At 40.1% G+C, this 144,179-nt stretch overlaps 3 protein-coding genes and 1 pseudogene across 9 annotated transcripts in view; 2 read left to right on the top strand and 2 right to left on the bottom strand.

Annotated features, from left to right (window-relative positions):
• CUNH2orf80 (chromosome unknown C2orf80 homolog) overlaps window positions 1-10,179 on the bottom strand; it is a 15,611-nt gene extending 5,432 nt beyond the window's left edge. The window contains exons 1-5 of the mRNA XM_028112106.2: window positions 10,139-10,179; window positions 8,054-8,135; window positions 5,218-5,300; window positions 3,567-3,654; window positions 2,867-2,938 (exon numbers count right to left, since the gene is read on the bottom strand). Coding sequence (XP_027967907.2) covers window positions 2,867-2,938; window positions 3,567-3,654; window positions 5,218-5,300; window positions 8,054-8,135; window positions 10,139-10,179 — 366 coding nt within the window. The remainder of the gene's footprint in view (window positions 1-2,866; window positions 2,939-3,566; window positions 3,655-5,217; window positions 5,301-8,053; window positions 8,136-10,138) is intronic.
• A 2,132-nt stretch (window positions 10,180-12,311) lies between these two features.
• On the top strand, window positions 12,312-13,295 carry LOC114215992 (ubiquitin thioesterase OTUB1 pseudogene; annotated as a pseudogene).
• A 29,894-nt stretch (window positions 13,296-43,189) lies between these two features.
• IDH1 (isocitrate dehydrogenase (NADP(+)) 1) lies at window positions 43,190-61,709 on the bottom strand. 3 transcript variants are annotated; one of them, XM_028112240.1, is made up of 10 exons: window positions 61,550-61,709; window positions 60,449-60,525; window positions 57,549-57,686; window positions 54,698-54,989; window positions 52,167-52,272; window positions 50,691-50,868; window positions 48,709-48,860; window positions 46,200-46,340; window positions 45,665-45,827; window positions 43,190-44,136 (listed from the first exon to the last, which is right to left on the bottom strand). In XM_028112240.1, exons 3-10 carry the CDS (start codon window positions 57,668-57,670, stop codon window positions 44,046-44,048), a joined length of 1,245 nt encoding a protein of 414 aa, XP_027968041.1. In that variant the 5' UTR covers window positions 57,671-57,686; window positions 60,449-60,525; window positions 61,550-61,709; the 3' UTR covers window positions 43,190-44,045. The 3 variants fall into 3 exon arrangements, with proteins under 3 accessions (XP_027968041.1, XP_027968042.1, XP_027968040.1); XM_028112241.2 differs by having other exon boundaries at window positions 61,615-61,704; XM_028112239.1 differs by lacking the exon at window positions 60,449-60,525.
• A 6,586-nt stretch (window positions 61,710-68,295) lies between these two features.
• Window positions 68,296-142,523, top strand: PIKFYVE (phosphoinositide kinase, FYVE-type zinc finger containing). Of its 5 annotated transcripts, none has more exons than XM_028112197.2 (42): window positions 68,296-68,712; window positions 71,869-72,049; window positions 74,125-74,277; window positions 77,491-77,609; window positions 78,318-78,489; window positions 83,214-83,421; window positions 85,382-85,471; window positions 90,241-90,379; window positions 91,898-92,055; window positions 93,690-93,801; window positions 95,215-95,362; window positions 95,898-96,065; window positions 101,703-101,762; window positions 103,471-103,600; window positions 104,019-104,199; window positions 104,838-104,912; window positions 106,850-106,957; window positions 108,898-109,038; window positions 109,656-109,782; window positions 110,061-111,220; window positions 112,917-113,017; window positions 114,352-114,423; window positions 115,099-115,270; window positions 117,446-117,624; window positions 119,233-119,346; window positions 119,721-119,829; window positions 119,934-120,088; window positions 120,987-121,077; window positions 123,726-123,786; window positions 124,647-124,784; window positions 125,840-125,960; window positions 127,932-128,027; window positions 129,507-129,590; window positions 130,465-130,565; window positions 132,611-132,775; window positions 134,187-134,246; window positions 134,905-135,081; window positions 135,861-135,964; window positions 136,698-136,826; window positions 137,917-138,178; window positions 138,573-138,647; window positions 139,386-142,523. In XM_028112197.2, the coding sequence occupies exons 2-42, from the start codon at window positions 71,878-71,880 to the stop codon at window positions 139,499-139,501; spliced, it is 6,303 nt and encodes a 2,100-aa protein (XP_027967998.1). In that variant the 5' UTR covers window positions 68,296-68,712; window positions 71,869-71,877; the 3' UTR covers window positions 139,502-142,523. The 5 variants fall into 5 exon arrangements, with proteins under 5 accessions (XP_027967998.1, XP_027967997.1, XP_027968000.1 ...); XM_028112196.2 differs by having other exon boundaries at window positions 68,296-68,728; XM_028112199.2 differs by lacking the exon at window positions 95,898-96,065 and having other exon boundaries at window positions 68,296-68,728.
• The last annotated feature ends 1,656 nt before the right edge of the window (window positions 142,524-144,179 follow it).

The raw sequence follows: 144,179 nt of genomic DNA, 5'->3' as shown, positions 1-144,179 counted from the left end.
AGAAGAATCTTTGTCAATAACTTCTTTCGAACAACTTTTTTGAAATTATGTTAAACCTCAAAAGACTTTTAAAATAGCTCCTACAATGTAATCTTTGAAATGCTACATTTCCATTGAGAGGTTCTACTAATTTCTTGTTTAAGATGTGGAGGAGGTCCCTGAATTGAACTGACATATAGCTGCAATAGAAAGGCCTGGGCTGGCGTTCTTGAAGCTGGGAGGATCTTGTGAGGTCCACAAGGGTGGGTAATCCTTAGACTCTGTATTTGTAGCTCAAATGGTATTGTACCCTTTGTGATAGTTCGGTGTCTAAAATAGGCAAAGCTTATATTATGTTAGTATTATATAAGGATGCTTGATGAGCTATTTAATTATTTAGAGCAGTAGTTCTCAACCAGCTGTGATTTTGCTTCTTAAGGGACATTTGGCCAAGCTGAGAGACGTTTTTGGTTGTCACACTGAGGGGAAGCTATTGGCATCTAAAGGGTAGAGGCTGCTGCTAAACATCCCACAATGCATAAGACAGCCCCCCGCTCCACCCCTACACACACAACAAAGAATTATCTGGACTGAAATGTTGAAAAACCTTGATTTACAGGAATATAGAGGAAATCAGACATTCAAATCCCAAGTACCAGAACCTTAACTATAGTTATTGTTTTGAGGTTACCATGTGCCAAGCACTAAGGGCTCTACTGGTACTAATTCCTCTCATTTCCCACAACAATCCCATTTTCTATTCCCTGTTTTTATGATAAAATCAAGGATGATGAATTTAGAAGAGTTGTCCAGGATTCCTCTGCTCAAAGTTGGTTCAAACCCAGGCAGCCTGGCTTCAGAATCCTCATGCTGAACCCTTACCCGAAGCTGCCTTCCAGTTACAACTCAATAAATGAGCTGACAGTCATATCCTGCAACAATATACAAATGCAGGTGTTTGAAGGAAAGCTCCTCCATGACGTATTATCTATTTCCCTTTCGAGCTGTTCATTGTGTAGTCCATGTGCACATCTGGGCTTTTTGATTTTGGTCACCGATATGAGGACAGAGACTGTGCATAACCAAACAGAGAATGTGCTGAATAAAATCTCTTTACTGAATAAGTGAAAGATGGGATGGATAGATAGAAATTGGCCAGCCCACCTCTAAACAGCATGGCTTCCTAGTCTGGCCCTTTAAAATGAACCTGGCTACTTGGTTACATGGCCTGAGCTACTTGGACAACCATGTTTGCAAATCTTCTTGATTGATAACCCAACCAAGACTGGAAGGGTTCATAGGGCCATCTCCTCCAGGATGTGATTGTCTATATTTGCCCTTTGACCCTGTGAGTTGAGGCCAACCAGTCAAGGTCTGATGCCTGCCCTAGCCATCCCCAGGCATCAGAAGATGTGGAAAAACGCAATGGCTGAACCAGAAGGTGTTGGACTGAGATATTTATGTGTATATATTGGGGGGTGTGTTGGGGAAAGGGGAAAAGAGGGCAGTCTGGAAGGGAGAAAGCTATCGAAAAAACCAGCAGGAATGAAGCATTTTGGTTTGCTTGGCTATCTAAGGAACTAAAAGATCTTTCTTTAAAAGCCAAGGACAGCTTGGTCTCTGAGGAGCATTGGGCCTAGGGTGGCTTATATCTCAACCAAGGTAGAATGGCAGCTCCAACATAAGATATAAGACCTGTGAGAAAAATTATCTTGTCTGACTTGTTCACCATTATATCCCTTGTACGTAAATTATATTGAATGAATGAGGTTGAAACTAGGGTGATCAGAGGAAAGGTGCTGATGTCCTCTGTGATCAAGGGACCTTGAGTCTTAGGACAAGAGCCAACTTACATAGGGATTAAGGTGATGGGGCAGTCGGATTCCAAGTTACAACACTTCTTAGTAAATGCTTGACTCTTAAGCTGGACCTGGTGAGCTCTTGATTTTATATGACCCCACTGTTCGCTGTATTGTCTACGGGTAAAAGAACAAGGGGGGCAGGCATTTCTGTGGTCATAGCCCTGCCCCTGCCCTGGCCTTCCTGCCAAGACTGGGTGGGGCATCGGAAGTGACAGTGTGAGCAGAAAGCTGGGTATGAGGGTATGGATTCTCTCTCTTCCCCCCCTGCACACCCCTCCTGCACTAACCCCCTTGTCTCTTCCCTTTTCTAGAGGTATCTAAAGGTAAACCGATTGGTAGTTCACCTCTAAATACCAGCTTGTATTTAATGTCTACTAAATGTGCCTATGTCCATAAATAGCAAAAATTGAACTGGCTATAAAGATCATTCAGAATTTTCAAAAAAATTTTTTTTAGATCGGTATATGGAAACTCAAAGAAGGACAGGGACCTAAGGCTCCGTGGAAGTGGTGTCAGAACTCAGGTCACCGGACTTCTGATAGTTGCTTCTTCTACTGCTGTGATTTAAAGGACTCTCATGTGAAGGAGAAGAGTGGTAGCAACGAACTACAGAATTTATCATGAGTTTGAACCTTGCAGATCTTCTCCTAGTTCCAAATGTTCTAGTACATCATGCAAGAGGAGTGCTTGGACTTGCCAAACCTACATTACAAAATGTGTAGGTGAGAAATTCTGTTCACCAGAAACAGAGGCAGAATCTAGACCATAAGCCTGGTGCCGTGTTTGCTGCCTCTACTCAGCCTTAGGCAAAATACTTGTTATTACTGACACAGCCCTCACGTAAGGAAATCATTTTACAAAGATTTGTTATCCAGGTAAGATATGGCTACATCTGGTTTTGTACATTTTGGTTAAAAAAAAAACTGTTGTTTCATGCAGTTGAAAATGTTAAAAATACATTTTAAATTTATAAAATAAATTTTCTCTAAAAATCCCTTTTATTGATAGTGTCAGATCACCCCTACCTTAGTAGCCCCAGAATTGGTAGAAGAATCAGCTCCATACATTTTAAAGACTTCCTCAATTGGGATACTGTTCTGTTAAAAAAAAAAAAAACAAGACAGTAGCACCAACAAATGCATCATCATATCATGGTTTTTCTTACATTACAAAACAAAGCAATTATAGCTCCCGTATGTCTAGTATCATGCCTGGATAGCATGGGCACTAAATAAATAACTTCTTTTTTTTTTAAAGATTTTATTTATTTATTTGAGAGAGAGAATGAGAGAGAGAGAGAGAGCACATGAGAGGAGGGAGGGTCAGAGGGAGAAGCAGACTCCCTGCTGAGCAGGGAGCCCGATGCGGGACTTGATCCCGGGACTCCAGGATCATGACCTGAGCCGAAGGCAGTCGCTTAACCAACTGAGCCACCCAGGTGCCCATAAATAAATAACTTCTGAATAAATGGATAAATCAGAGTCTACAGTATCTAATTATATATGTCTTTCATTCTGGTTTTTTGCCTTTTAAATAAATGTTTTCACAATACCATATAGAAGTCAAAGATTTTTTACTATATCTTTAAAACTGAAACATTTAGTATTAGTAAATCCTAGGCATTCAGAAAGATCGGTTGAAAAATAAAATAAATATGCATTAACATAAAAATGCACATCACAAATATAAAATCTCCATATATGCAAATAGTGTTCTTTTCCTTACCATTAGGATTCCAGCATAAGATGATAAAATCATTGCTTCTCTTTCTTTCCGGTTTGGATAAACAGGTCCGTCATGAAATGGCATTTTCCTGAGGGGGAATATGAATAAATAACAGTGGAAGGTTTATTTTTGTTCTTTTTGACACCTGGTAAGCTTATAATAATAATAATAATCCATAATTAATCTCCAATGGCCATGTGTTATGCACTTATTTACAAAACCGAGGTGATTAGTCTGCCGTCAGTCAAGTACATACTTTGAATTCCAAATCTTCTAACAGTGGTGATGAATTTGCCTTCTATGCGTGTTTTCACAGCTCTCAAGCACTGGCCACTATGGTGGACAGTTATGGTTTTGCCAACCTGTATCCTTTTCCCCTTCTTGTGGCAGAGCTCTCCCTTCTTGCTGGGGAGAACTGCTTTACCCACCGTAAGCCTATCTGCTTCTAGGGGAGCTACAAACACCCCTGGATCCCAAGGGTGGAAAACACACTGTGGACGAAGCTAGTCAGAGTATTCCATTCCTCTCACCCTCCACCTCTGGACACGTCAGGGGCTGAGGCACAGTTGAGACACAATTCTGTGATTTTTTTCTTAATCTATTCTCCTATGGACTGAATATTGTGATAAAATGGGCTGAAATTAAGAATAATGTCCACCGCTGGGTGGCTCAACCAGTTAAGCATCTGACTCTTGATTTCAGCTCAGGTCGTGGTCTCAGGGTCCTGAGATCAGGTCCTGAGATCGAGGCCCACATCAGGCTCTGTGCTGAGTGTGGAGCCTGCTTGGGATTCTCTCTCTCTCTCTCCCTCTGCCCCTCACCGTGCTCACACATGCCCTCTCTCTCTCAAAAAAAAAAAAAAAAAAAAAAAGAAGAATGTCCACCCAGAGGAATTAGTCTAGAAGTAAATCCTGATGACATGATCTGAGTTTTGAATCAAGCCATGCCTAATGTAGACCTACCCCTGGACTTTTCAAATAAAGTTAATAAATTCCTACTCCCCTCCCATTTGGGAGTGTGTTTAAGTCTGTTCAAGCTGGACTTTCTGCTTATTACAACTAAACCCTAATTGATATAGCTATCCAGGACAAGGTATGTGTTCTAAGGCAATGGAACAGAAAAAATAGCTGGCCTCCGGAAGAAGCTATTAAATCCTGGTCTCCTTAGTTCCTTATTCTTACCAACTGAGTGAGTCTGCCTGGCACACATGAACATGCCTATAATCCTGGAAGGGATTCAAACAGCTGTAGTTCAAATAGCTCCAGCTCAGGGATCTATCTAGTTGAATGCTTCAGAAATTGTGTTTGATAGTCCTTTGAAAACAACCGCAGCCTTTACCCACAGAATTGACCATTTTAAGAAATCATGACACATGCCCAATAAGGCACAGTTATATTCCTAAGACACAACATTATGTGTGAGAAAGATCATCTGACAGAAACCAATCAACAGAGATGCAAAGTATGTAAACATGTCTATGTTGACAACTGTGGGGTTTCTTCGGTTATCTAGCTGGTGAGGGATACTCACCCTGCAGCGTTTTCAAATCAGAGCGCCTCATGGTGGAAGATGCCAGACAGAAGCTTTCTCTATCGCTACTCATAGTCATACATTTAAAAAAGAAGAAGGAAAAAATACTATTTCAACTCACACTTTTTCCCACTCCAGCCAAGTTAAGTCTTCTGAGTGATCCAGCCATTGCAAAGCAACATTGATGGCCAAGTCATAGTGTGCCTGGAAGCAGGAAGCACAGACAGCAAAGGGAGGGGCTTGGACATTGCCTGGAGCACCCCATGGGCCCAATGACAATGGCATTGTTAAGCCTAGTCTACTATTTTGTCATGTCCACAATGTGAGGACCATCCTCTATGTCCAGTAACCTGATGCTCAGACAGATTATTTAGAGATCTTCAGTCATTACGTTTTCCTCTCCCTAGGGCTGTCTTTAAATTTTTGATTCATGGTGACAGGAAAAGAAAGGATGGATTCTTGGAAAGAAACTAGGAATCAGGGGGGCACCTGGCTGGCTCAGTCGGTTCTGCGTCTGCCTTCAGCTCAGGTCATGATCTCGGGGTCCTGGGATCGAGCTCCGTGTCGGGCTCCCTGCTCAGTGGGGAGTCTGCTTCTCCCTCTCACTCTATCCCCTCCCCCCAGTCATGCTCTCTCTCTCTCTCTCTCTCTCAAATAAATAAATAAATAAATAAATAAATAAAATCTTTAAAAAAAAAAAAGAAACTAGGGGTGCCTGGGTGGCTCAGTTGGTTGAGCGACTGCCTTCGGCTCAGATCATGATCCCAGGGTCCCGGGATCGAGTCCCGCATCAGGCTCCCTGCTCGGCGGGGAGTCTGCTTCTCCCTCTGACCCTCCCTCCCCCCATGTACTCTCTCTCTCTCATTCTCGCTCTCTCAAATAAATAAAATCTTAAAAAAAAAAAAGAAACTAAGAATCAGGGAATCTAGATTCAAATCTAGACATTGCCAACAACTCACGGTATAACCTTGGGTAAGCAACTGATGTTCTCAGGGTCTCAGTTTCCTCAAATTTTAAAATAGAAAAGGGTGAAGGTGGGGGAAGAGGGCCACAGAGAATGATTTTCAATTCTGTGAGCAGAACATCGGAAATGCACTCCCAGGAGCACAGGAGAGTCGGGGGGGGGGGGAGATTAGGAGGCTTCTGAGGGGAGGTCCCAGTGGAGCTGGGGCTTGAAGAGGAGGAGGAGGAGAATTCTATAGGTGAAGAAGGACATCCTGGGTGGAGGGGCCAGGGTGAGCAAAGAACTGGAGGTAGATGCCAACCGAGTGGCTTGCTAAGGGTCCTGTATACAGTAAAAAGCTGAGGACCAATTTGAATGTTCATTCCTATGCTACTGACCATCTTTCTGGTAAATTCTAAGCGTATTCACCTTGTCCCTGTCACAATCTTCCTTTTCTCTCCGCTCGACCCCCACCTCCAGAAGAGGAAATGTTGGTTTTGTCTTGGGGGTTTTAGAGGGGTTCTCAGCTTCTAACATTGTCTAAACAATGTGCAGTTGACCCTTGAACGCCCAACGGTTAGAAGCACCAATGCCTGCAGTCTAAAATCCTTTTATAACTTTTGACTCCCCCAAAACTTAACTACTAATAGCCTGCTGTTCACTGGAAGCCTTGCCAGTAACATAAACTGTCTATTAACACATATTTTATATGTTATATATATTATAAATTGCATATTTATAATAAAGTAAGCTAGAGAAAAGAAAATGTTATTAAGAAAATCGTAAGACGGGGCGCCTGGGTGGCTCAGTCGTTAAGCGTCTGCCTCCGGCTCGGGTCATGGTCCCAGGGTCCTGGGATCAAGCCCCGCATCGGGCTCCCTGCTCTGCGGGAAGCCTGCTTCTCCCTCTCCCATTCCCCCCTGCTTGTGTTCCCTCTCGCACTCTCTCTCTCTCTCTCTCTGTCAAATAAATAAATAAAATCTTAAAGAAATAATACACCAACCATCAAAAAAAAGAAAATCATAAGGTAAAATACATTTACAGTAATGTACTGTATTTATAAAAAAAATTCCGTATATAAGTGGACCCACACAGTTGAAATTCGTGTCATTCAAAGGTCAACTGTACTTATTTCTTTCAGCAACTAAACCAGACTAGAAAGTGAACAACAACAAAAAGAACCATGATCAGTGGTTGAAACCCAATCCAAAGGTTGGCGCGTGGACCAGCAGCCTTGGCATCTCCTGTTTGCTCATCACAAATGCAAATTCCCGGCCCCACCCAAACCTCCCAAATCAAAAGGGCCTTGCACTAAGACCTCATTAAAGCTTGAGAAGCATTTATTTAATCGATTTAATTTCTCCATTTAACATGTGCACAGGGAGGCACTTTAGAACCCCAAGGCTGAACTGCTTATAGGGCTCCAGGGAGGTCAGGCAGAGGGAGGGGGAGGGGCGGGGAGAGAGACTTTCTTCCTTCTTAGTGCAAGAGGAGTAAACGGTAAGCATAAAAAAGCTGAGGGTTTACTCATTTCTTTTGAATTAGATCTTTATATGATTTCTTCCTTAATTTCTGTGAAGTGAACTTTCATTACATAACATGAATCTGAGTTTCAACACGAATAATGTGGAAAGATTTTAGGATTATTCATTCTGTGGTTTTCTCCATGAATGCAAATGGTAAAAAACAAAAGAAAACATAGATTAGAGAAATACATAAGTCATTTTGTCAAAAAAAATTTTTAACATCATGTATCTGACATTTAACCTTTCACTCATTTGCTTTTTAATCTTTTCTAGGAGAGAAAGAGCAAATAGCAAAAGCCTCACGACTTATTTTCTCAATCTTTTTGCTTGCAGTGTAATGACTTGAAAAGGCCATGTGGAGGGCCCTAGGATGAGAAGATGAGGAACTGGACATTCTGAACCTTGTTCATGATCTACATTAGATCCTTGCTCCGACCCCTGAACACAAATAACACAAATGTGACTTGCATTGGCATGCCTTTCTTTACCATATCATCTAGAAAGGTGAGTTGCCTTCTTCCTTTTGGGTCAAATTCATTTTCCCGAAGTCTGATGCCAATATAATCTCCCCTTAAAAGCAAGAGAGCAGCATTGAACCATTGGGAATGAGGGGGGAGCTCCGTCTGCAGAAGAGCGTTCTTCCCAGTCCCTCCCTCCTCCACCAAAATTCAAAGTCACAGGTGCCTCTGGTAGCTCGACTGATACTCATTTTGATTTAAATAGCAATCCTGCAGTGTATAGGTTTTAAAACGTCTAACCTCTAAGAACTTCAATCACATTTATCTAAAAATAAATATTCACGTAGTCGGAACAGAATTGATAGGAACGCAGGGTGGGGGGCGTGACACATTCCCACACGCAGAAATGATTTCCCAAAACCAAAAGGATTGAGACCCACTGTTTAAAACAAAGATTCCCTCGGTGGGGCGCCTGAGTGGCTCAGTCGTTGAGCATCTGCCTTCAGCTCCGGTCATGATCCCAGGGTTCCGGGATCGAGCCCCACATCGGGCTCCCTGCTCAGGGGGAAGCCTGCTTCTCCCTCTCCCACTCCCCCTGCTTGTGTTCCCTCTCTGGCTGTCTCTCTCTCTGTCAAATAAATAAACAAAATCTTAAAAATAAATAAATAAATAAATAAATAAATAAATAAATAAATAAATAAAACAAAGAGTCCCTTGCTGCCCATGTTAAACTCAGAATGTCCAAAGTTTGAAAAATTCCAACTATATGATATTCTGTATGGATGTATTCTCTTGCCCGAAGGCCTTTTTTCCCCCATTAGAATGCAAATACCCCGAGGAGGAGTTATGCATAAAAACAAACCAGGAATTCTACTTCAGTGTGTCTTGTAGAATACTTTCCTAGTGGCCCTGGCAGGAGGACAGACAGGGCGCTACCCCTGGGGGGAAGTCAGGAAGAGGAAGAGGGACCCGATGCAGGAAAAAGGATTCTGGGTCCCCAGGGTCCATCTGCACAGATCCATACTTGGACCTCAGGCTGGTTCTGTTTTCAAGGTCTTTACCATGCACTTTGGGCAAGCCACTGCCAGGGCAGAGGGGGCGCGGGGGAGTAAGTTTGTGTCTGGTTCCCAAAAGCTCTTCTGAGTCATTAAGCTAAAATTGATAAAAATTCTCAAGTCTTGCTTTCTAATTCCAAGATACTCTATTTAAAGTAGCCTAAATGTATTCGTTGGTTATAAAATTATACTTATATCAGTTTTGAAATTCTAATTCTACGTGGAGGAATTGACATTTCTGATAACAATTTTTTTATTATATTGGCTTCCAAACACATACATGTAAATATGTGTAAAGTCATATGTTTTTTATTCCAGGATTTCTTAAGGACTTGTTTAAAAGTAATTACCATAGTAGGCAGAGAAAGGACATTTGATGGGGACTGTGAGAAGGTCTTTGATCAAAAGGATATTATTGTTGTGCCTATAATGTATAAGATATAGAATAGCCTTTTCCCCCCTTTTTATGTGCTCTGTGATTTTCACCAACCTCTTAAAAAAGTACCAAGTCACAGAAAAGCTACCATAGGAGAAAATATTTTTCCAGGGGAAAACTTGACATTTTGTTTGTTTTTTATTTTTATTTTTTTAAGTTCAGATGTCAAGAGAAAGGAGACGAATTATTTAGTCGGTAAGACTGACAATACCAGCGGCAAAAGCGGCAATTGAAATGCTGGGCCCTTGGGTACATTTTGCAGAAATCTTTCCTCTATCTTTTACCAGCAGGGCCCTTTTAAAGGCACATCCTGACCAGTACAGGCAGTCTGGGCTGGGGGCTCAGCTGTTAGGCTCTAGAATGGGGATGCCTCTGATAGGCACGATAGGCATGATCCCGGCAGAAACATCCAAGAGAGTCAGCATCCTGCTTTGCACCACATGTGAGGCCTCTCAGGCAGGAGGCAGAGACCAGATCATCTGGCTTTCTCCTATAGTGCAGGAATAGATTCTTCCTCAGATTTTTACCCACCTCCACCTCCTGCCAATATCCAGACCATCTATGACCTGAAACCCACCAAAGGCCGAGTGTAATAAACAAAAATTTATTCTCAATCGTACTTACAGGAGCTTTTTCATTTCCTTCTTTAGGAGCTTTCTTTCCATGATTAAAGGCTTATCCAGCTGAGCAGGTATCTGTAGCTTACACTGTACCTGATATCCTTGGGGAAGACCCAGCCTCTCTGAGCCTATAAGCTACAGCAGCAAATCAGAGAGAATTTGAGTTAGGGATGCTGTCACTCCAAATACCAGTCATGGAATCCTAGGCTTTGGAAGGGATCTGGGAGCGTGCAGAGCTCAGACCTCTTACCCAGCAGGTTCCAGAGGAGAATTAAACTGGCTGGGGGGTGGGAGGGTAGTGCACTGTACCTTGAGTTTGTCTGACATCCCTTATTCTTTCCAAGTTTCCGAACGTTCATCATTTACTTATCCTTGCAATAAACTGGCAAGTAAAACGGTGATGGATCATGTAAGAGTAGATGAAACTATTTGGACAGAAGCATCCAAACATGCTGTGATCTGACTATGTAAGTTCTGTGTGTATTCAGCATAGTGATTCCCAGTGAATCCACCTTGGTGCAATGGCTCATAATGGAATTTTCTATAGAACCCATGTACAATTTCCTATGGCCAGAAGGTCCTGGAAAGGAGATGTCACCATGGCAAATATGAGGCCATGTCTTCAGTTCTTACCCTCACATTGAACCAGAAATTGGAATTTAGGTAATGGGATTAAAAAGGGTTTGAAATCACAAAAAGGAGTTTATAAAAACAAAATTATCACTTTTAAATGGGGTGCCCACCGATGGGTATAAGTAGGATATCAACAATGTCTGTAATGTTTTATTTCTTAAACAAGATCAAAAGCAAATTGTGATGGTTAATTTTACGTGTCAACCTGGCTAGGCCACTGTGCCCAAAGATTTGGTCAAAAATTATGACAGGCGTTTCTGGGAAGGTGTTTTTTTTTGGATGAGATTAACATTTAAATCAGTGAACTTTGCGCAGAGCAGATTACCCTCCATTATGTGGCTGGGCTTCATCCAATCAGTTGAAGGCTTGAAGAAAGATCGACTTCTCCCAAGCAAGAAGGAATTCTGCCAGGAGAACCCTACCCTGAGTCTCCAGCCTGTCAGCCTATCCCTTCTGATTTTGGACTGGCCAAGCCACCGCAATCACGTGAGCCAATTCCTTAAACTGAATCTCTTTCTGTGCATGTATACACATATATACATATACTTTCTGTTTCTCTGGAGAACCCTAATACACAAATAAAAAAAAGGTTAACATTTATTGACTCTGGGAAGATAAATCCACAGATGTTCTTTATATTACCTATTGTACTTTTGAAATTGTGCATGTGTTTTAAATCACTACCATGGATATGGTTGGAATAAATAAAGCTTTAGAAACTTCAAAAAAAATTGCAGCCTATAAACATTAAGCTTTATTTGATTCAGCTCATCAACAATAAGCAGAGAGAAAACAGGATGTCATTAATTTAAATGACTTCTTCACCAGACCAATTTCATTATTTTGGACCATTCTTGCTGCCACTACATCTGCTTCAGTCTTGGATGGGATGTGGAAAGGATGAAGATGAAAGGGGGAGGCAAAGTAAGAGCATTCCATAGGAAATGAATGAACCACATAGATAGTAATATAGCTCTCTATGGGAGAGTCCATCAGGAGATGGACTACAAGCCAGACAGAGGACCTCGTAGCCCAGAAGGAAAAGCACTGGCCTGGGGAGGCCAGATGCTGGGATGTGGTGTCCACTGCACCACCGACTGACTGGTGTGGCTGTGGCCAAGCCTCTTGGCTCTTCTGCACCCCAGTTCTGGGTATTGTCTAAAAAATGATGAGCCTGGCTAACGTCGTCAACAACAACCTAGCACTAGAAACTTCATAAAGGCTAGCATTGTGATTCTTCTACTTCACTAAGTTAGAAAAGCATTTGTTGGTAGAACATTTGTCTTATCTCAATTCCTTGACAAGGGGGTGGGTGGGATCCCTTAGCTTTGATGCCTTTTTTTTTTTAAGATTTTATTTTTTAGAGAGAATGAGAGAAAGCATGAGAGGGGGGAGGGTCAGAGGGAGAAGGAGACTCCCCACCGAGCAGGGAGCCCGATGACTCCAGGATCATGACCTGAGCCGAAGGCAGTCACTTAACCAACGGAGCCACCCAGGCGCCCCGCTTTGATGTCTTTTTAAAAAGCAAAAGACTTGGCGGTGCTGTTTAAAGATGGCGGCGGAGGAACCTCAGCAGTGGAAGCAGGAGCCGCTCGGCAGTGACTCCGAAGGTGTTAACTGTCTTGCTTATGATGAAGCCATCATGGCTCAGCAGGACCAAACTCAGCAAGAGATTGCTGTGCAGAACCCCCCTGGTCTCGGAGCGGCTGGAGCTTTCGGTCCTGTACAAGGAGTATGCTGAGGATGACAACATCTATCAACAGAAGATCAAGGACCTCCACAAAAGGTACTCATACATCCGCAAGACCAGACCCGACGGAAACTGCTTCTACCGAGCTTTCGGATTCTCTCACTTGGAGGCGCTGCTGGACGACAGCAAGGAATTGCAGCGGTTTAAGGCCGTGTCTCAAAGAGCAAAGAGACCTGGTGTCCCAGGGCTTCACCGAGTTCACAATCGAGGATTTCCACAACACGTTCATGGACCTGATCGAACAGGTGGAGAAGCAGACCTCCGTAGCCGACCTGCTGGCCTCCTTCAACGACCAGAGCACCTCCGACTACCTGGTGGTGTACCTGCGGCTGCTCACCTCAGGCTACCTGCAGCGGGAGAGCAAGTTCTTCGAGCACTTCATCGAGGGGGGGCGGACGGTCAAGGAGTTCTGTCAGCAGGAGGTGGAGCCCATGTGCAAGGAGAGCGACCACATTCACATCATCACGCTGGCCCAGGCCCTCAGCGTCTCCATCCAGGTGCAGTACATGGACCGCGGCGAGGGCGGCACCACCAACCCGCACATCTTTCCCGAGGGCTCCGAGCCCAAGGTGTACCTCCTCTATCCGCCTGGACACTACGACATCCTCTACAAATAGGGCTGGCCCCGCCCGCCGCTGCCCTGCCTGCCCTCCCCTCTGCCAGGCGCTAGACATGTACAGAGGTTTTTTGTGGTTGTAAATGGTCATATTTCACTCCCCCCCCTTCCCCTTCACGCAACCTTCCACATTTTATTAAAGGGGATGCTGGTGGTGAAAAAAAAAAAAAGCAAAAGACTTAGCATTTGTTTTAACCTATTCTTGTTTGTAATTCCGAGGCAACCCTTTGATTTTCAGACTTACAAAGGATAAAATATGCTTCTCTTGGCCGCTGTGACAGTTTCCTCTTAGACCCCCCTCCCGGCCCACCATTCAATGTGGTATACTATACAAATGTGGAAATCTTAAAAATATGAGCATGTCCCTCCCCCAAGAGGTCCAAAGACCCAGTAAACCTATCTGCTAGCTGTGTCACCTTGGATAAGTGAATTTGTCTCTCTGTGGTTGTGTGTTTCCTCTTCTGTAAAACAATCATCGAATGATTGGAGAGGTCCCTTCTAGCTGTGGAGTTCAGTGACTTACAGGCATGGAGGAGCTCTGCCTGGTTGAAAGGGGGCCATTTGCAAAGACTATTCAGTTTAAATTTGAATTCAGCTAGTCACTCTTCTTTTCCATCTATAGTATAGAGCTTTAACAAAAAACAAGACTGGTTGGAAATATACACAAAGGAGCTAATGGAAAGAGGTCAGTTGTCTTCGGCATTAGCTCTTTCATAGAAACCAACTCCCCAGAAGTCACAGCCTTGCTCTGTAAGAACATCCTGCCCTGAATATCTGTACACTCCATGCAGATCCCCTGTCTGCTCCCCTACATCTATGATACGGGCCTCTCAGATGGTGTTCTATTAGGTGCCCAGCTCTTAACAAATCCCCCTTTCAGAATCTCTCACCAACCAGAGACCGATTCCGGAGCTTTTGTTCTCTCCCTGCTTCTGGAGGCGTGCTGGAGCACCGAACATCATGGGCTTGGGCTGGTGCTCACAGACATCAGGAAAGCAAATGTTTTTTTTTTTTTTTTTTGGTTGCTAGGAAACAGTGACTGAATGAAAATAATTTGTTTTTACCCAGCCCCCCTCACCCTTGCCGCCTGCAGGGGAAAGAATGTCATATATTTAGAGCAGGACTGTGATCCTGACCTGGAGTTCACGTATCTTTTTACCTGAGTAGGCTTCGGTTTCCCACCTAAATGATTAATCGGAAAGCTGAGAGGATGCAAGAAGTGCCCCCCGCCAACACCGGGGGGTTTATAGCACTTGGCTGCAGACTCGGGAGTCAACCGACTGAGCAGGGATTGCTGGGGAAGCCAAGGAACCTGTCATTCCTTGCACACTTCGGATGCCCAGAAGCACTCAGGATGATTCTACACAAATCGGTGGGAGTCCTGAAGAACCATCACCCTGATGCAAGGTATCACCGTTTACCCCCTGCTAAGTGGTCTCCCTGCTCACACACTTGCCTCCTCATCCTAAGTACTTCCTCCCCTGCTTGAAGCTTGCTCTCGATTTCCCACGGCTCTTAGAAGACCGAAACGCACCGTGGCCTTTGCGTGTGTCAACTCCACGCCCCTGGACAGAGGAGAGTTTGTTCCGGTTCTTGTGCGCCTTGGGCGTCCGTATCGCTTCCACTCCTCTCCCCGGACTAAGTCTCAGGTATTCCAGGAGTGACAGTAAGAACTCTAGATTTGAATTTTCATAGACTAGTTGTTCACTCCACGTTGAATTGCTAGTATACCCAGACGTTTCCAGGCTTTGTGAGCCTAAAGTTTATACCATTTGAATTTTATGCAATTTAAGAAAAAAATGCAGAATTGTGAATACAGAATTGAATGTTTTTTAGAACCATTAATCACACAGCTGACAAATGCCACACATTAAAAAACAGGAAAAAAATCACAGTATTATCTTTATTATTAACTGAACTAGACTAAAATTCTTTTTTACATACTTTTTGATGACTCCTTAACATGACCAAGATTTTGTAATATTATTCTCCATTGAGAGATTAGAAAGATAATTTAGTCTTTCTTCGAGTGGTTGTTTACAATTGTTTTAAATTATGAATAAAATATTAGGATAAATGAAAAGTTGTTTTTCAGCTTACCGGCTGTCTGTTAGTGATGCCTGCTCTCTAATGTTTGCCACAATTTCCTGCTCCCCCGAGCTGCTCCTTGCCCAAGAGACAACCCTGGAGAACTTTAGCCTTGACCTTGGCTAGGCCTATTCAACCTTGCTTCCTTCCCCATCTCCCTCCCACCTCAGCTGAAGCTGCTGCAGCTGGTCCGACTCAGCCAAGACTTAGCAACTCCAGTGCTCTCCTCCCCAGCTTCAGTCCTTGGAGACCCAGAGAGGGTCCAGGTGCTCAATGGACCAACAGGGGCTGCTGGTTGCCAAGACCCAACATTGGTGGAGGTAAAGCTAACCGTGTACCTGCCCTGCCCGAAAGCTGGGGCAGCCACCAGGGCACCGAGGGTGATGCCCAGGCTGCAACTATGCTGCTTCTTCCTGCTTCCCCCATACAGAACTCGTCCAGCCTTTGAAGAACCCAAGAAAGTGAGGGGCCCTTTACCTCAGCTGCTTTAGCTTTGGGAAAAAAACCCACCTCTTCTTATACTGATTGTCAAGACATTAAATTGAAACAAAACAACACAACAGCCAAAAGCACTTCCATACCACAGTGAGAAATTCTCAGTTCTCACAGCATATCCCAGAGGCAGATGTGAAAATAATATCCATGTTTTATGCATAAGTAAACCAAGGGACGAAAAGGGGAGTAATATGCCAGAGAAAAAAATCCACTTTATCAGGTCTGACTCCCCAGGCAATGTGTCTTTGCCAGACGTTTTTGTTTGTTTATTTGTTTAAGTAGACTCCATGCTCAACATGGAGCCCAACATGGGGCCTGAACCCACAACCCTGAGATCCAAGACCCGAGCTGAGATCGAGAGTCGGACGCTCAACCGACTGAGCCGCCCAGGCACCCCTTCACCAGACTTTTTAATGTATTCTTTAAACTTCCTAATATTCTTAAAATTTTCGGGATATCTGCATATAATATACTGGCTTGACACTGTGGAACATTTCCACAGATTGTAGATATGAATTTTTCATCTTCATCAAAACCTATATTTAAATTACTGAAAAATAACATTGCTACACAGTAAGACAATGAAGTGGTAATTATGTGATTTTGGTTAAGTTACTCAATTTCTGCACTTTATTCCCCTTTTCTGTAAAGTGCAATGAAAAACTACCTCATAGGTTTCCAAACATTAGGAATGTTATATATATATATTTGGCCTGGAACATCATAGGTCTTTTACAGAATGGTTGTTATTACCAGTACAGTTTTTGCATCTTATTCAGTTGTATTTATTCATCTTTTGTTCTTTAAAAATATTCTCTTAGTGGGTTTATATTGAATCTCCTTATTTAGATGGTAAGCTTCTAAAGTGTAAACGTTTTGTTTTCTATTTTTGTGTTCCCCAAATGAGACACATAGTAATGCTTTGCACCTATTATGCATTCACTAAATATTATCTGATATGGGGAAATTTTTTATGTCCTGAATGTAATGTGAATTCTGAACACGTTTAGCAGATAAAATCTTTGCTCTCTCATTTGTAGGCATCTTCTTGCCCTTATTGGTTGAACAATGGGGGGGTGGTTTGTCAGCAGGGATGGACCAGATGGCAGTGTTTTTAGCATTTGCATTTGGTAGGGGGAGAAACCTTCATGTACGTATAAATAGTGTACGGTAAGCCAGCATATGTGAGGACCGAGTTTTTACATGAGAAAAAAAAAAGAGATGGGATTTAATAATCTTCCTTGTGAACATAAGAGACTGACTTTACTCACCATAGGATTTAGACATGTCTGAGCATATCTGGGCAAGTCAGGGGATCGTGGGTTAGAGAATTGTACCAAGATTCCGTTTGCATCAGTGGTTCTAAACATCAGCGGTACTTTAGAATCACTGAGGAGCTTTTAAAACTCCCCAGATCAATTAACTCAGAATCTCTGGGGGTAGGACTCAGGCATCCATATTCTTCGAATTTCTCCAAGGGTTCCAATATGCTGATGAGACAGAATTACTGACATGTGAAAGATGGAAGAATAGCCTAGGTAATGCTCCGTTATTGCAGTTATACTAACCTTTAGTTTGAGGGAAAGTTATCTTCACTTCCCAAAAAAGCCATGAGGAAGAGACAGACCGCTTTTCTCCTTTGGTCAGGGTCACACTAGATATGATGCCCAGCACTATGATAGTCAACTTATTACCAGTCTGAAGATAAAGCTACTAAATGGATGAAGGCAGAACCAAAGAACTTCTGGTTATGGGCTTTTATGTCTTAAAGTTCTTACTTTGAGGGATGCCTGGGTGGCTCAGTCGTTGGGCATCTGCCTTCGGCTCAGGTCATGATCCCAGGGTCCTGGGATCGAGTCCTGCGTTGGGCTCCCTGCTGAGCAGGAAGCCTGCATCTCCCTCTGCCTGCCGTTCCCCCTGCTTGACCTCACGCGCCCTCTCTCGCTCTCTGACAAATAAATAAATAAAATCTTTTTAAAAAAAGTTTTTACTTCTAAAATAATTTTTATTTTTAAAGCCAGTTGTAGTTAGAGATTAAGAGTAATTTTAGCAAAAGACATCCTAAGTGATATACTTTCCTAAATCTAGCCCCAAATTCATGCCAGGATCCTCAATAGAAGGGACTACACTAGAAGAGTGAATGAAAATGAAAATGAAAATTGCTTTGTGATCACCGTGGGACATTGGGAGCACAAGCTGGTAGCAGCAATGATACCACAGCTTCTGCCAGGATGGGAGCAGTATCAATAGCCCTGAGAGCAAAACTGGAGACAGCCTTAATTTCAGACATCAGCGCTTGGCCATTAGACATAAGTAGCTTTGACGCAGATGTTTGTAGGGATGGAAACCTTTTCTTCTATCCTCTTAGGTTATGTACCTGAGGCCTGTGATTTAAACTGACAAAAGACAGATTAACAGGAGAAAAGGCATAGCAATTTTTATTGATGTTAATATTTTTTATGGGCATGGAGGCTTCACAGGAAAGTGAAAACCCAAAATGATTAGGTTCAGGAGCTTATATACAATTTCAACACAGGGCAATAAATTATGGAGAAGTATCTGGACAAAGCAAAGTGTGTTTGGGCTTCCAGGGATGATAAATTATGGGAAAGTGAGTAAGAAATATATGGGGGAAAATAATGGTGTATAATGATTACTTAGCCAGGTTTATTTGTGCAGATTCATCTTGGTGTTATCTCTGTTTGGGGTAATAACAATTGTTCTCTTCTACCTGGTACAGGAGAGGATACCTACAAAGGGGAAATTTATGCCCTGCTTTTAGGCAGATGGAGGGCAGCAAGTTCTTCCTGTGTCTGATTTATCTCAATGGCCTTCAAATCAAAGTAATCCTTATGCCAAAGTGGTATATTTTGGCATGTTATATTTTTTTTAAATTTATTTATTTGACAGAGAGATAGAGAGCACAAGTAGGCAGAGCGGCAGGCAGAGGGAAAGGGAGAAGCAGGCTCTCTGCTGAGCAGGGAGCCTGATGCGAGGCTTGATCCCAGGACCCTGGGATCATGACCTGAGCCGAAGGCAGCCGCTTAACCAACTGAGCCACCCAGGCGCCCCTGGCATGCTATACTCTGATTCCCTTCACCTTGACAGTTGATTTTGAGTTGCAGCTGTGATATTCTTTTGTGGATACCAGCTGCCATTTCCCTTGGGGCCATTTTAGACGTAGCAGCAAGGGATATTATGTAGGACATTTGGCTGCATGCAACAGAGACACAATTTTTATCTGTCAACTTTAAACACGTATCTTATTTCTAGATCATCATGGATCTATGTCTTTTTCTCCTATCAATATTTTTGGTATTAAATTTCAACATTTAAAATATACTACTGTTTTTATATACCTGTTTTGACATTTCTTATTACACTGCAAGCCTCTGAAGATGGAACTGCTGTTCTACTCTGTGACCGCCCTCATAAACGATACAAAACCCAGTAGGACAAGGAACCTGCCTTCAAGAAACCAACAGTGAAGAAGTGATAGGTAATGTTGCCACCTTAATTTTTTTCCAACTCAGGTTTTGGAAGCATGGCAGGGATTGGGCTTACCCAGAGCTCTTATTTCTCAGCACACCTAAGGAGATAAATCATCCTGAAATAGTGCCTTTGCAATAATCTTTCTTAAAATGACAAAAAACTTAGAAATTAATCTACTATTCTGATAAGAAGGAATAAAAGATCATGCTTCAAGCTACTATTGCTTTCTTATCTAAGAAATTTTACTTTAAAAATAAAAGGAGAGGGATGCCTGGGTGGCTCAGTCGGTTAAGCGCCTACCTTCAGCTCGGGTCATGATCCTGGGTTCCTGGGATCGAGTTCCGCATCAGGATCCTTGCTCAGCGGAGAGCCTGCTTCTTCCTCTGCCTGCTGCTCCCGCTGCTTGTATTCTCTCTCTCTCTGACTCTGACTAATAAAATCTTTAAAAAAATAAAAATAAATAAAAGGAGAATCCCACTTTCAGGAACTTAGTGTAAGCATTGGGGAAAAAAAAGTCACCGCATTTTGGTAAACTGAACCATTTCCCACCTTCCTTAGATATTTGTAACACTGAAGCAAGAAGATTTGTACAGCTGTCCCCAAATAAAATCAGAAAATATTACAGAAGCTGCTTCTATCAAAGAACACATCTCACCTCCTCCTCCCTTCTGTCACTCGCTCCTTATTTCCCCAGTAGTTGGGCATCACTGATCTCATGAATAGTTGGAAATGGAGCACTGCAAAAGAAGCACCCCCCCCCTTCACTGGCTCCATGGAACAGCTAGTGAAATTCATCTCAGCATCATGGAGTCCGACAGAAGCCCTTTTGATTTTCTTTCTTACCTCAGATCCCCCAGTCACCTGCCAGTTTCGTCTCCCCTTCCTGCTCAGGACCTTGTTTTTAACTGTCAGCTGTACAGGGACCATACAGGAGATTTCAGAAATGGAGTCAGACTTCTGGAGATGAGAGAGAGAGACAGAAAGCAGGGGGCAGAGAGAGAGAGAGAGACTGAGCGCAGGGAGGGGCAGGCAGAGGGAGAGGGAGAAGCAGATTCCCTGCTGAGCAGGGAGCCTGACGTGGGACTCGATCCCAGGACCTCAGGATCATGACCTGAGCCGAAGGCAGACACTTAACCGACTGAGCCACCCAGGCATCCCTGGACTTGGTATTTAAGTGTAACCTGGATTTCCTCAGCCCCATCAGGCTGGTGCAGAGTTTGTAATAGACTTTCAATTGTAATAATGAGCAGTGTTCATAGACTGGTTCTATTCCTGAGTTGAGGAAACCCCAGTTTCCCACAAACCCTTCCCCCAAAGCTCAGAAAGTTCCATGGGGTTCTCCTGGCAATCTTGTGTAGTTTTATTCAACCACATCTGTAGTTGGTCTCTTGCTTCCCTGGTCACTGCCAACATTTTCACCTTCACCTCCCTTAATCCGTGTGGCTTGAGACTCAGGTCACTCTCAGCTTCTTAGGACTGAATCGTAATGTCAACCCGTTTCCATGGGTCAGACCCATCCTGTAGTCACTTTTCTCAGGAATAGAGAAACCACCCCTCACATGCCCGGGTTCATTCCATCTCATGGCATATCATGCATTACTGTCCGATGCTCTTGCTGACTCAGATTGTGAAGATTTTGATTTTGTTGGTAGGTTTGTGTTTTAAATAGCCTTCTCCAAGACTTTGTTATAAATCCCTGTGTTTGAAAGCAATCTGCGAAGCCCCTGGGATTATACAGGTATATACTCACAAATGACCCCTCTCCTTTTGGATGGTTCTGCAGAATCCTTAAACTAAGCTTGAGTATTTTTACTTGGTTCAGCGTATGAATTCCTTCTGGGGGTCTCTTCCATTCCTGAAGCAATTAGATCCCAGGATCCTGGGTGAATGTACTCAGGAAATCCTAGATTTGTGTGAATTTGCCACAGGTACATGATTTAGATATTCTCTCTGAGATCCCGTTTTTATAAAGAAGGTATATATAGGGAAGTAAATAAGATTTGGGGAGGATAGTCAAAGTAGTTAACTTAATTATTTTTAAAAAGCTTTTTATTTAAATTTATTTAAAACTTTTTATTTAAATTTAGTTCACATATAGTATATTATTAGTTCAGGGGTAGAATTTAGTGATTCCTCAGTTGCATATAACACCCAGTGCTCATTCCATCAAGTGCCCCCCTTAATGCCCATCACCCAGGTACCCCATCACCTTCAGCAACCCTCATTTTGCTCCCTGTAGTTAAGAGTCTCTTATGGTTTGCCTCCCTCTCTCTTTTTATCTAATTTTATTTTTCCTTCCCTTCCCCTATGTTCGTCTCTTTTGTTTCTTAAATTCCACACATAGGTGAAATCATATGGTATTTGTCTTTCTCTGACTGACTTTTTTCACTTAGCATAATACTCTAGTTCCATCCACATTGTTGCAAATGGCAAGATTTCTTTCTTTCTGATGGCAGAGTAATATTCTATTGTGTGTGTGTGTGTGTGTGTGTGTGTGTGTGTTTGTGTGTGTGTGTATATATATATAATACCACATCTTCTTCATCTATTCATCTGTCAATGGACTTTTGGTCTCTTCCCATATTTTGGCTATTGTGGACATTGCTTCTGTAAACATTGGGGTGCATGTGCCCCTTTGAATCAGTATTTTTGTATCCTTTGGATAAATACCCAGTAGTGCAATTGCTAGGTCATAGGGTAGCTCTATTTTTAACTTTTTGAGGACCCTCCGTACTGTTTTCCCAGAGTGGCTACACCAGTTAACTTAATTACTGTTACATTCCTTTTTAAAAGCAATTAGTTAAAATGATTCCAGAAATGCTCAAATACACTCTTGCTGGAAGCTCTAATGGTATAGAGAGAGACTGAATCACATGTTACAGCTTCCCTCCAGTTCCCCAGCAAATTTTTTTCTCTGGTCGTAAGCACTCTGAACATTTCAGCATGTGTCACTGAAGACAGTATGCTAAGTCTTTACATATGTAGGTAAATATAAAAACAGTTGTGGCATTTCTTTTTTTTTTTTAAGGAAGAGATTTTCTATTTTATTCATCATTGTCTCTCCATATCTGGAGTAATAAAAGGCACATAGTCGTTGCTAAATAAATCTTTTGAATGAATACATGATTGCCTTATACTTCTTTTATACCACTATCTTCTAGTAGACACATGTGTGATGGGATTATAGCGATATTCTGTGTAGTTTCCCCACCCCCTTAAAAGCCCCTTAGAAAGCTCTCCTTACTGGGACACATAAATCTATTTACTTTTACTGCTGTGCCTGTCCCATTGTATTACATCATAAGACATTCAACTCTTCCTCTAGAAAGAGACATTTAGGTAGTTTCTAATTGTTTGCTATGGTGAGCAATTCTGCAGCGGCATTTTTATATAAATATATATTTAACTTTGTGAATAAGCATGTCTCTAAGATAGATTTCCTGCAGCAGATTTGCCGAATCAAGGGATAGGTACATTTCAATATTGATGGAAGCCGTTAGAACGGCTGTCTCTCTTTCCCCTTCCTGTGACACTGAGCGTAGAGTCTGATAATCAACTGATTCTTTTGGTGCAATTGGGGGATCACCAGGATTTTGTACCAACAGCCAAGGAGCAATTTTGGCAACTATTTCAGAGTACACTGGCCCCTTGGGCTATTGAAAGCAGTCTTTGAACTTCTCGGTTGCAGATTCTGATCCAGAAGGAGATGAAACAGTCTTTGTGCGCTTGTGGTTTCCGAGGGAAGCATTTCCTTTCTTGTCTGTGAGGTTTCTTTCACAACGCCGTGTTTTATTAATAATACTTGCAAGAGGGGCGCCTGGGTGGCTCAGTTGGTTAAGCGACTGCCTTCGGCTCAGGTCATGATCCTGGAGTCCCGGGATCGAGTTCCGCATCAGGCTCCCTGCTCGGGAGGGAGTCTGCTTCTCCCTCTGACCCTCCCCCCTTTCATGTGCTCTCTCTCTCTCCATTTCTCATTCTCACTCTTTCAAATAAATAAATAGATAAAATCTTTAAAAAAAAATACTTGCAAGACACACTTTCTAGCCTCAGCAGTAGCTTGTGTTCTGCCCACAGTGTGGTTACAGTGGTTAGTGGGTCAGTTGTAAATATCTGACCTGGACTGTAGGGGGAAAAGCCTTTCCTTCCTTATTAAAGACTCAGGCAGGGGAAACTGAAACCGTTTTCTAATCCTAAAACTCATTCCCTTCGGCTTTCCCAGAGCTTACATAGGAGGAGAGACCCGACCAACTCCTAGTTTACCTCCCGTGAATAGCACCATTCTTGTGGTGTGTTTGAGGAATGAGCCTGCATTCTGTGACTGCTAAGTCCCTCTAAGTCTGCTGTCCTCTCTTGTCCCTGGAATGACCCCACTCTCAACTCCACAGGACCTGCCATTTTTCTTGAGCTAAGGAATTAAAATGCTATAGTCTTTATGATACTCCATTGCACTTTATGACTATAATTTTTCCATAGTGGGGAAAAGCTGTGGAAAATGAACTTGCACCCTCCGTGTTACACGGAGTAGAGGGGTGATGGAGAGGGAGGGGTTGGCTGTAAAAATATGTGGAGTTTAGAGATACTTTAGACTTGGAAGTAGGAGGGGAAGGCAGCAGAAACAGCAGTTTAGACGAATTAACCAGAGCACTTGTTGAACGCTTGCTAGTTGCAATATATGCTTCTTTCTTTCTTTCTTTTTTTTTTTTAAGATTTTATTTATTTATTTGAGAGAGAGAGAGAGAAGGAGAGACAGTGAGAGTACAACCCGGGAGGAGAGGGAGAAGCGGGCTCCCTGCAGAGCAAGGAGCCTGATGTGGGGCTCGATCCCAGGACCCTGGGAGCAAGACCAAGCTGAAGGCAGACGCTTAACTGAATGAACCACCCAGGTGCCCCAATATATGCTTATTTCTAAACCCCGTGACAACCCTATGAAGGAATGCCATTTCTTCACTTTAAGCTGTGATACTAAGGCTCAAAGAGGCTATATGACGTGCCAGAGCCTCATGACTCATAAGTAATTGTGCAAGATTCAGCCCTCATTTGTCTTATATCAAAATCCTGGTGGTTCTCACAATAATGCGGTTTGTACCACAATAATTGCAATAAACAATAAATAAATCTGGATTTGGATTATAGTTTTTAGAAAGAATGTGGCTGTTTTCACTGATTTGGCCTTAAGTCAACTGGTCTAGTGAAGACTCTATGAAGCCTCTCTCATTTCCTCTTTGGACTGCAAGGCTAAAGGTGGCCAGTCTCTGTTTTAGATAATGCAGGAGAGATGTTCCTTAGGATTAAAGTTGTCCGATTTTAGCTTGATACAAAAACTATTCTGAAGGGAAGATATGCAAGAAACATGGGGTAATTCTGTCCAACGATGATTAGATCTAGAATTTGTTCTGCCCAGGTTGTAAGTCAACCAATCTCTACAACCATGTGACAAACACTGTTTGTGGCTCTCTGCAGGATTCAGTGATAACATCCTCTCCTTGAAAAGAGAATAAAAGCACCTAAAGAGAAATACATGGGAATGGTGCTGTTACAAAGCTTGACAATATCTGTGGGCACCAAGCTGTAATCCACTGGTACCCCATCGAGATTGGGACATTTTTAAATGGTGGCTCTGGATGCATAAAAGTGGTGATGTCACAGGCTCACGTGGTCAAGCCAGGGATATATATGGGGGGGTCAGACCAAGTTGTTATTGAAGCTTTTCCGTTGAGCATTAACCTCAGCATTGAAGAAACCCTTGTGATTGCCTGGCCAGGTTTGCTTTTGGCCATTCTGAGCCTGGTAGCAGCCAAGGTCCAGGAGAGTAGAGGAACCCTGCGTCTACTCGCTATGCCTAGGGGTGACTGGGAGCATTGGCTGCAGCTCTGTCTGGCACAGTGGAGTGGAGGACTGGTTGTCCAACCACCTTGCCAGTACGTGGGGCCAAACTCAGAAAACCTGTGAAACAGGAAATTGGTCTTTGGCACCGTATCCCCCTCATGCCACACCTCTTTCCTGTGACCCAGAGTAGCTGTCACATCTCTATTTCCTGACTTCCAGGCAGTGAGTTGGGTTAGAGCTTGTCATAGAGGGCACTGGTGTTTTGCCATTTATAGGAACTTCTGGAAGCCTTAGCACCCTAGCAATGCACAGGGAGGCTTTCTTATGGTAGAATTTTAGACACTGTGATACCATGATTGGCAACCATCATGTCATCCTTTAGGGGTGGAACTCAGAGTCGCTTCTGCTGATATTGAACACGACAATCCGGGCCCTAGTGCCCGGAATGCCACCGTGTTTCCCACAGAGACGTGTTTTATCCTCATCTCAATATTCCTGCTGGAGTTGGCAATAAACTATCCACCGGTATCGATGGTAGCAGAGTCTGCAATGACATCACCTTAGATGTGCTTCAAGAATTCCAAAGGGACTTAGAAGAAATTCGGCATTCTGGTTTGTAAGCGTGCTGTCAAACAGCTGAGTTTACCTATTCTGGGGGGCCTGTACCTCTCTGCTGCCTGAAAAACTATCAGTAGAGACCACCTTTCCTGAGTTATGATGCATGTGGACTGGTAAATGCACTTTGGCATATGGGGCTATTGTTGAAATGACATGAAAAATGATTTGCCAGTCTTGTGGCAATTGATGAATAATAGCAAGGTATTTAGAGTGCTCTGTTTTTACTATCTTCTTTTAAAAAAGATTGTATTTGTTTACTAATTTTAGAGAGAGAGCAAGTGAGCAAGGGGAGAGGCAGAGGGAAAGGGAGAGGCAGATACTCTCAAGCAGATTGCGTACTGAGCGTGGAGCCCAATGTGGGCTTGATCTCACGACCCTGAGATCGTGACCTGAGCCGAAACCAAGAGTCAGACACGTCATTGACTGAGCCACCCAGGCACTCCACTTTTATGATCTTATTTTCTAGTTGTAGTATTAATGCGCATTTGTTGGAACATTGTAGAAATTATGGAAAAAGTATATCAAAGAAAACTTTCTGGCCTTTAAAACCTTCTTTCTTTGGGAGGATAAGGAAGCCCAAATGCCTTCCATGCCTGTACACTCAACCTACTTAATGTTACAGAAGAGATAAAGGAGAAAATGAAATATGTAAGGGCCAGAAAAATAAAGAGTTTTATTATTTTTTTAACAGAGTAAATTTTGACCAACAAAATGCTTTTCTTTTATCATTTGAATAGGGGAAAATGTGTTTGACACTTGACATCTCTGAAAAGATGAAGTTTAGACCTTAAGATTGGCCATGAGGTAACTTTGACCCCTAATCTACAAAAAGGGTTGTTTTTGTCAAACTAAAAAACTTGGCACTGGTAACAAATAACCTCAGCCCACATCATTTTCTATCCTCTGGGGGCATCTGGGTGGTGTAGTCGGTTAACCACCTGACTCTCGATTTCATCTCAGGTCATGATCTTGGGGTCATGAGATCAAGACCTGCATCAGGCTCCTTGCTGGGTGTGGCGCCTGCGTACAGTTCTCTCTCTCAGGGTACCTAGGTGGCTCAGTCAGTTGAATGTGCGACTCTTGGGTTCTGCTTGGGTCATGATCTCAGGGTCCTGGGACTGGGCCTCGTGTGGGGCCCCATGCTCAGCATGGAGTCTGTTTGTCCCTCTCCCTCTGCTCTGCCTCTCTCTTTCTCTTTCTCTCTCACAAATAAAATCTTAAAAAAAAAAAAAGATTCACTCTCTCCCTCTTCCTCTGCCCCTCCCCATATTTAGTTCCCCTGCTAGAATATGTGCTTCATGAGAAGGGGACCCTATCCATCTTGTTTTTTTGCCGTTTCTCTAGGGCTTGGCACAGAATAGGTTCTTAAAAGATCCTATTGAAATAGCGGATGACAAAATGAATGAATCTCTGTTCTTACACTAGCACCTCATTGTTGACTGACTATTTAATAACTGTTAATGCTATTACTTCTTTATTCTTTTACCAAGTTTTCTTGATGGTTCTTGCATGTTTTTCTTCCCAAGAGACTTTAATTGCTTTTTCAAATTTTCTCCCCAATCTCATTTGGCTTTTAATTGAAAAATGCATTCCACTTTTAAATTTGTGAACACTTAGTACATGTGTAATATTGACTTACCATGTGCAAATATGCTACATCTTTCCATTTATTAAAAATAAATCTTCTTTTAAGTCCTATGCCTAAAAAATGAGTTCCCACTTTTAATGGTAAAATGATAGGCACGAAAATCACTTGTAAGAATTTCAATCTATAAGAAATGAATACATTTAGGCTTGGACATCTGGAGTTGTAGGTACTAGTTCCAATCATACCCCAGATTGTGTGGCTTTGGAATGTGGTCAAAGGATCAGAGTTCAAACTACCTAGTCCATTATCAGGGGCTGGCTGGAGGGATGAAAGGAGTGGAGGAGGGTGTGTCTGCACTGGTTGGATAAGCTCTAGGTAATCATTACCTTCTTCAAGAAGAGATGAAATATTACCTACATGTCTGCAGTGCCTCTTCAACAATTTGAAAATATGAGAAGTTCTGGAAGCTGAAAGTGTTTTTAATAATCTAATCTGGACGGACATGAGGCTATAGTTTTTAATCTGTCCCTCAATGAGAAGATTCATGTTTGGTTGTAAAAATATTGTAGTTAGGTATGGGGAACCTGGACCCTTCCGCAGGTGGCTTATAATATGCAGAATATACACCTTGTGACATTTCTAACACCTGAAATCTGGCTCAAGGTTCAAATAAAGGATTCGGAAACTTTCAATTGCTAGATTACCACATCTCAAATCTTTAGGATAAAGATTTTTTTAAACCACAATTTCTGGGGATGCCTGTTGCTTGGTTATAAAATGAAAGATTTTATTGAATAAATTTTCTTCGACATGGGTTTTGGTAAGTAAATGAACTAAGTAATTTTCCAGACACAGGCTCTAAGTTTTGAGTGCTGAATAGTGCTTAAATCCTCCTTTCTGTATAATAGCAAGTACCACCCCAGTCCATTCAATGCCTCCGCAATTTCTTCTAGACTTGATGTTAATTCTAAAGCCATGGTACTACCTCTGAAAGTGGAATTCTATGAAGAAGATCATTCAGAAAGATGACAGAGATGACAGATACTCTACCGTAAACCTCTCCATTACAGGGTTTAGACTGAATGAACTCACTATTGTAACCACCGGAACATAGCAGTGTACACATTAATCTGAGGAAAAATTTAAAGAATTTAGTGAAAAGAGGTTTTCTCTAGCTTTCCTTTTCAGGTTCCCATTTCTTAAGTTTCTAGTTACACAGTCTCTAACTTAATGTTTGCTTGGTTAAATCCAACTTTTCTGTTACCATTTTTTTTTAGAGATTTTATTTATTTATTTTAGAGAGAGAGCGAGAGAGAGTACACAAGCGGGAGAAGGGGCAGAGGAAGAGAGAGAATCCTCAAACAGACTCTGTGTGGAGCACGGAGACTGATGTGGGGCTAGATCTCAGGACCCTGCGATCATGACCTGAGCTGAAACCAAGTCAGATGCCCAACTGACTGAGCCACCCAGGTGCCCCTCTGTTAGCATTTTTGAACAAGGCTTAGTCTCATTCGTGACTGGGTTCCAACTTAGAGTAAAAGGTTGGTAAGTTCTGCAGATTGTTTTTAAGAGTACTTTTTATTTGTCTTTGGCGTGAGAAGTGGATGCAGCGAGTGAGGAACACAAGCCCTGGAATAAGAGGAACTGGCATTTTCCTCCCAGGCCCACCCTTACCCCTAGAGGGTAGGTAGGCAGAGCTCAGCTTAGCAGGGCCAGGCCCACCGTGATGCATGTACAGACTGTGCCCTGCTCTAGGTCCCACTTGATTCACCAAGAGGGTTATAGTAGGTTGAGTTGTGGTCCCCCCAAAGAAGTCCAAGTCCTAACTCCGGTATCCATGCGTGTGACCTTGTTTGGCAAAAGGATCTTTGCAGATGGCATTAAGTAAAGGATCTCGAGATGGGATAATTCTAGATTAACTGGGTGGGCCCTAAATCCAGTGACAAGTATTCTTTTAAGAAGAGAGAAAGACATGGGGTGCCTGGGTGGCTCAGTCACTTAAGCATCTGCCTTCGGCTCAGGTCATGATCCCAGGGTCCTGGGATCAAGCCCTGTGTTGGGCTCCCTGCTCAGTGGAGAGTCTGCTTTCTCCTCTCCCTGGGCCCCTCCCCTTGACTGTGCTTCCCCTCTCTGTCAAATAAACAAATAAAATATTTAAAAAAAAAAGAAGAGAGAAAGACATAGATAGAGAAGAGGAAACATAGGAAAGTATTTCTTCCCAGAAAGATGGGGACGGAGACTGAAGCAATGAGTCTACAAGCCATGGAAAGCCAAGGATTGCGGGCAGGCACCACAGCAGGCGATCAGAGGGAGGCAGGGAAGGGATTCTCCCTCAGACGCTACGGAGGGAACCAGTCCTGCTGACAACTGGATTTGAGACGTCTGGCTTTCCCAACTATGAGAATAAATTCTCTTATTTTTAAGCCACGAAATTTGAGGTAATTTGTTGCAGCAGCACTAGAAAATTAATACAGGTGCTTTCTCTACGGCATTTCAGCGGGGCAGGGAGGCTGTTTTCTAAAATTGTACGAAAGCCTCTGTAGAGCTAACGGTGGCCCTGAGTCCCATTATGTGACCCCTGCCCACTTCCAGGGTCACTGCCTCCCATTCTCTTCACCCCCATTCCCTTGGCTAAGTCCTGTTTGCCAGAACTTAAACTTCAAAATTCAGCTCAGGGAATTCACTGTTTGGGAAGCATTCCCTGAGGACCATTTCCCCACCTCTAGTCAGGTTTATGCTTCCCCCTGAGGCCTCCAGGTCCTGTATGTCAATATTTATGATATCATGTTGTGTTGTCCGCTTACTTGGCTTGCTTCTCCTGCAGGCTACAAGCTCCTTATGGGCAGTGTGAATGCTCTTGGACCTCTAGCAACTGGCAAAACTCTTGTCTCATGGTAGGCACTCCAGTGTTTATGGAACCAATGGAAAAAAGGTTGAGTGGCAGGGCTACCAGGATTGTGAGTTGAGCTTTGGTGAATGCCACTCTAGTATGTGGCGTTCCCCACCCCCCCCACACACCACTAAGCAAGTCTCCAATTCTCAGCAGACACTGACCAAGTGTCCCACAAATTTAACCTAAGTCTGATACTACCTACCTGGAAACAGTGTTACATCTCATAGGCTAAAGGCTCAGTCTCACAAGACTTCTCCCATTTCAGATGCCAGTCACAAGTTGCTACCCGTGCTTCTGACCAACTGGCTGTAAATCCATGAGTCCCTCCTTGAGTTCAATTAATTTGCTAGTTTACTAGCTATAACTCAGGAACAGACAGCTGCAAGAGATGCATAGGGTAGGTTATGTGGGGAGGGCTGCGGAGCTTCCATGACTTCTCTGAGACCACCACTCTCCCCAAATCTCTACATGTTCATTAATTCAGAAGCTCCGAAATGCTATACGTTAGGGATTTTTATGGAGTCTTCATCAGGTAAGCCTGATCGATCCTTAACTCAATTTGCAGCCGCTCTCCAGAAAATGGGGGATGGAGCTGAAAGTTCCAAGCTGCTGATCATGGCTTGGTCTTTCTGGGCACCAGCGCCATACAAGAGCCCAACCAAAGTTGCCTGGTTAGAACAAAAGGCACTCTTATCTTCCTGGAAATCCCAGGGAATTTAGGAGCTCCATGTCAGGATTCAGGATCAAAGACCAGAATTAGAACAAAAGATGCTCCTGTGTTCTTTTCATTTATGAAATTACAAAGTTTTAAGAGCTCTGTGCCAAGAACTGGGGGCAGAGACCAACACATATGTTTTCTATTATTTCGGAGCAACAGAGGTTAAGTCATGAGATGTGTCTGCCCAGTGGAAAGGGTGTCTTTTTCCAATTCACTATGGAAGGTGCCTATGGGCTAGAGAGGCCCCATGATGGATGGAGGATCAACTTATTTGGGGTAGTAGCAATGCTGTGGTTCCAGAATTCTTTTCCTATTAGTAAAGCATCCTGGATAATCCCTGTAGCAAAGATAGAACCCTTTAGGAAATCCGTAGAACAAAAGTGTGGTTCCAACTTCAGTGGGTATGGAGATTTTCCTGAGTAGTAAGCATTCATGGAGTATTTCTAATAAACAGGTAAGAAGTCAGAAGTTCCATAGACTGAAAAAGGAATGATAAGCTCTGTCTTTTTACATCCAGGCTGCTTAGCTAAACATTTCCCAACACTTTTCCTCAGTGAGCATGTAGGATTCTGATTTTGCCAACCCTCTCCTATTTACCTCCAAATTCTTTAAATTAGATAAAATCAATGTTGTGTATTTAAGAAATATTCTTCGGTTAACTTTGCAATAATTTCATTCCCATTGTTGTGGCAAGAACACACAGGTTGTCACCCTAAAAATAGGGGCTCTAGAGTCAAACTATCTGTGTTTGAACTCTACCTTTGCTACTTAACCATCTGTCAAGGGCTGTATTTTCCCAGGTGGCAACAACAGCTCTCCTGTTCTTCATGGTCTTTCTCAGAAAGGGATATCAATGCTACTCTCATCAAGGTGGTGAGGGGGTGCATTTCTCCCCTTGAAGCTGGACAGGACTGTAATTATTATAGAAGTGAAATTGTGTGACTTCCAAGACTAGGTCTTAAAGGCACACATGGACTATTACTCAGCAATAAAAGGAACCACAGTTGGTTGGATCTAAAGGGCTTGAGGTGTAGTGAAAAAGCCAATCTCAAGAGTCTACAACTGTATAATTTCATTTTTGTAACTTTCTTAAAATGATAAAATTATAGAGATGGAGAACTGTTCAGTGGTGCTAGGGGACAACTACGGGAGAAACTCTAAAGGGATAGCATGAAGGAGTCCTTTTGGGGAACCGTTTTTTATGTTGATTGTGATGATTATATATATCTTAACATGGAATCAAATTGCACAGAACATAGACACGCACACACAAAAACACACAAATGAGTGCATGTAAAAACTGGTAAAACAGAATAAATCCATAACCTAGTTAGTAGTATTGGGCAAACGTCAATTTCCTGGTTATAATGTTGGTCTACAGTTATAGAAGACCACACTATTAGGGGAAGCTGAATGAAGGGTTCATGGAACTCTATAACTGTATTTCAATTTCCTAGTAAGTCTATAATTAATTGGGAAAAAAAAACCATTTTAAAGGCAATACAGCTTTTACCTGTCCTCTAGAGATGCCTGCTTTTCGAGCCCAGCTGAGACGCAATGGGGAAAGTCCAGGCCACGTGGAGAGGTCATGTGTGGGGTTCTTGATGACAGCCCCATCTTGGATCCTAGCCAGCAGATGTACGAATGAGGAAACATGACAGGACACAAGACGACTCCAGCCACAGCCACTATCTGACTGCAACTGCATGGGAGACCCCGAGCGAGAATCCCGAAGTGAGAACTGCCACGCTGAGTGCAGGCGACCTCTGGAAGCATGAGAGGTAAGAATAAAGTCATTAATAGGGTTTTAAGCCACTACGTTTTAAGATAATCCGCTCTGCAACAAAACAGAGTACCATCAGTGTGATCCAGGCACCTCTGTGCCTCAGTTTATCTACGAAATGAAAAAAATGGCGGTACCTGCCTCACAGGGCTACTGCAAACACAAAACAAGTAATCAAGTAAAGGATCTAGGGCAGTGTTTGTTTCTATGAGACTGGTAAATATTAGCTACAGGTATTATTACTGCGGATCCAAATTATAACAAAAGGACAAGCAAGATATGGAATAGCCCATTTAGCTCTGGGTCAGTTCCAGAATGACACTAAATCACTCGTCCTCTCTTATCCCCAGAGATTGGGAGTGAACCACTGGAACTTGGCAACAGAGTGGCTTCTATCTTGAGCACATCCTTAGATGACCTTTATCCTCTGGTTGGCCTGTGGGATAAATGTACATTCTAAATATAAATGATGGTTTTATTAGGTTACCCTCTCCCCCTCAACCCCAGAGGGAGTAGCTTTTTTTCTTCTCTATGGGTACAAACCTTTAGAGCTAAACGTGTTTGTGGGTGCTTATCAAGGAATGTTCTTTTATGGAAAATGTCTGTTGCTTGAACAACACTTGAGTTATTTGGTAATAAACAGCATTAAGAAAAGCCTTACATCTCTTTTGTTTCCAATTTGAGCACAGAGTATGCTAAATCAAATTATCTTTAAGGCCCCCCTTTCAGTGTGTACATTTATTTTTAAAAGAACTACAATTCCCACCCAACCCTTATTTCCTGACCCTGCAGTTCCTGCCAACGTCCCAATGGGTCAGGCCAGCAGACAACCTTGGAAAGGAGAATCTGCAGAAGGGGAGGCAGAATGGATTACGAGGGGCCTGGGGTCCTGAGACCACCCCCAGGGAACCTGAATTCTCTCCAAGGGCTAATGCCTGTTAGAAACCAAGGAGGGACCATTTCACCCCAGGTGCTGACCTCAGCTCCTGGCAGGGCAGGGAGAAGGCCTTGGCAGCATTTGGAAAAGCACTTAGAACTTCAGACTTTGGAAAATGCCAAATCATTAACCCTTAGGCTCCAGTTCTTGCCCCTGACCTGTATGGGTTTTTAGAGGTTGCCTTGGCATCTGGATTCACTGAGGCGAACTCATTCTCGCCAACCTTGTCAGTAACACTTAATCCCTAGACAGAAATGAGAGAGAAAATTGATGTGGGGGACTGAGGGGAGGTGAGGGGGAGTTGTGGCAGGAGATACTGGGGAAAGCAGAGGTCTAGACACACACACACACACACACACACACACACACACTCACACAGATGATGGAACAGTTTCTGCATCAGTGTGAACTCTGTTTATCTGAGTTATCACAAAACAACATTCAAATATAACCTGGGTTTACCACGCCTCCCCGCTGTAGCTCTCACGGTGGTGATAGCATCTTTCCTGAGGTATCTTTGATTACTGACCATTATCATTCAGATTTTCACATCCAAAGTGGCTTTAAATGCAAATGTGCATTGTATCCAGGAGATTCTGGGGAAAATATCATAGAGTTGCCTGAAGACGAGGACAAATATCCCAACAGCCAGGGAATCCAGAACTCCTGACTTACAAATGACCCACAGCTGGCCCTGCCACTCTTCTTACCCCATCACTGGGAGTTCTTAGAGGATTGGCAGTGACACCAAACCCAGCTGAGCTGTTTGAGAGAGTCTCTGGGTCCAGAAGTGGAAGAAAGGAAGGAAGTTGAAAACAGGCTGGAAAGCGGACCTCAGAGAAAGTCTCCCCCATACATATACTATCAATGCAGCAGAGGGAATAAAGTCAGTAAGACACCTTAAATTGTATCTATTAGGAATTACTTGCAATTAATCATCATCGTCGTCCTCTTTTTAAAATGGATGCTATTAGCCAACAAAAACCTTGTGTAAATTTACTCTATCTCGTGGTTTTTTCCTAAACCCTTTTCATAGTTCTCAAATTTTCCCATTTAGAACAATCAGCAGAGAAGCTTGTGAACCTAGACACTCCTGGAGCCCTGCCTTCAGTGTCTGATTCAGTAGGTGGAGCCCAGGAATCTGCATTTGAATATCCTACTGGGGGTTTCCAGTTGAATTCTCCAACTTAGTGTTCTGCCCATCCTGGTGAGTCTCATATGGGTGGCCTTTGGTTCATATTTTAAGAAACATTTTTATCTAGCTAGAGGCACTGAGCAAATGGTAGTTTGCCTTCTATTCTGCTGCTTGCAAGCTGACCCTGGACAAGTTACTTTTCTTCTCTGGGCTTCAGTGTCCTCTTGAGTAAAATGCAGTGACAGATGGTGGTGGGAACGAATTGAAGATGCACGCAAGAGATGACACACACAAATGTGAGTTCCCTCAAACTTTGCCCCAGCTACAAACTGAAGACTTACTCCATTGCTTCTGCAATAAATTGTGCTCTAGTGCCAAACAACTGATTTATGCAAACTTTTGAAACATGGTCTAATTGCAAGCTTGCAACTTGAAGCTGGGACTTCACGTGGAACACCACGTGACCAGAAACAACTTACTTCCTCATGCTACAGACTGTCAGCATAAATGCTCAGAACATTTACTTTGCACAGAACTCTGTCTATATACTGTTTTCCATAACTCTAGTTTCCACATGGTATTTCCATTTATGCATCCCAACCACTCACATATGCCTGTGGTTTATCACTCTCTCCCCATCTCAGAACTCTGCAGGGACTCACGCTTCTCTTTTCTTTGTATTTCTTTCCCGGTCCACCCTACCCCACCCTCAAAAGAGTAACTGATTTATTTTCCATAAGGTTAACACATATGCTTAAGACATAATCATGCCAATTGAGACTAAAAGTTCAAAAGTGCCTGCTCACTTTGTATTTGAATAAACAACAAAACTGGATCCTCCATGAGCAATTGACATAATTATTGAAATAAATTATTTATATCTGTGTTAAAAAAGTTGCCTGTATATTTTATACATATGGGCCCCTAGTGCTGATCTAAAATTATATATAATCTCACCAGCTCCCCTCTCTTTGTGTAGTATGAAAATGGTGAAATATTAAAGCTTACAGGAGCCAGGTCCAAGTCTCACTCACCACAGTGTGTCCAGTGCCTAGGCCAGTGCCTGGCACACAGTGGACCCTCAAATCATGTTTGTTGAATGAATGTGTAGGTTTAGAGTTTCCATAGGAGCTGAAGTTTTCTTAGGGCTTTATTCAGTTGTTCAGGTGATGCCCTTTACTTTGTTCCCATGCCGATAATGATTCTACGGCCTTTGTTCAACGTGATTCCTAATCAGAGATGGCAGAAAATGTCAGTTCAGGAGATGAGAATGTTGTAAGCTTCATACAAATGAGTAAAACATGAATTTAAAAATCCTAGTATGCCTTTTAGAGTATGATTATCAAGAGTTGCCAGTGATTGTTAGTGATTGTCCTTTAGTTTACGTTCACCTTGGTCTCTAACATCTACCTATGTGCCTACCCCTTTCCAGAGGAATTAGCTTTTGCCCTGTCTTTGACACTGACCTCCTCTGTCTTCCAGATTGTTCCTTCTTTGTCCTTCACTGATTCTTCTTCTGGCTTCCTAAATGTGGCCCATCAGCGACCATCTATGGTTCTCATTTCGCTCTTTTCTCCTGCAGCGAATCTACCAGACTTCAACTATTGTCTACATCTCTGGCCCTGACTTCAATTCTTCATCCTCCGATGCTGCTTGAAATTCCCTAGTTGGGTGTTCTTGTAGACAATTAATTGTCTACAACTGAACCATCTTTGGCTTGGAACCAGTAATCTTCTTGACACTTCTCTTTTTTGATGGTGGGCCCTTAAGTGATTCACTCGTCTAGACTCAGAGAAACTCATTTTTTTTTTTAAGATTTTATTTTCTTACTTATTTAAGAGAGAGTGCAAGAAACTGTATGGTAGATATAAATGTGTGTAATAAATTAGAGTTATTAGCTGTTAAAAACAACTAAAAAGACTTTTTAGGGGTTGGTAGAAATCTAAACTTTCTATACATTAGATTTTTTTTAAAAAGATTTTATTTATTTATTTGAGAGAGAGAGACAGAGGGAGCACAAGCAGGGGGAGAGGCAGAGGGAGAGGGAGAAGCAGACTCCCCACTGAGCTGGGAGCCCGACATGGGCCACGATCCCAGGACCTGGAGATCATGACCTGAGCCAAAGGCAGACGCTCAACCATCTGAGCCACCCAGGCACCCCATACACTAGGTTATTTTTTTTTAAATTTTATCATGGTATGTTAATCACCATACATTACATCATTAGTTTTTGACGTAGTGTTCCATGATTCATTGTTTGCATATAACACCCAGTGCTCCATTCAATATGTGCCCTCTTTAATACCCATCAGCGGGCTAACCCATCCCCCCATCCCCCTCCCCTCTAGAACCCTCAGTTTGTTTCTCAGAGTCCATAGTCTCTCATGGTTCATCTCCCCCTCCGATTCCCCCCCTTCATTTTTCCCTTCCTACTATCTTCTTTTTTAACATTTAATGTATTATTTGTTTCAGAGGTACAGGTCTGCGATTCAACAGTCTTATACAATTCACAGCGCTAGATTATTTTTTAAATGTTGGTATACCAGTAAGATGCAGGATGTTTCCTTGGGATATATCCATTGACAGGTTTTTAGGCTGAACAGATTCTGGTCGTAAAAAAGGGAGTTCAACGGTAATCTAACTACCCTCAGCAATCACTCCAAGTGAAGGCCATTCCTACATATAGATTCAACTATTCTCAAGTGTGTCTGGGCTGGGTTTTTTTTTCCCTCAGCACTCTGAATGTATCATTCCACTGCTTTCTGGACTCCATGGTTTCTGATGACAAATTAGCTATTAATTTTATTGAGGATCCTTATACATGATAATTAGCCTCTCTCTTGCTACTTTCAAGATTTTCTCCTTGTCATTGACTTTTTTTAAAATTATGTTCAGTTAGCCACTGTATAGTACAACATTAGTTTTTGACGTGGTGTTCAATGATTCATTAGTTGCATATAACACCCAGTTCTCATCACAACACGGGCCCTCCTTAATGCCCATCACCCAGCTACCCAATACCCCACCCCCACTCCCTTCTGACACCCTCAGTTCATTTCCCGGGGTCCATAGTCTCTCATGGTTTGTCTCCCTCTCCGATTTCTCCCCCTTCAGATTTCCTTCCCTTCCCCTGTAGTCCTCTGTGCAATTGCCTATGTTCCACATATGAGTGAAGCCATATAATTGTCTTTCTCTGCTTGACTTCACTTAGCATAATCCCCTCCAGTTCCATCCATGTCGATGCAAATGGTGGGTATTCATCCTTTCTGATGGCTGAGTAATATTCCATTGTATATATGGACCACATCTTCTTTATCTATTCATCTGAAGGGCATCTCGGCTTGTTCCACAGTTTGGCTATTGTGGACATTGCTGCTATGAACATTGGGGTGCATGTGCCCCTTCTTTTCACTACATCTGTATCTTTGAGGTAAATACCTAGTAGTGCAATTGCTTGGTCATAGGGTAGCTTTATTTTTAACACCTTGAGGAAACTCCATACTGTTTTCCAGAGTGGCTGCACCAGCTTACATTCCCACCAGCAGTGTAAGAGGGTTCCCCTTTCTCCACATCCTCACCAACATTTGTTGTTTCCTGTTTTGTTAATTTTTGCCATTCTAACTGGTGTAAGTGCTATCTCATTGTCATTTTGATTTGTATTTCTTGATGGCTAGTGATGTTGAGCATTTTCTTTTAATAGATTCTTCTTAATGGGCTGTGGTGACATCTACTGCAAGGCCGGATTACCTCACAGTTATTGTAGTGGCTTTATATTTTTTAATTTTTTAAAAAAAGATTTATTGGAGAGAGCGTGCATGCGTACAAGCAGGGGGAGGGGCAAAAGGAGAGGCACACTCCCCAGTGAGTGTAGCCCACCATTGGGGCTCAATCTCAGGACTCTGAGATCACGACCTGAGCTGAAATCAGGAGTTGGAAACTCAACCAACTGAGCCGCCACCCAGGTGCCCTGACTATATATTTTTTAAGCTGTGGCTTTGAACCATATGAAGTTTATATCAGAAAAAAACATGGTATTAGCTACGTAAAAGATAACCCAATGACTTGATCCCCACTATGCTATTTTTAGGCAAAATAGTTAGTGGCCTGCTATACCTTAAAGGTGACTGACACATTATATAATTAAAATAACCATCTGCAAACTATTTCAAGTGGAAAGGCTCATGAATTCTTGTCTCTGAGAAGGTATCCCATGCACATCTTTGTTTCTGATGGAAGTACTAAAAGCATTCCAAATGTATTGAGAATACAAATGGGTTAATGTCTCATGTACAGTGCAAGTAATAAGATTCAAATACCATGTCTGTATACAAAATCACTAGTGAGCCCATAGCTGGAGACTTTGAGAAAGATAAGAGCTCAAACCACTCCCCCAAGTTGGAGAATTGGACTAGGAGTAAATGTGTGAGTAGGAAAATTCCATCCTTTATGTGTCTCAAATAGCTGGGAGGTTTTTAAAAATATTTTATTTATTTATTTGACAGAGAAAGAGGAAGAGAGCACAAGCAGGGGGAGCAGCAGAGGGAGAAGCAGACTTCCTGCTGAGCAGGGAGCCCGATGCGGGGCGGGGGGGGGGGGCTCGATCCCGGGACCCTGGGATCATGACCTGAGCAGAAGGCAGATGCTTAACCATCTGAGCCACCCCTCGGCTGGGAGCTTATGAAGTGGTTACATCAGGCCTGATACTTTTCCAGCAATTGACTGAGCAAATAGAACAGATGTCACCAAACCAGGGGTTAGCCACAACTGTGCTAGAGGGCAAGGATTCCAGCCCTCAGAGTCCCGATAAAGGTGTTGTTTACCCTGCCGTAGCTTCAGGAAATTTGGAGACTATATTCATGGAAAGGAAGACCCAAGGTAACTCCAAATAAAGTCTAAAAAGTCTTCCTGTCATAATAAAGAATCTCACTAAAACACTGTTAACAAAGTCAGTGATTCAAAACCCAAGCTGGTTGGCTCTTAGAATTAGTACAGTGTGAATCCCTGGTGTAGCCTGACCTGAAGAGAAGTACCCCCATCTAGAGGCTGTGGGTCTTATGAGACACTGGTGTCCCAAGAGAGTGTCAGGGATTAGAGGATGTACTCAAATCTATTTCTTGGGTGAACTGTATTCAAAGATAAAGAAACAAACAAGCAAAAGGATCCCTCATATAAAGAATTTGATCCAGATGCCAAAACCAGATTAAAAACTTTGGCTGAGATCCAAGTTGTAGGTCTTTATGGAATAGTACGAGGGTGTGGTAATTAATTTGCAGCAATGAGTAGGCTGGCTCAAATAATAAAAATAGGAACATGATTTAAAAAATAAAGCCATTGAGTAATTTTAGCAAATGGAGTAACTGCAACCAGAAAACATGGAAAATTTAAGTGAAACAGATGAAAGTAGCTTTAGGGTATTAGAATCAAAATTCAGAGTCAGAGTTAAATTTTTAGTTTCTATCATATAATTTAAACATTTCGAAGTTTACTTGGGAAATTCACAGTAAAACCCTGTAGGAAATGCCTGAATATCTCTTGAAGTAGGAAGAAAAGGAAGAAATTTGAACTAGTGATTTGAAAAGAGGAAAATGTGATTCAGTTAGAAAATGCCTTGGACCTTCATCTCTGAACATATAAAGAGTGCACCAGGCAAAACAAGGCAAAGCCAAAGAGGAAGAGAGTAATTCTTAGGCAGAAGTCAAATGAGAGCTTTACACCCAAGTACTCCTAACAAGAAAGTGTCATGGATTCATCAAGGTGAGAGAAGGGAAGTCCAAAAAGCCACCTAAGGACGCTCAAGCATCTCTATTCATAATTCTTGGTGTGCAGGCTGGTTGAAATTACAGGCGTAGAGCATCTTCTTAGAGAAACACTTCACAGCTTATATTTGAAAAGGTTAGAGACAATGTGACTGGAATGTGTCACTCTGTCAAAGGCAAAACAGAAGGCCTGAACAGCAGGGTCAGCTGACATTGGAGAGAAAGTTCTTGATTTGTCTCTGGAGAGTGTGGCCCTGTGTCATTAGTCCATGGGATTCAGAGCAGGTTTCCTAATATATTTGTTAACCTTTTTATTGTGAAATAGAGTTGACAGAGTAGACCACAAAAAACAATTTAATAAATTATTACAAGGCATTCTTATAATTATCACCCATGTCAAGAAACAGAACACGGGTTGGGGTGCCTGGGTGGCTCAGTCGGTTGAGCGTCTGACTCTTGATTTCAGCTCAGATCATGATCTCAGGTCATCAGATCGAGCCCCACGACAGGCTCCATGCTGGGTGTGGAGTCTGCTTAAGATTCTCTCTCTCTCTCTCTCTCCCTCTGCCCCTCTATCACTTCAGTGGTATTTCTGCCCAAAATGCATAACTTGAATCTAATTACAAGGAAACATCAGATAAACCCAAACTGAGGGACATTCTACAAGATACTAGCTTGTACTCTTCAAAAATGTCAAGGTCTAGAGAGACAAAGAAAGGCTTAGAAACTGTTTCAGGCAAAAGGCGGCTTAAGAGCTATGATCAATTGAATGCGATGTATGATCCTGGATTGGACCTCGGAGGGAAACCTCGTAAAGATTAGGGGAGCAGTTGCTGAAATTTGAATAGGGACCGTATCGCATTATATCAATGTTAAATTTCCTGACTGACAATCGTAGTATGGTTATATAAGAGGATGTCCTTGTTCTTAGGAAATACACACTGGATTAAGGGTGAAGGGGCACAATGTCTTCAAATTTCTCTGAAATGGTTCAGGAAAAAAAAGTGTGTGTGTGTTGTGTGTGTGTGTAGGGAGGGAGAAAGACAAGAGAGACAGAACGAAGGGTGCAAAAGTAAAAAATTGGCAAAACGTTATGGGACTTCCTCATACAATTTTCAAAATTTTTCTATAAGTCTGAAATAATATCAAAATTAAAAATTACAAACAATGCTATGCTGTCTGCAAAGGTCACCTCTTTTGAGTCTGAGATACCATCCAGAGTTTTCAACTTTCTTGTTCCAGAGGAATTAGCAGTTTGGATGCTGCACTCTCCCTAATGTTAAGAATAGGGCCTATGAAGTAAAATTTCTAATAGTACAGAGATAACAGAATATACAATTTTTTAGTATTTATATAAACACTAGTCTTTCTTAATATTTTTTATATTCGTTTCATATCTTAGCTCCTTCTCAACAGGAACAGACAAGACCCTTAATGTGGAAGACATTTTTATGATAGAAATATTCAAATGGAGGATGGAAAATCACTTGTTGGGAGTGCCTTAGGAGGACAGTCTGTATCCGGGAAAAATACAAGGGAGCTGTGATTCTAATTGTGAAGATTAGTTATGAAGTATTTTCAGTTAAAAATTCTACTTAAGAAATAGTACTTGCAATTGAGAGAATTTCGAAGTGTGGGACTCCTGTCTTCTCTGTTCCTTGATCCTGCTGCCTTCAGTGTTTTGCGAAGCTGGAGTCATTTTCCAGGTCAACAATTCTGATCCTGATGCTGTTACAAAGTAAACCATTAGCCTAGGCATGTATTGGTCAGCATCTGTTCATTCACTAAATATTTTAGAACATTAACCGGTTCTTGGCCAAATACTGATCTGATAGACGTTGAGGCGGGACTTTGCAGCCACAAACATTCATCTGATCACCTCCCAGGATGTTTGTGAGTGCTGGAGGGACCAGTGGTCATCCAATCCAATGGCATCACTTGTTCCATGCGATGCTTTCTTCATCCATCCAAACCTGCAAATGTGCAGGTCCCATGGAAAGAGCCCCAGCTCAGCGATGAGGATTCCTGGCTTCCAGGCCAAGATGGCCACTGAGGTACTGTGTGCGCCTGATCAAAGTGCCTCTCGAGTTCTCAGTTTCTTTCCCCATAGTATATGGCTACTGCTGGGCTGCTGACCTGGTTTTCTTCAGGTGTGAACTGGAAATGTGGGAAACCTCTTTGACGTGTTGCTTTTCCCACATCCCCTGGGTACCCACCGATCCCCATCCATTCTCTTCTCTTCTCGGGGACCCACCCTGCTTCTTCCATCCCCAGGGCAACTGCCCCAGTTCAGATCTTCATCATTTCCCGCCTGAAGTATCACAATACCCTGATAACTGGCCTTCCTTCCTGGACTGTGCCCACCACCCCCTCCTCCACTACTATCCATTCTTCATACAAGCTGTGCTATTTTTTTTAAAGGAAAATATGATCATGTCCCTCCCTTAAGTCTTCACTGGCTTCCAATTAACTTACATGATCATACGTATACTCCTTAGCATGTGCCTACACTTGATTCCCTAATATTCCGGTTACCTCCTTTGTTCTGTCTTCGGTCTTCTTTCCCTCTCACTGTAGAATCCAATTCTTACCGTTCACTTACCCATTTCCCCCACAGTAAACTCCTTCAGGGCAGAGACTGTTCAAAATCAAATTCCTGTGGCCAGGACCTAGCATGTGCCTGCCAGGCACCCAAAGTATATTCAATAAATAAAAACCCAAGAAGACTAGTCATTAGCACTGAATTTTAATTACAATTAGTAGTTCGGATGAAGAACAGACTAGAATAGTGTTTAAAATCAACTTCTGAAAAAAATCACATTTATATAAGGGAAATAAAATGGGCCAGCAAAAGTCCAAAAAAGGTGCAGCTTGGATTATTGCACTTGGATGAAATATGCTGTTCAGGGTAGCATAATACTCAGGCCACACAAGGGCGGGAGGAGGTGACACACACAGAGGACAGACCCCCAGGTAGTATTTATTCGGGATTCCAAACTCTCCAGTCGCCTCACAAATATTTAGCATTTTCAAAACATTTAAGAAGAGCTCTTTACAAAAGTGACCGTGGTGTCTCCAACAGGTTTTAGTTACACCTCTGCTTTTCATTCCAAATTATGGGCAAGTTTCCTGGACAGCTCTACGTCACGTGATGGGACATCTGTTACACCAAAACCACCCAGCGCCCCAGGCCACAGAGTGGTGAAGAGGGTGAATTTGTACTTCACTCATATTTTCAGGAACAATACTGTGGCTACAGTTTACCCTTTCGAGCACTCTTCATTTTGGTCATTTGTATTAGAACATGAGAAAAAGTGACTACGAGTACAAATGAGCACTGAAGTAACTCCTGGGTTCCAGTAGAAAATAAAATAAAATTTAAAAAAGTCCCCTGCCACGTTCACGAGGGTGGCATAACTGTACGTGTAAGAAAAAGGCTGTAAACTTATAGAAAAGATAAACTCCGGCTTCTAAACAAATTACAAAATTGATTTTACCTTTACCCTTGAGTGTTATACAGGAAAATGTAAACCAGTGGACCTAGTTACCAAAAACACGTATCCTCCTCAGCTGAGGGATGGCCTTAAAGTTTGGCCTGAGCCAGTTTTATATTCAAGTTTTCTCCGAGTTTGTCCATGAACTCAAATGTGTTCAAGTAGTCAGAACGTTGCACGCTAATAAAGGAGAAAAAAGAAGAGAAAGAAATTAGTTTGTCTCTGGTCTGGTAGCAGGTAGAGGGAAAGTCCTAGAAATGCTACATAGGTAGCATTTTATTTATGTCTAGAAGAACACTAATATTAACAAGCTATGAATATATGGCTTTATGACCGTGCTGAAGGTTCAAGGGGCTGACCCCTGCACCTTCACAGGATGTCCCTTGCCCTGAGTCTTGGAGGGTGAAGCTATCACAGAGCTTCCATTCAGACTAATGCCTGACTGAAATCATCCCACTTCTTATTCCTCATTCTTAAAAATAACAAAACCTATTCAGGGGAACAGCCATGCTTTCATCTACATTCCTACAAATTGTCATATGTCCTTAAAAAAGTCTGAACGCTTATTTTTATCATTGTCTTACTTAAAAAAAAAAAGGTAACGGACTGGCTAAAGTAATCCTGCTGATAGGTGCCTATTCAAATAGGCTACAAAGGTAACATACTGATAAGCACATTTCAAACACTGTTCTTGCCAGAAATTTAAGATAAGAACGACATATGGTTGAGTATATCCTCATCACTGAGGTATACTGACCCTAACGGAAATCTTGGAGGATGCACGGTTGGGACTTGGGACTGGTGTTAAACTTTAGTAGGGTTTCTTGAGGTGAGTCAATAGTGACCACCCGTGAGGGAGAAGTCTCTGATTAGCAGCCAATCCAGCTGGGATATGGGCTACCATGTTCTGAGAAAAATCCTGGGCAATAAATGGGCCTCGAATATCTGCTGGTTGGTTATAGATAATTGGGACTATGACCAAGTGGGCATCTAGAACTTGTGTTGTTGGGGCGCCTGGGTGGCTCAGTCCATTAAGCGTCTGTCTTCGGCTCAGGTCATGATCCCGGGGTCCTGGGATTGAGCCCCGCATCGGGCTCTCTGCTCAGTGGGGAGTCTGCTTCTCCCTCTCCCTCTGCCTGCCACTCTGCCTATTTGTGCTCTCTCTCTCTGTCAAATAAATAAATAAAATCTTTTAAAGTTAAAAAATAAAACTTGAGCTGTTTTTCTTACCCATAAATTGAAGAAATTAAAGGGATAGAGTACAATAGCCTTGGAGGTCCCTTTGTTTCAACGGTCTATAATTTTGTTAAAAAGAACCTTGTCACCCAAAGATCATCAACTGAATCAGAGGTCAGCAAACTACAGCCTGGCCCCTGGACTCCATCCAGGCTAGTCTGGTTTTGCAATCAGTTTGATTGGAACACTACCACATCCACTAGCTTCTACATCATCTATGACTGTTCTCCTTCCACAGTGGCAAAATTCAATAGCTGTATAGTTTTGAAAAGGCTGTATGTTCCCACAAAGTCTGAAATGCTTACTGTCGGCATTCTATAGATAAGTGTCTATTGATCCCTGAGGTATGTGATAAATAACAATTCATGTACTTCCAAAAAGCCCTGATGTTTGGAGCCCAGAAAAGAATGTTTTGAGCCCAGAAAAAATATGCGGTGATTTGACTGCAGAGCTCAGGGCATCTTATACTTACTTGGGCAAACCTTTAATACAAGCAGCCAAGTCCTTGGTCATGAAGCCAGCTTCAATGGTCTCAATACAGACTTCTTCCAAAGCCTTGGCAAAGAAACTGAGCTCCTTATTGTTATCAAGCTTAGCCCTGTGGGCTAACCCTCTGGTCCAGGCAAAAATGGAAGCTGAAAGAGCAAAACAAAACAAAACCAAAAAACCAACACTTGGATCATACCAAGAGGGATTCCCAAATGTTTCAGTTCCCAAAAATAGAACAATTTTTTGTTGTTGTTGTTTTGGTGACTGATTCCATTAGACGCTATCCACACGGGTTATATAAGAACTGGAAGTACTTTTACTGAATAGAAATTAAAAAAAAAATCTATTTGTGTAATTTCAAGAAGCACCCTCAAATGGCTCTTATTAGTAGAAAAGATGCACTGTTTGGTGATGATTTTATACACAAGGCATTGGGCAGCCAAAGCAGCACATCTGATTCCCTTTGGAGATCACCACTTTTTGGGTGGAAATCAGGGTAGCAGTAAACACGATCTTACCAATGGGATTGGTGGACGTCTCCTGTCCATTCTGATACATGCGGTAGTGACGTGTCACAGTCCCGTGGGCAGCCTCTGCTTCTACGGTCTTGCCATCTGGACAAATCAGCACGCTGGTCATCATGCCAAGAGAGCCATAACCTGAAGTGGCAAAGCATGAAGTATTGGGTCCAACTGCAGGAAGAGCACTCCATCTCTCGGAGATGAGCAGTCTCAGGAAAATAAGCATAAGCATGTGTAGTCATCAGTAATTCCACCTTTCAGGAAGCAAGGTCCCTGCTACAGAGATCAGGATCAAAGAGTCTGGAGAGGCTACGCTTCTTCTTCACTTGTCTATCTCAGAGGCACCTGCTCTGGGATGGAGAACTCAGGATCTGCCTGCTTGCCTTCTACCCTAGTACTGCGACTTCCTTGCTACTGTGACTCAGTTTTCTTACCTGTAGAATGGAAATAATCAAAGCACCTCCTTCACCGGATTGTTGCGAGAATTAGATGAATACACATATATTTGTGAATATATGTGAAAAGAATATATATTCATCTTCCTTAGAACAGTACCTGCCACAGAGTAAGAGCTCAGTATATTGCCGCTTTTTTTTTTTTTTAAGATTTTATTATTTATTTGAGAGAGAGAGAGAGAGCAAGCACAGAGGGACAGTGAGAGGGAGAAGCAGACTCCCTGCCAAGCAGGGAGCCTGATCCCAGGACCTGGAGATCATGACCTGAGCCGAAGGCAGACGCTTAACCATCTGAGCCACCCAGGCGCCCCATATTACCACTATTCTTATGTGCAGATGCTGTGCTGTTCCAGGAAAATAAAGATCAGAGTTGTGTCCTGCCATCAAGCTGCTCAGATTCACTGGGACTGGAAAGGCAGGTTGAAAACAGGATGGGATGATCCAAGAACACCCCTCTTGCCCTTGCTCCCAGTAAAAGTCCCAACAAGACAGTCCCATTCTGTGGCTTCCTTTTCAGAGAACGACATTAGCACTTTTAAGTCCAGACAATTGATTTTCCTTCTCTTATTCACTCTTTTATACTTGAATTTGAAGAATGTCTTTTTCTGTTTTAGCTACCGTCCAATAGCACCTGTGGGGTTAATAATGCAAATTTATCACAGGCTGCTACATTTGTTTTTTTTGTGTGTTTTTCTTTTTTTTGGTTTGAGAGTAGATACATAAACAATGTTTTTTGTTTTTTTTTTTAACTCATTTCTGAGTATCGTTAGAAACTTCTGCATGGGACTAGTAGCTCCTTTCATATCATTGTGTTGGTCTGAGGCTTTGGTAGACTCCCAAATATTTATTGGTTGGAGAAGTTCAGGACCATATCCATAGTGAGTTTGCTTATGTTTAATATCAGGACACTAGTTGGTACCACGGTCAAAACTGAGGACATAAGTGGTGTGAGTCCACAGTAGCTCATATCCTAGGAAAGACCGGACAGGGGCGCCTGGGTGGCTCAGTTGTTGAGCGTCTGCCTTCGGCTCAGGTCGTGATCCCGGGGTCCTGCGATTGAGTCCCACGTCGGGCTCCCTGCTCTGCGGGAAGCCTGCTTCTCCCTCTCCCACTCCCCCTGCTTGTGTTCCTGCTCTCGCTATGTCTCTCTCTGTCAAATAAATAAATAAAATCTTAAAAAAAAAAAAAAGGAAAGACTGGACATGCAGACAGCACTGTTGCTTTTGCCTGTTGAGTGGCACTGAGGTCACATTTATCTACAGGCTCTGCCCAGACACAGAGCCTTGCTCCCTTATCAGTGCACTGCCAGACCCTGCACTTCCGAAGTCCTATTTCAAAGTCCTTTGACCCTCCATATCTTGACATTTGAATTTGAAAGATCCATCCAGATACTCTTTGCTGCTATGAGGACATTTAGAAAGGGTGGAATGATTTGGGTCCCTTCCCAAGAAATCTGCTCATAAGGAATACTTTCCCTTACCCGCCCTGGAAGCATCATAAAGCACTACTCCTTCCTCTACTGAACACAGCCCAAAGGATTATGAGGATGTGGAGAAACAGAGGGAGGGAGGGTAAAGAGAGTTGTCTAACTCATTTATCTGACAAACCTGGGTTGATCTACCAATTTTCAAACTGGTAGGAGTTGCTTAAGTTTTCATTAGAGAAAAGAAAAAGTAGTACTTCCTGGGGAAAAGCAAACAGGATTAAAGTTAACACAAACGTTTATCAGGGGAAGATTCACGTTTACATAGCTGCCATGGATAATTGAAACTGAAGGGCAGCTTGGTGCTGAAGAAATCGGGGCAGGGAGAGTTTCTGTTGATTTGGCCCTTACCTCTGGCATAAAGCCCCTGGTTCTTGGAATTTCTGTGAACAGCCCTGGGCTTCTCTGCTTGTGTCAGATGGAACAGGATGGCTCGCAGTGCTTATCATTTAAGCATTTAACAAACGAAGGGCTGCAAAACCCCCCTTCCCAAACTAGAGAACTACTGTGGCATGACCTATGTGCCACCACCTGAGCTCCACCTCTGCTCAGTCCCACAGCTCCTTACCTTGGGCCACGGAGTCTGACTGCACATCGCCATCATAGTTTTTACAGGCCCAGATGAAGCCTCCCTCCGATTTCATAGCTTGGGCCACCATGTCATCAATGAGCCTATGCTCATACCAGATTTTTTGGGCTTCAAATTGGGATTTGTACTGCCTAAGAAGCAAGAGAGAAAAGGAAATTAAAAAGAAAATTAGGGCACCTGGGTGGCTCAGATGGTTAAGCGTCTGCCTTCGGCTCAGGTCATGGTCCCAGGGTCCTGGGATCGAGTCCCACATCGGGTTCCCTGCTCCTTGGGAGCCTGCTTCTCCCTCTGCTTCTCTCTCTCTCTGTCTCTCATGAATAAATAAATAAAATCTTAAAAAAAAAAAAAAAGAAAATTAGTGTTACTAGGGACAGCACTTGCTTCCCCAAAGAGGGTGGAGCTGGAAGCAGCATTTTTTAGTAGAAGCAGCACAGACTTGAGAATCTGATAGACCTAAGCTCAAATCCTGCCCATTTTTTAGCTGTGAAACCCCATGTCCCCACCTGTTAGAGTGATTTCACTTCCTTCGCAGAGATGGAGAATAAGGGAGAGAGTAGAGTGTCCCCAGCACTATTTTTAGTTTTCAGTACACTACTGATCAGATTCTTGAGATACAGCTTACTTTAAGAATGTAATAATGGGGGCACATGGGTGGCTTAAGCATCTGACTTCGGCTCAGGTCATGATCTCAGGGTCCCAGGATCGAGCCCGCCTCCAGCCCCACCTTGGGCTCCTGGTTCAGCATGGAGTTTGCTGGTCCCTCTCCCTCCCCCTGCTTGTGCCCTCTCCATTTCTCTCTCAAATAAATAAATAAAATCTTTTTTTTTAAAGATTTTATTTATTTATTCATAGGAGACAGAGAGAGAGAGAGGCAGAGTGAGAAGCAGGCTCCGATGCGGGACTCGATCCCAGGACCCTGGGATCATGACGTGAGCCGAAGGCAGACGCTTAATGACTGAGCCACCCAGGCGCCCATAAATAAAATCTTAAAAAAAATGTAATAATGGAGGAAAAATATGATTCTACCACTCTGTATCTTTCAGGAAACTAGGACAGCTCCTAGGATTGGTATGAATGGGTAGCAGGAAGAGGAATTAAGATGTCTTAGGAAAGATACCTAAAACCGAAGCCCTGGCCTCAACACATGCAACTAAAAGGAAGTTATGCCATCTTAAAAGTTAACACATGCTCCCATGTTGTTGAACTTGAAGCTGTTATAAATATTGAACTAAGTTCAAATGACTCCACTAAGGCAGAGTTCTAAATCACAACAATGGGCTTCAGAAAGAGTGGAAATGTGCCCAACTCAGAAACTCATATGCATAAGCTTGAAAAATTATAATTTTTTTTTTTTTTGAGAGAGAGAGAGAGAGCAAGCACGAGCTGGGGGTGGGTGGGCAGAGAGAATCTTAAGTCGGCTCTCTGCCCATCACGGAGCCCGAAGGAGGGGGAGGGGCTCGAACTCATGACCTTGAGATCATGACCTGAGCCGAAATGAAGGGTTGGATGCTTAACCGACTGAGGTATCCAGGTGGCCCTCTTTTGTTTTTGTTTTTTTTTAGTATTTTATTTGTGAATAATCTCTACACCCAACATGGGGCTCGAACTCAAAACCCTGAGATCGAGTCGTATGCTCCACTGACTGAGCCAGCCAGTGACCCCCCAAAATTAGAACTTTCTGTCAATCACCGGGCACCTACATTCAAACATTAAACAATTCTTGCTCTGAAAAAACTAAATGTGGGACCTTTATTTGAAAGCATTTACCTTCTAAAAGCAACTCAAGAATGGCTTGTTTCACATCTGTTAAATCTTAGTTGTGCCCTTTACTTTATGGGATAGTGATGGTTTTCACTCAATTTGCCCCAGAATCAAAGGGATAAGGATGGAAATTCTATATTAGAAATCCTAGCTTATTTTAGGAAAAAGACAAAGTAAAAAAAAAAAAGAACTGTAGTTACTTGTCATATATTTCCTGAAAGATGTCCTTAAAACGTCCATCATATTTCTTCAGAATCGTGTTTTTGGTGCTCAGATACAAAGGCCAACTCTTAGACAGAGCCATCTGGAAAGAACTGTGTGCAAAATCTTCGATCGACTTATCTTGGTTGTACATCCCCATAGCCACACCACCACCGTCTGTGGAGGGGACCCCGAAGAGAGGAAAAAGGAGAAGGGTAAATGGGCTAGAGTTGTAACACGTCCAAATCCACCCACCACCACCCAAGCACCCAATTCCCAGCTCCCAGGGCTTCAATAAGTCCCGGCCAGGCTTCAAACGTGAATATTCCATGAGTTGCCGAGGCACATGATCGGAAGAAAGTCAATTCTAGAAAAGGACATCCTAACTTGTTTTGAAAGGGCAATAGAAGTGAGAAACACACGGTCTTCAGGATCCTGAAGATACCAAAAATACTAAAAAGTGCTAATATGGACCAGAAATACACTCAAGAAAGGGTGAATCCATTTTAAGCTGTCTTTCACACTTTTTAAAAAATTTCACAGATGTGTTTTCAACTCTGAGTGTGTGCTCCTTCTTCAGCCATTGAGAAAAAATTGGCATTTCAAATATCGAATGAGAATTCTCATCTTTTCCTGGAGGAGACTGAAGGTTCATACCTCACTGGCAGAAATAATTATGCTACATGTCATCACTACTGTTTCACGACTCTTCCTTGGTGAGCTCTGTAGTTACTGAAAGAAAGCACTTCAATCTGTGCCATTGCCCAGGGCCAACCTAGGCTCAAAATGTGCAAGGCCCAAACCCGCAGGACGAGATTCCATTAAAATGATATTATTACTCAGAGGAGGCAAAGAGAACAAGGGCTAGGTCAGCTTTGAGCTTTTGTTTGTATGAGAGCTTTTAACTACTTCAGGAGTGGAGAGAGAGAGGCGTTCTCTGTTCTTTCAACAACCTTTGGGTGGCATTTGACACAGTAGACCTTTCAAGCAGCAGGATGGTGGGGAAGACAAGGCAAAAAAAGAAATGTTCACTTTCACAGAATAAACACTCAGGGCAAGAAGAAAATTTCAGCAAATATATAACGCAACCATTTTCAAATACAAACCCTTACCAGAGCAAAGCGCAGATTACGTGACAGGTGATACGGGATTATTAATATTTAATTTCCATAATTTAGGCACAACAGATTCCTGCCGACCTTCCCTCTGTGTTTCAGGAGAAGTGCAAAACTATCTACCTGTCTTTGCCCACATGCATTTCCAATTAAGTGGCTGGCTCCTTTTGTGTCTTTAGTCCACCCCATGGAAGGCATGGAAGCCAATTACTTCTTTATGTTAGATTTTGGGTCCTGTAGAAATGCTGTAGAGTCCAGGTTGTATTTTTGGCAGCCACAAAACTAACTTTTAAAAAACAGTACCAATAGTGTCTAAATGATCTGTAAAAAATGAAAAGATATAGTTCATGATGGACTTACCTTCAAAGTTATGTACCAGGTATGTCATTTTTTTGGATCCATCACTTGACGTGTAGGTTATCTCAACTTTACCAGGCCCAGGAACAACAAAATCAGTTGCTCTGTACTGTGTAGGGGGGAGAAAGGTATAAAAACCAAACCAAACCGAACTATCCTTTCAAGAATTATAAGGGAAGAAAAATCGTAGAATATAGAGCTGGAAGATACCTAGACAAACAGGGCAGTGAGGCTCAACCGTCATTTATTTTAGAGATGGGAAAAAAGAGGTCCAGAGAGTTCCCAAAGCAAGTTGATCCTACAGTAGAGTGGAAATCAGAATTTACTGGGCGCCTCCCATGGAAAGAGCAGTTTCCTGAGCACCGAGAAGGAGAGGAGAATGACAAAGCATTTTCTCTTAGGAAGCTTATATCCTAACAAAGACATACAAAAGTGAGACGCAACCTAAGAGTTTTCAAATGTCAAAGCGGGGCTTAGATATGAAATGCAGTAGGATGACAGGGAGAGGAAATGACCATGACCTGGAGGTCAAGGAAGTCTTTCCACAGGGGGATGATAACACACTAGCTACAGCATGGATGGTGACGAGAGCTAATGCCTTGTCCTCACTATATGACAGGTACTTTAAGTGACTAACTTGAATCGTCTCCTTATCTCATTTGATTCTTCCATCAATCTTACAACGGAGGAACTGTGATATAGTGGCAATAACACATCTAGGGTTGAAAGACTTGGGATCTGGTCCTTAGACCTTCAGGGCTCAGTCTCTTCATGGTTATGATCGCTACTAACACCAGCCCAGGATTTGTCCAAAAGCAGCAGTGACTGTGGAAGCAGCTGGGACAGGCTAGTTGGTGCCCCTCAGGGAAGCACTGTACAAGGGCAGCCATCTTGTTCATGGGAGTGAGCTACACTGGTGGAAAAATGTGCCTGGCCCACACGAGGCATCTGTGAATTTCTGCTGCACTTAAATTAGAACATTTTTACAATCAGGTACCAACAGTTGCCAGCCATACCTATTTATTTACGTTTGCATAGGGCAATCCTGATGACAGCTGGGAAAAGAACCATCGGGTAACTGTGAAGATTAAATATCTTTTCTCCGCAGCACATTTCTGCCATATAAAGTCCTTCACTATGGTGGAAACTTATTCCCATTTCTCAAAAGGAAGACCCTGAGGCACCAAAGCCTCACAGATGCTTTGTAGAGGTTTATGCACATTGAGTTGAATCAACCCTAGGTTGGGAATTTTCAATCTGGACTTTAATGAAAAGAATGACCATTCTTCCAAGTGACTGATGCCAAAACAATTAAAAGAAAGCTGGGGGGCTGGGGATGGGGGTGGTGGAGGATGAAAAAGACACCATGAACTCATAAGAACTTAAGAGTGGTCTTCTTGGGATATGCGAGTTTGTAGTGCTCCTGTCGACGTTCTCTCTCCTGGGCCTCTGGAAGGTTTGGCCAGGATGAAGGGATAGTTTGAACCACAGGGTAGAACAAAGTGAGCTGATCCTCAAGGACTGACCCAGTGACCCCATCCCCAGGAACAGAGAGTGGTCTGGCCACACTGTTTCTGAGGACTGCTACATCAAAGCCTCTGGATTTCAGCATGAGACATTCTTATTCTTAAGGCTCTTTCAGGACATAAGCTGCTTTTTATGAAAGTCCGAAACCTCCGTTTCAATACGGATTTTGTTTAGTTGGCAGTTTTTCTGTTTAATTTGGCAATGAGCTTACTGGTACAAAAGTACAGAAACTAATACTTCTTTCTTTTCCAAGGAGGAGAGGAATGTTTTAAAGAGAATACTTTCAACTACTGAATCAGTTTTTCCTTTTTTGCACGAAGAGATTATGTTCAATATAATCTTTGGTGGTTCACAACCCTGTCTGTACACTGGCATCACCTGGGAGCTTTAAAATGTCTGAACCTCATGAAATTCAGGTTCAGCTGGTGGAGGGCAGAACTCCTATACAGGAATTAAAACAAAAACCCAAATTTGTTTAAGAAGTAAGACAAAACAAAAAACAAAACAAAAAAACCCATAATGGATCTTATTGTATACCCAGGGTGAAGAACCACTAATTTGGCTGAACCACTGGAAATGGTACAAAAATCGCCATATCATATGTTTAACTTAAAAAAAAAAAAAAAAAGAAAAAGATATATGGGGGCGCCCGGGTGGCTCTAACTCTTGATCTCAGCTCAGGTCTGGATCTCAGGGTCGTGAGTTCAAACCTCACATTGGGCTCCACACTGGGGGTGGAGCCCACATTAAAAAAAAGAAAAGACACAGGAAGAAAAAAATACATCTGAAAAAAAATCATTTGTGTTGAAACAGGTACCTATCTATAAGTTTATCTATATTTATTTCTACCTAAATATACAGATATACACATACACACTTCTCAATTTTGTACCTCGCTTAAAGGGAGTAGACACCAAAAGAATAAAACATATAGATCAGAACTTCTGGGCAGCCAAAGGTCACGAAAAAAAGAGTATGGAGAATTCAACTACGCCAACACAACTTACCTGATCCCCATAAGCATGACGACCTATGATGATGGGTTTTACCCATCCACTCACAAGCCGGGGGATATTTTTGCAGATAATAGCTTCCCTGAAGACGGTGCCACCCAGAATATTTCGGATGGTGCCATTTGGTGATTTCCACATTTGTTTCAACTTGAACTCCTCAACCCTCTTCTCATCGGGCGTGATGGTAGCACACTTGATACCAACGTGGTACTTCTTTATAGCTTCTGCAGCATCCCTGGTGACCTGGTCATTGGTGGCATCACGATTCTCTATGCCTAAATCATAGCTGGGAGGGAAAAGTCATTAAGCGTAACTCTCCAGACAAACTGATGAATGACTGAGGGTGTCACCATTCTATGCATGGTGATGGCACGCAGAGCCTGTCCTGAAGAAAGGAAAGGCTCAAAATACACCTCAATCTGCCAACTTTTAGGATTAGGGTACCTCAGACCCAGAAGACGGCTGCCAACCAAACAAAGCACTAAGAGAGGTGCACTATGAGCCACACCCGCCTGTGGTGTGGGAAGCTGTCTAGAAGGAGACTGAATGGAAGCCATTGTGCTCTGCCCCTTTGCGTGCTCTTCAGCACCAAGAGGCAATCATGGCATATGAGCAACCGTTTTTGCAGACTTCCTTCCATAAAATTAGCATAAAAACGGAAGCCTAAGCACTTAATTTTCCCTTAGTAAACACTGTGCTCTAAAAATAAAGGGGTCAGAGGGTTTAAAGGATTGTTTGTATTATGGCATTCAAGCGGTAGGAGCTATAAATGCCACAGCCCATGCCAAAAATGCTACCGACTTCTTCATTAATGCCAGTTAGTCAGAAGATGAACCTTTCCCTAATTCTTAGGTAAGTTTCTTTGTTCTGGAAATAAGCCTGCTGTTTGTTGGGTAAATAATGGAATCCAATGACGGATTTACATCCCCCAGGGAGTTATAGTAATATACACCAATACCCAGGCTGCAGGTTTTTCAGACCTGGGAAGAATGTTGGTTGTCCACGGAGCATAGAAAATGATTAAAGCTTTATCTCAAGTATGTCACAGTCTGTCAGAAGCAGGAGAAACAAAACAGTAATGTAACAATTCATTTTGTCTTCCAAGACTTCAAAGAAGTTTTTCAGCTTTTTTCAGCTTTCAAAACTTGCTAACCCATTAAGCCTCTAGATTTCTCCTTTCAGTTCCTTTTAGTCTTTGCATTTTCCTTTCCTTCGCTATCTCAACTCATGATGCAAACACACAAAGACAGCAATCTTAATGTATTTCCAAATAAAAATTATTCCAAACGGCTTTGGTCTTAGATAATTCACTTATGTGTAAGGAATCCACTGACTCTCTTATCTTCTGGCATAGGAAATGCTGAATATTACAAATGTCTAATCCTAACTCAAATGAGGACTGGGGTCAGCACTTTTCATGTTCGTAGGAACCATTTCTCATCAGAAGAATCTACCAGCAAATTAGTGGGGTTTTTGCTTCTCTTCTTAACGTCTCTAACAGAAGAGAATGAGTAAGTGGCCTGGACCACTGTCTAGCCTGCAGAAAATAAACACATTTTACAGCCATTACACTGGCAAGAACTTGGCAAATTCACCTACTGCCATGTCAAGTTCCGAACCAGGAGAGTGCTCATGAAATGCTTTCGTAACCCATTTGATGTTTTTTGTTTTTTATGCTTTGTTTCCTATATGCCTGGTTGACCTCTGCAAGTATTTGCTTCATCTCGGGGTTGCAATATAGACATTATCAATAGCTTGGGCTTAGAATAACTAAAAAGAGTGTCTAATGACACCACGTGAATGAAGTGTCTACACCCAGGCAAAACAACAGGCCCTCGGAACACGTGGGTCTGATGAATAATTGTGGGTCAAGACAAATATACTTAAGACTTGCTGTAGTTTGGCTAAACTGTGTGGGTCAACATTTTGCCATGCCAGGCTTCAGCCACATCCCTTTTGGAAAAATTCTGCCTCTTCCTTGTTTGGATGTACGAAGAGCATGAGCAAGTTTATAAAAAATCACAGGGAACAGAAGGAAGAATCCCACAGAGACTTTCATATCTGTCTCCAAACAAACACTTTATAAAAGAGCAATGGCTCAAATCCTTAGAACACAAAAGGTTTAAGGGACTGTCTACAGAAAGGTGGGGCTTGTATAAATAACTTCAAGGGCTCTTTCTGTGTTGTAATTGTGTGAAAAGGGCAAAAGCCAAGGAAAGAATAGGGGGGAAAGGTCCACTGACTAGTTAAGTAGAGTGATAGTAAACAGAGGTAGGTAGAAAGGATAAAACTGTGTTAACTACAATTATTTTACTGTTCAACACAGACTACCTCTATTATTTTCCCTTCCACAAATAAAAACCTTGTGCTGCTCTGAGCCACCTTCAGGGGAAATAGAGGCTTGGAAAGAGTGGAGAATCACTTTGTTCTCATCACAATTCTTTTCTTCAGAACAATGGTAAGTCCAGCCTTTCCAGCCAATAATGTCAAAATTAAAATAGAAAGTTTGGGGCGCCTGAGTGGTCCAGTTGGTTAAGCGTCTGACTTTTGGTTTCGGCTCAAGTCCTGATCTCAGGGTTGGGAGATCAAGCCCCTTGTCATGGGGCTTGGGCTCTGTGGGGAGTCTGCTTGAGAATCACTCTGCCCCTCCCCTCTGTGTTCTCTCTAAAAATAAGTAAATCTTAAAAATAAATAAAATTAATAAAATTAAAATAGAAGTTTCGTATACCTATATTTTGGCATCCCTCCCTGAAAAGCTTTATTCATAAGATACAGCCATAGTTATTTAAACAACCAGTCATACCCTGAAATCACTTAGATTATGCTTTCTGAGTTTGCTGCTTACCTGTGCAGGTCCAGTTCCACATAGGGAAAAATGAGTTTTTCTTTAATCAACTCCCAAATGATTCGTGTCATTTCATCTCCTTGCATCTCTACCACAGAACCGCCATGGATTTTCTGCGACATTTTGACTTCAAGAAACCTTTAAAGAGAACAAAAGGTAAGACACAGGTCTTCTCATTTATTTCATTACAGTGTAAAAACAAAATACCAAGAATTCGGTGACTACTGAACACTACATTCACAACAGCCCTATTGCATAAAAAGCTAATAGCAATATATTTACCATTAGAATCGAGCACATTCTCTGTGTAAAGCATTGTGTTACATGCTTCATGTGTGGTTTTTGAGGCAGCCCGCACAACCCTGGAAGATGGAAATTATCTTCCCATTTCACTTCGACAGAGGGAAAATAGCTTTCCCAAGGCCATCCCACTAGAGTGTGGGGGGACCCGACCCTGTAACATGTTCTTAAAAATGGTATCACTATTCCTGACTGTTGGTTTATCTTCTAAAACGAGATGATTTCTGCAATATCATGTTTATTTGAATCCTTCTATCCAACCATCAACACCGTCAAGATCAGCAAAATGATGGGTGCTAGTATTTCCCCTCTTTTAAGAGGCTGTTTTGGTTTAAGCAAAAAAACCAAACCAAAACAAAACAAAAAAACCTAAAACACCAAAACTGCACTCGGGGTCATTCGACAAGTTCTTACAAACCGTGTCTAAGGAAACTTTTAAGGCTAAAAGCGAAAGATGCAGAGTTTCTGGTGGAATTATGTTTCCCTAGGGACACTAATGGATACTGAGGATGTCACACTAAATACAAAAGTGATTTCTCAATTTAGAAAAACCTGTAGAGAGAAGGGTTACTACTACTGCCCAGGAGCCAAGCACGTCCCTGTCCCGTTCCTCGGTCACCAAACTCCTGGACTGTTCTTGGGCAAAGTTAAGCTGCCAGTGGGTGGGACAGAGAAATGGAATTGTCCCCGGAAGACATGTCTTCCTGGGATGTGAGGACAGCAAATACAAATTAATCTCATTCCCAGACAGGGCAGGGGTGCACCCTCTGGAGGAAGCGAAACTATGAGGCTTCAAGGAAGACCCTATCCTGTGTGTGTTTCCCGAGAAGTGGAGGAGGCCCTGAGCCCGAGGAAGGTGTCTGTTCCCTTCCATGATGCTCTAATGGAAACTTCTACCCTGGGGGAACATAACTGCAAATTGCTTTTATCCCTTTAAGTTATGGCTGAAGCCTGGAAAAGTCAAGAGAACGGACTTAATTATTAGGTAAGAGGCCTATAAACAGTTATCAATTGACGAGTTGAGCTAAAGTAGTTTCATCTTTAAATAACAAAAATGTACTGGGGGGCACCTGGCTGGCTCAGTCTGTGGACTGCGTGACTCTTGATCTCAGGGTCGTGAGTTCGAGCCCCATGTTGGTATAGGGATTACTTAAAAAAATAAAATCTTAAAACAAAACCAAACCAAACCGAAAATGTACTTATTAGCCAACTGTGAACTTCAGTTCCTTGTGACAAGCCAGGACATATTCCTAATCCTCAGGCCATTTTCACTTCCCAAATTTGTAATTCTAGAAGCCTGCTTATTAGTGTTTAGGAGGTTCTCTATACCATTACTGAGGAACCATCTGGAACTCAGCTAGAATAAAAGAAGTGAACAAACTGGTGTGGAGGAGTTAATTACTTCTGATGTGTAATTTCAAGTATGATTTACAGTAGAGCTTTAAGTTGATTCAGTCCTGAGCCCAATGTCACATCTGTCCTTGCATTTAAAACAAAACAAAACAAAACAAAACAAAACACAAAAAGAGGCAGCAAATTTATCTTGGTCTTGATACAACATTTCCATGGCTGCATTCCTACATAATATTATACAAGAGTTATGACTTGGCTTTTTTTCCTTGATGGCAAATACAACTGATGGGTCATATAGCATCCTTGAATATGTCTTACCTTGTCACAAGGAACTGAGGTTCACAGTCCACTAATGAGTACATTTTTGTTTTTTTTTTTTTAAAGATTATTTTTTTACGTAATCTCTATACCCAACATGGGGTTCGAACTCATGACCCCGAGATCAGGAGTCCTACATTCTACTGACTGAGCCAGCCAGGTGCCCCCCGGTACATTTTTGTTCTTTAAAGATCAAATTACTTCAGTTCAACTTATCAAGTGATACTGTTTATACTGAGTAATAGCATTTTTAAAATTATTTCCTTCTCAGTGGAAGCAAACATTTTCTGCAGTAATTTTTCTATATCTCAGAACTGAAACATTTCAGGATTTCCTCACAGTATCCATTAAAATTTTAGCACCTTTTAACTAAAAAAGTAAAGTTTTTTTGTAGACTCCTGCTTACGACAACATAGGACATTATTTATTTATTTTAGATTTAAATTCCCTGGGGTAGGCTTTAGGCCCCACTGGATTCACTTCTCTAAGCCTTGCTGCTCAGATTCTCCCTCTCCACCCAAACCCTGACTTCAGAAGGAACGACTTTTCCAACAAGCCAGGTCATTTAGTCCGAAAGCAGGTGAGTTCCAATATCCTGACACACTTGTGTCATTACAGAAAATAAACCTGGATGAATACAGAAAGAGTTGCTCTTTTCTTTTCATCATTTCATTTTCATCAACCCCAAATTTTTAGCCACATTTTTTATTAAGCTGAGTTCATGAATTACAGTAATTTCTGGACCAAAAAACAGTCTGTTGCAGAGAAGAGCTGCACTGAAAGAAACAAGGAAGCAGTTGCAATTTATTGTTGGAAATACCCCTGACTCATTCCTTGCAGTGCCTTCCCCTACCTTAAGACCCCCAAGACCAATTAAACGCAGAATTGCCGCATCAAAGTACAGAAGGGGAAAAATTGCTAATTCTCACCTTTACAACTTCTAATCACCCCAACTCCTTTCAATCTTGCAGACTCAGTTGAGTGCAGTTTATTTCCTAAGACAAAACTAAAAGGGGAATAGAAAGACTTAACGTTCAAAACACGCCTGTCAGGAGGATTTAGCTGTTTTTAATAAGGGCCAGACAGCCGGGTTTATCCGGTTTAAAGTACAGCGCTGAGTATACCGAGAGGGCCAAAAGGCAGTTTTGGGGGCGCAGGCAGGCACCTGCCAAATAAAGGTGAAGGGAGCACAAATATCTCTGCCCCGCACACACTGGAGGGTGCGTCAGTGGGCGTGTCTTCGGTTCGTCGTCCGTAAGCTCGTCTTGGGGTTTGCACGACCTTAGGTGACGCTGTGACCAGTGGGCTCTTGGCCAGCATACGTCCTTGTGGCCGTTGTGCAAGAGGGCTGCAACCCAAGCTGGCTCCGCTCCTCTCTCCAGGTCTCCACGCCCACCCCTTCGCTCTGCGGCCCAAGAACCTTTACCCCGGGGGCCTGGAGGCTGCTGCGGGAACGCTTCCTTAGAACTGGAAAACTGGAGACCCGAGCGGGAGCGGAGGTGTCCCCTCCACCCCATCCCGCCCCTTCCACGCCCCCAAGAGGGACACTTCCACCCCGCCGCACCGCCAGTTTCAGCCACCTGAGTTCGCTGCACACGCCCAAGTCCATGACTACCACCTTTCTTTGCATCCAGCTCGCCACTGCCGCACGTTTTCTTACCCCTAAACCCAAGACTTAGTCTTCCACGCCTCCTTGCATCCTCCCACCGCTCGGTTTCCCTTTCTGCATGCAGACCGGGGTTTCTATGTGTCACTGCAAGCAACTTTCCGCCGCCCGATTCCACCCTTCCGTGCCCAAGAGTGGGCCTTTTCCACATCCAGACATCTAGCACCCTCTTTCTCCCCACGTCTCTTCCCCACGCCCAACCTGGATTTTCCCCCTTCCTTTCGATTAGGGCTCGCCGCTAAATTCCTCTCTCCATACCCAAGATCTGAGCTTTCTCCCTTTTTCCCGTTCCAGCTATCGGCTGGCTCAGAGCTTCCTGGCAAAAGCCAGGGGCTGGGGGCCGCCCCTCGAAGCCTGCGGTTACCTGCAGGGGAAGGGACGCGGACGATGAGCTAGTGGCACCACAGCCACTGACACGTTGAAACTCACAAGCGTCTACACTGGCAATCCCTGCTGGGCCCCAGCTGTTGCAGCTTCAGACACCGCCTCCGCACCGACACAGCGGAGGGCCGGCAGGGCCGGGTTTTGGCACCGCCTCGCTTTTGTCCCCTCCCAGGCCCGCCCCCTCAGCCCACCTCCCGGAGCTCCGCCCCCTGCACGCCGCCAGTCGCCGCGCGCCGACCGCACGGGGGTGGGCGGAGCCAAGGGGCGGGGACCAGTCCCGGAACTTCTGGGCTGAATTCGCTTCCCCCTTCGCCGCACTCGCGGTGGGGAAGGGGCCGCAGCGCCCCCTGGACTCGGCTCCGGCTCCTTGCGGCGGAAGGACCTGAAAGCCACCTGCAGGCTCGCGACCCGGGCGCGCCAGGGCTGGTATTTTAAGACCCACACCGCCTAGGGCCTCGCAGAGTGAATTTCCAGGTCTTCAGTAAAGGCGAACAAGGACAGAGCGCCCCCCACTTCCGGCTCTACCTGGGTGTGCGGAGGACTGGAACGAGCGTTTGGCTGAAGGAAGAGTGCGGGCGGGGGCTAGGGAGCTTGAGGTGGCTTTGGGGGCTTGGGAGCTTGAGGTGGCTTTGGGGGCTTCTTGGTGCAGCGAGAATGCAAAGTATTAAACAGTTAAACAAGCAGGTATACCACGGTAAATAATTTCCGCCACCACCAACGACTACGTCTTCAGAACTTCCGTACCTGTAATTCTAATTACTACTAAGTACATGCTATAAATAAACCCAGTTGTCATTTGCATTAGAAGATAAGGGTAGGAGAAGATTGTGTGGATCCCAGTGAAGCCGGAACAAAGATGTGAAGCCTTAAGAAAACAGTGGAATAAAAAAAAAATTCTGCCCCCTGCAGGGAATTATTTTTTGTGTATTACTCTTGAAAACATGGGGGAGGAGTATTTTATTTCATTTTGGGGGGGAGAGGTATTTTAGACAGTGATTTGTAGTGAGTGTAATGATTGTATATAGCTGTCCTGATTCAGTGTTCCAAAATTTATTTTAAAAATTTGTAGCATCGGATTATTACAATTACTCTTGGAAGATAAACCGGTAATAACAGGCACCACACAAGACGCATTTTGGACACTAGAGGGCACTGGTCTTTTTTCCCCAAGAAAAAAGTAAGAAGAAAGAATACGTAGCATCGCACTTTTCGATTTTTTTTTTTTTTGAGATTGTATTTTTAAGTAATCTCTTCACCCAAGATGAGGCTTTAACTCAACCCGAGATCAAGACTCCTATGGTCTACCACTGAGCCGCCAGGTAGCCTGCACTTGTTGATTTTTTAGGTGGATTAATGAAAAGTAAGAGTCACCTCCATTTAGTCTTCTAGAAATGATTATGGGGGAGTATAAGCTTGTATTTTCATTTAGAATTTGAGACCCAAACTCACCTGAGATTGTAAATTTACTCCACTTTATATCAGGTTCACATTATTTATCACCCCTTGCCTACTACCAAAAGTATATTCATTCTTTAGAAAGGATTTAGGGCAGCTTTCAAGACATACAATATAGCATGATAAAATACATTGAACCTTTGTGAGGAGAAGAGAGAATAAATATAGGAAATTATACAGAATGAAGGTGAATTTAATCACAAAATGTATTCCATCAAATCCTAAATACTGCTAGAGATGGGCTGCAAATTAGGCTCCGAGCTGACGTGGAAGGCAAGTTAACACGTGGGAGTCTCAGCATCTTAAAACAGTGTTTCTTAAGCCATTAATGTAGGAACTCCTTTTTCACTGAAAACATTTTTTTGGTAGATCCCTAGAATTGACTTATAATATTATAAAATGCATAGATGTACATGCATAAAACTAGATATATGCTCCTTATGCGATTAGCTCTTACACAACTAAAAAATAACAAATTTATAGACAAAATGATGATATGATATGATATAGTATGATAAAAATAATACATTACCCATTGACAACATTAATTAAATGTAACGATGTTTGGCTGAAGTTAAGTTACTGCTTGAAATGTGAATATGAAGCTCACTGCTTAGATTCTTGTTCTTTTTGAACTTAGCTTGCCTATTCTGAGTGTCATGTGAAGATTCATTTAGCACACCATTTTTCTCTTTTTGGTTAATATTGCATGCCTTGACATCATTTGGTTTTCATTTGGACAATAAAAAATCTGAGTATTTTAATATTACCTGGTTCTATTTACTGTTGTAAACAAATAGAAATATGGGCTATGAAATTTCTGTCTGTATTTGGTTATGACACCCTCATCTAGATAATAGGGGATTCTCATAAATACTTTAAGGTATTTGTGTTTTCATTTTGATGATCTAAGAAAAATGAAGTAGAATGAACAGTTATTCTACCTTGTGGAAATTCACTTCATTGAAATTTATTGGCCATGAAGGTTATGGGAGAAAGAACAGTGCAGGTGATTTCTGGGGTTAGGGTTTGGGTGACAGGGTGCCCTTCAACAAAGAAGGGATATAGATAGAGTCACAGGTTTGATGGCCAAGAAAATGAGTTAAGTGTAAGGTTTGTTAAATTTGAGATGCCTGTGGGACAGCAAGATATAGATGTTGAGGCAGTTAGCTACATGAGTTCGGGAGGGGTGTCTGGGCTAAAGAGAGAAATCTGAGAATCTTTAGCGTTGTTATGGGCCAAATTGTGTGTCCTCCTTTTCCCAAAATTCATCTGTTGCAGCTCTAACCCCGCTATACCTCTCAGAATGTGACTGTGTTTGGAGATAGGACCTTTAAAGAGGTAATGAAGATTAAATGAAGTCATATTGGTGGACTGTAATCCAATCTGACTAGTGTTTTTTTTTTTTTTAAGATTTTATCTGACAGAGAGAGAGCACAAGCAGGAGGAGCAGCAGAGGGAGAGGGAAAAGCAGGCTCCCCACTGAGCAGGGAGCCCAGTGCAATGCAGGGCTTGATCCCAGGACCCTGGGATCATGACCCGAGCCGAAGGCAGATGCTTAACCAACTGAGCCACCAGGCGCCCCTGACTAGTATCTTTGTAAGAAGAGGAAATTTGGACACACAGGATGCGCATGCACAGAGGGATGAACGTGCATGCCATTTATTTGCAAGCCAAGAGGGTGGCCATTTATTTGCAAGCCAAGGACAGAGACCTCAGGAGAGAGTGACCCTGCATGCACCTTGATCTTGGACTTTCAGCCTCCAGAACGGTGACAAGTAAATTTCTGTGGTTTAGGCCACCCAGTCTGTGGCATTTTGTTACGGCAGCCCTAGCAAACTAATATAAGCACGTACTGATCATAGCTGAAGCCAAGGAATTTATGAGGTCATAAGCTAGAAGTATACAGTAAGAAGAAAAGTCTACCTCAGTGAGAACTCTGTGGAATACTTCACATTTTTAAACAGCTGGGTGGAAGAAAAGTAGTTCCCAAAAGAGAATGGCAAGGATTGTCTGGGAGGTAGTAGAAAAATCAGCACAGACTGATGGGAACCAAAGAGAAAGTTTCCAAAAAGGAGGGGGTACTACAGAGAAGGCAAGGAAGACAAAGCCTGAAAATAATTTTGGCAAGTCGGTGGACCTCGCAAATGCCCCTAAAGAAGAATAATTCTATCAGAATGATTCTTAATGAAGCCATACTCTAAGGAATTGACATTTGAATGGGAAGTGGGGAAAGGGAACATAACTCTTTTAAGAAGATTGACCATGAAATGAAGAATCATGCTCTATAAAGTCTTAGCATAATTTTTAATGACTGCATAATTGTCCATCATTTGATTGTATTGCTTTCATGTTGTGTTCATTAGAAATTTGTTTCTTTTTATTTATTTATTACTGTTTTAAATAACTGAAAAATATATTTCACTACATTCTACTTTGCACTAGAATCAGTTCCTTAGGCATGATTGCTAGAATTGCAATTGTTGAATCAAGGAGTATAAACATTTTTTTTTTAAAGATTTTATTTATTTGAGAGAGAGAATGAGAGAGAGAGAGTGAGCACATGAGAGAGGGGAGGGTCAGAGGGAGAAGCAGACTCCCCGCTGAGCAGGGAGCCCGACGGGACTCCATCCCCGGACTCCAGGATCATGACCTGAGCCGAAGGTAGTCGCCCAACCAACTGAGCCACCCAGGTGCCCGAGTATAAACAATTTTAAGGTGGTGTTAGATCCATCAAATAATTTTCTAGGAGGGATATACCTATTTATGTTTTCACATGCGTGTATGAGAGTGCCAATTTCATTACTTCCTAGACAGAACTGAATTTCATGATTTTAAAAACATTTGTGTTCTCTACTAAAGGGATCCTTACAGAACTAATTCTAGACCTGAAGCAAGGATAGTTCAAGATGAGTCTGGTATATTTTATTGGGTAAGAAGGTAAGGAAGTGCTCAAAAAGGGGGAAAGGCATGTCAAATGTACATGGGAGCTGCTTGAAGGGGCTCTCACTGGGCAAATCAGGGAAACCTCGACTATCAAAAAGAGTGGTGCAGTAATGAGTTATAATATACTGTAAAAAAATCATGAGTCTGTACTGATACTGTTAAAAAATAAACTGAGGCATATTACAATTTTTAAGAGTTTATTTGAGCAGGGGCGCCTGGGTTGCTCAGTTGGTTAAGCGACTGCCTTCCGCTCAGGTCTTGATCCTGGAGTCCCGGGATGGAGTCCCGCATCGGGCTCCCTGCTCAGTGGGGAGTCTGCTTCTCCCTCTGACTCTCCCCCCTCTCATGTGCTCTCTCTTTCAAATAAATAAATGAAATCTTAAAAAAAAAGAGTTTATTTGAGCAGAAATTGGGCATTGCCAAATGTGAAATGATTGGAAACACTACAATGACAGGAGCTAGGGGAAAGACTTTTACGGAGAAAAGGCAGAAGCAAAGCAAGGAAATTATTTGATTGACTACAGCTTAGGCAGTTGCCGTGTTTGGAAAAGCCTTAGGTGGTTGTTTGTGATTGGTTATCCTTAGGTTTCAAATTCATAACCTTGAGGCATTACAGGCTTAGGTTTTGGTTCGCTTATACAGGCTACTAAGATATTAGAACCATCTCAGTCTAATGGCTTCCTTGTTTAATTAGTTGAATACTAGAAATCAATATAAAAAAAGAAAAGGAAAAGCTATTTTTTAAAGATTTATTTATTTATTTATTTGACAGAGAGAGAGAGAGAGAGAGAGAGCAAGAGCAGGAACACAAGCAGGGGGAGTAGAAGAGAGAGAAGCAGGCTTCCCGCCTAGCAGGGAGCCCGATGTGGGGCTCGGTCCCAGGATGCTAGGATCACGACCTGAGCGGAAGGCAGACAGACGCTTAACGACTGAGCCACCGAGGCGCCCAGGAAAAGCTGTTTTGAGTACAAATGCAAGTGATACCTGATAGAAGAATATAAGCATAGTACCATCATAACAATAAAAGACTCAGTAAGAATCATAAATATGTGTTTCAACGAAGGGTTTGTTAGCGGTCACACCCAATAACCCCAGCTTTCTCACTCAGGTAGATTCTCTGCTGAGAATGATAGTCAAAGTAATGGGGCAGGAGGAATGGTGTGGTGTGGAACAGCAGTTGAGAAATGGAAGAGGAAACTGACTACTCTTAGGATGATTGCTGAGGGCCCCGCTGAGGGTGATAAGGATTTCCTTATACTGGTACCAGTCTTCGGGCTTCGATGCCGCTCTCCATCGGCCGAGAAGGCTAACTCGAGGAAAACTGGGTAGGGATTTGCCAAAACTCTTGAGGAAAGGGCCTGAAGAATTTAATTAAAATAGCACCGCACTCTGGGTTTCCTTTCTGACCGCCCCTGCCAAGCCCCACAATTGGTCAGCAGGTTTTGGCACAAGTCTTCTTCAGCTAAGGGCACAATGCTCACAGCAGGACAAAAAGATGGACTGATGCTATAGCCAGGCTGAGCAACTTGGTAATTTTCTTTGCACTCAGTCTTGGTGCAACACAAAACTTGAATGAAAAGACTAGCTAAAGAGCTCACATCACTTACTCTGGGGTAAGGCACTGTGCCAGATGATTTATGTGCAATGTTTTACTTTATCTTCAAAAAACTGTCTGTGAAGTGGTTGTTATCAGCCTCATTTTGCAGTTAAGAGGGCAGGGGCCTGAGGAATTTAGTAATTTGTTGAAGGTCACATGGCCAGTCGTTGACCGAGTCACTTAAGTGTGACAACAGTTTGCGCTCTTGTGAATATCAGTCCCTGGGAACGCTGAACGCGGTAACATCTTCTGAAAGCCCACATCATCGAACACATACGGTAACTGCAGTGGCCCAGCCAGCACCCGTCGGGTGACCCGGCACGCGTGATGCTCACGCGCGCAGTCGCCCTGGCTTCCTCTGCGAAGGCTGAGGCGGCCTTAATCAGTCAAATTGTCCAGGACGACTCTATTCGAGCTCGACTCCTTTCGCCTGGGCGTCTGATCCGAACGTGGCGCGGACGCAAAGGAGGGGGTGGAGCCGGCGCCCGGGAGCATTGCGGATTGGAGAGAAGGAGGAACAGGGGGCGGAGCCTTCGGGGGAAGCGAGAAGCCGCATCAACTATGTAAGTGGCTTTGCTTCCTGCAGCAACCGCCGTTGGCCCGAGTATCCCCGTCGCACTGGCTTCCTGCGCCTGAACGGGGTGAAGCGGCGACTGGGGTGGAGGGTGGCCGGCGGGGCCGGGGCGGGAGGCGCAGGTAAGGGAGGGGGCCTGGCGCGCGGCCGGCTGGCGCTGAGAGTGGGGAAGAAGGCCGGTTTGGGGAGCTCCGGGGCCAGAGCGGAGGGGAAGGCTGAAGTGAAGGCGAGAGCTGGCGCTTCCCAACCGCGTCTGGAGGCCGGACTGCGACCGAGGCTGGGCAACGGAGGGCCGAGAAGCTGTGCCCGCAGTGAGCCGGCTCCCTGATTCCCCGGTTCCCCTTGTCTGGCGAGCGGGAAAGGGAGCCGGGTGCGGCTGTTCCTGAAGAGGTTTCCCTGGACACATTTGAAGTTCCTTTGCCCCTGTCTTGTCCCGTGTCCCTGAGCTTGTTTTGGAGGTGCACAGTCCAATTCCTCCTCCCTCCGATGGATCAGCTCCTCGTCTGTGTGTCAGAGGTGCATCCGTAGACTGAAAAAGAAAGTTCCTGAGCTACAGAAAACGACACCAATAGTGGGTTTTCAAACATGTGTGTACCTCCTTAAATGATTGCTTCTGCTATTTGAGTGCATTCCGTTTCTACCTATGTTTGAGGAGAAGACTTGATTTCCCAATTAGTATTTTCCTTTTGCTTAGAATGTTCCCCAAAAAAGGGTGAGGATGAAATGTGACGGATATTTTTAGGGAATTAAGAGTCTCCTGTCCAATATAGAGGTTATTATTTTTAACATAGTCAAGACATGAGAAGTGCTAGAATTCTGTATAAAGCAAGTTATTTAGGCTTATAGGAAGTGTGTAGGTATCTGTTAAGTGATCATGTATTGATTCAGTGCATTCTGTTTTAAAACGAGTACCATGCCGACAGTAGAGGGTAGTGGTTTGGGGTATTGCACGCTCTTATTTCTAACTTATTTGAATCTGGTTTTCTGCCACTCCAAAACTTCCATCTATCAGGATTCAAAAATAACCTTAGTTTTCTTTTTTTTGTTTTTGTTTTTGTTTGGTTGGATTTGGGTTTTTGATAGACTGGGCAGCTTAAGCCTTCTGTGGAGCAAGACTACATTCCCTTTTTCTTTCCCTGTATGCTCCCTTTTTCTTTCTGGGAGGAGTAATATGGGTCATGTTGTGGTCTTGCTTTAGTGTTTCTTTTGGCATGTTGATGAAAAATTGAACAAAAAAATCTTTGTTGATGGAAACTGACATTTCTGGTATTCAGCTGACCTGCATTATTTTTGGTACATTTTAAGTATTTTTAAAAACTGTATTTAGAAATGATTCAGCTGATACTTGGGTTTTTTTTCATCTGCTATATTTTGAAATTGGCTGGTAGATTGGGCTTATTTTCTACGTTTAATACCTGATTGGCTTTCATATTGGCTTAATCACCTGGATAGCTAGTAGCCTTCAAATGAGAAGAGGCAAAGTACTGGCATTTGGAAAGTGGGTTAATATTTCTAATTGCCTATCAGTTAGCAAAGAGTCCTGGTTTATATCGCAGAGTTTTTAAGCTACCAGAGAATAAGAATTGTGAGACAGTTTTTTTCAAGATCCTGGTGTCATTATGGAATTTTTAAGATGAACTATGTGACTATGTTTATGTTTCAGAGATTACAGTTGCTGGGTGTTGTCATGGTAATTTTTATCCTCATATCTCCAAAGCTTATTAATTAGTTTTGTATCTGGGTGACCCTCAGAAGTAATGCTGAGATTCTTTATGCAGATTGCTAACTCTGCTTCTGATGTTACTTGTGTCAAAGTAGAATGTAGACTGTTTTCCCAGGCCTGAGGGTTGTTGCTGTAATCACACAATCCTTTCTCCTTAGTGCTCTGTTTCTTCCTTCCCTTTTGTCCTCTCCCCCCCCCCCCCGCCCCTTTTGAGCTGACATTTCTTCAGTCAGCAGCTTGCTTCAAAATCCTTTATGCTGGAATATGGATTATTGACTATTCTCCTCAATAGTGGGTGATATTAGAGAGATCCTCTCTCTCTCTCTCTCTCCTTCCCTTCTCCTCCCACCCCCTCCCTCTCTCCGCTCTCACCCTTTCCTTCCTTCCTTCCTTCCTTCCTTCCTTCCTTCCTTCCTTCCTTCCTTCCTCCACCTTCCTCTCTCTTTCCTCCACCTCTCTCCCTGCTCTTCCTCAATACTCCTTCCTCTTTTTCTTCCTCCTTTCCTCCCCTTCCTCCATACCAATAAACATTTATTGCCAAATCATGTTCAAGTCCATGGTTTCATTTCTGCTTTAATTAATTAATTATTAATTATTAATCAGGCAATGTCTTGAGTAGTTAGAATTCAGATAGGCTAAAATTGGAAGTCTGTGAAGAGCTACAAAAATAATTTTGATCGAAAGAGGAATTCTAGGATGAAATTTTGGGGTCTGAATACAGTTCTACCGCTGACCAGCTGTGTGACCCTCAGGAAAGGTGTTAGGTTCAGTGTACATTGGTTGCCTCAAAGGTGAAATGTAGTAGTAAGTCCAGCTCTGTGCTCCCTCCAGGATTTTTGCAAAAATAAAACGAGATGGTAGATATGATTTTGAAAGTGAAAAGCATTTGAAAGAGTGTGACGTCCTCTTAGTAAAACATAAATTAGTTGACAAACTATAGTACTTTAATGACTAGGGTTATGCATAGTTTATGGTTCTCACTTATTTGAAGTATTATGACAGGAAATAGACACCAGTGTTTTTCCGTATCCTCCATCTGGTGATGTTACCTTTACTACTTCGGTTGAATTATGGTTTTTAGTTATTAGGAAAAGGTCCTTTAAGATCTTCACTCTAATGTCTATATGAGTTTACTCTTAAAAGGAGAAAAACCAGGTTCATGTGCCTAGAAGAAGAGATGATAGGAACAGCTTGTTGATTTGTGTATTTCTCGAGGTGATTAGGTACAGCTTGAGGTAATTTTTGAGGTTATATAGAAGTGTCATTAAGGGATCACTGTTCCATCTTCTTTTCTGGGAAATGTTTATGTTTTACATTTTTTATTTTTTAAAAAGATTATTTATTTTAGAGAGTGAGAGAGAGTGTGCCTGCATATGAGCTGGTGGAGGGGCAGAGGGAGAGAGAATCTCAAGCAGACTCACCCTGAGCTCAGAGCCCATATGGTGGGCTCCGGCTCCATCTCATGACCCTGAGATCATGACCTGAGCCAAAATCAAGAGTCAGACGCTTAGCTTAACTGACTGAGCCACCCAGGCACTCCTGCTTTGCATTTTTTTAAAAGAAAAAATTGAATTAAGTTCAAAAAATTTTGAGGAATTAATATGCTTGTGTAAAATCAGTTTTCCCCAGTAACATTAAAAAGCTATTGTCTGTCAAAAAAAAAAAATCTTAAAAGGAAAAAGATAAATTATGTCAAAATGCTTTTTTCCTGCTCACATTTACACCTTACCTCCAAATTGCTAATGATTTTGATATTTTTTATAGATTGAATAGCAATGTTGAAAATTAAATTGGCTATGTACTCATAGTTTGAAGTGATTGAGACCCTTATGATTTAGACTGCAGTGTTTCTAAGCCTTAATTTGCAGTATATGCTAAACTAGATTTATTTACTCTGGTTTTCGGGGGTCTGAGTTTTCAGAGTCAGATTTCCAGATATGTAGGGATGCTGTTTGGAATCAACTTTTGGGCTTCCTTAGGAACTCATATCTTTTGTTTTTTTAGACTCATGAAATGGCCACAGATGATAAGACTTCCCCAACATTGGACTCTGCTAATGATTTGCCTCGATCTCCTACTAGTCCTTCTCATCTCACACACTTTAAACCTTTGACTCCTGATCAGGACGAACCTCCTTTTAAATCAGCGTATAGTTCTTTCGTCAATCTCTTTCGATTTAACAAAGGTAAGCCTTATTCTTAAGGATCAGAGACCCTGCAGTTTTGATTCTCCGAAATTTTCTTGTTCAGCTTTCATGCTGTGTCTTTGCAAGGATGTGAAATATCAGCAAGGAGATAGCTTTAATCATAGGTCACTGGGGTTTATTATGAAGAGAAAGCTAGAATTCTCCCTGTAATCTTATTAATTATTGGTAACTAAAGATCTGAATTGAAAACTAAATGTTAAAAAGAGGTCCCCCCCCAAAAAAAAGTCCCTTTTTGAGTTAGCATTTTTTTTTCCCTTTCTTAATATGTTTCAACTTTCTTAAGTTCACAGAATGGACTTTGTTCTTTTAGGGGTTAATAGCCAAAAGGTTGTAATTAGACCTATAAAACTAGAAGAATCAGCATGTGGGAGGAAAGGTTCTTATTTTTCCAAAATTGAAACTGTCAGCATGCCTTTTGACTTAAACCCATTAGATTAAGGTGTAAATGTAATGATATCAAGGGAAAGGATGCTTTTTACTTATTTATTTCAGGAAATTTAGTATCAGTACAGTACTTTTATTTAATGAGCAGTCTGTATTCCAAACAAATGAATTGTTCCCAAAAGAAAACTTCCCTTTCAGGATCCAGTCCAGGGTCAGATTTTGCATTTAATTTTCATCTATCTTTAGTCTCCCATTCTTCGTCTTTTGTGAGATTGACATTTTTGTAGAGAACATGCCAGTTATTTTACAGAATCTCCTTTATTTGGGATCCTCCTTATTTTTTATTTTTTTCATTGAAGTATAGCTGACACAGTGTTACTTTAGTTTCTGGTGTACAGCATAGTGATTGGACAAGTCTATACATTATGCTCTGCTCCCCACAAGTGTAGCTCCCATCTGTCACCATGGAATGCTATTACATGCCATTGACTGTGTTCCCTGTGTTGTGCCTTTCCTCCCCATGACTTGTTCATTCCATAACTGGAAGTGAAAAGGTACTTTTTAAATGAGCTCTTTTCAAGCAATATATTTTTTAGCTGGAAAAAATTTTTTAAAAATATGGCCTGTATCTTTGCTTTTTATTTGGCTGTATTATTTGACATGCGTTAGAAAGTAATCACTCTTGTTGTAAGGAATTTGAGGGCTAATTGTTAAATGAATTCAGGAGAAATTTTAATAGTATTAACTGACTTTTAGTAGTAGTCATATTTAAAGCTGTATAAAATCTCCTTTCAGTCCATTTTTAAGATAATGACTTTTTAAAAAATCTCTTTACTTTTAGATTTATAGAAATTTATAGAAAAATTGGGAAGATAGTACAGAGTTCTCATATACTCCCACACCTAGCTTTCTCTGTTGTCTTACGTTAGTGTAGTATACTTAACTATCCTATATTCATGAACCATCACTGATGCATTGTCATAAACTAAAGTATGTGTTTTATTCATACTTGTTCAGTTTCTACCTAAAGTCCTTTTTCTGTTCTAGGATCTCATCCAGGATACTACATTATATTTAGTTATCATAAGACAATAATCTTTTTATTCAGCAAATGTTTATTGAGCACCTACTATTCACTATTGCACTGTTTTTTTTAAAGATTTTATTTATTTATTTGATAGAGACAGCAAGAGAGGGAACGCAAGCAGGGGGAGTGGGAGAGGGAGAAGCAGGCTCCTGCTAAGCAGGGAGCCCGATGCGGGGCTCGATCCCAGGACCCTGGGATCATGACCTGAGCCGAAGGCAGACACTTAACGACTGAGTCACCGAGGTGCCCCCACTATTGCACTGTTTTAATAGTGCATGGGATCTACCCCATAAACAAAACCAATCAAAAAAAATCTCTGCAGGCATGTAAAGCTTGCATTCTGTTTCCTTTAATATGCTCAAGATATTTCTAATGAAATGTAAAACTGAGGATCACATATGCCAAGGATATATGGGCCTATAATTTTGCCACTTTCTTTGAATTTCTTTTTTTTTACCTAATTTTTAATTATGCAAGTAATACATAAATACATTATTTTCTGAACAATTTCTTCTGTTCCTTCTCTTTGCTGAACTCCTGAGTCTTATTTTTTCAAATAATGCCAAGCTTTCCTTTGCTACAGAGCGCGCAGAAGGGGGCCAGGGGGAGCAGCAGTCTCTAGGTGGAAGTTGGGCCAGCCCTCAGCTCCCTTCAAGAACACAGTCTGTGAGGTCACCTACACCATATAAAAAACAGCTTAACGAGGAACTCCAGCGACGATCTTCAGCAGTATTAGGTGAGACAGTGCTTCTCATTTCATTTTTCTCTTGTGTGTTAGATTTTTCCAGTCATTATGTTTCCCAGGTTGTTTATTGACTTAACTTTTCTGCTGTTTGGAATAGTCAGGTGCTCCTCAGAATTAATGACACTGTTACCTCGGTAGTGAAAGAATTTGTTGATACCTAAAAAAAAAATTCTTAAGCATTTTATTAAATTTTAACTTAGGCCAAGCACAGATCTCTTGACTGTTTTTTGATTAATTACTTGCTTGGGTTTCAGAAGAGAACAGTTTGCAACATCCCCAGGAGAACACAGGTTAGTTTCAGCTTTGTGAATGAATTCCGCATCTGTTCTTGGGATGGCTAGTGTAATGTGGTGTGCATGCCTCTGGCTGCAGAACTCTCTCCACTTGGTTAGCAGGCTGCCACTTGCTCTTGGCCTTCTGTCCTTGTTGGGGTGCAGACTGTCATTGTGGCTGGATAAGCTGAGCTCTTGCCTGTTTGTTCTCTGTCCTGGTCGACTATAGTCATCTCCTTCATTGTCATGCTCTTCTGATGAGAATAGGTAGGCTGGGGATCAGTGCCTGAATGGAGAGACAAGACAAAGTGAGTTGTTTTATGTTTCATTTCTGTTAGAGTATTAAACTGAGCACAGTGGTTTGCCCAGCTCAAGGTGATAGAAGAAGGGCAATGAGAGGTGGCATAATAGAGAAGGAGGGGGCAGCAATGGAAGTCAAGTGTCCCTGAACACCACATCCTGTCTTGTCTGGCCAGTCTTCCCTCATGAGATCCTCGAGTGAAAAGTAGGCAGGCACAGGTAATGATGGTTGGTGGGAAGGTATCTTACAGCTAGCCGAGACTTGGTGCGGAACCGCCTGAGGACTGGAGCAAGGCTGCATCACCTCTGCAGGTTTCCTAGGGCAACGAGCCTCAGCCTGGGTTACATCAGCCATTTGGAAGGAAGAATCAGAAGGTGGGAAGGGGGAGAGGGAGAGAGGAGATCTTCTTCAACCCCAGATGGTTGGCAGGAAGAGACCATTCCCACCTTAACCTTTAAGCTCAGTGAACTCCTTCCCTTTTGAACCTGACCTGTGGAAACACTATTGTTTTTGTTGAGGGATCTGACTACATCCTATGCTGAATTAAGCATAGAATTTCTTTGTCAAATTGAGGAGTTGGACTAGAGTCTCTTAGGGATTACAAACAGCCTATCACACCTTGCCTTGGTGTCTTGATAATCTTGAATTTAAATATCACTAGGTGGGGGCACCTGGGTGGCTGAGTCGTTTAAGCGGCTGCCTTCGGCTCAGGTCATCATCCCCAGGGTCCTGGGATCAAGCCCGCCTGGTGTTGCTGGTGTAGGGCTCCCTGCTTAGCTGGGAGTCTGCTTCTCCCTCTCACTCTGCCCCTCCCCCTGCTCTTGAGCGCATGCGCTTTCTCTCTCAAATAAATAAATAAAATCTTTTAAAAAAAATCACTAGGTGGAGCTTGTAATGTTTAGTTTGCTGCAATCCCCACCACTCCTTACTGTCTTTATCAAGCCTGTTTGATTCTTTGATTCTTTCTGCCTTAGCTGCTAGAGGCATTTAAGCTTCAGAAGCCTGAGACTGACTAATCAAGTTCCTTTTTCTACTGAAAGGCTGTAATTCCACAATTTACTAGCCCTGTGACTTTAGGAAAATCACTTGATTATGTAATATGCATTTTACAAGAGAAGCATCTTAGATTATTTAGGGCAGAGTGCTAGACCATATCTCTCAGGTCTTTCACCTTCATCTGTGATTCTTTTGGTTCCAGGAACAGCCTTGCTCATCCTTTTCTAGTGAATGATGCTATTAGTACTCTCTTATATTTCTGAGCAGCTAAATGCAGGGGGCTTCACTATTATTTGTTGTCCCTGCACAGGAGCACAGCCATTGCGATCTAACAGTTTCATCTGCCTCTTTTTTTTTCAACTTGTGAATTATGGACACTTGCTTTATATTGTGATATTCAAGAAAAATTTTGTCATTTTGATACTTGCACATTGTATTCTAGTAACAACACCTCTGAGGTGTCTGCTGAAATTAGCATATGAATATTTATACAAAGATAAAATTTTTAAAGTTTTCTAGCATGGGTGCACTTTGGATAATCATTTGTGTTATTCCGCTCTCTTGGGAAGTTTTTTGTTCAATTTAGATTTAGAGAGCAACCTCTCATTTCTCGGTAATCCTTTCTGCGCTACCCAACCAAAACAAAGAATGCCTAAAACAAATCTAGCAGATAAGTGAGCTTGAGAAAGACTTAAGGTGGGGTATTTTCCATCTTGATTGGCCATAGGTTATTAGGTTAATGAGTTCAAGCTAATAGAGATGTTCATCCTTTTTGTCAAGCCACTTCCACTTCATCCTTAGGTTTTTTTAACTGCCAGAGCCAGGAATAGGTGGAAACTTCATTTGGGATCTTGCTCTAAAATAAGGAAATAATATGACAGCTTTGGTGGGCGTACCCATTTTGGCCACAAAGCTGAATTTGCGTCTGTTTTACTATTGATAGGACTGACTTTAGTATTCCTATTTAAAGTGTAAGTGATCCCTTTCAGTTTGGAGCTGCAGGGTCAAGGAGGTGGCAGGAAAGGGTAGGATTGGAGTTCTAGCCACTCTTTGGCATTTTTAATCTGTTTAGATCTTGGTGAAGGGAATTTTGTGGGTAAATTACCACCCTGGATGTTCTAAACTCTGTCAGTCTTTGGGAACGTGTTTTATTAAACTCCTTTCTGATCATCTGCTTCATGAGGCACTAAGGACTTGGTCTGTAATGAACTGAACTGTTGCTTACTGTTTGACTGTAGAAACGAAGCTAGGTTAACTCACAGGGATTGCTTTTTCTTCTGCTAAATTTCTAGCGGATATTTATTACGGCTTGGAACCAAAGAGCCCAATAAATCATTAGTGAATTTTGGGGACATTTAAGCAGTGTGTCCATCTGAGGCCTCAAATCGTCAGTGGTCTTAAGACAGTGCTTTTCTTAGGTAGTCCTTACTTGCTTGTGAAGCAATGGTTTACATGGTAGTAAGAAATACTTCCAACAGCCTCTTCTTACCTTTGTAAAAACTAGTTTAACTCTCAATCCATATCACTGGCTGGGAGAACATAAGGGCACTGTGCATCACATTTATACCTTATTTTGCATAGATATTAGAGACTAATAACAAGGTTTTTTTGTTTTTTTTGATAAATCTGACTCAGACACAAGAAGGAAAGCAGAACCTACCTTTGGAGGTCATGACCCGCGTACAGCTGTTCAGCTTCGAAGCCTCAGCACAGTATTAAAACGCCTCAAGGAAATCATGGAGGGGAAAAGCCAGGTACTCTCTCGAGGCTTTAGAAGATTTTTACTAAATACTTATATGGGGCTCATGGCATACTCACTAAAAATGGCATCATGTTACTCGACTCGAAGGAATGTTCAGCTAGTACTTCCTCCAGCTATGAACACATTTTATGTACAAATTCTTAATTTTAATTTTTCAGTTTTCGTCCCCTTTATGGTTAGTGCTTTTTGTTTTAAGTTAGCGCTTTTCTGTTTAGGAAGTATTTATTTAGCTCAGGGTCAGTAAATAGTCTTTCATGGTTTCTTCAAGAAACTTTATAATTCATGTAAAGTTTTGGGGTCAAGCTTTATTTTTTTCTCATGGAGGTCTAATTGGACTAAGTACCATTTTTTTTTTAGAAAGACCATGCTTCACTGATTGCATTCCATATACTTTTGTGAGGGTGTGCAGCCTCTCTTTTCTGTTCTATAGCTCCATTTTTTTCTATCCTTGAGTGAATTTTCTGTCTAAAATTACTATAGTTTTAGAATAAGTCTTGGTAGCCAGTAATGTATGTCCTTCAACTGAAGCCTTGTTTAAGGCTGTTTAAGGCTTAAGTCATTTTGGTCTTTTCCATTCCCATATGAATTCTTGAAATAGTTTGTCAATTTCTGCAAAAGAAACCTTGTAGGATATTGATTAGCATTGCATTTGTCATTGCATCTTTTCATATTTTCAGTTTCACATACTGTTATTGTTTAGGATAGCGACCTGAAGCAATACTGGATGCCCGATAGCCAATGTAAAGAATGCTACGACTGTAGTGAGAAATTTACGACCTTCAGGCGCAGACACCATTGCCGACTGTGTGGGCAGATTTTTTGCAGTCGTTGCTGTAATCAAGAAATCCCTGGAAAATTTATGGGCTATACAGGTAAATGCACTTTATCGACAGTTTTTAAAGGTCATAACTATAAAATAGTTATAATACAGGACCGATGTTAAGCCAGTTTTTATTTTGGGTTTCATGTGTGAGACATGGGGGACACAAAAGTGAGGGAGATACAGCTTTGCTTTAAAGGACTTTACAGTCGAATAATAAAGTAGATGGAGAGGTTCAGAAATAACTAGAGTAAAAGATAGTGTGTCATAGATGCTAGCAAAAAACCACAGGAGCATTAATATTTATTAGACAAGGTGGTTAGGATGGATTACTGATACATATTACTAGGAGAGTTTTTATTTTACAAAATGCAGATCGTCCTTGAGTTATATGACACCGTGCTTTAGCAAATTGCATCTCATATTCTTTCATAATCTGGAAATTTTAATTTATTTGTTGAAGCAGAAAATACTAAACAATGGTGTGTGGATTTGTACAGTGATTTGCGAGTGGAAGGTGGGCAGAGGCAACCAAAAGGAGAATACTCTTTGCATCTCTTAAATTATTTTTGTTACTATGCAAATCTTCCTCTTAGCCTCACTCATCCTCCCCACCCCCCACTAAACTGCTACAGAGTTCAGAGCTCAGTTATCTTTCATCAGGATTATGGCTACAGCCTTTAAAAGAATTTTTAACCTTTAGTTTTTCTCTTCCTCTAGTTCCTTTTCCACACTCTGGTCATTATTCTTTGTTAAATGCTGATTTGATCATGCTGGGTTATTACCTGCCTAAAACCGTTTCAGAGCTCCCATTACCCTTAGGATAAAATCCTCTCTTGTTAATATGGTTATGTTGGTTTCCCAGGGCTGCCATAACAAAATACTACAAACTGAGCAGCTTAGAACAACAGAAATTTACTTTCTCACAGTTCTGGAGGCCAGAACAACCATAATAGCTCTCATTTCACGGGTCAGGGAACTAATGTAGGGATTCTGCCATTTGCTGAGTATGTTTATTCCAATTATATATTTTAGAACTGAGGAATAACCACAGAGCAGCCACTGAACCCACTATGAGATGGATTTGGGTTAAAACGCTGTTGATCACCTGACCTCCATAAGCCCCTACTCTGACTGGTAGACTACAATAAAATTTTGGGTCTCCTGGAATTAGAGCCAAGTCCAGTAATCCCCCAAAGGTTTGACTGTTACATGTTCCTCAATGCACAGTCACCCTGGTAAAAGGCTATAGGTCCCTTTGGGGAAGGGTGGTAGAAAGATTAACAGTGTAAGTTTTTGGCAGTGTAGTGAGGGTTCTCCTCAAGGGGACCCAGCCTCCCTGCTTCATTCAGGAATTCTGGGTCTGTAAATGGCTCAATTCTGAGAGTTAATTGGGGGACCATGACTGTTTTTGATCTAAGTTAAACTATTGTCCACTTGTTCTGGAGTTTGTCTTATACAAATTGAGTAAGAATTTAGTAGACTGCCCATTGACTTCACTTCTTTTTTTTTTTAAGATTTTTTTTTTTAAACTTTTTATTTATTTATTCATGAGAGACAGAGGGAGAGAGAGAGGCAGAGGGAGAAGCAGGCTCCCAAGGAGCAGGGAGCCCGATGCGGGACTCGATCCCAGGACCCTAGGATCATGACCTGAGCCGAAGGCAGACGCCCAACCATCTGAGCCACCCAGGCGCCCTCGACTTCACTTCTTTGAGCATCATGATCAATGCCATGGTCGCTACTATTCTGATTGCTTCTTTGACTGTACTTTGACTCTACTGTCTATTATAGTATCCGTGCCCACCTTGTCATTGGCGATTAAGTGCCACCATTCTGCCCCTGCCACCATAGGATCTAATGGTCTCCATTGCATTTAGGTTTCCCAATTCAGTGGCAGCAGTTCCCACTGTAATTTCTGACCTACAGAGAAGAGCAACCACAAAGCTCTACAAGGATCCTGGGGTTTCCCTCACAAATTTATTTCTCATGGTCAGGAAAGGTATATGCTCCAGATCCTCCTGGGGTGAGTGAGCAGGTCTTACTTGATAAATCCTTTCTTAACATCTACTCTCCTAATTCTTTGGATCCCTTCCTTCATAGTATACCAGGGCAGTTCTGGCCTTTCAACCTCTTTAAGTGTAGGCCACTATTGGTCCATGTTTCAGCCAACCAGTCAACCGATGAGACCGTTAGAGCCCTTTTTACCTCTCAAGCTACAATATTCAATCCAGAATCTGTGCTAGTGGTCTCATATCAGTAAATTCAGCTGGGTCCTACTTTATGTTCTTTCCACTATATCTCCTATATCTTTGATATCCATTTGCATACGTATTCCCTGGGTTTCTGTCTATATACGTTGGAAAAATCATGTTAGTGCACCATCACATTACCTTTCAGGGCTTGCTGGGACTTGAGTCTTGTTATAGCTCTAGAAGCAAAGAGGGTAGTGGGAGTGGGTCCTGAGGAGAATAAGCAGTGTCTTGCAAGGTACCAAACTCAGGCCATTTTGGATTTCTCAGGCAAATCAGGGTTAATCTCCTCTGACAGGGTACAAAGGCTAAGAAAGGTAATGAAGATTTAGCAGAATTTTGGGGCTTAGTGTCCCCAGCTTCATCAGGATCTTCCCATATATCTCCATTCTACTTTTCAGGATTCCATTCCTTCCTAATTAGTGCCCTCATTTTCACAGCAGTCATACTGCAAGATTAGTGATTCAGTGTGTGTTGTAATTCAGCCACTTGCAGGATGAAACTCTTAGTTTGATTTTCAGCTCTGTGGCTACAGGAGATAATGATTTCTCTCAGGGAAGACAGAAACTTCCAGGTAATTTGTACAGCTGGGAATTTGAATTCCTGAGGTCATTCTTCCTCCCTCCCCTGACTTTGTCTAGTACAACTAGGAGCAACCAGTCTCGTCATACCTGCTAATTTGACAAAAATATTCTAAGATATGAGGCCCACCCACTTTATGGAGGGTAATCCAATTAAAATCAACAGATTGTACATATTAATCATACGGTAATCAAAAACCCTTCACACCAACAAGGACACTACTACTTGACCAACCAACCAGTCTCTCCAAGTTTACACGTAAAATTAACCATTGCAAATGGGATAATAAGTGCTGGACACAGGTGTATATCGTAGCCTTGAATAAATGTAAAGTACTTAGAATAATGTATGGCGCATGGAAAGGGATGAATGAATATTAAGCAGTTATTGTGGTAGTAGCAGTAATATCTCTGCATCTGTCATGCAACTTTTTAATTATATGTGTGTCTTTCACCTCAGTGGACCAAATTCTTTGGTGGCAGAGCTGTGTCTCCTCAGTCTTTGTATACCATCACATAATATAGGCATGTGTTCATCAGGCACTTGCTGATGAAGGTTCTTCATGAAATGAAACCTTTTCAGTTCAGGCTTGGCTGTGTTCTGATCATTTTCATTCTAATAGCTGACTGGTGAAGGGAGATTTCCTTATAGTAAGAAACAAACCAAGCCTTTGTTATGGCAACCAAAAGACCTTTCTGCAGGATGTGATTTCACTCCTTACTGTTGTTCTACTTCGGTCACCTGGTGGTGGTTTGTCCTGACACTCTCATTTATCCCAGACTGGATTCACTTTTTTTGGTCCTGATTGAAGTGGATATGTTTTTCTTTAGTTTTAGTATGTTTCATCTGTTGAATCGTGGCATCAGAAAGGAGTAATGAAACAAGTGATATTTAATTTTGCTTAAAATCTTTGCACAATTTAACAAAACTGAGGACCACATAGTTGTAGTCTTAAAATGAAAAAAACCCCTAAAACCATTTAGTATAATTATACTTGGTTGTAATTATGGTAAAAACATTACAGTTGCCTTTAAGAACTCTTTGTTCCATGTCACGTCAGTTTTCTAATGTTAATTGTAAAAAAAAATTAAGGTGGAATTGTTAAATAACATGTATTTGTAAAATAATGTAAATGTAAAATACACGTTTAATTATCTGACCCCCCCCTTTTTTTTAGTACACTAAACTTACAGAATCACATGAATAATTGTTACAGAAAAACAGGATAGAAATGAAAACTTCTATTTGGGCAGGGCTGTGTCCTAAAAAAAATGGCAGTGTATGAAAGTATTAAATAACCTTGTGTGTCCTCCGAAGAATATTTCATTGCCAACTCAACTTTAACTATAGGATTTTCTGTAATAGTTCCCCCACATATTTCTTACGGTTTGTAAACCCATTTTCTATTTGTTTGTTTTTGAGATGGTGCCCCCTTGTGGAGGCCACTCCTAGGGCTTCACAATGGAGACCACTCGCAAGGCTTCATAATGGAGGCTTACATAACATTTTCCTCCTCCTTGCCCAGGGGAAATATGTTGTTTCCCTTTTATATTGCTTTATTTACTGTATTCGAAACAATTTTTTTCTTGAACCTACTGACCTTTATTTCATTTTTAGAACCTTGAAAAATGTATTTTTTTGGAAAAATACTCTTAAAGAGTTTTTTCTATTACCATTGGGTGCTGTTTTCTTAACTCATTAATAAACACTTGAGGTTATTTGAATGCCTGGATGAACTTATCATAGTGATGGTTTTTAAAATATATAAATGAGCTAATAATAAAATTAGTTTGCATTGTGAAAACATCTTTTTTGGTAGTCTTTACTTGAAGACATTTTCCTGTTACCTGAAAAACTACTAACCCAGGGATTTAATGTGTTTTGTTAAGTAACCGATTATCGTTATTTTTTTAAGTTAATTTTCTTGTTTTGTTTTCCCTCCTAGGGGACCTCCGAGCTTGTACATACTGTAGGAAAATAGCCTTAAGTTATGCTCATTCCACAGACAGTCATTCCATTGGGGAAGACTTGAATGCTCTTTCAGATTCTGCTTCCTCTGTGTCTGTACTTGATCCAAGTGAACCTCGAACACCTGTCGGAAGTAGAAAAGCCAGCCGCAACATATTTCTAGAGGATGATTTTGCCTGGCAAAGGTATTATCACTAGAGTACAATTTTATTTATATTTGAGGAATACAGATAGTCTTGTGACCCATGAGTGCCTTCAGTTAATTTTTATCTTCTTTGAATTATTTCCAACATATTCCCCTCCTTTTTCTTTGGCTTGCTACCAGAAGGATCATGGAATATTTATGGATAGTGTTTATATTGACTAATTAGAATGTAAGCTCTACAAGAGGAGAGACTTTATGTTGTTTTTGTTCACTGTTCTACCCACTGGCACCAAGAACAGTGTATGGCATATATATGATCTTGATAATATTTGTTGAAAAGGAAACAGAAGTTATTGAGATGAATAATTTCTTTTTTTTTTAAAGATTTATTTGAGAGAGAGAATGAGATAGAGAGAGAGAGCATGAGAGGGGGGAGGGTCAGAGGGAGAAGCCGACTCCCTGCTGAGCAGGGAGCCTGATGCAGGACTCAATCCCAGGACTCCAGGATCATGACCTGAGCCGAAGGCAGTCGCTTAACCAACTGAGCCACCCAGGCGCCTGAGATGAATAATTTCTGATGTAGCCTTCTTAGAGAAGGAAAATGTCCATAAACTTTGTATTCATAATATTTGTAAATGAAATTAGATTTATTTCCTCCCTAAGGAACATTTCATGTTTTCCATAGATCTAAATATGCTACTTCCAGCTGCCTGCTGGTGAAGGATATTACTGACTCTTGGAAGTTACATGGAATTGTTTGAATTAGAATCCTAGATTCATCAGTTTCTGATTTTTTTTTTTTTAGCTAAGTTATATTCTTATGTACAATACTACATCTGGCCTCTGGCCATATCAAAGAGCTTAGAGTTTTAACCTTTTTCTGATAAGTTATTTTATCAGTCACCCCTTAAAGGTGTGAGGAATTAATAGGTAACCAATGAATTTAAATAGAAGTTAAGAATGAATTATAGCTACATTCTACATGCATGACTCTCAGGGACAGAATGTGGAGCAGAAAAGAAAGTCACATATGTATACGATGATTATTTATGAAGTTCAAAAATACACAAAACAAACGCACTGTCTAGGTATACAGATGTGGTAAACTTAAAGAAAAGGAAGAAAATGATAAGTATAAAATTGACAATAGTAGTTTCATGGAGGGCTCAGAGGGGAATGGGATTGGGTAGGGGAATACAGGCATTTCAGAGTCAGTGCTAATGGTGTATTGGTATTTGTGGCATCAGGATTCTTTATTCATTACATGTATTTTATAAATTTTAAAAATTGATTCTCCATTTAATAGAACAATAAAAAAGTATAGGGATTCTCAGTTCTTTCTTAACTTTAGCTAGCAATGCCTTTTAGTTGTACCTGGCTCTATTGTGTGAGTCCAGAATTGGCAAGTGTTGAAAGCTTCCTAAGACATGTAGGTTAGATGTCAAGGATAGAATAATTTTATTTCTGTGCTAATTGTTTCATGTTCATTATCTTTTAGTTATTGTATCTCTGGGACAGGCACCACTTTCTCCTTTTGACAGATGTAGAAGCTGAGGTTTAGAGAGATTAACTGATGGACCCGAGGTCATACAGCTAGTAAGAGGGAGAGCCTGCACTTGGACCTAGGTCTGACTCTGCGGTGCTATTCCAGTGGGCTGTGGGGACTGAGAATAATATACTTGAACTCAGGATTTCCCTCCAAATCACTTCAATTTTGAGTATATGATGGATGAAGGAGTTCTGTAAGTACCCATCCAACCAGTGTTATTATTTTAAGGGCATACCGTATACTTAATAAACTACCAGTCTTTTGGCAGTTGATGTAGTTAATATAAAAACCATAGTTTCTACCTTAATTAAAAGAAGAAAACAAAACTGACATATAATCTCATTATTGCAGGGGAAAACAATCAGCTTTTAAATGTTAAAGCATTTCATTGAAATTGGATTTGCTTGTTACCGACCCAAATCACCTCAGTATTTTTCTGCTTTCTTTGTAGTTTGATTCATCCAGACTCCTCAAATACTCCCCTTTCAACAAGACTTGTATCTGTTCAAGAGGATGCTGGAAAATCTCCTGCTCGAAATAGGTAAACTGCCAAATGAAAACTCCATATTCTGTATTTGATTTTTCTTTCTTTCATGGTAATGAGAAGTGCAAACAGATAAAAATGGGATGGGATTGATTATTATACTTCCTTAGCTCTAAAGCTGAATTAAACTATTGTTTTCCCTTTTGCTAGTCAGCTCTGGCTTGCATTCTCTTCAGTGTCTCTTTTCCAGTATTTGCCACTGGCTTCAGATCTCCATTGGCTTTCTTCTAGCTTAGCAGGTGGCCTTATTTTCTATTATAGAATGAAGAGAGCAGCTAAGAAATAGGCACTTCAGCTCTTACCACCACTTACCAACTTGATTTACACTTAGCTCATCTTTTTCTTTTTTTCTACCTCTTATCCAAGCTAATTCTCCGTTTGTATTCTGGATCCCATCCCTTCTCATTTTTTTGTTAATCATCCTATTGATGTTTGTACCTTCTGCCTCTCATTGCTGACTCCTTACCATTAGCATTTCAACAAACTCGGATAACCTATTAAAAACAAACAAAAATTTTTTCTTTATGGTTCATCTCTCTTTACCTATATTCTCAATTATTTCTTTCCTTAGCCAAATTCCTTGAAATAGTTGCCTGTAATCATTCTGCACCTGCACACTTCCTCCTTTTTCAGCTTACTAGATCTTACTGATGTCCACACCTCTTCACTGAAAATGCTTTCCTTTTTACAAGTTTAAGTGGTGAATAAGTAGTTCTTAACCTGAAGAACTAGACATCTGAATGACCTTGGTTTAACATACTTTCAATTTATTCTTTCTACAAGTACCTAGAAACCAGGAATGTGTAATACAGCAATGAACCAAACAGACAAAAATTTAATACACAAAAAAGCAATAAGACATAGGGGTAGAGATAGGCATTTTAAATAGTGTAGTCAGGAAAGACCTCACTGGGAAGGTGACATTTGAGCAAAGACCTGAGGATGTGAGGGAATGAGCCATGTGGACATTTTGTAGAAGAGTGTACCAAGAAAACAGGAAATAGCAAATTCCTAGAAGGAACATAGCTGTTAGAGGTCCTGTGTACCTGGAGTAGAAGGTTCTTACAGTTAATTGTAGGACTTTGTCATTTATTCTGGGTGAAATGGGAGGTACTAGAGAGTTCGAGTTTTTAAAAAACTTTTAAAATTTTGAAAAAATTTCAAATTTGCAAAAAGTTGCAAGAATAATAAATTTTAACATATTCTTTATTAAGGTTCACTATTTTACATTTTCCCATTTGCTTTGTTACTATTTATATAATAGATTTTTTTTCTGAATCATTTGAGAATAAGTTGCAGACATCAGGATCTTTTACTTTTTTTTAATTAAAAAACTTCATTTTTTTAAAAAGATTTTATTTATTTATTTGAGAGAGAGAGAGTGAGAGAGAGCATAGAGGAGAGAGGGTTAGAGGGAGAAGCAGACTCCCCGCCGAGCAGGGAGCCCGACACAGGACTCGATCCTGGGACTGCAGGATCATGACCTGAGCCGAAGGCAGTTGCTTAACCACTGAGCCACCCAGGTGCCCCAGCAAACTTCATTTTTAGAGCAGTTTTAGGCTCACAGCAAAATTGAGTGGAAAGTACAGAAAATTCCTATATACCTCCTATGCCCTACCTTCATAACCTCCCCCACAGTCAGTATCCTGCACCAGAGTGGTATATTTGTTACAGTTGATGAACAACAGTAATATATTATCACCCTGCATTGATATATTTTAACCTAAAGTTCATAATTTATATTAGGATTCATTCTTGGTGATGCACATTCTGTGGTTGGGACAGATGTATAATATGATATCCAGTGTTGCAATATACTATAGTTTCACTGCCTTAAAAATTCTCTGTGCTCTGGGGTGCCTGCCTGGCTCAGTCGGTTAAGCATCTGACTCTTGATTTTGGCTCAGGTCGTGATCTCAGGGTGTGGGGTCTCTGTGCTCAGTGTGGAGTCAGCTTGCCCCGCTCCCTGTCCGTTTTCCCTGCTTGTGCTCTCTCTCTCTCTCTCTCTCAAATAAATAAAATCTTTAAAAAGAAAATTCTCTGTGCTCTCCTTATTCATTTCTTCCTCCCCCCAACCCATGGCAACCATTGATCTTTTTACTGTCTCTATAGTTTTCCCTTTCTTATAGTTGGACTCATTCAGAATGTAGCCTTTTCAGATTCTTTCACTTAGTAATATTCATTCAGGGTTCCTCCATGTCTTTTCATGGCTTGATAACTCATTTCTTTTCAGCATTAAATTATGTTCCATTATCTGGAACTTACCTACTGAAGGATATCTTGGTTATTTCCAAGTTTTGACAGTACGAATAAGGCTGCTATAGACATTTGTGTGCAGGTTTTCATGTGGTCATATATTCAGTTCATTTGGATAAATACCAAGGAGTATGATTGTTGGTTCATAGGTAAAGAATATGATTAGTTTGATAAGAAATTGCCAAACTGTCTTCCAAAGTGGCTGTACCATTTTGGATTCCCTAAATGGAAGAAGAAGAATTGGAGATAGGAGTTGTGCTATAGTGAAGGGGGGGGATGCCGCAAGGGGATGTGGAGTTAAAAGACAGTTTTTTAAAAGGTGGGATGAATTACAGTATTTCTGTTGGCAGTGTACAAATGGAGAAGTAGCTGTGCTAATTTACATTGTAGTTCCATGTGTTTTGAATTAATGCTATTGTTGATGTAAGTCTTTGGGAAAGGTATAATTTAGTCAGTATAACTTAAAACTTCAACCAGCATTCTTAATGCTAGGCTACTTATTAGAGTATTTGACGACAAATTTGACTCATTTTCTTTTATTCTTGTTACGGCCATATCGATATGTGCAGTGCAGGGATAGTTAGAATGTTAGAGAAGCAAAACACAGGGATAAAAATACATTCGTTGGAAAGAGATTTTAATTAGTGGAATAAGACATATAGTGGTGACTTTTCACTAAAAGACTATGCCAAGAAATAAATGATTGAAAAATCTTATTTATTTGATACCAGTGGTTTCTCATAAGCTATTAAGAATGACTTTTTGCTAAACCTGTTACAAACCTGTGAATAATTTCTTAAATTACTTTTTTAAAGATTATTTATTTTTGGGGGGAGGGAGAGAGAGCACACATGTGCACGCATATGCACGAGTTGGGGAAAGGGCAGAGGGAGAGAATCCTCAGGTAGACTCCCCACTGAGCGTGGAGCCTGTCTCAGGCCTGATCTCATGACCCATGAGATCATGACCTGAGCCAAAACCAAGAGTTGGACGCTCAACTGACTGAGCCACCCAGACGCCCCAAAATTAAAAGTATCTTTATCTTTATACTGGAGAGAGCATAGTTTTTCAATTGATACCTGGTTTTGAAAGGCAGCCTTGTTGTTAGTTGAGTTACCTTAGACAAATTACTTAATCTCTGATTGGTGATTTCTGTATCTGTAGAATGGATTTAGTAGTACTACTCCGTAGTATGCTGTGAGAATGAGTTTAGTGTCTAACTCATTGTAGATGCTTCTGCCTTTTTATCGTTTATACAGAAGCTAAAATTTGGTTTCATTTTTTTCTAAGTAGAAGCTAACTAAAATTTCTAGCTACAGTTTTTTAATAAATAAAAGCTTTCTTGATGCTATTGACATTCCACTTACAAGTCATTTATCTAGTAACTTTGCCAAGAGGCAAAATTAAGGATATTATATAAGTAATAATATAACAAGAGAGGAAACAAATTTTCACTCATTTTTTTATTGATCAAATTCAAAGTATAATTGAGGACAACAATGCAGTTCTAATAAGAAGAAAGGAATTATTTTGGGGGAATAACATTTGCTTAGTTGGGATTCAGAGTTAATGTTTTCTTTTACCAGAACATTACAGATGTTCATCTAAAGACATTCTTAATTCATTGGTTATGCAAAAACCATTTGGTCTGTGGGCCATAGTTTCCTGTTCCTGAACTGCCAGATCCTTTCTTTCTTTCTTTTTTTTTAAAAGATTTTATTTGTTTATTTGAGAGAGAGAGCTCACAAGCAGGGGGAGTGGCAGAGGGAGAGGAAGAAGCAGGCTCCCTGCTGAGCAGAGAGCCTGACTCGGGGCTCTATTCCAGGACCCTGGTATCATGACCTGAGCAGAAGGCAGAGGCTTAACCAACTTAGCCACCCAGGGGCCCCTGCAAGATTATTTCTGTATTTAGTCTGTGATTCTTCATATTTGTCAGTTAAAATAAAAAAAAAATTAGTTTTCAGCATTGTAATAAGAAGAGTTTATATCCTTTTCCTTTGAAATATTAATGGTAAATATACTATATTTACCATTGCTTTCCTATAATCTTTCCATAGTGACTTTGCTTTACACTTATTCTGAAACAGTTTTAGACTAACACAGAAGTTGGACAATTTATTATAGAGAATTTCTGGATACTCTTCTCTCAGCTTCTCCCAATGATATTATACATAACCATCATAACTACATTTAAAAGTACCCTTAATGTTGGCAAGTAAGCATTTATTTATTTATTTTAAAGATTTTATTTATCTGAGAGAGAGCAAAAGAGAGAGAGCATCGGGGGGGGAGGGTCAGAGGGAGAAGCACACTCCCTGCTGAGCAGGGAGCCTGATGCAGGACTCAATCCTGGGACTCCAGGATCATGACCTGAGCTGAAGGCAGTCGCTTAACCAACTAGCCACCCAGGTGCCCCAGTAAGCATTTATTTAAAAATGAATTTTCACTGTAATTTTATTTACTGATGAAGAATTTACAACTGTGTTTTCACTTTTTGTTTTTATTTCCAGATCAGCTAGCATTACTAACCTGTCACTGGATCGATCTGGTTCTCCCATGGTATCTTCATATGAGACATCTGTCAGTCCCCAGGCTAACCGAACCTATGTTAGGGCAGAGACTACTGAGGATGAACGCAAAATTCTTCTGGTACTGGTCCAGTATCTTTGCTATTTTTGAGCATAAATATTATGTATCTCACTGATTTTTCTTTTTAAGAAACCTACAAATAGCCAGTTAGCATATAAATTAATATAGGAGATAATTAGCTTAAGTTTTTATTAGGATCACCTAAGAAAGTGGTGAAGCATTCGGCGCTCTTATATTGAATTAATATTTTCTTGATCCCTTTCATCTGGTAAGATAAGAATTCAGGCGCTTTACATAGTAAGAGAGCTGAACTTTTAGTTAGGTTCCAGACTGTTTTTAAACTTTGAAACATGTTTCTCATACACATGGAATGCTTTGCATACCTTTATACTATATGTTTATATGAGATACTGATCAGTTGTTTATTGAATTTATCTATGTGTAAAATACTGTGTTTATTTATTTTGAGAGTGACTCAAATGGAAATTGGCTTCTATCCTCAAGCTTAAAATTCAAAAGGTAGAAATGAGGCTGATGGGCAGGTCCTTAATAGTAAAAAAGTAATACTTTTGAATAAGAAATAGGTCATTAGTGGTGAGGGCTTTAAACTGAAAGACTTGGCCTGGACCTTGAAGAACGGAATGGATTTGGGTAGGCATTGAGGAAAACAAATCTTATTTAAAGATGTGACAAGGTATAGAGATGAAAATAAACATGACATTTTCCATGCACCAAAGTAGGACTTATTAGTTAGGAGAGGTTGGGAGGGAGAGTAAGCTCAGTCTGTGCGCAAAGAGATTAAGCTGGAGTGTGTGGGCAATGAACATGGAAGTTACTTGGGGTTACCTGGTGGAACATGGTGAGTTCAGCCTTTACAAGTTTAGATTTGAACCCATAGGTGCTGAGCAATGTTGGAAGTTTTTTTGAGCAGGGAGTCATTCACGGAAGGCCTTCCTTTAGGAAGATTCACCTGGCATTTGGGTACAGGTGAGAAAGGTGGTGGGAAGCTGCTGAAGTGAAGGCTACGAGAAATAGATTGGTGTGATTATTCTCCCCTCTCCCTTGCCCTGGCTCCAAAGAGGAGATTTTGCAATTTTGTACTTAGATAACTAGGAGACTGATCATGTGTGCCATTGACTGAAAAAAATTATTTGGGATAGTTGGGTTTTTTTTTCCTTAAAGATTTTATTTATTAGGGAGAGAGAGAGCACAAGCTGGGCGGTGCGGAGGAATGGCAGAGGGAGAGGGAGAAGCAGGCTCTCCACTGAGCAGGGAGTCCAACATGGGGCTTGATCTCGGGACCCTGAGATCATGACCTGAGCTGAAAGCAGCTGCATAATCAACTGAGCCACCAAGGCACCCTGGGATAGTTGGTTTTTAAGAGAAAAAGTTACATTTGCAATTAGATGAGCTGAGTTCAAGTGTTCCCCATGCACGTGTCAAATGATGTGAGTTGGCGCTGATAAATCTGAATTGAATTTCCTTTTATGCATCTAAAAAAACAACAGGAAAGAATCTGCAAAGGTATATAATAGTATCCTTCTCAGAAGTAATTATTTGCTCATAATGTGATTTCAGGACAGTGTTCAGTTAAAGGACCTGTGGAAGAAAATCTGCCATCACAGTAGTGGAATGGAGTTTCAGGATCACCGTTACTGGCTAAGAACACATCCTAACTGCATTGTGGGAAAAGAATTAGTTAACTGGTTAATCCGAAATGGACACATTGCTACAAGGTAATGTGATCTTAAGAAAGACTTTTTGATATTATTTATTACTTTATTTTTAATAAGGCCATAACGTTGTAGATAAAAGGGCAGCAAATTTTGTGAATAGGGTGCTGTTTGGTTCCTGCATTTGGTGCTTAGGGTGCTAATGACTCACCCCTCCTCCCTTCTGTGTTTTTTTTTTTTTTTTTTAAAGATTTTACTTACTTATTTGACAGAGACACAGCGAGAGAGGGAACACAAGCAGGGGGAGTGAGAGAGGGAGAAGTAGGCTTCCTGCTGAGCAGGCAGTCCGATGCGGGGCTCGATCCCAGGACCCTGGGATCATGACCTGAGCCGAAGACAGACACTTAACGACTGAGCCACCCAGGCGCCCCTCCCTTCTGTGTTTTAACCAGTAATGAATAGACGCAAGGAGCAAATGGGGTCGCAGTTTACCTTATTTATTAAAAGCAGGAGTGTGCAGTAATTCCCCAACACAAAGCTCTCTGATTAAGCAGGATTTGGGAATGTTGCTAGGTATTAAGATCACAGTGGATTCTCCTGCTACTGTTCCCTAATCTGGACATTGCAACCTGTCCTATGGAATTGAGTTCATAAGTCACACCTGAAGTGTCTTGCTCGCCTCAGAAATCATTTGTGAGAAACAGACAGACAGGTCCTATTGCCTTTCAAGGCAGCATGTCTCTAAGCTATTTTAGTTGATTAGATTAGCTATTCCTTTCCTAGGAACAAACATGTAGCAAGAGAGTAAAAGCTTTAGCAGTGAAACCCTGGGGTCCAGTTTTGGCTATATTTCTTTTTAGTTTTGTGCTTTTACTCAAGTTACTTAATCTTGAACCTTGGACCTCTCAGTTCCAATGTGAGGAGAATATATGGTGCTGTGAAGAAGCCGTAACAATGAAATGAAATAATATGGGCTAAAGTGCTTTATAAATTGTGAAATACCATGAAAGTGCAGTGTGTTAAGTATCTATTTCATGTGTATATGTATATATAAAGTGTACATATATTATTATTTTTTAAAGTTTTGTTTATGTGAGAAATCGTGAGCACGAGCAGGGGGAGAGGCAGAGGGAGAGAGAAAGGGAGAGGTAGACTCTCTGCTGAGCAGGGAGCCCAATGAGGGGCTTGATCCCAGGACCCTGGGATCATGACCTGAGCTGAAGGCAGACGCTTAACCAATTGAGCCACCAGGGCACACCTTAACTGTCTATATATTATTGTATGTATATTAAGTATCTATTTCATATGTACATGTATATATATATCTGTAATATTTGGTATTGTCTTTTTATCAAGACTGTAAGCTCCTTGAGGGCAGGAACCATGTTAGTCTCACCATTTTGTTTTACTCTAGTGAGGACAGGGGTATGCATGCACTGAGCACTTGATACATGTTTGTTGTAAGTAAAATTAGGTTTTAGTAGGACTGCCTTACCCGCAGGTTCTCCTTTACTCTGGTATTTGGGAAAATCTTTTAATTTAGCTTCAAGTCTCACTTGTTTTACCCCCCACCTATCGCCGGACCATTTGTAATTCCAGCTGATTAGAACAGAAGAAAATTCAGTTTGCATTTCATCTTGTACCTGTGAAATTACTCTGACTTTTAAAAGTTTTTATTTTTCTTGGTCTTAATTCAGGGCCCAAGCTATAGCCATTGGACAAGCAATGGTCGATGGACGTTGGCTGGATTGTGTCAGTCATCACGACCAGCTTTTCAGGGACGAATATGCACTGTACAGACCACTGCAGGTAGTTTTGCATGTCACCGCTGACGAGAGTATGGCTGGCATGTTGTGAAGTCTTTCTTCATCAGTGGGAATAAAAAGTTGTTGAATTAGCCAGAGATACCTTTTCCTGACATGTTTTCCCTGTTGTCTGAAAGTTAAAAATATTTTTACTTGGTAGGGAGGGGTGATGAAAAACCTATTGGAATTGGACACTTTCCAGTTGGCTTGGCTTTTTTTTCTTTCTTTCTTTTTTTTTTTTTTTTAAGATTTCATTTATTTATTTGACAGAGAGAGGCACAGTGAGAGAGGGAACGCAAGCAGGGGGAGTGGGAGAGGAAGAAGCAGGGTTTCCGCAGAGCGGGGAGCCCGATGCAGGGCTCGATCCCAGGACCCTGGGACCATGACCTGAGCCGAAGGCAGACGTTTAACGACTGAGCCACCCAGGTGCCCCATGGTTTGGCTTTTCTTGAGCTGGGCCTCATGGTATTATATATAGTTGCTTGTCATTTACTTTTAATGGTTTTCAGTTTCACTATGTCTGTGTTTTCAGGACTAAGAGAGTATATAAATATATAATAAAAATTGAAAAAATTTAGTATCCCCAATGCAGTAGATTTTGACACATTAGCAGTATTAAATTGTATAGCAGTGGTAAAACAATTATTTATATATATCTTTATTTTAATTAGGGAATAGAAATTATTTAAAATAGAACTTTTTTTAAAGATTTTGATTATTTATTTGACAGAGACACAGCGAGAGAGGGAACACAAGCAGGGGGAGTGGGAGAGGGAGAAGCAGGCTTCGTGCTGAGCAGGGAGCCCAATGTGGGGCTCGATCCCAGGACCCTGGGACCATGACCTGAACTGAAGGCAGACGCTTAACGACTGAGCCACCCAGGCGCCCCTAAGATAGAACTTTTTAAAAAGATAAGCTTTCACTTTTGGTCTATGTTAATTTTATTTTTATATCTATATATATATATAAAATTAGGAATACCTTTGTGAACTAAAATTGGAAACTCAAAGGTTAGAAAAGACAAATGACCAAAAAGACTGGTGTGGTGTTATTTGTTAAAATTTAACAGTTGTTTTCCAGAATGTGTCCTAGCGTTGGCACAGGGTTAGAATAAATTCTAAGCCAGGTTTACTCTCAGGACTAAAAGGGATGAAATGAAACACTGTAAAATATGTATATTATGTTTTCTCATATTAAGCTGTCTGAACCTACTGATTAATGACAATTAGAATTATCAGAGTGGAATTATCAGCATTAATGCTGGTTTACAACTTAGTGTCTATTAATTTGTTTATTTTTATGTAAATTTATTCAGTGTTAGCTTTGTAGAAGTATTGGGCTAGAGTTTATTTGTAGTGTTGCCATTGAACATTGCCACTGAAAGTGAATTACTTGGATCTTGTCTTGATCTTTCCAGAGTACAGAATTTTCCGAGACCCCTTCTCCAGACAGTGACTCAGTGAACTCTGTGGAAGGACACTCTGAGCCGTCCTGGTTTAAAGACATAAAGTTTGATGACAGTGACACGGAACAGATAGCTGAAGAAGGTGACGATAATTTGACTAGTGAGTTTAAACTTTCTAACATTTTAATTTTTATGACTCATTACTGTGTGTGTATGATAAAATGAGTGTCTTGTTTGTTTAGTTGAAACAATCCTACTTTAAGTTTTATGGCACCAACTAAACATCTGATAGCAATCCTTGTTCTAGATACAGTATTTTCTTAAGAAACCAACTTGTTAGGCTACTGGCGTTTTCAGATTTTGCCATAGTCTCTAGTTTGCAGCAGCTTAAAAATAACTCTGAGCTAATAATATCGCAGCAGACAACTTTCTCACCTCTTCACTATGATATCAGACTTTCTCTCTGCAGAACCTCCGATATATTTCTCCATCTTAAAAATTCATCTTATATTTAATGTGTTCCAATTTTATTAAGTCTCCACAGAAGTACATGAAAATACTGTATCCATTTTGGTATTGCACATTGGGCTTGTCTATTAAAAGAACATTTTTCTCCTTTCCTCCAATACCCTGATGAAACCCATTTTTACTCCCCTCCTCTCCCTATATTTCTTTCCCCTCCCCGACACTAAAAGATTCTGCCAGTCCTAGCAAGCGCACATCAGTCAGCAGCTTCCAGTCCACAGTGGACAGTGACTCAGCCGCTTCCATCAGCCTGAACGTGGAGCTGGACAACGTGAACTTCCATATCAAGAAGCCCTCCAAGTACCCACATGTGCCCCCTCACCCTGCTGACCAAAAAGGTAGGAGGGAGTCACCATCTGGAATCCGGGCACAGGCTGGAGAGCTGGGCTACACGATCTCACGCCGGCCTGTCCTCCTGGCTTCCTCTGTCCTCGTGGCGGAGGGGATTCGGTGTGGGTCTTGTTCCCCCCTTTCTCATTTCCCCACACTGCCTCCCCACACTTTTTTTGATTGGTTCCTTTTATTTCTCGTTTTCTCCCTCAGTACCACCACTCCCAATTTAAAGCTGATAGTCTTTAAAAGGACCTACTACTGCTCTTCCCTTAGCATAATGTGCAACTTCCAAGGTGGCATTTCTTTGCATTTATAACATGGATGTTCTGCTCTATTCATTTCTCTTTCTTTATTTAACATTTTAAAGCCTACTTGCTTATGCTATTAACCAGTAACGTAGTATTTCACTAAACCTTTTCAGGTGCTTGAACTATAGTAGGGGGAAAACACACAATCCAAAACATCTTTCTACTATGATTTTAAATGTTTGCTATGGAAAGAACAGACCGAAGATACACATTTCTTTCCTGATACTGTTGTATTTTTTCCATGGTTTCTAACCGTGATGAAACTTCTCACAGATATTTGCCTGCAGGGAAGGGTCGTGTTGATCAGAGTCATGTGTATTCCCAGGCCACGCAGTAGTTATATTTTCTGTTGTTAATAAATAAAATATCATTCTTGTGTCCAGCTCAAAAAAAAAAATGCTTGTAATGTATGTGCCATATTTATAAAAAAGGTTTCTTCTCTGAGTAATACACAGTGATTTTGATAATTTTAGTTGTCTTATTTGAGGGTTTATTCTACTGACTCAGAAATAATAATGGCCATATTGAGAAGACATTGGTATAAAAGGAAAAATAAGATAAATTATTGCTAAAGTCCAATATAGCATTATATAAAAAATGAAATGGATGTCGAGGTTTACTCTGTTGGCTATAACTAAAAGCCAAATTGAATTTTAGCCCTAAAGAGGCATTATGTAAAATGAAAAAGATAAAAAATACATAAGTAAATAAGTAATTGTGAGATTTCATTATGTTGTAGTAACTAAAAAATCATTATAAAGATGAACAACCATTTATTCTATGATTTCACCTGGAGTTTGGATTTTTAACATTTAGCTCTCTAAAGTTGAATTGTTTCCTTAGATTGGAAATCCTTGTCTAATTCCTTGCTACTTCCTATTTTGAATCTAAAAATACCATCAGAAAAGAGAAGCTTTGAACCTAAACATCTGTTCTAAAATAATTGGAAACAAACTCCCATTTCTATAACAAATTTCTAATGGTTGTCAATATTAACCATTACCCTCAAGATGTGGTAAAAAGGCTTTTAAGAGTTACAGTAATGGGGGGAAAAAGAGAGGCAAACTGTAAAACAGACTTAATGATAGAGAACAATCTGAGGGGTGCCGGAGGGGAGGTGGGCAGAGGATGTGCTAAGTGGGGGATGGGTATTAGGGCATTTGTGATGAGCACTGGGTGTTATATGTAAATGATGGATAATCACTAAATTCTCCTGAAATTAATATACTATATGTTAATTAATTGGAATTTAAATAAAAAATTGAAACAACAACAACAAAGAGTTGTAGTAATAAAAAGGTACATCTTATTAAAAAATAGAAATTTAGAGAGAATGCCGTGAAAGAGGAGACTTGACTAGCATTGAACATGAGTAAGATACATATCTTTATGGGAATCCTCAAAACAAATTTTAAGCATGGTGGAGAACATTTGGGTGAGTATGAAAGGACATTGGAGTAGACATGACACTTGGGCGAGATGAACTATAGTCTGGTCTCCTGGAGCATAGTGGGTGATGCTTTTGTAACAGAAATCATAGATGTGGGTCAGAGGTGGCATCTGTTGTGATGCAGGATATCTGTCCTTCGGACATATGTGTTGGCAGTGCAGTTTCATTTTGCTGAAAGTAGAGCATGAAATACATTTTTGACATGAGGATTTCATGTCTTGGAAGGCTAGAAAATTAACGAAAACCATGAAGAAGGTGACCTGTTGTCATAGTATTCAGAATAGCAAAAGATGAACTGTGGAGCACAGTTGGGCAATTTGCTTTAGGATGCCTGACTTCCTAATGTTGAGAGAGGAATGGAACAGGAAGCTTCAATACTGACATTTGTACAGTACAACCTCAAATTGTATCCCTAAGGAAATTTAAAGGGGAAGCATCCGCAGTTGAAAAAATCACCATGACTCGTCTGCAACCTCTCTGTCCTCAACCCTTTAAAAAGATTGTCTACAGAAGTTGTGAGAGATACTCTCATATGAGGATAAATCTGAAAGGGGGGCCAGCACTTAAAAAAAAAAAGACAGGATAGCAGAAGTCCAGCTTGCACTGATGGATGGAGTGAATGCCAAGGACATCTCAGAAAAGATTTTTTAAAGTGTGGAACAATGAAAGAAAATTAGGGCAGTATTCTGGGGAAGGTGATATAATATTAATTGAAGCTTCTCCCCTTCAAGGTAATTTTATCAGGAAAGAATATATATGGTTAAAAGGTAATTTTATCAGGAAAGAATATATATGGTTAAAAGGAAAGTAAAGTACAAGATTATGAAGAGAGGTGAGAGAATGCCTGATTACTTTAAATAAGTCTTTTGCCAGGTTCAGGCGAGATATAGACCAGATTATTGAAAGAATTTAGAGCTGTGATCATGGGGCCAGAGTTTGTTATCTTTGGAGTATTATGGTTCAGATGATTGTAGTGACAGAGGCATTAAAATTTTGTAAAAAATAGGTTCTTGATTTGGCATTGGAAGTTGGCAAAATTGTAGAAAAAAATTAAGAGGATGTACTGTGGTATTTAGAAAAGGGCTTGGTGGTGACTGGGCACTGGTGTTGGTTAACTAAAATCAATCTTTTCATAACAATCCCATTCCTTCTTTTATGGTGGTATGAGATTGTTAGCTCAGGAGACTGTGGTAGATACTGTTGGCTTTTATGTTAATGAGACATTTAATGGTCTCAGTAACCTTGCAGACAAAGAGGACAGTTTCACACTTGAAATATGTTAAAGAGGAGTTATGAGCAGTATTTATATTTACCTTTTAAAAGCACAGGTTCTCGGGTCTCTGTGAGTCTCTCTGTAAAAAAAAACACACACACATAAAAAAATTATTGGTGTGTTTGGCAAATGTGAGAACTTAGTGATGTCACTATGTCCACTATGTCACTAAATCCAACATGTGGATTTGTACTTTGTGTAATGGTTGTGCCAAATACTGAAAGAGGAACCTGATAGCAACAGGAAAGGGATGCTCACAGGTTATGCTGTAGGGCATAGGTCATATGCAACCTAGAGAGTCTAAAATTTAAGGCCTTTTTAATTCCCTTGATAAATGTTTCTGGCTTTCACAGTTCTCTCCTGTTAGTTTTTAGCATTCTAACAAGAATTGTTCATTTTCTGTTTTTCTTGTGAAGTTGAAGTACAATAATGTATTTTTTCTGCATTGTAGTTAAGACTAACACTGATTACCAGAAAGTAAAGATTGTCAGAGTGAACTGGTAGTGAGGCGGAAGAGTAATACACTCCTCTGCCTCCTGTTTTCCTTCCTTTTAGAATGTAAGTGGGAATTGGTGGTTTTTATCTTTCCATTGAAGTTAAAGGTATTATTTATAAAATATTTTCTTAGGAATCATCTTTTCTCTTCCAAGGCTGAGGAAATTTGGATTTCTAAAAATGATTTACATATCTGTACTTAAAAAAAATCTGGTATTTTTTACCTTATGTAAGCAAACCCCTCATTTTCATAAACTTGTAAAACTGGAACATTGCAGTCTTCTTGCTTGATTAGTTTTTCACTATTGGTAAAACTTGGAGAGTTGTACAATTAAAATGCATTTTGTTATGTTTTGCAAGCAGGATCTGAACCATTCTTGACAAATTAGTGAGTAGAACCTAGAGAGGGGAAAATCATAGCTTCCATAAGCTTCTAGATCTAACTTCCCATTTACAGGAAAACCTGTAGGAGCAAGTTAAACAGCACCATACGGAAACAATCTAATCGAATCCAGAAAGTAGGACATTCCACAGGACATTTGGCCTGGGTTCTTTCAAAATTCAATATCATGACAAAGTAAAAAGGTAGGGGGTTTGCTTTGGACTACAGTAGAATGAAGGAACTGTAGCGTATGAACCTTATTGGATCCAGGTTTGAGGCAAAAAATTTATTAAAGCATTTTGGGGACAGATAAATTTGAAGAATATGCACTAATTTCATCATATTAAGACATTGTCAATTTCCTTTTTTTTTTTTTGAAGACATTGTCAATTTTCTTAAGTATGCAAATGGTATTGTGGCTATAGAGAAGAGTGCCCTTATTTTTATGAAATGTATGCTGAAGGCTTAGTGGTCAAGTGTCATGATGTGTGTAACTTCAAATGGTTGGGGAAAAATGCATACATATATGTAGAGAGAAATCAGATACGGAACGTTAACGATTGTTAAATCTAGGTGAAGGGGATACAGGATTTTCTGTATGTTTTGAAAATCATCATCATATATATATGTATATACACATATATACTTAATCTTTAGTGTGAAAAGTAAAGCTCGTAAAGCCAATATGTTAGTTGAACAAACAGATGGGCATTATTCATTTCTGTGTGGGAGGTGTAGAAATAAAGTATAACACCTGTTTTTATTTGTCCACATACTTGATTTATTGTATTTGGCATGGTACACTTTGAATTTCCAATGTAAAACTTTTTCTCTACTTTCTTGTTGAAAGGATGCACATTTTAGCTTATAAACATAGCATCTTCTGAAGCTCATTTGTTATAAGTGAAATCTACCTGGAAAGAATTTTGTGGAGAACCTTTATTTTAAAAGGCTTAAAATACATTGTATCGTTTGCATAGTAGAAAGAACCTCACTTGAGCTATGCTTGGTCAGGGATGCAAAGAAAAGTTCATGGGGAAGTAAAGAATAAGTTTCACTTGTGAGAAAAGTAACATTCTAAAAGTTTTAAAAGAACACAGTGTGTATTCAGTTATGGCAACTATTTGGCAGTGTTTAGTTAGAATTTTGAAAAACTGAAACCCTAATTTGAAAGCTCATAAAAATCCTGATGAGTTAAATCTTTATTCCCTGCCAATGTCCCTTCTGTATTAATTTGCTTTATAGCATATAGTCTGAAATTTGAAAAAAAAAAAAAAAGAAACACCTTATATATTTTTTCAGGGAGCTTCTCTGTCTATAAACTATTCTGTATATAGACAGAGTGATTATTTGTGAAATCCTACAGTTATACATGAGAAGAATAGCGTAACTTTTTAGCCTTGTCGTACCTAAATTACTAAAGATCTCAATTTTTATAAACTCGTTCAGCTTTGATAAGGGAAAAACAATCTGTTAAAGATCATCTGATGTTACTGCTTCAAGGTTCTGTTGAGTTTTATTATTCAAGTCTTAATTATTAAGTTTGGTTTGAAGTGTGTGGAATAAGTATAAAGATGCATTTTAGCCTAAAGCTTTCTTCAATTGGCTGGGCAGTGTTGGGTTTAGTATGAGTAATACTTTGTGTGTAGGTGTGGTCTCTGTATAATTACGCTGGCATGTTTCAGTCATAAGTCTCTCCTTTTCTTCCTCCTCTGCTCTCTTCCTGGTATGCAGAGTATTTGATTTCTGACAATGGAGGACAACAACTCTCAATAAGTGATGCCTTCATCAAAGGTAATTTTATCAAAAGCTGTACATGGGATGGTCTTATTTGTAAGAGTGTACTTAGGGCCTAGCACATTGATTGGCACAGAGTAGGTACTAAAAATAAATTTGATTAGTTTAGTACTATAGGATCACAGTTTTTATATGTATAGTAACTCTGAGAATGTCGGTAATGAAGAATATAAACTTGGACTTGGTTTGAGAGAAGATACCTGGTCTGAAAAGCAGTTGTTTAAAAGCTTTTAAATTGAATTTGAATTTTATTCTTTGAAAGTCATAGTTTATGCTTCCCAAATCATGAATATAATATTAAGTATCGATACACATATCATCAAGGATTCTCAAACTTGTCAAAAAGCTCCCAGAGAGATCTCATCCATTTGAGGATGCTGCCTGCCCTGTGGAATTGGAAAGAGAAATGGGGAAATAGAGATAAAGAACTAACTTTGCTGATTAATTTCTTGGGGACAGAAGGCAGTATAGAAGAAGACAGCCTTCTCTTACAACTTCCCTACTTAGCTTACTGTGGAGTAAAGATACTTAATTAGTTCATAACACTCCACAGCTCAGACCTCAGATAAGTTCTCATAACTTAGCAGTGTTTCTCAATTCATCTCTGAACATCTGGTTCAACTAGGAGTTTATATAGGCTAGCTGTTTACATAATTAAAGTGTACAGTTTTTTGTACCTCATATCATGAACACATGCTTTACTTTGTAGTGCTAGACTGTTCGGTTGAAAGTTTTGTTTGTTTGGTTTGCTTTAAGAGGGGGAAGGATTAGAGAATTTTTGTAAGCATTTGCCACCTCTTTCCATTTATTCAGTCACATTTTTCAGTAATTATATAGTGAGCATCCTTTTTGCAAAGCTTTTTTTTTAAGATTTTATTTATTTATTTGAGAGAGAGTGAGAACTAGAGAGAGAGGGAGAGAGCACACACAGAGGGAGAAGGACAGAGAAGCAGACTCCCTGCTGAATAGGGAGCCCTATGTGGGACTCATCCCAGGACCCTGGGATCATGACCTGAGCCGAAGGCAGACACTTAACCGACTGAGCCACACAGGCGCCCCTCCTTTCTGCAAAGCTTTTAATACAGTGTGTTTTTTGTCTAGATGCATTTTCATTCTTTTTAAAAACTTAAAGATTTTACAAAAATTTACATAAGTTGTTATCATGTTTTAATATTTTTTTATAGTTCATTTTTGGGTCTGATTTATAAAAGTTTTGCTTAAAAAAAGGCCTTTGTTCTAATTTTGAGAAAGAAACACTACAAAGAATTGTCTGAATAGACTGTCTGCATTGTCCTGTACTGGTTGAGATGTATCAGGGCTGAACTTTCCTCTTTAAAGTTCAGTACCCACACTGTCACATGTCATTCTACCAGCATTCAGAGTTCTGTTGAATGCAGTTTTTAGTTCGTGGTTTTACAGGGAAAGGCAGCCCCCTTCTTTTCGAATGTAATAAAAGGACTGTTTTTCAGAAGCTGTATTTTATAATTATTGGCTTGAGAGTCCTAGTCATTTTGGTTGTTGTGAATATTGATCGAACTCACACTTAATTTTTTTGTGTATTTACACATGTCCTTGCCTTTTTTACACCAGCAATTTGAATTGTCTGAGTTTAAAAACTTAAAAAGATAAATTTGCACTTTATAAATCTGTTAAGTACATGGCATAAAACATAACAGTGAAGTACAATTTCTTATTTTACACTTAGAATCCTTATTTAATCGTCGAGTTGAGGAGAAATCCAAAGAGCTGCCTTTCACACCTTTGGGCTGGCATCATAACAACCTGGAGCTGCTGAGGGAGGAGAATGGAGAGAAACAAGCCATGGAGAGGTTGCTGTAAGGCAGTGAGCTTTTTGATGTTAATTTTCCATTTTTATAATTTTCAATGATTTGATGATCATATGCATAGTTCTTCTTCCTAATAAAATTAAAAATACTAAGATTACTTAGGAAATAAAGCCTGTTCTGATGAAATTTCTTATAAAATGAGAGTCCTAAATTGTGATTGTCTGTCCCAGTTGTAATTTCTATGTAAAATTTAGTTGAATTAAAGGGGTTATCTTAATTGAAGATACAGATTTCATTCATGTGCAAAATCATTAAGGTACAGATGAAATACGATTGGCTCAAGAAGATCTTGTCTTTGAGCCATAATTCATATGCTATTTCTTTGTAGACTGCTTATTGCATCTTCAAAATTATTATCTCTGGCAGTATTAACTATGCAAACTTCTTTCTTGTAACATTTTTGTAGTTCAGCTAATCATAACCACATGATGGCACTACTCCAACAGTTGCTCCATAATGAGTCATTGTCACCATCTTGGAGGGACATCATCGTATCACTGGTCTGCCAGGTTGTTCAGACAGTCCGACCGGATGTCAAGAATCGGGACGATGACATGGATATCCGTCAGTTTGTCCATATTAAAAAAGTGAGCTCTGCTAATGCTTTTCTAATGCTCGGAACTGATAGGGTGGGCCTGGTAGTAATTTGTCTCTTAACGGTAATCTAAAAGGGGTTCTAAGTAAGGAGTGGGAGGTTTTTCTGTCTGTTGTTTGTTAGCAGTACACTTACACGTCAAAGAAGCCACCCATAGGAAATGAGAGGTGATTGGAAGGGGGTGACTTGGGCATCGAGTGGGAAACCAAACAAATGTGGTTTCTTCCTTTTGCTTCCTTTTTCTTGATACATCATCTATGAGGATACCTCTTCCCACAGATTACTGTCACTGTTCTAAGTAAAAGCAGTGGGTAATTGCCTTTTTTAGATAGTGGACGCCTATATGTATTTTTTGCCTATGACGTTTGATTTAGTAATGGTTTTAATTGCCAATTTGGTCAGTCATATGGGTATTTTAGAGTACCAGGTAAGAACGTAGAGAGTGGGAGGTGGGAAAATAGTCATGCTAGATCTCATTAATTATTGGTTGAAAGAAAGAATTATATCCTGGGACTTTCTGTTCTGATTTGATTACATAATAGTTAAAATTAAAAATGGAAATAAATAATAGCATCTATCTGACTGGATTCTAATAATATATCATTGAGTTTTGTTTTCTTGTTTCATTAGATTCCAGGTGGAAAGAAGTTCGATTCTGTGGTTGTCAATGGATTTGTTTGTACCAAAAATATTGCACATAAAAAGGTAATATGATCTCCTCAACAGTGAAGTTCAAATTGTGACTGTGTACCAAGCCAACAAGTTGGGGTACCCTAATCGTAGGAGAGAAGGAGAATGGATATCAAGGAGCAGTTAGCGGTGTCTGCTATAGAGGTGAAATTTTGGAGGTTCGGGTAAGGTCTTCAGAGCTGATGATGATTAGGTTTTGGATGATAGGAATTCATGAGGCAAGAGAAGAAGGGAGAGGGTGGGTCAGGTTCCAGACCAACAGAATGATAAGGTACTGGTATCATTTCTTCTTGACCTGCCACATCTTTGGGAGACAAGGTTTCTCTAATAGACTGGAGTCCTTCCAGAGGCCTAGCATTTTAAAACTTTTAAAACTTTGTTCTCTCTTCTAGGGCTGAGCTGCAGAACTATCACTGGTGTTCTGTTATCCTTCTCACCTTCTATTTTTGCCTTCAGGCCTCTTTCCAGCACTAGTACAAAGGAATGGGGTGAAATAACCTGGTGTATTAAGGAATCTCTGAGATCCTAAGGTGCAAGATGAGAAAGGAGATGAGGCTGGAGGAAGCAGGCAAGGGGCTTTGTATCCCACTAAGGGTCTTGAACTCTATCCTGAAGGCCACTGATTCTCAAAGTGCTTGGTACATCAGGGTTCCCTGTGGACCTTGTTAAATACGTAGATTCCTAAGCCCAACCCCTAGAAATTCTCATTCATTATAAGGGAGTGGGAGTGTGGGGCTGCTTTTAAAGTAGGTACTGCACGTGTTTTCAGTGTCATTGGTTGGTCCTCATGTTTTGAAAAACCATCAGTCTAGCAGTGCTCTCAAACTTGCTGTGCTTCCAGATCACTCTGGGAACTCAACTACAAATAGAGATACCCTGACCCCTGCCTCTGGAGATACCAGTTTGGTTACAGTGGGAGCTCAGGTAGATTTCTAGTCTGAGCAACCTGGTGGGTGAACTACAGTCCTATTTTCACTCTTTTCTAAGCAGAGATTAATTCATTTTTCTCTAAGGCATGAAGCCTCCCAAAAATTGTGGGTGACCATAGATAAAACTATGTTTGGATTTGATCCAATGTCATTATATCTACATAGTATCTTATTAAAACTGGCACATTACCCATCAAGGTAGTAATTTAAGCCAAATTAAATGATCTCTATAGAATTAAGAGGAAAGTATGTTGAGCTTATCTCCAGAGTTGAAAATTGTATGTGGGAGTGGTAGAAACATATGCATGAATGACTGTCTTGCTCCACTGACCATATTTATCTTTTAATTTGTAGTTGCTGAAAAAAAAATATCCCTAAATGTAGTTCCCCAACTGACGTGTTCATTATTTTAAGGCCCTTTGCAACTTGGGAGTGTATAAGCACAGTCATTCTGAAACCCCCACTGCAGGGGGCCTGGGCTGCTGGGCCTGTGGCTTTAGTTGCATCGTTAGGGTATATTGTTTGAGTCCGCACTTCTGGATACACTTTAAGGTTTTCCCTTTTGCCTTCTTGTTACCCAGTTTGGCTTGCCAATGTATCACTGCTTGGAATCTATTCAGGAGGTGTTTTAATTCTTTTCTCCCTCCTTTCTCTTTGGATTTTAGAAAGTTTAAATTATGCTTTTGAAGTTACTGATCTCTACGAGTTCGTGAGGTATCCTGTCTTTAAGCCCCTCTCTTTAAAGACAGGATAAAAACTTTTATGAGTGTAGAGGATTAGGTTAAAATAGAATTAGTGAAACAAAGCCAGTTTTTGAGGAAGTCTGCATTGCTCTGAGCAGTTTGTTTTGAAGAAATATGTAAGAGAATACCACAAAAGAACTAAATGAGAGTATTTCGATACAAATATAAGGAGATAGTCTATTTAGGAGGAATTATAAACAGTATGACTTTGAAGATACGATTAGAGAAGATCTGTAAGGTGCAAACTTTAAAAGCTTTTAACACATTTCATGTTTTGTAGATGAATTCTTGTATTAAAAATCCCAAAATTCTTCTGTTGAAGTGTTCCATTGAGTATCTCTACAGAGAAGAAACTAAATTTACTTGCATTGATCCTATTGTGCTTCAGGTAAGGACTTCTTGCTGAAACAATGATCTGGAGGATCTTTGTGTACTGTAGTGCTTGCAAACTCAGAGAGATTGCAGGTTTGGTTCCAGACCACTGCAATAAAGCCAGTGTTGCAATAAAGCATATCAAATGACTTGTTTGGTTTCCTGGTGCATATAAAAGTTATGTTTACACTCTACTGTAGTCTAATAAGTATGCAGATAGCATTGTATGTAAAATAAATATATACTTTAATTTAGAAACACTTTATTGCTAAAAAGTGCTAGCCGTCATCTAAGCTTTCAGGGGGTTGTTCATAATCACTGATTACAGATTACCCTAACAAATATAATAATAATGGAAAAGTGTAAAAAACCATGAGAATTACCAAAATGTGACACAGATACGAAGTGAGCAAATGCCGTTGGAAAAATGGTGCCAGTAGACCTGTTTGACACAGGGGCGCCACAAACCTTCAATTTGTAAGAGATGCAGTATCTGCGAAGCACAGGAGAGCAAAGCACGATAAACAAAGTTTGCCTGGATCAGAAGGAGGAGGAAAAGCAAAGGGCAAGGAGATAAGGAGCCTTTGGCTTCAGAGTCTTCACAAAGCTGACACTGCTCTGCTCCGTGCTCATGGCCTACTCCCCGATCTTCTTTCCTTGCTGGGCCCGGCCCAGACCTCCTTTGGAACAGGTGCTTCATGTACAATTATGGCAGTTGATTATAGTTGGGACTGAGAGGAAGTGTATTTGCCATTCTTGTGCCAAAGCCCAGAAATTTAAAAAAAATCAACTTCTTCTAGGTATACTTTTGAAGCTGCACAAATAATATCATTTAAAATGCTGTTTAAAGGGCGCCTGGGTGTTTCAGATGGTTGGGCGTCTGCCTTCGGCTCAGGTCATGATCCCAGGGTCCTGGGATCGAGTCCCGCATTGGGCTTCCCACTCATCGGGGAGCCTGCTTCTCCCTCTGCCTCTCTCTCTCTCTCTCTCTGTCTCTTACGAATAAATAAATAAAATCTTAAAAAAAATAAATGCTGTTAAATTACTAGGTAGTAAGTAGAGTAGGAAGTTAACACATTTCAAGGGAAAAAAAATCCGTTTTGTTAATAATGGGAGATTTTGAAAATGTCCAATTTCTGTCAGTAAAACAGAGAAAGGTAGAAATATACTCCATCATGGCAGGGTCATTGCATAAATAGGCTCATCCATCTTGTGGCCCTCACCATAAATACAGCTTGCTCAGAACACACTTTGGGCTTATGGACCAGAAGTGACAGACATGCTCATACATTCAGGTGTCTCCTGTGTGGAGCCCAGGAATTTTATGAGACAGTGATTTGTATTGTTTTAGTTCTGGTTGTTACTTAACAATACTCATTTGCTTTGAAAATAAGCCTTCGTCAAGCAATTGTATTAAGTGTTAAGTTTTAGATCTTTAACTCTAGCTGTTCTGGGTAGAATATGATCTGGGAGATTGAAATGAGGAAGAATTGAAATAGCATCTTTAGAGAGTTATTTACTCAAATACCCAAAGAAGAGCTACTCTGTTAATTTCAGAACGTAATGGGGGAATCTATAATTAAAAAATTAGAAATTGCTTTCATTGGGGAGTTCTGAGGTTAGATTTTTTTTATTCTTTTTTTTTTTTTTAACTTCTGAGAGCTAATTGGATTCTTGGCTTTCATAGTCGAAGTTATTAAGAACTGAAAATCCTTCGAAGTAAGATTAGTGAGTCAGAAAATAGAGTTTCTCCAAAACTCTTTTTAGCGTAACCAGCAGTTCAGGATTATGAATAATACTCTTGGTTGTGTTTGAAGTAACTTGCTTATGGACTTATTTGTGGATGAAAAGAATTTAGGCTTAGATTTATATTAATATTCAAACTGTCCTGATATTTTAATATCTCTAGATCTTGAATTGTACCAGGTATAATAGTTTTGACGTTTTTTCCCTCAGGAAAGGGAATTCTTGAAGAATTATGTTCAGCGAATAGTTGACGTTCGACCCACGTTGGTTCTAGTTGAAAAAACAGTATCTCGGATTGCCCAAGACATGTTACTAGAACATGGCATTACTTTGGTCATTAATGTAAAATCAGTGAGTGTTCTTATTTTTCTATTTTTATATCATTTTTTAAAATTTCAGTTTTTAAATTTATATGTATTCATGATTGATATTCAGGGATCTTTGATTATCTATTTGCTGTTCCATATATTGAAAGTAGGACAGTAGGCACGACAGCCATTTCATTATTTAGACTGGAGAACCTCAGGCTGGAAGAAAGTGTAATTAATTATATAGTGCTCATTATAGTTGTTTATAAGACCAAAGGTGTAACAGACATTAGTTAATAAGTAGTCCTTGTTGAGCTTTCTTTTTGTTCAGGGAATTGTACAAGTAGAAAATGTTCTCTCTTGAAAAGTTACCGTCTTCAGAATAGTGGCCAATTCTAGGAAATTTTCCCCTACTTCCCCCCCCCCCAGTATCCTGTGCCAATGCATGATGCTTAAATACCTTTTGGTAATGTTATTAATATGAGTCTGGTGTTTTCGTGGGCACATATTGTAGTCTAGTCTAAAATAAAAAAAACTGTTACACAATTAAAATTAAGGAAATTGTGAGGTTTATTTCTAAATTTTTATTTTCCAGAAAAAATTTACTGAGAATTTTGTTCTCCTCTTAATTTTGTAATATAATGTTTTTCTGTGTTCTAGCAAGTTTTAGAACGCATCAGTCGGATGACCCAAGGTGATTTAGTAATGTCGATGGACCAGCTGCTTACAAAACCCCACCTGGGCACCTGTCACAAATTTTATATGCAGATGTTTCAGTTACCTAGTGGTGAGTGATCTTTAGCATAGATTCACCTGAGATTGAGGACAAGAGGAAATGAGAAAACTCATTAGTACTACAATGTTTACTTTGTCCTACTAATATTTAATATCTGTTAATAATATCTGGTTGTAATACTAGTATCTGTGAGCAGTGGTTAGATGAGGATTGGCAACTGTGGTCTTAACGGTTTTTCTCCTGTAGAGGTTAAGATAATTAATTAATTCTGTTTGGTCTTACGGATTGCCACCTAAGTCTTCTTAAACTTTCTTTATGTTTATTTGTAGAGCAAACCAAAACATTGATGTTTTTTGAAGGCTGTCCACAGCACCTGGGCTGCACAATCAAGCTTAGAGGAGGCTCTGCTTATGAGCTGGCTCGAGTTAAGGAAATCCTAATCTTTATGATCTGTGTAGCTTATCATTCTCAACTAGAAATCTCCTTCCTCATGGATGAATTTGCTATGCCTCCTACGTTAACCCAGAATCCTTCCTTCCATTCTCTGATTGAGGGACGGGAGGATGAAGGGACTGCCCAGGAGCCATTCAGCGGAAGTGCCCTCCCCCGGGAGCCTGACTTCCCTCCAGAGCTTCTGCCCTCCGATGATGGCAGTTTGCTAGAATCAAGGACTGTGTTTGAGAAGGGTGACCAGGAAAATAAAAGCGCTACACAGGATGTTGCCTCTTTGAAGCATCAAGAGTATGCCACGACAGCTTGCGCGGCGGCTGTCCCCTGTGCTCTCTTCCCATCGGTCCCAGAGTCATTGTTGCCGCTGCACGTGGACGACCCACAGGCTGCCATGGGCATTGAGCAGCCAGAGCCCATGCAGCACATGGATGAGCTACAGGATCCCAAAAGCCAGATGAGAGCCTTTAGAGACCCTTTACAAGACGACACTGGATTGTATGTTACTGAGGAGGTTACCTCTTCAGAAGATAAACGGAAGACTTATTCTTTGGCCTTTAAGCAGGAATTGAAAGATGTGATCCTCTGTATCTCCCCAGTAATCACATTCCGGGAGCCCTTCCTTCTGACTGAAAAGGGGATGAGATGCCCTACCCGAGATTATTTCGCAGAGCAGGTTTATTGGTCTCCTCTCCTCAATAAAGAGTTCAAAGAAATGGAGAGCAGACGGAAGAAGCAGCTGCTTAGGGATCTCTCCGGCCTTCAGGGCATGAATGGAAGCATTCAGGCCAAGTCTATTCAAGTCTTGCCCTCGCACGAGCTAGTGAGCACTAGAATTGCTGAGCATCTTGGGGATAGCCAGAGCTTGGGTAGAATGCTGGCTGATTATCGGGCCAGAGGAGGAAGAATTCAGCAGAAAAATGCAGACCCTTTTGCTTATTCAAAGGAAGCACCTGGTATGGCAAGCGGCAGATCAGGAAGCAAAATTGAGGGTGATGAAGAGAAAGGGTTGATTCTGAATGACACGCTGTGGTCAACAAAGGTGAGGCCACTTTGGGTACACGTTTAGAACGTGTTGAAAAACTGGGCTGTGCATGTTTAAAAAAAAAAAAACCACACAACTATGACAGATTGCAGATTTAGTAAATATTTCTTCCTGTACTTTTTTTTTTTTTTTTTGCCTTGAGTCTGTTGGCTTATGTATTGCTTTAAGTATGAAGTAGGAGTATCAGGTAATGAAACTGGGTTTTGAACTTTTCACGCTGAGCTCACAGTCAAGTATAGGAAGAGCTTTGCGGTAGGGGGAAGGGTGGAGCTAAGTAAAATTGTGGCAGGCTGACTTGGGTGTGGTGTGATGCGTCCTTGGTCCTTTGTGAGAGGGAGTGAGAGGGAAGGTTCCTGAAGAAAATGGATGTGTTTTTAGAAAATATCAGACATATTTATTTAGCATAAAACACTTCATGTTATTTAACGGTGATCATGCCCTTACTCTTTTTAAGCAGAAATTGAGGGGAAATTAAGGAAGATTTGCTCATGGACACATTAGTAATAGTGTTAGTAATAAAACTAATGAAAAAATCCATCTAAATGAGGATATGAAATTGTTTAATAGAACAAATAAAAAGTTGCCTAGTATCACCAGGAGTTGGGGAAGTGCTAAATAGTAGCTCTTTATTTGTGTGACACCATTTTCTGTGTGGTACACTAGTGTTTGTGAGATTGGCAAAAAAGGAAAGTGATAAGAGCCATGGTTAATGTGGTGTGGAAAAACACCTATAATAAATATTATGTAAATTTGTGTTTATATACACTTATGTAAATTTATAGAAAGTGATAGGGAGATCCTGAAAGTTTCCATGTACACGTATATTACCTATGGTCCAGGATTCCAATCTTTTATAACCTATTCTGGCAAAATAAGCATTTTATATAGGAATGCTTACATTTTGTAGGAATATATGCACAAGGATATTTGCTGAAGCCTTGTTTCTAGTTGTTTGCAGTAAAAAGGATGAGTTTGATCTCATTGAATAATCCAGATAGAGCCCATGATATATTACCAGGTGTTAAAAAGCAAGTAGTGTTGTATGAGGCATCCTCTCATCTTTATAAAAATAAAATCACCTGTGTATTCTTATGTGGGTGTTTTTGTGTATAAATGTGTGTGAACTTGCAAAAAGAATGCATGGTTTTTAACCACAGGGTCAAAGTTCTCGCTTTGGGAGGTGGGATAACATCAAAGGAGGAGAGGCTTTATGTATTTCTTGAACTTCTTCATGTACCTCTGTACTGTTTTTCAAGAGAGCAAATGTTGCCTTCGTAATGATCAAGAACAGGTATAAAGTACAAGTAAATAAATACCTGAGAATTTAGATTTCTCAGATCAGTGTTATATCCAGCCGTCAGTTCAGACTGTTTCGTATGGCTCGAGGTCGTTAACTATTTACTTCCAAAATAATTTAATGCAGTTTTATAAGTAATAAAGAGTATCTAGGAAGACAAGCTATTTAGACATCTGTTTGTATTTTTAAGTTAACTTAACCTTTTGGATTGTTTTGTCTCAAAAATGAATGGCTCCTGTTCCTTATGTTAGTTTCTGGCAGTTTTCAGTCTTCTCTGGAACCTTACGGTGATGATGGGAGGCCTCACAAATCAAGGGGGATGTGCTGGCTATTGCAAGCACGCATTGGGGTTAGAGTGTGGTTCGGCTTTTGGGTGCTCATCCTCTTCTCCTTTAGGTGGACTGTCTGAACCCTGTGAACCACCAGAGACTGTGCGTGCTCTTCAGCAGCTCTTCGGCCCAGTCCAGCAATGCCCCCAGTGCCTGCGTCAGCCCTTGGTAGGATGCTTCCTCTTGCACTGCTGCACTGTACTTCACAACAGAATCCCAGCAACTTAAAAAAAATATATAGCCATTAGGGTCTGTGTTTAGGTAAATGGCATGCTGCTGGTCTACACGAATTGGTAGAACTTCTAAACTTGTGAACTAAATATGGAATTCGTATTTGTTCATGGGTAAGAAGTAAATGATGTGAAGGTAAGAGTGAGTAAGAGTGAAAAGGATGTGAGGGATGGAAGAGAAATTTGTACTTATAAAAGTGAGAAAGTTGATACATAAAAGCTGGTTTGCTTTTTTTTGAAGGTTTTTTTTATTTTTAAGTAATCTTAGCACCCAACATGGGGCTCGAACTTACGACCCTGGAGATCAGGAGTTGCATGCTCCACCGACTGCGCCAGACAGGTGCCCCCATAAAAGCTAGTTTTAAGCATTTAGATGATAATGTACAATTTAGGCAGCTTTTCCATAAGGCATCATTTTCGTAAAAGCAGTGAATCTTTGGCCTTATTAACGGGTTTTATCCTAAAACTTAATTCTAAGTAGAATGATAGAAAAACATTTTATAATGTTATAAATTATTTGTTTAGAATGATATAATAGACACAAAAGACTGCTTATTATATAGTTTATTTTTTGTTTTAAGAGTACTATGTACTTTTAAAAGCTTGTTTTTGGAGCACTGTTTCCATAACAAAATGTGTTCTGTATTTTAACTTTGGACTCCAGAAACACTTTATTTCTACCAGTGAGATCAGGGATCTTCTGGAGTCCATGTAGCTCTAGCAGACTGACTTGGGGCTGGGGAACCCATAGAAGTTTTCTGTGGGAGTTTATGGACTCCTTAGGTCAAGGCTTGAATAATTTAACAGTGCTATAGTCGAATTCTCTTATTTGTGGGCATTCATAAGTCAGGCATAACATCAGGAATTGGCTCTCCTGGAAGGATATGAGCTGCTGTTCTCCATGCTCAGTAAAGGTGTGGACCAGGGAACAGGAGACAAGAGTTGTATTTTATGGTAATAGGACATAAAGGCTTTGTAAAGGAAACTTTTACCTCTTCCTAGCTCACATCCATTTTACTCATTGTTTATGCATCCTGATGTAGTTTGATAAGATACTAATGGACTGGGAGTGGGTAAGGAGCTATAGTGTGGCTAGTCCAAACCTGTTTAATCCGATGAGGTTAACTGTTCTATAAGAACAACAGAACATTACATACTTTAGTACTACATTATAGGCATGTCTAGCAGGTAGTCAGTTTGTAGTCTCATGAAGTGTCTTGGCTGTGTGGTAATTCTTATGGCATATTCCTAAGAAATGTTGTCTTCTTTTAGGATTGTAACAATGGAATTTTATGGAAAGAATGATCTTACCTTAGGAATATTTTTAGAGAGATACTGTTTCAGGTAAGAACAAATTTTCTCCTTATGTCCCATGTATGCTTTTCTGATGCCCAGAATTTCAACCTAAAACATAAGCATGAGTTGAAGTTATTATGTGGCCTTCTCTATAATACCACATGTCAGAGTATACCATACAAAGAAGTAATTGATTTCATATTCAACCCCGGGTTGTCTTATCTAGTTTATTCCTCAGATCTTTGAGTATCTAAATACGCTGCGATCCCTAAGACTTTTTTTTTAGGATGTCTGTCTTTACAGTGATTGAAATGAGAGGCTGGAGAAGCATAGAGATCAGCTAGACCTTAGTTTAAGTCTTAGTGCTATTACTTGCCATTTACATGACAAAGTGCAAGTAATTTTTACCAGCCCCCTATACAGGAATAACAAGCTCCAGAAGTATCATGGACTTCCATAGGTAAAATGAATTGATGTTTTCAAAATGCTAAGCAAATAGAAGGTGCTTAAGAAGTGGAAACTAACACTGAGCTGTAGTGGAAGACAGGATGCTCAGCCATAGGCTCCGAGTAGTGCGAGTGATACCCTGCACCGATCGTCCACCGGTCATCATTGCTCTAGAGAGGATACTGCACTTTCTGGACAGTGGTTCTGATTAGCGAGTATTCATTCTACACTGCTTCCAGTTTCATGGTTAATGTGAGGACTTTCTTTTTGTCAAAGGCCTTCTTACCAGTGCCCTAGCATGTTCTGTGATACCCCCATGGTGCATCATATTCGGCGCTTTGTCCATGGCCAAGGCTGTGTGCAGATAATCCTGAAGGAGTTGGATTCTCCAGTGCCTGGATATCAACATACAATTCTTACCTATTCCTGGTGCAGAATCTGCAAACAGGTAAATGTGCCCTGTTACTATAATATTTCATACATCATTTATTTCTTTATTTGTATAGTTCTTTTTGAAGGGGGTGGTCTATGTTATTTTGGATTTATTCATCATTGGGCTCTTATTTATTTTACCTTCCAGGGCTGGGTATTGCATTTGGTGTTTGTTTCTTGAAGGTTCCATTTTAGAGTTCATCAGTCATTAGGTAAAATATAGATACCTTGTTCAGTAAAATTATGGAGATTATATCTTGAAAATTATGTTTTATTTATTCAGCAAACACTTATTCAGCACCATCTGTATGCCAGGGGCTGTGTGAAGGCCTGGGCATGGCTCCTGTCCTTTAGTGGGGGAGACAGACTTGTAGTGTTGCACAATAATGATAGTATGCTATGATGTTTCTGTCTGTTTGAGCCTATATCAACATTCCTATCTTAAGAGATCCTGCTGAGACCATGTTTAAATTGATTTCTTGAGAAAAAGACCTTGTGTTTTATTTCTTGTGTGTGCTTTTCTTTTTTCACTCTGGAGAAAGTACTTGGTTGACAATATTATGCTTTTAATATTTACTTCTTATCCAGATTGTTTGCAATGAACATATGCCAAGTTTAATAACTTATTTTGGAGTGTGCTTTTAGAAGGCAAGTATGAGAATGACAGATAAAGTAATAGTGTGACCTGTATCAATGTCAGTGGTCGAGGAAGGCAAAATCAAAGTCTGTTCGTTCTGCAGTAGCAGAACATTACATTTCTTGTAATTATCTGTCTTTTTATACTTGTTCTTATAGGCCTTTTGTTCCTTCTAGACAGCGGGTAATATTTTGTTGTGGAATATGTGAACTTCTGTAGATTGAGCAGTGAATTAAATAAATAAATTAGATTTGTATATCTTACATGCCTTGGTGTATGTACTTTATTTTAAAACAAAAACTTTTGCCTTTGGGGTTATGTTAGGAAGGAAAATGCAAACGGTTTTTGTTACACAAAAATGAAAGACTTCCTTGTGTCAAAAAAGTTATAACATGACCAAGTACTAATATACTTAGTATTAAATTTCTATAAGGCATGATAATAGAAAAAGGGCAAAAGGCATGACAAAAAGCAATTTAATAGAAATGACCAGTAGACATGTGCAAATAAATTTTGCTCAGTAGTCAGAGAAGTGTAAATAAAACCAGTGAAGTGCAGTTTTATTTTGTTTTGTTTTTAAGAAATTACATTTCAAAGATTTATAATTCCTGAGATTGGTAAGAAAGTAGGGAAATTGGTATTCTCAGATATTGTTGGAGATTGTGTAAACCAGTACACCAGTTTTTTTGTTTTTTAGAGATTTTATTTATTTACTTGAGAGAGAGAATGCAAGCGGCGGGGTGAGGGGGTTGGGGCAGAGGAAAAGGGAGAAGCACATTCCCTGCTAAGTAGGGAGCCTGACATGGGGGGCTCGATCCCAGGATCGAGCTGAGCCTAAGGCAGACACTTAACCGAGCCACCCAGGCACTTCCCAGTACCCCAGTTTTGGAAGAGAATGTGGCAAAAAGTATCAAAGACTGCATAAATGTTCATGCCATTTGGCCTACCAATTCCTACTTTCCTTAATTTATTCCAAGGAAATAATTATGGATATTTGTGTGTGTGTGTGTGTGTGTGTGTGTGTGTGTGTGTGTGTGTGTACACACAAGAAAGTTCATCGGAGTATCATCAGAATAGAGAATAAAGAAACACTTATATCTTAAATGCACATCAGTAGGGATTGGCTAGATATGTCCATATAATGGGATACTCAATGGCTATTAAAAATCAAGTTGTATAAGAGTATTTTATGTGGGAAAATACTTATGATACATTGCTAAGTAAAAATAACACAAGACTATGAAACTAATTATAGGAAAGACTTTATGTACAAATATGCTGGCTGGATACCTTCTCTGTGTTCATTTACATGTATATGTACATATATATATAAAAATATGCATACACATACAAAGAAAGAAGATATACTAGTATATACTGAAAAAATGATACTGCTCCCCCAGCCATCCCTAACTCTACCCACTTTTAAACATTTCTTTCTTTTTCTACTTTTCTTCATTCAGAATATATTAGATTTGTACTAGAAAATAAATTATTTTTTAGAAAGGATTCTCAGTATGTGATTACATAACAAATGATTTATATGAATTTCAGGTAACACCAGTTGTTGCTCTTTCCAATGAGTCCTGGTCCATGTCATTTGCAAAGTACCTTGAACTTAGGTTTTATGGGCACCAGTATACTCGCAGAGCCAATGCTGAGCCGTGTGGTCACTCCATCCACCATGATTATCACCAGTATTTCTCCTATAATCAGATGGTGGCGTCTTTCAGGTAAGAAGTCAGAGTGATCTTACACACGGTCACATACTCCCTGGAAGGCTTTGTGACATTTCTTCTGTAACTAGATGGAATTAATTTGTGGTGTGTTGTTCCCCAGCCTTACCATTGCAGATGCAGAGGGTCATACTCTGTGCTAAGAGCTTTCAGTGTTGTCATTTTATTTAATCCTTAATTTAAGAAGTAGGTATTATTATTACCCTCACTTTCGAGCTTATAGGTCACTGAGAGCTAGCAAGTGATAAAGTCATGATATGAACTAGTAGATCTGCTTCAGGTGTTACCTGTAACCACTGTTTTCTGCATGTAGGCATTTATTAGAATTTTTGTTAAGATATTAACTAGCATAAGGTTAATTGGATATTCCAGGTAGAGCTAAAATCACGAGTTCACAGAATGGGTACACTGTGGTATTACATGATTTGAGAAAGCTTTCAGGCTCTGCCATCAAAATAGACCCAGAATCTGAGCACCTCTGACCGTCTCCGCCACTCCCGCTCTGGACTGAGCCTCTGTTGCCTTTCCCTAGAGGATCACAGTGGCCTTAACCTCACCCTTGGGCTTGCCCCCTCAGTCTGATCTCAGCACGGCAGTCACAGTGGTTCCGTTAAACGAAAATCAGCTCAGGCCACGCCTCGGCTGCAGACTCTTCCATGGTATCTGTTTCCGTGAGCCGTTTATGGGCCTGTGAGCTCCTACATGCTCAGTACCTCTCTGTTCTCACCTCCTGCTCCTGTCCCCTCTCTTACTCCTGTCCCCTTACTGCAGCCTCGGTTATATCAGGCAGGATTCTGCCTGGGAGCCTTGCACTTGCTCTTCTGTCCCTGAACTGCCCGCCCCTCCCCAGCTATCTGCCTGCTTTTCCTGACTCCCTACAGGTCTTTGTTTACATTTCCCTGCCCTGCCGCCTCACCCCTAGCACTCCCTACTGCCCTTGCTTACTTTAGTTTTCTCTGGAGCTCTTACCATCTGATACAATGTATATTTTAGCTATTTGTTTTGTTTATTGTCTGAGTCTCCTTATTCCTGAATCACCAGGGCAGTAGTTTTAGCCTTGTTTAGTGCTGTTTCCTCAGCACCTAAAACGAAATCTGACACAACATAGGCCCTCAGGAAATATTGATAATTAGAGCTTATTTCCTTTTGGAGGCAAGAGCTTTAAACAGGAATCTGCCGCCCCGCATGGGTGATTAGCATTTATTAGACAACATAAACTCCTGGGTACAAAGGCTCATAAGGGACTCATGAGGAGTAAAGTCTCGTGAGGAATCCTCAGGAGCTGGGAAGGTACTTCTAAGTGAACTGTAGGAGGGTTCCTCGCCTTCGTAAAGGTTTATATCCCAGTCGTTGTGCTTTATATGCAGCCTCGGGATACATGATGATGTCACAGTACAGTGAAGAAACAAACAGGACAAAACCCTTCCAGAACTGGGGAGGATATTTATAATGGTTGAAAGTCGTCTTCAGTGTTTTTATAATTGTTTTACAATGCTGTTTTGTAGAAACTTTGTCTTGTACCTCATAGGATTTATGTTTACCGCTACTCAAGATATTAAAATATTTTTTACTTTTCTACTATTACTTGTATTTTTTTCCTCTCAGTTATGCTCCCATTCGGCTTCTTGAAGTATGTGTTCCATTCCCCAAAATATTCATTAAACGTCAGGCCCCATTAAAAGTGTCCCTTCTTCAGGATCTAAAGGACTTCTTTCAAAAGTAAGTCTTAGTTTCTTTGATCATCTGTTTTTGTGTATATAGACATGTGTCTGTAATGTACACATATTTTAAAATATGAGGTTTGTTCATTTAGCTTTCTTTGAAAACATAACTATTTTTCTAAATATATGTAACATATGCCCGATGTAAAAAAAAATGTAGACTGTATAAAAGTATAAAAAAGAAATTAAATCCTCTTAGACATAACAGTTGTTAAAATTTTGATGTACATCCTTTTAGGTCTTTTTTGTGTTGCAAACTTGTGTATGATTCTTAATTCAATAAAATAGAGTTTTGTGTGTGTCATTTTTCTCTGTGAGGTTAGAAAATTTAATTCCAACTTTTCTAAGGTGTTTAATGTTTGTTTTTATTAGAGTTTCACAGGTATATCTTGCTGTTGATGAAAGACTTGCGTCTTTGAAAACGGATACATTTAGCAAAACAAGAGAGGAAAAAATGGAAGATATCTTTGCACAAAAAGAGGTCATTCATTTCTTTAACAGAAGCTCAAAAGTTAACTATTAACTTATCAGAAGTTTCTTTTGGGGTGTGTCTCAGACGGCTGGAATTGTTTTTTTTCCCTGTAGATGGAAGAAGGCGAGTTCAAGAACTGGATCGAGAAGATGCAAGCAAGGCTCATGTCTTCCTCAGTAGACACCCCTCAGCAACTGCAGTCCATCTTTGAGTCCCTCATTGCCAAGAAGCAAAGTCTGTGCGAAGTGCTACAAGCTTGGAATAACAGGTGTGCCTTGCAGCCTGGTGTTTCTTGAATGTTTTTGCAAAATTTGCTCTGCCATCATTTTAATTTAGAGGACTTTATTAATTATGATATTACCTTTAATTCTCAAATTGTAGAAGTTATTATTTTCCTGCCACCACCTTTCCTTGATCATTTAAAACATATATGCTCATCTTTGGGTAGTTTGTAAAGATAAAAAAACCAGATGAGGGCAGCTTTCAATGCTGTTTCAAACTTAAGAGTGTGTGTGCTTATGGAATATAATATACCTGAATTAGTATTCCATGGAGTGAATTATTGGTTTTTAGGCCAGGACTTTCGAATATATTATTATGTGTGTCTTAGACCTTTATGTAAATTTTTATTGGGGGAAATATTTCCCTTTGATGCTTATTTAAAAGTTCAGTTAGATTATTATAGCATTTACTTATGGAGCATCAGCATTATGCTAGGCAGTGAGTAAGGCACTAGATAGATGTTCAGTCTTTTATTTGGTCTTATGACTCCTACAGTGTATATACTGTTTCCATTTCACAGAAGCTCTAAGAGTAAGGCATTTCCCTGAGCTGTATAGTTATTAATTGTCAGAGCTGGGTTTTGAGCTCAGGTCTGTTGGTCTCTAAAGCTCCTATTTTTTTTTTGTTTGTTTGTTTGTTTTTGTTACATTATGCTGTCTCTTACAGTAACTTATTTTATAACTACAGTCATATCACACACAGCTCTTGATTAGTTAGTTAGAAATAAGACAGAAACTTATGTATAATTTTAATATCTATTGCAATCGAAATAGGAAAATCTAATTATTGTGGCTTCACAATTGTAAAGAGAAAATTTTTAAGTATTATTCAGGATATTAGAAATAAGCTATATTTCTCTCCCCTCCCCAACCCTTTTATTATAGATTGCAGGACCTTTTCCAGCAGGAAAAGGGTAGAAAGCGACCTTCAGTTCCTCCAAGTCCTGGAAGGCTGAGACAGGGGGAAGAAAGCAAGGTAAAGAAATGTGGTCTCATCTTTGGTCTTTCACTGATATAAGTATTACAGTTAATTTCATTTAAGACACTTACAAATAGTAACTTAATACGTGGATTTAATAATATTAGATAGAGTCTTTCATTTTGCCGTTGTGAGGTTTCAAAGAGACATCACCTGGATTAATTTTTATCTTGCTTGAAATAAAATTGTTTGTTCATTTCAAACATTTATCAAAAGCCACCGTCTGTAGGCATCACTGGAGATAGCGTCATGGAAAGGAGAAGTTGGGGATGCTCTGAGTATATAATAGAGTCCTAATTTATTTTACTATGTAGTTTTGTGTGTTCTTTATTTCTGTGCTTAAGTGGGACGTTTTTCTTAAGGGACCTATCTATACTGGGTTAGTTCTGCACATTGATTTAATTGACATTTCCTAATGATATTTTTGTCTTATTGCATAACAAATTACCACAAACTTTGTGACCTAACACACCTGTTCATCCTTTTACATGGTCCAGGAGTCTGACACAGTAAGGCTGGAATCTCTGCTCAGTCTCACATAGCTTAAGTCAAGATTTCGGCCAGGGCCATTATCTTACTGAGGCTCAGGGTCATTTTCCAAGCTCATCCAGGTTGTTGGCAGAATTTAATTCCTACTGGTTTAGGACTGAGGTCCCATTTTTGTTGCCGGCAGTTGACCAGAGCTCATTCTCAACTCCTAGAGGCTGCCTGCATTTCTTGTTATGAGCCCCCTTTCATCTTCAAAGCTTACAATAATGCGTGCTTCAGATTTCCTAATTCCTCCCCTCTGACCTCTAGACACAGGTTTGAAGGACTTGTGTGGTTAGGTCACTACCTGGATAATCTCTCCCCATCTTAAAGTTAACCAATTTGGGACCTTAAATACATCTGCAGAATCCCTTCACAGCAGTATTTAGATTAGTGTTTAATTGAATAACTGGGGAAGGGATGTGTGTATACCAGGGGGCAGGATCCTTGGGGGCCATCTTAGAAATCTTCCTATTATAAATGAACCATATTTTCAGGTAATTATTAATGCCAGTATAAGGGCTTAATATTTTTTTTTTAAGATTTATTTTATTTATTTTAGGGAGAGAGAGCGAGAGAGGGTGTGCAGGGGGCAGAGGGAGAGGGAGAGACAGTCCCAAGCAGACTCCTCACTGAGCGCGGACCCCATTGCAGGGCTCAATCTCATGACCCAGAGATCACAACCTGAGCCGAAACCAAGAGTTGGATGCTCAACCAACTGTGCAACCCAGGCACCCCATAAAGGCTTAATATACTGATATGATGGGGGACTTGGAAAGAATATTTTTTTTTTGTACAAGTGTATAGTATTGTAAAATGTGTTTTCATAGAATGATAAATTCAAGTGCCTTAGATCTTGACGCTTCTTTTTTTCTCAGAAACAACTGTGTAGGAATCACTTTTCCCTAAAGTTTAGGTGAAAGTAAGAGTAAGGGTTACCAAAGATGATTTGTACATTAGTATTTGCCACGTAATCTAGGTCCATTAATGGCTAACATAGACTGTTAGTGGCTTTTGTGTTTGCCCACTAAGAAACTGCAAAGCTAGTGGTATAAGACCTTTAATTGTAATATATAGACACAGTTGAAAATACAAAATCATTTGGTAGAAGATCATCTTTTTGAAGGGTTGAAAGTTGATTTGAAAATCTGTAGCACTGCTTGTCTTTTCATTTGGTAACTACTTTTTGCGTACTTTTAGTTCTGAGTACTAGAACTATTCTAGGTTCAGGGCATATAGTTCTGAACAAAGGCCCTAGTGGAACATTTGTCTAATGCGGTGGAGACTGACAATAAACCAGTAACAATAAACTTTTAAAAAACAAATGGGAAAAAGGCTGTGAAGAAAAAAATAAGGGAAATGGAGAGTATTGCCAAGGGAGTGGATGGTGGTGGGTTATTTTATATAGGGTGGCCAGGGAGGTCTCTCTGGTATGGTGAGCAAATCTAAGAATGTTCTAAGTAGCCATCTAGAAATGACTTTGTAATCAAATTGTATACAGGGTTTATAGTGATTCGAAATATATCTTACCTGTGGATAATGGGACTTGAATAAGTCCAGTGGATAATAAGAGATTAATGGGTAATCATAAGTAGTTTTTAGATGCTTTAATGCTAGTGAGTGAGCTACTGTTTAGAGGATGATTCTCCAAGTGTAGTTCAAGGACCCCCTGGGGGTTTAAGTCTCTTTCAAGGGCTCTGCATGATTTCCCTTTTTCAGTTATATATGTATGTGAGGCTAGATTTTCTTTATACTCTTCAATCATAATAATATAGCTCAACAGATTAAATGCAGAAGCCAGGGATGAATCTAGCTGTCTGCTAGACATTAAACTATTTGCAAAAGTGTAAAACAATGCCACTCTTACCATTTTTTTTTTTTTTTGGTAAATTGGTAATTTTTAATTTGAACATGTTATTTATGTTAACGTATAAGGGTTTATTATTTTTAAAATGAATTAATGCATATTCTAAAACTTTCTCAGTTTTAATTTCTAATAAGGTAAAAATCAAAAGTTATAACCCACATAAAAGCTGAGTGTCTTAATAATTCTTAAGAAAATTTTAAAAGTGTGATTTTAATGTTTCCTTAAGAATAAAGTATTTACTTCTCTGCAGATAAGTTCGATGGATGCAGCACCAAGAAATATTTCTCCAGGGCTCCAAAATGGAGAAAAAGGTTGGTCCTTGAGTCTGGTGATCACCTGCTATTGGATTTAAAGAAATTTCTTAGTCTATAAGTTATTTCAGTGGCTAATTTTGAGAATTTTTTCTGATACAGTTCTAGACTTTTTTTCCTTCTTGTAGAGTGTTGTAGCACTGTCAATTTAAGATTTCATAAAGTATATTGCAAGAAAATAAATTAGGATATAGAAATACACGATATATAGAGATGGTTGCTGTTAGGGGAAAAGCAAAAAAAAAAAAAGGAAATTGAATTTTTGTTTTGCCTGTTCCAAAGTCAGCAGGTTTGACTGCAAAAACATTAGAAAGTTTATGTTTTTATGTTACTGAAATCTTTCCTAGACCTAAGCTGTCTTTCACAGTATTTCACTGAATGACTTGGTGCCACCCTAGAAAATTTGTAGGGAAATTTCCTTAGACTGTCTTTGTGGAATACGAGCTCAGCTCGTAATTCTTGGCATTTTCTGTTATAATTACGTGAACCTTCCCCCTGGGAATGAGCATGTGATTTTTCCCCCAGTGGTGTCCTGATTTTATTCCCTATTAAACTGAATGGACTAGTGCTTTTAGGTAGCTATTATGGCCCAATGGATAAGGATATTAGATAGGAATCAGACTTGGGTTACCGGTCACAGTGCTGTCGCTAGGACCTGACTGTGGTTAAGTCATAGAACCTGTTTGGATATTTGTATCTGTTTCTAAAATACGTGCTAAAATGGCCTAACTAATTTTCAGGAAATTAAAATTCTTTGGTTTAGGAAGTAGAAATATAAGTTGGCATTTTAAAAACATTCCTATTAGGTAGACATGGGCTCAGCGTTTTTAAATGATTCACTCAAGTTTGTTTTTCTTTAGAGGATCGCTTCCTAACAACCCTGTCCAGTCAGAGCTCCACCAGTTCCACCCATCTCCAGTTGCCTACTCCACCAGAGGTCATGCCTGAACAGCTGGGGGGAGGGCCCCCTGAACTCGACGCGACCAGCAGCTCTGAAGGTGCACTTGAAGTCACTTTTTACTGTGCTTGATCCAGAAAAGGAGAGCACTGTGAATGCTTTGATACAATGCTTTCTTATCTCTCAGAGTTTGTAAATTTCATACTTGCTAGAAGTGCTATCGGGGAGGGGATGTGTGTGGATGGCTCAGTCCCTTAAGCGGCCGACTCTTGGTTTTGGCTCAGGTCATGAGGATCTCGGTCCTGGGATTGAGCCCCGAGTCGGGCTCTGCGCTCAGCTGGGAAGTCTGCTTGTGGATTCTTTCTCTCCTCTCCCTCTGCTGCTCCTTCCTCTTGGGCTCATGCACTCTCTCTTTTTCTCTCTCTTTATATCTAAAATTAAAAAAAAAAAAGTGCTATTTTAGATATAGCTTTTTACCATATCACTTCTTCAGTTGCACTGCTTGACATATAAATATCTCAGTAACAGAATGTTAGTCTGCTTCATCTGTGTTCTGGGGATATTACTTTCTTGGGTCCTGTAAAGTACATGGTTGTTGCCTTGTCAGAAAATAAGAGAAATTGCAGCCATTTCTCCAACAACAACTATTTATTTCACTAATAGCAAATTTATGCCTTCTCTCTTTCCTTGCTTTCTGTTTAAGCAGTAACTACTTAAGTAGTGTAAACTTTAAAAACTTTTAAATTGCAATTAAACTCTGATGTAACGACCACAGCGCACATAACTGAGTTGAAGTGTTGATAGGAAGAGCAGCGGCTAAGTTCGCGCATGCTCAGGCAGTAACTACATCATGGCTGCTGCCCGGCCCCTGCAATGGGAAGCCATCGATTATAGCATGATGCCAGTTTCAGAAAGGGTCAGATGTAGCACAAACAGTGTGCTCCTTGGAGTCACTGCTGTGTATGCTTCGCTCTTGCTGCTTCTTTCATCCCCAAAGAGTCCTTATTCCTAGATCAGAAATTTTGTACCATAATTGGTAATTATGGTGTGCATATGTCTGTATTCCACACAAGAAATAACGTTGATACTTTCTACTTTTTTTTTTTTTTACTCTTCCTGGATATTAACATATAAGTAGCATATTTTTAATCCTAGATGTGTTTGATGGGCATTTGCTGGGATCCACAGACAGCCAAGTGAAAGAAAAATCAACCATGAAAGCCATCTTTGCAAATTTGCTTCCGGGAAATAGCTATAACCCTATTCCATTTCCTTTGTAAGTATTAATAAAAGTCAGCGGCTGTTGTTGGGTGGTTTTATTTTCACTTAATTTTAAAAACCTCTTTGTATAGATTTATTCTCTATGTATTTAAATATATTTATTTATATATGTACTTCTCAGTCCTAAATTATACTTCATCATAGTAAAAGAGGTGTCTTTTGGTATAATATAATTTGTAGAATTATTATGTAGTAATCATCATCACATAGATGAGTGGATGAAAAAAGCATTAACTAATATTGCTTAATGCTTAAGATTAATGGTTCTGAAAATAATTGTTTATATACATATTTTTTAAAGATATACTGCTACATCTATTGATCCCATAATCATAGAAACATACTACTGTTGTGTATGAAGATGACATTACTGATCTAATAACTTACTGGGACGCGGTACTTTTCTATCAGTGGTGATGTATTACAGTGACCCATACAAGTTTTCATGTGATCCTGTATGGGGCTCTCTGAGTAGGAAAGAAAAGAGGCTGGCTTTGAGAGTGTGTTTTTTCCCCACTGGTTGATCTGTGTAGCCATCAAATGCTGCTCTTGTATGGTGGTACAAGTGTATCCAGAAGGTAGACCTTTGGGGGCGCCTGGGTGGCTCAGTCGTTAGGCGTCTGCCTTCGGCTCGGGTCATGATTCCAGGTCCTGGGATCGAGGCCTGCATCGGGCTCCCTGCTCAGCGGGAGGCCTGCTTCTCCCTCTCCCACTCCCCCTGCTTGTGTTCCCTCTCTCGCTGTGTCTCTCTCTGTCAAATAAATAAAATCTTTAAAAAAAAAGTAAGAAAAGTACTCTTTGTTACAAAAACAAAAGGTAGACATTTGTTAATAAGGACCTTTGTTCTTAACTGACTTTTGTATTTATTTATTCAGTCAATATTTAAATTTATTGAGTGCCAGCTCTAATGCCCAAGGATGTGGAACAAGATTAATAAGGAAAAATCACTGCTCTTGGGAGCTCAGTCTCAGGGAGGAGACGAGTAGAGATTCATAGATTCATAGTACCGTCTGTGAGGGTCCCTGTTTCCTCTACTTCAGACTCCAATATCACAGTATCTTGAGTGGGTTATTGTCCCTCCTGGTGTATGGCCTTTGCCCACGCCTTCACTTTCTTCTTTAGTCATTAACTCCTGTGAATTCTTTCTCAGATAAACTTCAGACCCTCCCGCTAGCTCCCTGCCCTAGCCAGATTAGGTCTCTTTGTTACAGGCTGTCATGTTTCCCTCCTGGTACTTATCACAGAAGGTGATTGTATTTATTTGTAGCATTATGGGTTTCTTTATCCCACTGTACTGTAAACTCTACCATGCCTAATTTTTTCCACCTCTGTATTGTTAACATCTTGTGCAAGTTGTTAGGTGCTTAGTATTCGTTTTTCTTAATATTGTGTCTCTGGCATGGTGGGCGCTCAGTACGTAGCTATTACACAGATGAATGAATGCTTCTCTAGGGGCCTAAGGGTAGAAGTCGGGATCAAGATTGGGGTTAAAATGGTCACACCATTGAGTTTCCATATGATAATAGGAGAGCAGCTGTGTTATATTATTTCTTGTTGGACTAATGGTATGTTTTCCACAATTTCTAGAAGACACATCTTTCAGGCTTGTAGTAGAACAAAATCTTTCATACTTCTGCTGTTCATTGTAAATACTTTCTGAGATGAACATGGCTCAAAGTTGGCAGCATGGAAAGCGTTGTTTGGAATAATTCCAGAACCCTCTGATTTGAAAACTACTTCTGACGATTTTCGATTGCCTTTAAAAACTTTCTGTCGATACATTTTCCTTTGGCTGTTTGGTTCATGTTCTGCATACATTTTGGTTTACTTAATTATCTTCTTATGATTGTGCCATATTTAGTTAACTTAAAATTGCCTTGAAATTTACTTATAATGTGTTAGTGGTTTATATATATCATTTTCTGCTAATTTTGTTCTTACTGATTTATTTAAAAATTTTGAACAGTGATCCAGATAAACACTACTTAATGTATGAACATGAACGGGTGCCCATTGCGGTTTGTGAGAAGGAACCCAGCTCTATCATTGCTTTTGCTCTCAGGTATTATTCATGGAACTTTTTCACCTATGATTAGATCTTTATATCTTATGTGTATTTATTAATCACCTTATTGTTGAGATCTTTTATAGAGAGTAGAGTAGAATGATTATATGTAAGCAAAAATATATATTCTTTGGGCGAGGTAGCTTGTTCTCTTTGTTCTGAAAGTGTATTCTTTGCCCAAATAATAACAGGACGATTCTTAAGCAAGCTTCTACTAACTAAACTGACGTAGGCAAGTGATTTACTTACCTTTATATCTGTCCTCTAAACATTCTATTTTACTGTGTATCCATTGTATCCCTTCCTTATTACCTTTACTTGTTGATATAATAAAGCATCTTATACCATCTGAGTATCTTTTTATACTCTTTCTTTCCTTCCTGCTTCTCACACATAGCAGGTAAGGTTTTCTTACTAGAGTAATGCTGTTCCTACGCCTTAACCCACATACATGCCCGCAGTTACCATGTGTCTTAAAAAGCATCCTTCTTTAAAAATATTTGTATCTTATATCTAAAAAGACAGTGCTTTTTAATCACAACGATACCTTGGTAGTGGTAGAACTTAAAATATAATCTAAGATGTTTAATTAAAAAACTTTTTTTCTGTTGGAAGGCATTGAAATGTAAATTTTTCTTTTTATATATTGGTTGCAAGGAGCCTGCTTAGTCAACAAATATTTGAATATCTACAATATGTGGTATAGTAGGTATTGGATTTATAGGAATAAACAAGATAGATTTATATCCCTTAGCATTTATGAAGTTTAGAGTTTACTCTTTGGATTATGAGGAATTTCTTTCCTTTAGGAGATTCCGTGGGATATATTTTTTTTGTTTTTGCCTTTTGGCCTTTAGGAAGTTAGTATTTGTTTTTTTATTGCTTAGTCATACTACATTAATAGATAAGAAAGGTAGGAAAGCCAACCAAATAAAAAATTTCTTATGTACTGTTAGGAATTGAGCATTCCAGTAGAAATCACTTTCTTCTAATGTCTTGGAAAAATAATACATGCTTCTCTTATTCCCTGACATCTCATTTATCTAAATCAGGGCTCTCAGACTGCTGGTCCAAGAGTTGGATTTTTTCCTTAAAGTTCAGCACCTTTAAATAGAAAAGCATTCTTAAGTTCCTTTTCTCGCTGTTATATTATACTAAAGTCTGAAGTTTTATACTTTAAATTACCTGTTCTATCCCTGAAGATATTTAGTCTAAATGTTAATACCTAGACTTTCACAGTCATTGTTTAGGATAGTGATACTGGTTGGTGTGTTGGGTTGTATTTTGCATCATTATCTGTGAAGATGACCTTCTTCATGAAGCTTCTACTTGATAACTTTTGTTAGTTGACTCAAATATGTTTAATTATGGACACATAAAATGTATTTCCGTAATGCAGAGCTTATTCTAAAGTATATGATTTATTTTGAAGAGAAGCTTAATGTTTAACATTTTTCAACCTATTTCTACCCTAAGTTGTAAAGAATACCGAAATGCCTTAGAGGAATTGTCCAAAGTGACTCAGCGGAGCAGTGCCGAAGAAGGGCTTCCGACAAATAGGTGATCCATGATTGAGTAGAATTTACTTCATTTGGCTATGTCATAATTTTTTAAATGCTCATTCTTCAATTTTATTATTGCAAATTATCAGTGTGACAGTTGCTAGGATACTGACAGTGGCACTCAAAACTTTAGCCAACAATTGACAGAACAAAATTCAAGTATAGCAAAAGGCCTTAAACGGTGCCTTTGGATATAGTTTTCTGATAATTGCCATAGAAGTTCAGTGTATATTGCAGACTTAAACTTTCAACATTTTAAATTGTCCTTGTTTCATTTAAAAAATAGTAACTTTGGAAATCAGTAACCCACTGCTTTACTTTGTAATTTAAAGTATTTGTGAATTTTCCATAATAATTAAAGATCCCAAATAGTTTAAAAACTAAACAAAACTCCCAACCAGTTAGTTCTTTTAGTATGTTCAGTATTTTAGACATTTAGACAGAAATTGTCATAGGCTCATTATTTTGATTCTTAGTGAAGTAGGTTTTCCACCTTCACTACTGTGACAGCATTTGATCTGGATTTATTTATTATCATGGTAACCAGCCTGAGAAATATGAAATTGGTATTTTCTGTTATCGTTTGAATTACAGGTACTAAGATAACTCTAATGAATTTGGGGAAATACTACAAAAGCCTCTGCTTTCACGTATTTTCCAGACACTTTTATATTTATAACATTTTGCTTTCTTTTTCTTAAGTCCAGTAGGCATTTCAAGACTTTTTCTTCTGTGTTATAACCTGTGTTTACATAAATTATGAATCAGATTTCAGATACGGTGGGTGGGATTAGGTGGGGAATAGATTAATGCAGGAATAATTTTCTGTCCGAATTGTATGAAATTAACTTTTCCTTTTGTTTTTTGTTTAGTACTTTAGACAGCAGACCAAAGAGTAGCAGCCCTATTAGATTACCTGAGGTCAGTGGAGGACAGACAAACCGTACAGCAGAAGCAGACCTGCAGCAGCCAAGTAAGATTATACATGGAGGCGTACTTATTAGTTTTATTTGTAATTATGGTTTGAAGAAGAAAACAGTAAATAAGAAATGCCAGCTGGCAAGAATTTATTACTTCTGGTCTTTACAAAAAAATTTTTGTATGTCCCCTTTTTAAATATTTTGCTTTTCCTTGATCTTTACCTTATTATTGGATTTGAAAACTTCTAGAAACTTGTAGGTCTATGCAAAAAGAAACAGAATCTGCCTTTTTAGAATTTTCAGTTCAAAGTATATAAGCTAAGGAGACTTTTTTTTTTTTTAAGATTTTATTTATTAGAGAGAGCACGAGCAGAGGGAGGGGGAGAGGAAGAGGGAGAAGCAGAAGCAGGCTTCCCACTGAGCAGGGAGCCCACCCAGGACTCTGGGATCATGACCTGAGCCGAAGGCAGATGCTTAATCGACTGAGCCACCCAGACGCTTTAAGAGAGACTTCTTAAAAAAGTTTTTACAGTATTGTTGGCATTGTGAAAAGAATTTTTCATGTGTCATGTCCTTTAATCCCCACAATAACCACAAAGGAGTTATTTGACATATCTCCATTTTTTAAAAAGAAAGTTAAGACTTAAGTAGCTTGCTCAAGATTACAGAGGTAGTGGAAGCTAGGATTTGAACATAGGTCTCTTTGACTTTGTCAGGAATGTATTCACTAGAAATAACAGAAAACTCAAGTGACTATTGGGGCTTAAACAAATGACAGGGTATTTTTCTAAAATAGCAATGTCCAGAGGCAGGTGGTTGCTGGCATTGGTCCAGCTAGTCAGCATTGTCATGACAAGAGAGGGGTAGTTTCTCACGATTCTGTTAAGTTTTCCTCATGATCAAAATGTTCCATTTCAGGTCTCCATTTGAAGCAGAAAGAAGGGAGGTAGCTGCAAGCTGCAGCTATTTCCTTTAATTAGGCATGCAGAGGCTTCTCCTTTAGTCTCCTTGGCTGGAACTGGGTCTCAGGGTCACCCCTCCCTGCAAGGGAGACTGAGATTGTAGTGACCAGCTCTGCCCTAGTTGCTTATACAAGTCGTGATTTATATTTTAGGGCTCTCCACATTGCTGCCCCAAACAAAACTGCAGTTCTTTCAGCAAGGAACAAGGTGGGCTTGGGTATTTAAGGACGTCATAATGGTGTCTACCACCCTAACTAAGCACTTTATGAGTGACATTTTATGTGGATTTTGTAGATGGTAAATGTATGAAATTAGAATCATGTATGCTAATGAGTTCATAGATCACACATAGATGATATATATATATATACTAATCTCAAAACTAAGCATGAAAGTATAGAGTAAGCTTTAGTAATATTTTTGGCCGTCTTACACAAATTTCTGAAAAATGCTGAAAACAGCTTAGATTTTGCTGTGTTAAAATGTAGGAACATAAATGATATAGAGATGTTACTTTTAACTCTGAATTCTTGTAGATTATAGTATTGCTTTGTGTTAGTTTAATTATCTATTGTAATATTATAAGAATTTAGCCCTAAATTTTGTTGCTTAAGATATCATGACTGCTGGGATGCCTGGGTGGCTCCGTTGGTTAAGCGTCTCTTGGTTTCAGCTCAGGTCATGATCTCATAGGTTGTGGGATCGAGCCCCGCTTTGGGCTCCGTGCTCAGTGGGGAATCTGCTTGAGATTCTCTACCTCTGTCCCTCTCTGCTTTGGCACATGCATGCGCTTTTCTCTCTCTGTCAAATAAATAAATAAATCTTTTTTAAAAAAAGATTATGACTGCCATGTAAAGTAATTTTTGAAAGATTTTCTATAGAATTTCTCACATTTTGATATACAGCTACCTGAACATTGCTTTTCTTTTATATTTCTGATAATGAAAGTGCTTGACTAATAACCCCTCCCCAGGCCCCATAAAACATGTGGAATGATAGTCTGTGCAAATGAAAGTATCAGTGTGACTCATATTTATTACCCTCATATAATGGTTACTGCTAACAAAAGAATTGAGTTGAAAATCTTTATTTTTTCACCTGCAGTGACCTGTACTTATGTTACCTTTTATTTTTAGCCAAAAAGGCTTCTGGAATGCTGTCCTTCTTCCGAGGGACAGCAGGGAAAAGCCCTGATCTCTCTTCCCAGAAGAGAGAGACCTTACGTGGAGCAGATAGTGCTTACTACCAGGTTGGGCAGACGGGCAAGGAGGGAACGGAGAGTCAAGGCATTGAGCCTCAAGGTGTGTTAAAGGAGACCAAATGTGCTTATTTTACTTGCTTGTGTCCTTTATTGTCTTGAGTAGATAATTCTTACTGCCCAAACCAGGGCGTTGGCTCTCTTCTCATGCCTCAGTATGGCAGCGTGGAAAAAGCGTGGTGCTTGTAGAGTCCGACTGGCTTTAGCTGTCATTGCTATCACTTACCGTGTGGTAGAATCAGAAAGCCTTAGTTTCCATACCTGTAAAGTGGCAAAAGCAATGTCTTCCATGGTTTCCTGGGGACTAAGTGACATTAAACATGTAAAACATCAATCTCACCTTGTAACTCACAGTTACATACTCAGATGTTTTCATTCCACTACCCCCTCAGACATTTCCTTTCTTTCCCAGTCTCTGTAGGGTTGAGGGCATTGATGTCTACCTTCATTTTGATATTTAAAAGTATGTCTACCTGATTATGTTTGAATATGGGGTTAGACCAGGCATCAGCAAACTGTGCTGACCTATTTTGTAAATAAAGTTGTATTGGACCATAAGCACGCCCATTCATTTACTAATTGGCTGCTTTCGTGTCATATTGATAAGTTGGATAGTTATGACTGAATAAAATACTTACCATCTGGCCCTTTACAGAAATAGTTTGGCAACCCCTGGGTTAGATCATGAATTAGTAGTCTAAAAGGAAGTGTAATAAATTTTCATTAGTAATTAAAATATCATCTTAAGTATTCTATAGACTTCTGTTGGGCTGTAATCCTTGGAAGACATTGGTGCTTTGAAAAAAATAATTTAGAAATGTGAAACATGGAAGATCACTTTTTCTAGCTATTGAAATATATTCCAAATTTGTAATAATTAGAGTGCATCTAGCCATAGGTTTGCCACACAAATCAAATATAAAGAATAGCTCTGAAGTAGATACTAGTATATTTTATGTATTTTATAAGACAAAGCATCTCAAGCTGTTGGAGAACCATTATTCCACACACAGGGAAAATGGTCATAAACTGATAAAGAAGTAATGGAAACTTGATGTAAGAGCTGAGTTAGCATATTGTTTTGTTTTTTCATCTGTATTCTTTTCTTTTTATTTAAAATCAATTAATTAACATATAGCATATTATTAGTTTCAGAGGTAGAGTTTAATGAGAGTTAGTATATTGTTATCAGAGGAATCAAATATAAGAAAAGTTATTCTTCAACCTGAATTCTGTTTTTCATCTGAAAACTGCTCTTTCAAAAGGTACTTATATTTTTGTAATAGTTTATAAAGTTTAATTATGCACATAATGCTTCTCGAGAGTGACTTGACCAGGATAACAAGAATTGACTTGTTAGGTTTTATTGTTATGTCAGGGGAGGAAAGAACAGACAAAATGAACTGATAACCCATTGAAAACTTTGACTTTATTAATGATGTTAAACTTTTTAGATGAGGTGGACGGAGGAGATACACAAAAGAAACAACTCATAAATCCACATGTGGAGCTTCGTAAGTATGCGATAAAATAATGTTGGTTCAGGGAGAGCAACTGTAATTGAGAAAACTGTTAATTAAGGCTTCTAGCTTATTCTAGATAAATGTCCTGTTTCTTGGAATGAATATTAAGTCTGTGTGCTGACATAAGTTTTATTTAATCTAGATTTAGCTTATAAAATAAACATTTAATGTATAAAGAAATTTAATTTAAATTATATTTTAATTTATAAGGTATAATTTGACTTAATATCTAATGTTTAAATAATTATTGTGTAATCTAGAGCCACAGAGCCTTGACCAGATGTCTAGAATTGTGTGTGTGTGGGCGGGAGGGGGGGTGCTAAAAATTTATCATCCAGAATAATAAGTACAGTAAAATTTAAGATGTAAAATTATAATGATGAAAGTACAGTAACCAGTATAAAATTAGAAATGGGTCTTATTTTCTGTTTGATTTTTTCTGTAAGGTTATAAGATGCTTTTCGGTCTTCCCTGAGAATCATTTTAACAGAACTTTGACAAACAAGGGTGTAAACTTAACCTGAGAAATGCTATCCTGGAGAAAATGAAATGGTCAAATTTGTTGGGCATGGGAAGTGGGCAGTAAGGAAGAGAGATTTCTGATTCATAGAAGGCCCCCCCCCTTTTTTAAAAACACTTCTGTTTATAGAATTTTCTGACGCAAATGCCAAGTTTTACTGTCGCCTGTACTATGCGGGAGAGTTTCATAAGATGCGCGAAGTGATTCTGGGCAGCAGTGAAGAAGATTTCATTCGCTCTCTTTCCCACTCCTCGCCCTGGCAGGCCCGTGGGGGCAAATCAGGAGCTGCCTTCTATGCAACTGAGGGTAAGCCTTTTTAGTCACTCACTGACTGAGTAGTAGCCATCTTTTCCCCTCAGATAGTCTGTGAATCCCTTGAACTGAGGCGGTATGATATGGTCAATTGGCAAACGAAGTTTTCTGTTTTTCTGTTTGAGAGTATGTAATAACAATATTTAAAAGAATATACATGTATATGGTGTGCAGTTAGAGACAGACATTGATCTGATCCTTACTGAACTCTCTCTGGTCCTGACTTCTACAAATGTAAATAGTAACAGAGAACTTCTGGAAGACTCACAAGGCTTCCTCAGAGCTGATGAGACAGATAAAAATATAAATACTTAAACTGAAAATAGGAAGGCTAGGTTCTTCACCTACAAAGGTTTATTACAGAAGATGATGACCATTTGTACGTCATATTCCGTTCTCCATACCCTGAAAACAAAATTATCTGAGAAAATGCAGCAGGAAGGATGTTGCTTGATAAGAGCTTTCATAACTGTGACTTACTGCATTGTTAACAAAGGAGTCTATAAAATTTTACTTAGTAATTATCTAGCTATGAATTTCGGTCTGGTACTGTCAAAGGTAGAGGCTTCTTGACTATATAATCCTCAGGAACCCTTTGAGCCCTCAATTACTTGAGAACTGTGTTCTGATGAAAATTTTCTCTGTGACATCAGAAAATCTCCCTTAAAGCCATGAAGCAAACACATCACTTGGGATCTTTGGAATGATGTATTATAGATTACCTCAGGAAATCCTGTGACTGAATAAACACATACGACACTTCTGCCTTTTAGATGATAGATTCATTTTGAAGCAGATGCCTCGTCTGGAAGTCCAGTCTTTCCTCGACTTTGCACCGCACTACTTCAATTATATTACAAATGCTGTTCAACAAAAGGTAGAAATCCCAAACCTTGGTCCGTAATTAGAATTTTCTGGGCTTTTTCACCTCCTCAGAGTCCCAGTGGCAGTTTTTTTCCATGCTAAGATAGGTACGGGATGTGACTGGATCTCTGGTATGTTATTGAGGTGTGGTAGAATGCACTCATTTCATACTCTCCTTCCTGTCTTTGCCAGTGAGGAGCCAAGAGATCGCCAGCAGATTGCATTTAATTAGTGTGTGCGTGTGTGTATGTGTGTGTGTAGAAACATTACGATGGGATGAAAAGAGCTGCACGTTATAATTTCTAAGTTTCTTGAGACAAAACTGGGAAATATTTGTTGAGACCTGAGTGTCTGGGTCCTTAAGTAGAAAGGAAGCCAGTGGCTCAGTCAGGTTTGCCCACTTGACATTTAGCAATGCTCCTCACAGTAAGTGTATAAAGGAGTCATAAAGATTTCTTTTTTCCCATTTAAGGTTTATTGCATATTTGGGGGGAAATTACATGTCATAATAAAATTTGTGATTTTGAGAAATTATAAAGCCTTATCCTTTGGGAGAATCTGAAGGATCTAAGGTTTTTATTAGCATTGCTGTTTTGCTTTTTACTTACTCCTGAGATTCAAGGGTTTAAGTTTCTTTCAAAGTTCTTTGGTCATATTAATAGAAAATTGTGTTTGGATAGTACATGGATAATCCAGTTATGGGTATTAAATTACAAATGAATTTACTTTCATCTTTTCTTGATTAGAGGCCCACTGCATTGGCCAAAATTCTTGGAGTTTATAGAATTGGTTATAAGAATTCTCAGAACAACACTGAGAAGAAGTTAGATCTCCTTGTCATGGAAAATCTTTTCTATGGGAGAAAGATGGCACAGGTAAGGATATTGAACCATTTAGCTACTGGAACCTTTTGCACTTCTGGTTCCTGAATATAAAGAATCAGAGAATAACATCTTATTTGATAGTATTAAACCTCGGTTGCTAGGCCAAAGTCAACTTTGGAATTGTTGAACCCTATAGGAAAGACTAAAGAAGAATATTGTAGACTGGTCTTAAAATTTAACCTGTCCAATATCCTAGAAACAGAATTTTAGGATTAGAAGACAGATCTGTTCCCACCATCTCAGTTTTAAAGATGAAGAAACTAAGACATAGAAAAATTAAGTTTATGACAGTCACACAGGTATTCCAAGAGCTCAGGTTGTTTTAGATTCTAGAACACTACCTTTCAGAGTGTTGGTCCTTGAACTATTTCCAGTCTATGGGGAGATAAGGAGCTTACACTAGAATGTATTTCTTCATTGAGAGTGTCTTGCTATGCTGAATGAAAGAGCGTGCTTAGTGATGTGATTGTTTTATGTTCTGGCACTAGCTCCTTATGTCATTGTGAGCCAGGAACAGTTGCCTAGCATTCATCTGTAGAATACACTTCCCTTTGCACTGGTCGAGGACCTAAGTCCCCTGACCTTTGAGTGTGTGGCTTTTAGCACCCCCAGCATTTCTAGAGAGATGCAGTTGCCTCTACATTGCCATAGTATTGAATGGAGTTTTGGTACCAAAACTCTTAAGTTTCCTAAGACTGTTTGTATCTAGTTTTTAAACTGCTTTATGATCCAGTGATATATTTTTGGAGTTATTTGTTAATGTTTCTTAAAGTTGATTAAGTGGGTTAATGTATTCCTGAAGTGTTTGAGTAACTGAGTACCTAGGTGTTAATTTTCAATGATGAATCCTATCACCATCTACTTTATGTATTGCACAATTATAATGCATGCATTACATATAATTTTATATATAAGTGATATGTTTAATATATTTATGTAAGTTATGATTAAGTTTTAAAATTAAATTTAAAAGTATATGTAATGATATGGGCTACAAGGAATTTTTTTGCATTTCCAATTTAATTACATTAATTAATTATGCAACTCATGCATAAATGACAGAAACTTTTCTTTCTGCTAGGTTTTTGATTTGAAGGGTTCACTTCGGAATAGAAATGTAAAAACCGATACTGGGAAGGAGAGTTGTGATGTGGTCCTGCTGGATGAAAATCTCTTAAAGATGGTTCGAGACAACCCTTTGTATATCCGTTCTCATTCCAAAGCCGTGCTGAGAGCCTCGATCCGTAGTGACTCCCACTTTCTTTCTAGCCACCTCATTATAGATTATTCTTTGCTGGTTGGGCGAGATGATACTAGCAATGAGCTGGTAGTTGGAATTATAGGTAAGTCAGTAAGCATATGCTACTTATAGTTCATGATTGAAGCCAGAGTAAATTTGAAGATTATACTGAACCTGGTTTAGTCATAGCTTATTAAATATTTTCACCAACTTTGATTTGAAAATTCAACAACAGCTTTTAAATTCTAGTTACCTTCTATTTCAGTGTCATTTCATTTCATTATCTTTACCAAAAATACCTGTATTCAAGAAGTTACTCATAAAGGAAGCCCTGTGAAGTTGTTAGGAGGATTAAAAGAATTAATATGGAAAAAACCCTTGGGACAGTGTCTGGCAATGTTGTTAACATTCAGTAAACACTGGAGAAGTAATAGTAATTACTGTTAATCTTATATTTACTAACATAGCTGTACTGCTAATCTTCCCTCCTGGAACAGATTATATTCGAACATTTACATGGGACAAAAAGCTTGAGATGGTTGTGAAATCAACAGGAATTTTAGGAGGACAAGGTGAGCAGAATTTGTGTTTATTCTTTAAACTGTTCTCATGTCTTCCTTATCAATTAACATTTAAAAAATGGGTACTTTTTTAAATTCTAAAAAAATAAGTGGTCATCTCTGATTTTATCATTTCCAAAATGATCAGATAATAAAGGGAATTGCAGAGGTGGGGAAATAATTGGTTTTAAAGTTGTGTTAAAATACCAGAATGAAAAGTTACCCAAAAAAGGCCAGATAATTCTGAATAAGAGGTTGTTTTTAATTAACACTTGAAATCTTCTAAGTTCTCCAAGCACTTCTAGCTCCATTTGTGCTTTCATACATCTCTCATCTCTAGGCAAGAGCTAGGCTCGCATTTTTAGAGTAGGGGGCGGGGAAGGGGACAGGGGCAGAGGGAAATGGGGAGATAATCTTAAGCAGGCTCCACACTCAGTGCAGAACCTGACTCGGGGCTCGATGTCAGTACCCTAATAACATGACCTGAGCCGAAATCAAGAGTCAGACACTTCACCGACTGCGCCACCCAGGTGACCCAAGAGCTAGTCTTTTAAAATGGAAACCCCTCTCAGGAAGGCCCTGTCCCATGTCTTGTGGCACAGTGGACACCTCTACCTCTTTTCTGAGATGTGTGTGTGTGTGTGTGTGTGTGTGTCTTTATGGCAGTTGTCATGAAAGAACATAGCTATTCAAGTCAGCTGCTGATCAACTCTGTAACAGCTTTTTCCCTTTGCTCTTTCATAATCTTAGGTAAAATGCCAACTGTGGTCTCTCCAGAGTTGTACAGGACTAGATTTTGTGAAGCAATGGACAAGTATTTCCTGATGGTACCAGACCACTGGACAGGTTTAGGTCTGAACTGCTGAAAGGGAGCACATGATTTTGAAATGGACCATGAATGAAAGGGGTCTGGACCAAAGGACCAAAAATAAGCTACATGTTTTATTTCTTCATCATGTTCACCACTGTATGCCAAGGCCTTCCCCCCATCCTCCAGTCGTGTGGACTATCTGTAATTGAAGGGTTAAAACGCCGTGAATTTGCACTTTGGTTTTTGATACCTACAAGTTAGCTATCTTATGCTGGGAAGTTGCGTGAACATTCTTCCACTTAGGCTAAACTATAGATACATTTCAAAGGGCTAAAGACGAATGTATGGTCAGAGATGAGGAGATAGGGTGAAAAAATGGGGTGTCAGATTTGTTAACAGTCCTGTTAAGAAAATAATGCTTCCTAGATTGTGGCTTTCCCAGCATCCCATTTGACACATTCTTTACTTAGCATTTGTAGAGCTGGTGAATTTGTTTTGTGTTTCTTATGTAACAGCGTAATGTCGCCTATTATCAGAATTTCTGAAACCTTTAAAAATTCTGAATTATTCTCTTAATGGCCAGTGAAACAGATGGACCCAGTCTGTTATTGTTTTATTGAGCAATTTGACTTAAATAGGGAATCCTGTTGTGTGCTTACCTTGCCTTGTTTTTGAGGGTGCTTGATGTTTTTTAAGTTCTGTCTTCTCTGTGGGTGACAGGAGACTCTAGCCATTAATGTAAGCCTTTTGGAACTGTTTTTTAAGCTTATTTATAACTTTTGTGCAATTAATAGGTTAAACTGCACTTATCCACACATGCTCATACTCTAGGTTTTCTTCCGCTTTCAGGGAAACAGTAAATGAGTCTATCATGACTAACTTCCCAAAGGGAGAATTACTAAGGATTTTTTTTTTAACGGAAAAAATAAATTAGACCTTATCCAAGAAATTGGGTGAGAGGTAAACACTTGCTTGTTTTCTGTAAAGGTAAAGTGTCTTTTTCAATATAAATAGCAATTTAAGTGACATCTGTAAAACTAAGAGGTTTCTAGTGTGCGGACATCCGTTTCTTAACTTTCTGCACCAGTTTCTAAGCCAGTTCTGATTATTGAGAAATGTTAAGGGATAAATATTTGTAGTAAGGAACTTCTTGTTTAATAGAGTTTTTGTTTAAAAGTGATCAGATACAGTACTAAACTGACTTTGAGGACGTAACAGAACACCAAATACTGCCTTGTGCTGCTTTTGCCAACAAGGGTAATTGGATTTATAAAGTTTTATAAAGTTCTCCTCTTTTCAGTCTTCCTATAATAGCACATTTCTATTGTAACTTTCACAAAATAAGAAAAAGAAATCTGGGTACATTCCAGTTACAAAAACTTAAGTATGTGAAATAGGAACATTTCGGAAAGTTTGCTTTAGAGAATGAAAGCATTAGTTTGGTGTTTGGTGCTTATTGGATACGTGGTTTGTTTTGTACTAGAAACAAGTTGGCCAAGGACTTAGGACTGATGATAAGCACTTTTTAAAAACATGTGGTGTGCCTTCTGAAAATGCACAGAACATTAGTGGTTTTAATTTTGATATTACAGACTGGAAAAGGCCGGGTTCCTGCAGGAAAGAAATGTGTGGGTGGAACCTAACTTCTCGTGAGTCCAGAACAATGGATTTTGCATCTCCTTTTGAATTGTAAACACTGTTTTGTCTCTGTTCTTTCTTTCAGGCAGGATACTTAGGGTTATTTACCTGTCCATTTCCTGCACCCTCAGTCGTGCACACCGCAGGAGAAGTTAGCTTTCCTTCACTGTGATCAGGTTGTTTCTTTCTTTGTTTTCGTCTCAGCACCTTGCTATGTATAACTTGGATCCACCACTGGAATAACTCCTGACAGTAGTATGTGTCATGTTGATTTTGTTTTCCTGGCCCATGACTTGAAGAACTATTTTTTAAAGCACTGCTGCCTCCTAGGTGATTTTATGGCTAAAAAAATTCCAGTATAATATCATCTGAAGCAATACTTGCAAGGGTGATCTGTCCTTTTAAAACTGTCTTAATGAAAGGGAAATGAACTTGTGAGTGGTTGAACTATATCCTCAGCCCCGGCTGCTTTTGTTGAGGTCACTACCATATGTATATATAAGGCGTTTCCAATGTTGTGCTCCTTGGTGTTAAGCATTGAATGACTGACCACTCTCCTCTCTTGAATTCCCTTCCTTGGCTTGGAGAATATTGATGTTGAAAAGTTAAGACTGAAGAAGAAATCTTAATACTTTGTTCCTTAGAATAAAATATGAATCCTGAGAATAACTGATAGTAGCACAAGAAAACTCTGTGAATGTGTTACATTGTATAAAAATCTTATTTATAAATGTGAAGGTTTTTGATGCCATCAAAACTTCGTGGAAAAATAAAAAAGATTTACTTTTTTCTTATTCAAGTCTGAGAAAAATAAGGGGAATTGGCTATTGAAGGCCCTTTTGTAGTCTGTTGAATAAATTTATAGACATTGAAAATTTCCTACAAAAAGTGCTGCTTACAATTTTTTTCTCGATCCAGCAGTGAGTGGTTTTCTAGCTTTGGCTTTTATTGGGTATTGTAAATAGGTTTGTATTGGTTTTGGTGGCGTCAGTGTCTCGTTGGCATTTTACCCATTAGCAGTGGGCTTGTATAAAACTGCCAAGGAAAAGTCATCTACTAGAAAGTTTGCTTAGCTAACAGAATGAAAACTCTTGTGAATGAGCCTCATGGTAAAACAGGTCAGGCCATTCATTATTCCTCAAGTATTAACATACTGACTTACGCAGTATTCAAACTAGTGCAATGCCTTTTTGTTTGTTTTTGTAACACGGGTGCAGTGTATTATAGAAAAACAAAAATTACAATCATGAGCAGTTTTATTAATGCTGCTGTGCTGGTTTTGTAAAAAGAATGTACATTATGTCTTTTGACAGGTTTAATTTTAACTAGAGAAATGACATTGTAAATCATAATATCCTCTTTTAATTTAATATGAAGAATTCAATTAACAATATTGAAAATACTTAATGTATTATATTGTATATATTTCTCTACTTTGGTTCTAGATGTTTTATATGATTGACATGTTATTTAAGAGATAAAACTGCCTTGACCTTTTGGAGACTTATACTGTAAATAAAGAAGACTTACAATAAACTGAGAATCAGCTTCACTTCGTTTTGGATCAGCTTGAGGAAATTAACAAGGGGAGATGGAGTTTGGTGCCCAAGCCTCGCCCCCTGTCCCTCGCCCCGGAAGCATTGCCTTCTGTTCGTTCTCTTGCCCTTCAGTTTCCCCACCAGAGAATTTAAGTCTTTCACTAGTAAATGGCCTTAGGTCCGCGAAAAAGAGGTCTTAAATCTGTGTGTTTGCTTCTGCCAGCAATGGGTTCACCTTTTCTGCCGTCCTTCTCTGCATGTGTTTCTGCTTTCCTGATGGGACACTCAACAAAGTACTGCCCTTTCTCAGCGGGAATGGCTGATTCGCCTCGTTGGCAGGCGCTCTAAGGTGTTAATTGGTCCCCGGCCTGTTCAGAGGAGTCTCCCTGAAGTGGATCCAGCTGTGCTGCGGCCTTGCAGCTGTGAGCGCAGCTGCTCTCCCAGGACCACGAGCCTGGGCTCCCCCGGGGCCACGAGAGCCGCTGGGCAGCACCCCCTGCTGTGGTGGGAAGGTCCTTGCACAGGAGCCAGGCACCCAGTTCTCTGTTCCCACCCACCTGGAAGTGTCCTGTGGTGGAAATTCATTTCTTGCACAGTTCCTGGGTCAGTGCTTAACAAAACTAAGATTTTTAACCATAAGATTAAAAAATTGTGGTTCAAAACCATCCCAAATGTATCATCTTAACCATTTTGGAGTATATAGTTTAGTAGTGTTAACTATATTCACATTGCACATCATACCCCCAGAACATTTTTCATCTTGCAAACCTGAAACTATACCCATTGAACAACTCTTCCTGCTCAGCCTGGTCTCTGGTAACCATTCTGCTTTGTTTTCATTAATTTGACTACTTTAGGTTCTTTAATACAGGATTTGTCTGTGGCTGGCTTATGCTACTTAGTGTAATATCCTCAAGATTCATCCATGTTGTAGCATTTCCTCCCTTTTATAAGTTAAATGAGGGACACCTGGGTGGCTCAGATGGTTAAGCATCTCCCTTCAGCTCAGGTCATGATCCCAGGGTCCTGGGATCCAGTCCTGCATTGGGCTCCTTGCTCAGCGGGGAGCCTGCTTCTCCCTCTGCCCCTCATCCCTCTATCATGTGCATTCGTGCTCTCTCTCAAATAAATAAAATTAAAAAAAAATGATATTCCGGGTTGAATGATACTCTGTTGTTTGTATGTACCACATTTTCTTCATCATCAGTGGACATTTGAATTGCTTCCACCTCTTGGCTACTGTGAATAATATGAACATGTGAATACTGTGAATAATGAACATGCAAGTGCAAATGTACTTTCAAGATCCTTTTAAAAAATTCTTTCACATAAATGCAGAGAAGTGGGATTGCTGGATTCCACGGTAGTTCTATTTTTTTTTTTTTTTAATGTTTTGAGGAACCTCCATACTGTTTTCCCTGGCAGCTGTACCATTTTACAATCCCACCAACAGCATACAGGGTACCAATTTCTCCATGTCTCTTCTGACACTTACTCATTTCGATGGCAGCCATCCTAATGAGTGCGAGGTAATACCTCATTGTGGTTATGATTTGC

The sequence above is a fragment of the Eumetopias jubatus genome, unplaced genomic scaffold (assembly GCF_037043125.1).
Source record: "Eumetopias jubatus isolate StellerSeaLion01/CBP00866 unplaced genomic scaffold, mEumJub1_p1.0 scaffold_3, whole genome shotgun sequence".
Classification (NCBI taxonomy): Eukaryota; Metazoa; Chordata; class Mammalia; order Carnivora; family Otariidae; genus Eumetopias; species Eumetopias jubatus.
The sequence above is the reverse complement of the archived record's forward strand: the minus strand, read 5'-3'. Positions and strand labels throughout refer to the sequence as shown.

What these genes read in the sequence shown, in the direction of transcription:
- IDH1 (XM_028112240.1), bottom strand. Translation starts at nt 57,670, where the DNA reads ATGTCGCAGAAAATCCATGGCGGTTCTGTGGTAGAGATGCAAGGAGAT. An exon ending in CCTGGTACATAACTTTGAAG is followed by an intron (nt 50,869 to 52,166) that starts GTAAGTCCATCA and finishes TCCCCTCCACAG; the next exon opens with ACGGTGGTGGTGTGGCTATG. An exon ending in TTTCAGGAAATATATGACAA is followed by an intron (nt 48,861 to 50,690) that starts GTAACTACAGTT and finishes CTTGCTTCTTAG; the next exon opens with GCAGTACAAATCCCAATTTG.
- PIKFYVE (XM_028112197.2), top strand. Translation starts at nt 71,878, where the DNA reads ATGGCCACAGATGATAAGACTTCCCCAACATTGGACTCTGCTAATGAT. An exon ending in CAAGCCATGGAGAGGTTGCT is followed by an intron (nt 103,601 to 104,018) that starts GTAAGGCAGTGA and finishes ACATTTTTGTAG; the next exon opens with TTCAGCTAATCATAACCACA. An exon ending in AGCAGACCTGCAGCAGCCAA is followed by an intron (nt 130,566 to 132,610) that starts GTAAGATTATAC and finishes TTTTATTTTTAG; the next exon opens with CCAAAAAGGCTTCTGGAATG.